Source organism: Silurus meridionalis, chromosome 4 (assembly GCF_014805685.1).
Source record: "Silurus meridionalis isolate SWU-2019-XX chromosome 4, ASM1480568v1, whole genome shotgun sequence".
Taxonomy (NCBI): Eukaryota; Metazoa; Chordata; class Actinopteri; order Siluriformes; family Siluridae; genus Silurus; species Silurus meridionalis.
The window spans coordinates 24573210-24707962 of NC_060887.1; the positions used below are offsets into that span (position 1 = coordinate 24573210).

The 134753-nt window shown below is 37.9% G+C and overlaps 5 protein-coding genes and 1 long non-coding RNA gene across 10 annotated transcripts in view; 4 read left to right on the forward strand and 2 right to left on the reverse strand.

Annotated features, from left to right (window-relative positions):
* The window catches only part of paqr7b (progestin and adipoQ receptor family member VII, b), a 7083-nt gene extending 4635 nt beyond the window's left edge, over nucleotides 1–2448 (reverse strand). Inside the window, exon 1 of the mRNA XM_046848622.1 lies at nucleotides 2259–2448. The gene's annotated coding sequence lies outside the window, so the exon portion shown is untranslated. The remainder of the gene's footprint in view (nucleotides 1–2258) is intronic.
* An 869-nt stretch (nucleotides 2449–3317) lies between these two features.
* stmn1b (stathmin 1b) lies at nucleotides 3318–7997 on the reverse strand. Its single transcript, XM_046848416.1, has 5 exons — nucleotides 7910–7997; nucleotides 5798–5846; nucleotides 5496–5668; nucleotides 5091–5282; nucleotides 3318–4997 (listed from the first exon to the last, which is right to left on the reverse strand). The coding sequence occupies exons 2-5, from the start codon at nucleotides 5811–5813 to the stop codon at nucleotides 4929–4931; spliced, it is 450 nt and encodes a 149-aa protein (XP_046704372.1). The 5' UTR covers nucleotides 5814–5846; nucleotides 7910–7997; the 3' UTR covers nucleotides 3318–4928.
* Nucleotides 7998–21470: 13473 nt separating this feature from the next.
* On the forward strand, nucleotides 21471–33417 carry LOC124383857. Its single transcript, XR_006925288.1, has 3 exons — nucleotides 21471–21705; nucleotides 28714–28770; nucleotides 30316–33417. It is a non-coding gene; the product is annotated as an uncharacterized LOC124383857 (long non-coding RNA).
* Nucleotides 33418–38210: 4793 nt separating this feature from the next.
* On the forward strand, nucleotides 38211–50260 carry serinc2l (serine incorporator 2, like). Its single transcript, XM_046848168.1, has 10 exons — nucleotides 38211–38372; nucleotides 39195–39356; nucleotides 39446–39633; nucleotides 39768–39847; nucleotides 40878–41015; nucleotides 41094–41263; nucleotides 43088–43178; nucleotides 44741–44897; nucleotides 46056–46265; nucleotides 48470–50260. The coding sequence occupies exons 1-10, from the start codon at nucleotides 38334–38336 to the stop codon at nucleotides 48606–48608; spliced, it is 1374 nt and encodes a 457-aa protein (XP_046704124.1). The 5' UTR covers nucleotides 38211–38333; the 3' UTR covers nucleotides 48609–50260.
* Nucleotides 50261–57478: 7218 nt separating this feature from the next.
* On the forward strand, nucleotides 57479–109935 carry LOC124384207 (transcription factor HIVEP3). The gene is made up of 7 exons (XM_046846872.1): nucleotides 57479–57746; nucleotides 100088–104582; nucleotides 104691–104836; nucleotides 106177–106352; nucleotides 106521–106622; nucleotides 107803–108407; nucleotides 108993–109935. Exons 2-7 carry the CDS (start codon nucleotides 100473–100475, stop codon nucleotides 109749–109751), a joined length of 5898 nt encoding a protein of 1965 aa, XP_046702828.1. The 5' UTR covers nucleotides 57479–57746; nucleotides 100088–100472; the 3' UTR covers nucleotides 109752–109935.
* A 208-nt stretch (nucleotides 109936–110143) lies between these two features.
* On the forward strand, nucleotides 110144–119667 carry LOC124384208 (endothelin-2). 5 transcript variants are annotated; one of them, XM_046846873.1, is made up of 6 exons: nucleotides 110144–110643; nucleotides 112625–112698; nucleotides 117433–117574; nucleotides 117911–118024; nucleotides 118450–118611; nucleotides 118710–119667. In XM_046846873.1, exons 1-6 carry the CDS (start codon nucleotides 110612–110614, stop codon nucleotides 118798–118800), a joined length of 615 nt encoding a protein of 204 aa, XP_046702829.1. In that variant the 5' UTR covers nucleotides 110144–110611; the 3' UTR covers nucleotides 118801–119667. The 5 variants fall into 5 exon arrangements, with proteins under 5 accessions (XP_046702829.1, XP_046702830.1, XP_046702834.1 ...); XM_046846878.1 differs by lacking the exons at nucleotides 110144–110643; nucleotides 112625–112698 and adding exons at nucleotides 115081–115196; nucleotides 116231–116751; XM_046846877.1 differs by lacking the exons at nucleotides 110144–110643; nucleotides 112625–112698 and adding exons at nucleotides 115648–116362; nucleotides 116444–116751.
* The last annotated feature ends 15086 nt before the right edge of the window (nucleotides 119668–134753 follow it).

Sequence of the window (134753 nt, forward strand, 5' to 3'; positions counted from 1 at the left end):
GCATATGACAGGGTGCTGAAAGAGGAGTTGTGGTATTGTGTAAGGAATTTAGGTGTGGCAGAGAAGTATGTGAGGGTGGTGTGGGACATGTATGAGGACAGTGTGACAGCAGTGAAGTGTGCAGTAGGAACAACAGACTGGTTCAAGGTGAAGGTTGGATTGCATCAAGAATCAGCTCTGAGCCCTTTCCTGTTTGCAGTGGTGATAGACAGATTGACAGACGAGGTCAGACATGAGTCTTCATGGACTATGATCTTTGCGGATGATATTGTGATTTGTGGTGAGAGTAGGGAGCAGGTTAAGAAGGTGGAATGAAAGTCAGTAGGAGTAAGACAGAGTACATGTGTGTGAATGAGAGGGAGGACAGTGGAGTGGTGCGGTTGCAGAGAGAAGAGGTGGTGAAGATGGATGAATTTAGGTACCTGGGGTCAACAGTGCAAAGTAATGGAGAGTGTGTTAGAGAAGTTTAGAAAAGAGTGCAGGCAGGGTAAAGTGGGTGGAAAAAGTGACAGGAGTGATTTGTGATGGAAGAGTATCTGCAAGAGTGAAAGGGAAAGTTTATATGACTGTGGTGAGACCTGCGATGTTGTATGGTTTAGAGACAGTGGCATTGAGTAAAAGACAGGAGGTGGAGCTGAAGGTAGCAGAGCTGAAGATGTTGAGATTTTCATTGGGAGTGACAGGATGGACAGGATTAGAAATAAGATTATTAGGGGGACAGCGCATGTAGGATGTTATGGAGACAAATTGAGAAAGATGAGATTTAGATGGTTTGGATATGGGCAGAGGAGGGACGTGGGGTATATTGGTAGGAGAATGCTGAGGATGGAGCTGCCAGGAAGGCGGAAAAAAAGAAGGCCAAGGAATAGGTTTATGTTTGTGGTGAAGGAAGACATGCAGGTAGTTGGTTTGAAAGAGGCAGATGTAGAGGACAGGGTATGGAGAGGGATGATCCGCTGTGGCGCCCCTAATGGGAGAAGCCGAAAGAAGAAGATTAATGTTTGTTACATTGTATAAAATAATCCTAACAAAAACCCCAGCTAAATTGTATAACCGACTATGTTCTTCATGTCACATTATGCTCCAGTGGCTATGTTCTGCTCAACTTATCAGTGAACTTGAGATAATGATAGTAGTTCCTGTACACGTACATATTTCTTTCATGTTTGCATTGTCCATTATCAGCAACATGTCCACATGCATCTAATCCACCCCTTTGATTCATGGTTTGCTGGTGAGTGTTGCAACAGCCATCACACCTTCAGATTTTAATCAGAAATTTGTGATCCAGCCAGATCTACAATGTCAGCTTGTGTCTTTGCTTGTTTGTATTAAACACTGACCAATTTCTACTTACAACTAAATATTTTTTTTTATATTGGATGATTTTTTTTTTGTCTTAAACAGCAAAAAATGTCTGAAAAACTTCTAATGTTTAAACAAGATGAATTAACCTGAATCATTTAATACTGATATTTCCATATATATATAACATCTGAATATATAACATCTGAATTGTTTACGGGGTTTTTTTGCAGAACAATTAAATATATACTGTATATGACTTTCATATTTAATATGATACACTGGCACAAGAAGAAAGGAAGACAAACATGTGGATGCACAATATACACTAACAGAAGACATTAAACATATCTTTTTAGTTTTAAAGTGTATTCTAGGTCTGAGTGACTGCTGGAAAATGGGTTTTTGACCATTATTTTTAATAAATGACTCTGAATTATGTAATCTCTCGCCTGTGATACATCCAAGCTGCTACTGAAATGTCTCCATGAGTTGAAATTGGCCTTTTAAAGGGCCAAAAGCAGCCCCTGGGAAATAGCTGTAAGGTTCTAAATCTCCAAACACAATGAGTAAAGCTCTCTGTCTTCATGAATGGCATCTGACAGCAGGCCACTGTTCTCCACATTCTCGAGGAGGAACGCTGGAGCTGAAGGCTGCATTACTGGAGAATGTTCTCGATAATGTACTTTACTGGATAAACAGATGAAGGAGGGGAAATGACAGCCTTTTAGACTGACACTTCCTCTGCTAAACATTCACTTAGTTCTTTGGTTTTTCAGCAGACATTTACTGTCAGTTCTATCAGACTACACGGGGAAACAATCATCATCATCAACATCATCATCATCATAAAAACGCGCTCCGTCTTTAGTATAGAAAATATGAATTATCATTATTGTGTAATTTCCCCTAACCGCCGCCTAAACCCCGCGCCATTATGAGTGACAACTTACCTTTTTCAAGAGCCAATCGGCGAACCCGGATTTATGCACGATCTTTTATATGCTCTTGTGCAGCCCTCAATAGTAAACATGATAAAAGCGAAATATTTGTAAAAAAATTTTCCTACGGGTGAGGCTCCTGTCAGCGCCCTGCACAACCAGACAGCCGAGTCGCACCGAGCAAATGATAGACACGCGGCTCAGCCAATCAGGTCAGCGCGCTGCCACTAACGTTGGGCTCTTCTCTGTGAATCCACCAATAGAAAAGAGGCTTTAAAAGACCGCAGCCCTCCGGCCTTACAATGAAGTGGGTGAAAAAGACCCGCCCACTTCCTAATAACGTCGTCTACCCCAGCAAGCAGATAAGATGAAGATAATAAAATGCGGAAGACGTAAATTTTTTAACCTTTACAAACGTGTCAGCCATAATATATACTTGGTGTTAATTTACTGTACCTTGAATGAGCAACGTGTGGCAATATTATTTGTCAAAGTGTAATACAAGAGCATATTATTGCCGTGTTAGATACAGTATGTGACATGCAGAATGAGCCCTCTAGTTCTCTAAACTTTTTGAAAAATATAATACTAAAGATTTAATAAGCATTTGCTTGATGTGGGCTTAGAATTTGAGCAGGTGTTTCTAATGTGTTTGAGAGCAGTGTGTAAATGTCCTCTCTTTACCCCCACAGAGGCGGTGCTGTTAACAATGTGGCTTTGTAGGCCTCTTCGTGTGAATAGAGCTCCTTCATCATACAGTACTTAAAGCATTTTTCCACTTTCTATCCCACTGTAGCTGTGTTATTCATGATGGGAATGGTATTGCTTATTAAGCAGTATTAACTTTAAGCTTTTGACATACGTGGACAGATTTTGTGGTTATGGTTAAAAGCTCGCTTTATGTGTCTATTCAATTTGAATGACCACAAAAGTCTTGTGCAATTTGCCTCTTTTACTGAGGCCAGAGTAGGCCTTTATCTTACAAGAGGAAATGAGTGAAATCGTTGGAAAGGACGAAACATTGGTTAGGTAACAAGCTTCACCACATAATAATCACTTAGACTTCACCACTTCAAGCACAGACAAAATCATGTTTAATTTTTCATGCTGAAAATGGACAGTGCTAGAAAGGAGTACATTGAATTGCAAAAGGAGTAAGTCTTTTTACGTTACTAAGTTGAAAAAAATGTCCTACTTAGACGAAAAACGCCTAAGTGGTCATCTAAAACCTTATTAAATGCAATATTATATAATAATTTTGTAGTCACAACGTGGGATTCAAGGTGAAGATTATAGTTGTGTTGGAATTTGGATTTTGGAGTAGTTTGTTAAAAAAAAAAACACACAATTGTAAAAAATTCTCATTGCATGGTATTAAAAAAAAAATCAAAGTGCATTTACACTGTGGAAACTTATTTTAATCAAGACAGTCACATGAGCTCAGATTTGCTTGGCATGGGTATAAGTAGATCAAGAATCCTTTTTCAGTTGATTTTTCGGGTGCAGGTCACGTCCTCTCTAGCAACTTCTTAGGAACAAATTTCAAGAATGAAAAAGTGCCTTTAAATTGACCACTAGGTGTCAGCACATACAAAACAGACTAGACCTTACTGCCCGACATTACTGGTTTGTTTAAGTGAATGCTTTTTTTTTCTCTTTCTCTTTAGAGATAAAGTACATCCTGTATAGAAGTGAGTTTGTAAATATCAAATACAGGTCATATCTTGTGACTCGTCTGACAGTGGGCTATAGTTATAGCTATGGGCTGGAGAATGAGTATTTACTAGAGAATGTTCTCGTTATTGTACTTTACCAGAAAAACAGATGAGAAGTATTTGATAAAACTGTAACATGCAAAAAATAAAATAAAATGACAGCCTTTTAGATGTGCAGTTCCTCTGGCGACAGTTCACGTGTTTTCTTACTCTGCCAGCACAACATACAAAACATACTAGATTTCACTGCCTGACATTGCTGAATTGTTTACATGTGGGTTTTTTTTTGTTTACCCTCTTTAGAGATCATGTACATCCAATATATATAAGGTGTGTTTATAAATAACAAATGCAGGTCATATTGTCGATGCGCATATTTTTGTTTGCAGTGCGATGTTAGTATGAATCTGTGTTTCTCTAGCAATATTAAATAGTTTACCGATGCCAAGGTAAATGCAAGAATGTGCTTGTTAACCAGATGGAAAGAGAGATACACAGACAAGCAGACAGCTATTATTTGCTCATAAATGAACATCTACAGAAAAGGCATGTCTAAAACTGTTTTAACTCTAAAACATAACAAGCAAATGTGCAACTTTATTAAGCTCAAAGGACTGCAGTTTCAACATACACAGGTACGGGTCAACTTGCACAATTCAATAAACAAAGCCGGAGACCTATGTGTAACACAGGCATGCTTCCCGATAGGATAAAAGACTGCTTATTTAACAGGCCAAAAGCTGCAAGTAGACATCTCTACAGATGATGGAGATATAAAGTAGGTCTTAGCACGGGAAGATAAAAAGATAATTATGTGCCTGCTTCTCTCCTAACCTTTAGCTAAAAAGTGTAAAAACAAACACATAATACTGGCCATTTAATGGAGCAAAAATAAATCTTTGGATAAGTAAAAAAAAAAAAAAAAATCCCTAAAAACAGGTAGCACAAAAAAAGAACAAGAAAGCCCTCAGTTCTCATCAGCCTCGCCTCCTTCTTTTGTTTCTTTGTTCTTTCGGACTTCTTCAATTTTCTTGTCCTAAAAGAAAAAAGAAAAAAATGTAAGTGATTAATAGGATTAATTCCAAGCTTTGTACGTTATAAATAAGAGATTTCAGCCATGAAGGATTACCTTCTCCTTAAATTTCTCATTCAGTGCTGCCATCTGTTTTGTACGGTTTTCTTTGTTTGCTTCCATTTTCTGGTTGAGTTTCTCCTCTGCCATCTTGCTGAAGTTGTTGTTTTCCTCCATTGCTTTCTGGAGAACCTCCTTTTCATGCTCTCGCTTTTCAGCCAAATGCTTCAGGACCTCTGCCTCATGATTCTGAAGACAATTTTGTTGAAATAATTGGAATCAATAGTGCAAACTAGTTAGTAATTTAAAGATATAAATGGGACACACAGGATAACCCAAAAGCCCTTTAGAGTCATAGAAATTGTACAGTTCAGGAAGATTGAATGAAGAATGAAATCACGTTTTTTCCTGCAATATTATATTTATGCATAAATAATTGTGCATTTACAATCAGGTTATTACTTTACGTCTTTCCTCTGCTGCATCGAGTTTCTTTTGGATCTCATCCAAAGACACCTCCTTCTTTTTTGGGGTGGACAGAGGGAAATCTCCTTTGGCTTCTGGTGCTGAGGGGCTCAGAATAACCTCAAATGCTTGTCCAGAAGCACGCTTGTCCAGCTCCTTAACATGAATATCTGTAAATGATTAAAAAAAAAGGATAATTGTAACTATGCACTGAGGACAATGGAGTCAAATGAACAGTGACTTCATTACGATGAAATGAAATATTGTGTGTAGGAGAGCATGTCTGTACTCCAGATTACCTCCAGAGGCCGCCATTGCTGCACTTTTAGACTTGAGGGTTTCCGATACCTAAAAAATACATGCGAATAAAATATATTATCAGCATCATACTGCTCCTCTTGGATGACAGAAACCCTAATTCTTTCTCTCTGTACGGTATAACCCAAAACCAGCAGGCTTTCCATGACAGATGAACAACATATTCTCTGACAGCCTTGTTCTCCTGTACACAACAGCGATCTGACAGCATCGCCTACCCAAGCAGCATGTTCTCCTCAATACTCTATTATTACAGCAATGCTTCAGATGTTGTCAGGCGGTATTGCAAAAATGCAGAAATAGCGCCTCAGACCTGAACTATATTGTGGTCTTTCTATTGTCTCTCTCTCTCTGTATATCTTTTGCTGTCTTTTGTCTATTTTTCTTCTCCTAATATGCTGGTAATCTATAATAAAGTGTTGACAAAAATCGTGTGTGAGTGTGAGAATGACGTAAAATTGTGTCTTATTGTCCCTTGGCTATAGAGTCACTGGGATTTGGGATTTGGGAGTGGTGTCTGATCAACATCCCTTCCCAGTTTCTAGTTCATACCCCATCTTTTTTTTTTTTTGTTGTTTGCTACATTGTGCACGTGGACACAATGAATTATCATTTGGTATGTTTTGGGCTTGAAAGTGAAACTGTAATGTTGTTCTGGAAGAGATAAATGAGCACTGAAGTACAGCTAGATACCCCTATCACCTGAGGCGCTTAGAAATACAAACAGCACTGAGGGGAGCCATGCAATTTATTCAATATTAGTTTAAAATGAATATATATGATTGAATTCAGTGACATTTCTTTGCAGGTTATAAGGCTTTGAGTGTGTGTAGTGGTGTTAGGTGAACTGGGCGGCAGCTCAAGGACGGAAACAAAGGAGATTTTGTGGTTGTGTCTGGGAACAAAGGCGACGGCGGCGTTTTCCTCCAGTCCATTTCACACACACACACACACACACACACACACACACACACACATTTCCAAATGATACACCATGACCGAGATCACATTGGTCCTTTACACAATCCAAAAAATCCCGAATGAGCACCGCGTGGCACATTATATTCTCAATATATTTTAATTATTTATTTTTCAGCAAATTGATGATACACCCCAATATATTAGTCTGGGTGACCAAGCTGTCTCATTTGTACACTATTTTTACGTCATTTCTACAAATGCAACAACAAATGTTCAACGCATCATATGCACGACGTAATGACTAATGAGCTTCCTAATCAGTAGACGGATAAATAATGTGTCACGTGGTCCAGCCGGAGGTGTCACACCCAATCTCAGTCGGTGGTGTTGCGTACGAAACGAAATGCATTGCAAACTACAAAGTCCATAATAAAAAAAAGATATAGGCAAATATTTGATTTCAAATATTCGATTTTGTAGCGTTTCCTGCTATCAATAGCTCCTTGATGCCGTCTAATTTCACAACAATCAGTATCTTTAGTGAAAGGCTGCAGAGACAAAGACGGCGTTGACTTGCATGGGGTAACCTACTGATGATATATCGGCTGGAGAGATCACAGGAAAAAAGCTCGAAAATGAAAATAATCAAACTATCAAATCAGTGTGCATTATTATTTTGTAATGCATATGTACAATGCATGCATCTTATGTGCCACATTTGTAATCTTTGCCAGAGCAACCCAGCCTTTGTTTAGTTCACTTTAGACTCACTGACCTCACACCAACCACTAATGCAAATCTATTATCATTCATTTATCTCATTTTCACACAAAATAAAATCCTTCCAGAAATCCACTTTTGAACTGACGATTCATACCTGTGGAATAAGCTATATCATCAACCTGTGACATCAAAAAACAATAATTTATTGCTACATACTGAATTCAATATTTAATTCTAATTACTGACTCAGCTCTTATTACTGAACCAATATAAATGATGATGCGTTCATGCCTATTGTCTGTTACTAACGCATATTTCTGATACAGATTCACATTTGTTGCATTTAACACATGCAATGTAATCCAGTCAACAAGGTTCTTTCTTAAATAATAGCAAAACGATATACAAAAAAGCACCACAGCAACACGAGATCTGAATAACACACCCACCTCAGATGCTGTAGGAAAAGCAGTCCCAGACTCGCTCCTCACGCGCTCAAGCTCTGCTCTGCATCAGCACCGCCCGCTCGCGTAAAAAAGGAAGCAAAGCGCGTGACGTCACAAGTGCATCGAAACCGGATTAGTTGAGCTGGAGACTTGAACGTCGCAAATGTGGGAATTGTGGGATATGTAGGCTTGTTTTGTGCATCTCTGTGGCTAGGATTTATAATAAATGTATGGTATGTTGTTTATGAGAAATCTTTATTCCAAAGTGATATGATGGTTGTGGGTAGCTTTACAGAGTACATGCATTCTTATACAAATAAAATGTTTCTCACCCACTAGATTCTCTTTAATGCATGATTACATTAAGGTAATAAGAAATGTAGTCCTCCTGTTAAGCGGCAGCAGCACAATGCATTACATCATGCAGATTCATCTTAAGAGCTACTTAAACACCCAACGTCAGCATGGGGGAAATGTGATCTTAGTGACTTGGCATGGGTGCTGGTGCCAGATTGGCTGGTTTGAGTATTTTAGGAACAGCTGATCTCCTGGGAATTTCACACCCAGCTTTCTGGAGAGTTTACACAGAATGGTGCGGTAAACAAAACCATCGATTGAGAGGCATTTCTGCACCTTAGAGAGGTCAGAGGGGAATGGCCAAAGTGGATTTAAATTAAAGTTAATTAAATAACCTTCTGACCAACTCCATCACTGTATGGTATGGAGGCTCCACTGTATGTAAACGCAAAGCCCAGCAAAGGGTGCTTGCCATTGAGCACAGCAGATGTTGCACATAGCTCACAACATCATCAAGGACTGTTCACATACCAAACAAACTGTTTTACCTGCTTGCATCAAGAAGAAGATACAGGAACATACGCACCAGAACCAGGAGGTTCAGGGCCGGCTTTTTTCCATCCACCATCACACTGCTGAACTGTACACTACACTGTTAGATCACTGTATAAAAACTGTATATAACTTCTGTACAGTTGTACATACAATGTACATATTACATATTGTATCTACACATATTGTGCCTTACATACATATGCACTACTATTTTATTCATGTGTATCTAAATATACCTGCCTAATATTTCACATTCAGCTTTTGCACATTTTTTTTTCAATGCCTTAAAACCTTTTACCTTTACCTTTACAACTGTGTCTGCACATTTTCACTACCATAGACTTTACATTAATTCACTGTACATATATATACATGCTGTACATATTTTTACATATTTATCTGCACTTGTGAAGTTTCACTATCTATCTATCTATCTATCTATCTATCTATCTATCTATCTATCTATCTATCTATCTATCTATCTATCTATCTATCTATCTATCTATCTATCTATCTATCTATCTATCTATCTATCTATCATAGTAAGCAGAAAAGCATCTCATAGCATGTCAAATGTTGTGGTGGCTAGGCTACAAGAATAGAAATCCTCTAAATGTTGAAATAAGTGTTTATACACAGGTTATTATATGTGATCCTTTTTTCAGTTATATGCAATGCAAGAAGTTACATGGGGTTTCTGTTCAAAATGTAGTGATCATAAACCACATTCTTAGATAATTATAGAACATACATTGGTTGACTTAAAACTGCACATTCACAGTGTTATTAAATTTGAGCATGGATTGTTGTACTCATCTTTTAGTGTGTTCAATTCTTTGTTCATGCAACCACTTGTTCCCCACTTTCTTTCCTCCCTATTTTGGTCACCTGCCAATTCACACCTGCTAACCAGCTGTCCCCTATCATACTATCAACCAGAAAGGGTGGGGAATCAGGTTCACTTGGAGACAAGAAAAGCCAGCCAGTGCATCTTAAACTACTGCTAACACACTCATACGTAAATGTTCTTCAGCATACATGAGCTCACAGACACCCATTTTTGACTTGTGTCCCAAGAGAGAGAAAGAGAGAGAGAGAGAGAGAGAGAGAGAGAGAGAGAGAGAGAGAGAGAGAGAGACTTGGCTTCAAGCGACAAATAGCTGTGGCATTGTCTGGCAATAAATTAAATCCTAGAGTTTTTTTTAACACCACTTGAGAGCTACATGCAACAACATTTCATCTTGGGCAAATCAGATCCTTTTAGCAGTCAAAATGTTTGACTTTGACTTTGTTAAACTCTTTAATTTAATTCTGTCTGGATTTTTAAATTGTTGTCTTTATGTTTGCCACAGAAAGCTCACATCTGTTAATATATCTGAATGGTAGCATGCAGTAAATCATATTTTAAAATCTCTACTCTGAAATAATTCACTGGAGATGTTAGGTGTAACCATGTCTAAAATAGGTAGATGACTTTACTGTAACATTTAAGCTATATTGCTGTGTACTAAATGTAATTGGTAATGGTTTTTTTCCTAGATTTTGTAGTAGCAGACAATCCCAGGAGAAGGGAGCAGATGGTACAGGCTGATTCACCCCCCTGGGGTCACTGCTGAATGTTCAGAGACAGAAAAAAAGCATCCCTTGCTGAGTCCTAGTACTCTCTCCAACCGACATAATGTTTCCTGCAGTGCCAGATCATTAAGTCATCCTCTTAAAATAAAGAGCATTCAAACAAAGCTGTGCACTTAGCAATTCATTTGTCAAAGTTCATTATTTGCACATAACGATTCGGATTTGAAGCAGCATTCACCTTCGTATTCATTTGTGTTTATTCTTGTTTAGCATTGGTGTCAACACGTGTTATTCACAGGTGTGAATTCTTGCAGTGCAAATGGATATGTAAAGCTTAAATCATAGCTTGATACCTTGGAAATCAGTGTTTGATGTTTAACATTGGACAGGGTTTTATGTGTAACACCTAGAGTGTGAAGGAACTGAGTGTCTGGCTTTCTATGCTAGTGCACATCTGGTCATGTGAGCTTTAACAATGAGACGTGATGTCACTCTGTCTGCAGTCTGCAGGAGAGTAGACCAATGTATTATTACAATGTAGTGGAAAAAAAAAAAAAAATATATATATATATATATATATATATATATATATATATATATATATATATATATATATATATATATATATATTACATACTGTAGTACTATACATATAGTATAATATAGTTTGCTGACTGCAGATTGAATACAGTAGTAAAAAACGTAAAAAAAAAAATTGGATTAAAAATTGCACAAAAAAGCATTGTGGGTATTGAAAGCACAAATGCCAACATTTGCAAGCTGGATTCTAGATCAAATGCCAATTTGTCCCTAGGCACAAAGTGGGTCATTTGCAAATACCCATGTTACATACACGTGAGCATGAGTATTTGCCAATGACCCACTTGCAGGCAGGAACGCATGATAGAGACCCATTGGAAAGCTCCTGAAATTGTGAATTACAAACACAAATTTCCTAAACACAAAGCAAATTTATCATAGATGTATTAGCAGCATCATTTGCCTTCATGGGTGACATCATATTATGTGACATCACAATGTTATGTAATGCACAGCCTTTCTTCCTCACTTAGAAAAATGTTCTCTTCCCCCACCCTGTCAGGCATGACACTCATTCACATGCTCTGTACATGCTGTGTTATATAAGATACATCATTCCCTCTTGTTACTGCTCTCATTAGGAATCCTATCTCCAAAAAATCTTAAGAAAGGAGTGTCTTAGTTTTGTCACATAAGGAACCATCACGGAAACAGAAATAGCAACAAAGCAAAGAGACCATCACTACGGTGGTATGGTCATGTGACGCTATTAAAAGTTTAGTGTAGTGTAAGCCATTAGTCTACATTTAAAACAATCTACATGACTAATTCATACATTTCTTCCCAACATCCACTAAAATAAATAAACTTTTCAATGATATTGATAATGATAATTGATAATTACGTATATCATTAAATCATTATCATATGATAATGATATTTTTAATGATATGATAATAATTTAATGATATACATGTGCATATCATTAAATCATTATCATATAAAAAATATCATTATCAATATCATTAAAAAGTTTATTTATTTTAGTAAATTAATGCAAAAAGTGGAACTTGTATATTATATAGATTCATCACACACAGACTGATATATTTCAAGTGTTTATTTCTTAAAATGTTACTGATTTTGGCTCACATTTAACAAAACCCCCAATTCACTATTTAAAGAAATTAGAATACTTCATAAGACCAATAATAAAAACATTTTTAGTGAATTGTTGGTCTTCTGGAAAGTATGTTCATTTACAGGATATGTACTCAATTCTCAGTAGGGGCTCCTTTTGCTTACAAAAACTGCCTCAATTCAGCATGGCAAGGAGGTGATCAGTCTGTGGCACTGCTGAGGTGGTATGGAATCCCAGGTTTCTTTGACAGTGGCCTTCAGCTAATTTGCATTTTTTGTCTCTTGTTTCTCATTTTCCTCTTGACAATAACTAATAGATTCTGTATGGGGTTCAAGGTCTGGTGAGTTTGCTGGCCAGTCAAGCGCACCAACACCATGGTCATTTAACCAACTTTTGGTGCTTTTGGCAGTGTGGGCAGGTGTCAAATCCTGCTGGAAAATGAAATCAGCATCTCCATAAAGCTGGTCAGCAGAGGGAAGGATGAAGAGCTCTAAAACTTCCTGGTAGACGGACCAACACCAGCAGATGACAGGACTCCCCAAACCTCCACTGACTGTGAAACTTTACACTGTACCTCAAGCAACTTGGATTCTGGGTCTCTCCTCTTCTTCCTCCAGACTCTGGAGCCTTGATTTTCAAATGAAATGCAAAATGTTCTTTCCTTTCATCTGAAAAGACGACTTTGGCCCACTGAGCAACAGTCCAGTCCTTTTTGTCCTTTGCCCAGGTAAGACCCCTCTGACGTTGTCTCTGGATCAGGAGTGGCGTGACACAAGGATGCATCAGTTGTAGCCCATGAATACATCTGTGAGTGGTGGCTCTTGAATCACTCTCAAGCTGCAGTCCATTTTTTGTGAATCTCCCCAAATTCTTGAATGGGATTCTTTCACCCTTTCTACCACATATTTTCCTTCTATTCAACTTTCCATTAATGTGCTTGGATAAAGCACTCTGTGAACAGCATCTTTTTTAGTGAGGACTTTTGTGTATTAAACTCCATGTGCAAGCTGTCAATGATCGTCTTCTGGACAACTGTCAAGTCAGCAGTCTTCCCCCATGATTGTGAACCAGACTGAGACACCATTTAAAGGCTCAGGAAACCTTTGTAGGTGTTTGGATTTAATTAAATATATATTTATATATATATATATATATATATATATATATATATATATATATATATATATATATATATATACAGTGCCCTCCACAATTATTGGCACCCCTGTTTAAGATGTGGTCGTGGACTTCAAAAAATTCTCCTTTTTTTTAAAACAACATAGAACCCAAATGCAAAAAAAGAGAAAAATCCAACCTTTTATTTAAGTACATTACTTTGGTGGTAAAAATCACACATTTAGAAAAAAAAAAAACTTGAAATCATGTGTGCCACAATTATTGGCACCCTGATGTTAATACTTTGTACAACCTCCTTTTGCCAACAAGACAGCACTTAATCTCCTCCTATAACATTTCACAAGATTGGAGAACACAGAGAGAGGATTTTGACCATTCTTCTTTGCACAATCTTTCTAGATCATCCAGTGTCCTGGGTCCTCTCTTATGCACTCTTCTCTTTAGCTCGCCCCACAGGTTTTCGATTGGGTTGAGGTCTGGGGACTGAGATGGCCATGGGAGGACCTTGAGTTTGTGACTGCTGAACCACTTTTGTGTAGATTTTGCCACATGTTTTGGATCATTATCCTGCTGAAAGACCCAATGACGACCCATCTTCAGCTTTCTGGCAGAGGCCATCAGGTTTTTATTTAAAATATCCTGGTACTTCAAAGCGTTCATAATGCCATGCACCCTAACAAGGTTCCCAGGGCCTTTGGAAGAGAAACAGGCCCACAGCATCACAGATCCTCCACCATACTTCACGGTGGGCATGAGGTGCTTTTCGGCATACTCATCTTTTGTTTTACGCCAGACCCACTTAGAGTGTTTGTTGCCAAAAAGCTCAATCTTAGTCTCATCTGACCAAAGCACACGATCCCAGTTGAAGTCCCAGTACCGCTTAGCAAACTCCAGACGTTTACGTTTGTGAGTGTTAGTGAGAAAAGGCTTTTTCCTTGCATGCCTCCCAAACAGCTTGTTGGCATGTAGAGAGCGTCTGATGGTTGTTTTGGAGACTCTGTGACCCCAAGATGCCACTCTTTGATGCAATTCTGTGACGTGAGCTTGGGAAATTTTTTTACTTCTCTTACCATCCTCCTCACTGTGCGTTGTGGCAAGATAAACTTGGAACCTCTTCCAGCCTTGTTTGTCACTGTTCCAGTTGTTTTAAACTTCTTAATGATTCCTCTGACTGTAGATACCGGCAAGTTAAGGCGAGTGGCTATTTTCTTGTAGCTATTGCCTGATTTATGAAGGTCGACTGGTTGTTCTGTTACAGTACTCAATATCTGATGCTTTGTCAAAAATGTCTCGCAGGTTTCGCAGCGCACACTTCTGGGTCGGCAGCCATTTTGCCCTTTTTCCTGCGCCCCCCGGTATTTAAGGACACCCATAAATTAAGCTCGGGGCCAGATTATCTCACTGGATCCTTACCACCTGAGATTATTCTTGTCACCCTGCCTGCTCTGGATTCTGTTCTTGTTCCTGTTCCTGTTCCTGTTCCTGTTCCTGACCCCTGCTCTGCTCTGCCTCCCTAGTATCCGGGCTTTCGGTTTTGTTGTATTGTTTTTGTTTTTGCTCTGCCTATATTTTGTTTTCCGGCTTTGGATTTTTTTGTATTGTTTTTTGGCTTTGGTTTTGCTTTTCTCCATACCCCCATTTGCTCTGCCTCAGACCTCTGCCGAGGGCGCTGCTCCGCCAAGGGCGCTGCTCATCACATCGGCCAGAAAGTGCTTGGGGCATCCACCTGGAGGCTCGCTCCATGCTTCATCTGACCATTCCTTATCTACAAAGCCTTCTACCCTGTGGCAGTTTGCATCAACTACCGCTGTGTCCACCGCTGGCACCCGACTTTCCTCGTGCCCCAGGATTCTCGTGACTGCAAGTCTTCTCTGCATTGCCCTGTTCGCCTGTGTTTTAGACCCTGGACTGTTTTTGGACTGTATTTTTGCCCTGCCCCATTGCTCAGTGTTTCTCCATACCCCTGTGACCTACTGCATTTGGGTCCTCACTCACCCAGTCTCACCTGCAAGATTCCTGACACTTTCACTGTTTTATGGAATATTGCATGAGCAGGTGAAGTGAACTGAAGTTGATATACAAGTGAACAGGTGAACTATTTTATGGAGCAGGGTAGTATTATGGCATTTTGGGCAAAATATGGCCACAATCTTTATTAGGTTTTTTTTACACAAGATTCCTTAATAGAGCACTTTATTTTCCTTTTTACATCATATGACAAGCATTTGTCAAAGTTAAAAGCTATTTTCATGGAAAAATGTATCGTTTGCTCTGCTGTCTGATGATGTCATTAGCTCTACTTAAGTAGCAGTGGAACAGATGCTAGGCTTGGAAATCTGTCACAAAAGAGACAAGTGAAGTGGTATAAATGATGCACCATCCCAGTGCAATTACACTCAACATCAGCATTGTTGGAATACAATTCGAGCACTTTATGAGGCCATAAAAAAAGATAGACAATAACCTGAATGTAGACAAAACTGTGCGCACTTTACTCTGACCTGGCCTTATATTTGAATGCCAAGAATGACCTAGAATCATGAAACCTTGCTATGGCTTTTACTGCAATTATTATCTGCGTGTATTTTACCCTGTTATTTACCCTATCTAATAATTTACCCAACAATGCTGTACTGGAATGATATACAAAAGAATGTGGTATTATATCCCTTCTGCAGTAGGTATCACTCATATAGGCCATTTCCAGACTGATGCATGACTCCTGTATAGACTTGTCCAGTGTGCAATGTGTGTGTGGATGCTATCTAAGTTTTATTATATTTTGGTGCAAAAATGTTTTTACTGTTATAACAGTTTCCCATTTGCATGTGTGTATAATGATCCCCTTACTAGCCTTTTCTCCTTTTCCCTCTTGCTGCTGCTCCTTATTCGAGTCTCTCCACGGCACTCAAGTGGAAAAATACCATCGTCGCCATGGAGAGATGACTGAAAGAGCAACGGTTGCGCCAGTATAAAGTTGTAATCCTGGCAGCCACCTCGTGCAAACAGTACAATGGAGAGGCAGATATCAGCTGCCCAGGCCTCTCCCAGCCAGAGGAACCCACCAACATCGAAACAAAAGATCTGATTATAACAGGCTGAATCAGTCTGAATAAGCACCCAGTGGCTCACAAGAGTGGGGGGCATTTCAGTTAAATTTGTCCCCTTGCCTTGCTTTTCATCCCAGTGAGTAATGATACCAAATGTTTTCCACACTCTCAAGAAGGGTCACTGGGTTCTATACAACGTTGTCATATTTGTAGTCACATTACTGTATGTTTTACATAGCTTTCACATCTAACTTATGTGGTTACATAATCTGCACATGTACTTTTTAACGAATTATAAATTTATTGTTATGTTTTGCGTTTAGCTTTTCTATTTGCACTTGCACTTTAATTAAAGATTAGTTTATACATGATTAATTTATTTCTAAATGTGATTTATTTACATGTATTTTTTTTATAGTCCCTTTATCTACCAAAACGGTATATTTTACCAATTGATTTTTGATATACAATTTATTTATGTTCACATGTGATCTTTTAAAACTATTCATTTATTTTCACATTGTGGTTTTTTTTTTTTTTTTTACATCTGGCTTAATAACATATTATTCACATGATGCCAGATGCATTGTTAGGATACTGTATATACCTTCATATTTTGTTTAAATTTGTTCAAATATGACTTATTTGAAAATATGTTTTATATTCAGTTTATATTTTTGGGGGGGTGCAGTTTAAAATGATTGAGTGTCTAGTCTCAAATCAATCAAGAACACAATAACTGGAATCTGAGTGTATTGTAATGTTATCATCATCACCTTCAAAATTAGATCATCAATGATACATTATGTCTCATCCCCATTTCCCATCAAACACCCCCATGCAGTTTGGTTCTGGGCTCTGCAAATCTAAATCCTATTGTGATCTTTTTTAGAGACCCAAACATATGCTTTTTGTCTTCAGATATCTAATTGGTAATTAGTTTTAATGCAGCTGCATGAGATGATACACTTGTGGTGCTCATCTCACTAAACCCTAGCATCATACTTCAGTGTTTTTCACTATGAATAAAATATAAGCTTTACATAAGCTATACCATTTTGGATTTATCCTACCTTAGACGGTCCCCTCAGATTTCAGACTTTTTTTGTGTTCTGTCTCTGAGCATTCTCTATGAGCACTATTCTCTGTGTTATTTTTAACTTCTCTCACTTCTCTCACACAGCTCATATTAGAAGAAAACAATATTCAGCTGTTATAGCAGTGCTGGAGTCTGGTGACCCCAGGGGTCTTTGTTTTTTTTTCATTTTGTTACAGAATGGAAATGCAATCTATAATTATTACAGATATTATTAATATATAGCAAATTACTTACTGGACTACACTGGAAAGGAATGAAAAGCTTTTAACTGACAAAATATGTTTGGAGCTATAATAGTAGCCTAATGTTTAATAAAACACAATTAAACACAATTGAAACACAAGTGAGTCTGCGAATTGGTTCTGTGAAATTGTATTTACATTTAAACAGGTCTGCGGCTGGATGCAAAAAGTTTGAAGACCCTTGTGTTTTGGCATCTCTCTCTCACGATCTTAGTGGAAGGCAGGCTGGCAGAGTGGCATGCAAAATGCCGTGTGCAGTGTCTGAGTGTGCACTGCTCACACCCACCCCTCCCTTTCCTGAACACACCAGCACCCTTCTAATTACATTTTATTGACACGGCTCAATGCATATCATTTGCTGCACTATTGTGGGGTAGCTAGCATTTCTGCCCCAGTGGAGCTGAGCTTTCAGGCACATTAAATATAATAGCGGTCTAAAATAATGTTAGACATGCCAACACTCATTGCATTCTGAAGCCCCCATGTGACACCTACCAAAGGTCAACCAGCAAATTTAATTTCCATGTTAGATCTGAGTGAGCTGTAATGCACACTCGCTGCTTCAGATTCTATGATTTGATGAGAGATGCAGATATTGACTGATGAAATGCAGCCAAGTAGTTTCTCTAGTGTGTGACCAGACAGTGACTAGTTTCTTACTGTGAGGATGATGCTTTCATATTTTTAGCTCTGACTGTGGCCTTGCTTCATGCATCACCCACTCTCCTGCGTCTTCTCCCCTACCCTCTCCATACACCCGCTCACATTCTGCAAATATCACTGCTGTGTGGTATTGCTAATCCAACCGCTACATTCCAGAATCCTACCCTTCCTTTATCATTATGCTGTAAAAATCTGTTTACCCCCTACCAGATATTTTTACTAGAGGCATGCGTCTGCATAAAATATTCAAGATTTCATAACGCTGAAAAAAAAAGTATTTTCAGCGTGTTTAATTTTATCGAAAATGGTTTCCTCAGCAACATGTTACTATGGCAATAGCATCAGCTATTCTTCCTTGTGAGGTTGGGGGAGGGCCAAACATTCTACTATGACTTTTGGGTGGATGCATTTGGGCCAACACTGCATTCGGTATCTATGGCAACATGCTGTGCAAACCCAGCATCAGTCAAATGGACTGAAGGGGTAAAAAAGATTTCAAAGAACACTCCTCAGTACTGAAATTTGAGCCAGTGTGAGTCTGAAACAATGAGAATTTGTTTTATTTAGATTGTGTTGAGGCTTGAACCGCAGCTCTATGGTTCAATATGATTTGGTACAATTAGAAAAAGAAATGTAATTTAATTACACAGTTTATAAAAGGTTTCATTATGTTTCACTGTTAATTGTGAAAGCTTTTTGGATTCCGTGTTAGTTTTAGTATGTTATGGAAAATGTTTTAATTGGATTTTAGTCCTTTGATAATGTTTAGCTTTAGAGTAATTTTACCAGAGCAATTGAAGTACGCAAATAATTAATTTTTATTTACTCAGATTTTCCTGTGAAGTTGATTTTACATTTTCCAAAAAAACAAATGCATTCATTTTCTTTGATTTAATTCTCTCTTGGACGGAAAAGCAGATATCACTTTACAAATGCATCTTCTAACCACTGGTTTCCCAAAACCTTTTTCCTTCTCAGATGTCTGCTGCTATTATCCTTAAATCAGATCCCTCACAAGACAGCAAAATAAAAATTAGTGATTTGTTCGGGTCTCATTTGGTACATTGACACTGGCTAGTTGGCATTATTAGCAAAGCAGATATCACACTATATAGAAAGGGGAAAGACATTCAGGATTAGCCTAGTAGTTTAGCTAGCTAGCTAACAAGGCTTTTCTGAATTATTTAATTTACATTTATCATTATGGCTCGCACATATTGGGCACATCCCATGTATTGTTAATGTATTAGTTCAGTGGACAATAGTGTACATTACATCAAGTCAAGTAGTATTTTATTGTCATTTATTGTCATTTCAAGCAGATACAGTACAATACACAGTAAGCGGAAACAACCTTTCCCCCAGACCAAGGGGCTTCATTTAGCAGCATAAATTAACAAGATCAACACAAAACACAGAAGTACACAAAACTAGGACACTTTTAAAGTATGTGACATTTAGTTAAAAACAACATAAAGCAGTCTGTTCATTAACATAGTGTGTGTGTGTGTGTGTGTGTGTGTGTGTGTGTGTGTGTGTGTGTGTGTGTGTGTGTGTGTGTGTTCTGTCCCTTTTGTTTTAAGTAGTCAAATGGCTTGTGGAAAAGAAGTCTGGACATGAGGATCTGAATGCTTCAGTACCTTTTTCTAGGTGGCAGGAGAGTAATGAGTGTGTGTGAGGGCTGTCTATCAGCCACAATGCTGTTGGCCTTGCCGATGCAGCGTGTTGTGTAAATGTCCATGAAGAAGGGAAAAGAGACCTCGATGATTTTCTCAGCTGTCCTCGCTATCCGCTGTAATGTCTTGCGATCCGAAATGATACAATTCCCAAACCAGCTGGTAATGCAGCTGCTCAGGATTCTCTGGTCCTTTTGTAGAATCTTGTGAGGATAGGTAATGGAGGTTGGGCCTTTCTCAGCCTTCTCAAAAAGGGCTGGGCTTTCTTTGTTATGGAGCTGGTGTTGAGGGACCAGGTGATTTTTTCCACCAGGTGAACCCCAAGGAATTTGGTGTTTTTGATGATCTCCACAGACGTTGGTGTTCAGCAGGGATTGATCACTAAATGTCCTTCTGAAGTCAACAACCATCTTTATTTTATCAACATTCAGAGACAGGTTGTTGGCTTGGCACCAGTCTGTTAACGTCTGCACAATATCTCTGTATGCTGATTTCTCATATGTATAGGAAAGGTTAAGTTCAAGTATAGCTGCTTTATTTATCGCAGTGTCCAGATAGCTGATCCATAATTAAGCGTATATCTTCTGAATTATGTATCAAGTTGACTGGTTGTTTAGGAAGTTTAGGCAGTGACTGTTTTATTGAAAAAAAAGTCATGCGTGATGTGTCTGATATGAGGCGCTATGTCAAAAAACAGTCGGGATTGTTTTAAAGTCATTAATGCCTTTCCAAAGCAGTCCAGTAAATCTTTAGACATCTAGTCTAATCAGTGCTTACATAATTAACTGACATAACATAATTAACTAGTTACCAAATCAAGAACAAAGAGGTATCTAAACATTAAAAAAATCTTAAAATATAGTTCTAGGAATTCTTCACATATGAGTACAGTGCAGTTTGGATCTTTGTGCATTGTTTCACTGGAAGCAAGAAATGTGAGTTCCTGAATGACTGCACTCAATCTGGAACAGAAGGTCAAGTTTCATTATGTTGCTGCACAGGCAGGTTGAATGGGCAAGTTGCAGAACTGGGTAAGGCAGGAAGGCAAGGAAAACTTGGACAGGATTTTGCTTGGAATTGAATGCAGATTTTAAATAACAATGAGAAATTGATTACAGGAACTATGTGTTTGACAAGGCCATGATTTATGTCTCTATTTGTGAATAGGCATTGGTGGACCATCAGGGTCAGCAAGGCCTTCTCTGCTGGCCTAAAAACAAAAAAAATCAGAAGCACTGACCTACATTTACAGCCTAAATTGTAATATTTGTTTACAAAGTTTTTTTTTTTTTTTTCCAACGGCTTATTCTCTTTATTTCATAGTGTTACTCTTGGCTGCACTGCTTCCAGTACGTGTATGTGTATCTTCGATTTTTTTGTCAGATTTTAGCCTCTATGTGCTGCCATGTCAATTTAATCTGCCCAGGGCCTTCAGAATCAGTAGTGCTGGCCAATGTAACTTAGACTATATTAGCAATGGGTCTGTTTCTTTAACCAATCAGATTTCAAATTTGCCTCACAGAATAGCATCAGCATTTTTCCATCCTCGGATTGGTCCCTTGGTCAGAGGGAAACCTTTACAGCCAAGTTCGACTAGCAAAACACATCTGTAGTGCTCTGCACACATTAATACATCTGAGTTCAACTTTTTTATGAACACAATGGCTTATGGAGGAAGAGAAATTGATTTGGTCTCGGACATACTTAAAAATACATTTTCAAGAAAAGCTTGACATCCTAAGGAGGTCGGCCAACCCTGAAGCTAGCTAGCTTGTCTCAGCCTGGGAAAGGGTTTGTTTACCACTGGCTTACGGCCTCTAATATGTGAGTATCATTTTGAGTCTGCATCTCTGGTGACTAAGTTGTATTTTATTAGAATTAGAAAATGTTTTTGTCATGTTATTTATTCTGAACTGCTCCAGATGATGTAGGTGGCACAGTTGCAGTTGTAGTGTAGAGGATTGAAGCTTGCTTTAGTAAAATGATATTCACCCCCCAAATGCGCACTGCCTCCCGGTCTGTAATGCCATGTGTTGTTATATTGTGTTTTTGTATAGTATTGATGGTTTCTATAACTGCGACGTGGTAGTGGTGGTATTAAGTGGTGGATTAAGTCGGGTAAATCCCCACTGAAGGCCCAGGTACCAAATGCACAGCCCACCACTGTGACTAGGTGAATGAATATTTTAGAATTGAAACTAGTGTTTGAGGCTTGGCTGAAAAAATGTTAAAGAAGTGATCTTAAAATGTTTAAAGTGCTTCTAATCCTAACATGCCAGTGTGACAGTCAAGTCAAGTTAATTTCTATAGCGCTTCTCACAACAGACATTGTCTGACAGCAGGAGGTGGAATCAAATGCTCTGTAAAAGGTTAATAGAACAAGAACCAAATAAATATAACAAAAAAAGTTAAAGTTAGTCCTGAATGTGAAAAAAAAAAGATCTGAATGAGTATTAAATGCAAAATGTTAAATATGTGTAATTGTCGTTCTGAACTTTAACAGAATCATGAACATACAAGGTCTTCAGATTTATCATCAGTAAAAGAAATAAAGGGAAATGACACTGCTTTTTTAATTACATTACTGTAAACTAGACTAGTAGCACTTGTTATGATCCCTGGTTAAATACATCCTTGTCATTGCATTGCAATAGTATTAATTTTCTATTGGTTGCATTTTCCAGCAATAAAGAATCAAGAATTCTGCAAGTTGGCCATAAGCATAATCAGATTTACTAATATTTATTAATATAATTTTTTATTGAATCTTTTTATTTAAATCACGAGTCTTGCCAGAGAAATGCTGTTTCATCTGATACAATAATAATATATTATTGTACTGAACAATTGATTTAATAGAGACCCGTTTTATTATTGTCTTTTCTTTGTCTTGGGTTGGAACATAAATAGAAAACAGTTATACTGCTGGGACTCTAAGCTCCACCTGGTGGTAAGATTGAGTTGAAACATAAATACTTTAAATGATGTCCTAAGGGAGAGACCTTTTGCGTGACGGATTTGCAGACCCGCTCCAGCAAAGGTCTGTCCCGCAAAGTTCTGTCCCGCCCGCAAAACCCCGCAGGTAAAATGTCCAAGTAGTTTTATTTTCAATGCACTGACTGCTTCTTCTGTACTAGTTTCACTTGCATTCCTTTTAAATATTTTTTAAATGAAAAAGAAAAGGAAAATTATCAAACGTTTCATTTTATTTAAGTTTGACTTTTTGTGTCAATGATGAACATCGACACGAACAAGGAACTTTTCAGAACAAAGAACATCAACTGAAATGATATAAAATAAATACAGGCCAAGGTTTTGTTGTGATGTTTCTTTCTTTAACAATGAAGTATCTGTAGCACTCAGTGATTCTCCTCTGTTTCACGCTTCAGACATTGTGCCTCAACCCAGTCTCACGGCATTTCGTGATATAGTAACGAAATTTAATCTGACCTTGTGCCTGTAAATCGTTGAATTTTATTTTAGCTGCCATTGTTGCTTTTGTGCAGTAGATACCTAACAGTTTATTTGGGTTTTTTTTCTATTTCTGTATTCTTGTTATATATATATATATATATATATATATATATATATATATATATATATATATATATATATATATATATATATACGACCATTTTTGCATAATTTTATTTTCCCACAACCAGCACACACAAGTACATGTGTATTTTACTGCCCGCACCCGCATTCACCCATCAAATCTTGTCTCTATCCTATGCTCAGTGCTTCACCTCCTTATATTTATTAATTATATTTATGTTGGCACATCTGTGATGCGCTGCTTCTAATGCTTTTGGTTGGTGCTGTATTTTTTGTTACTCCATGAGAAATTAGCAGGCACCAGTTGTGCTGACATAAAGATACCCAAGAAAAATGTCTTAGACAAAATAAATAACAATTCAAATTTCCATTTGGGTCTAAACTAGGGCAAGAACCTCTTTAATTATTCAGATTTTACTAGAGAAAGCCAGTGTAGAAATATAAGAGACAGCAAAATACTGGACTCCAAGATACAGAGTGGAATGAAGATCTATGTTGCAGTTACAGCAGAAACTCCACTCAGATACATGGACCTACAAGATGACAAACACAATGGCATTGATGGTGGTATTAGTCAGAATGTTGAATCTTATCTGTTTGAGGCAAATGCACAGATAAGCAGGACAGACAGTAGGACAGCTTAAACAGCTAAAGCACTGCTGCATCAGTCTCTTTACATACAGATGGAGTGAGGACTATATCCTTCTGGCAGCAGCATCACCAGGATGTTAAATTATCTTGCGTTAAATCAGTTAAAAACTGTTAAATAATGTAAACTACTTAAGTCAACTAGAAAAGTAATACAAATTTGGTTACACAATATATAAAAAGTTAATTATAAAGATATTCTAGGGGGAGTTTTACTTTTACTTCCTACTGCCACAAAATTGCACTGTTAGAGTTGTGTTGGGGGTAATGTTTAAGTGATGTTTTTTCCAGCACAATGAATTTGAAAAAAATATATATATATATATATCTAAGTGTCAGATGTGTACAGGCAAAACATTTGAATTAAAAGCAGTTTTACTTCTATATTTATGCTTTAATTTATCAAATCCCATTACAAACCCGAATCCAAAAAAGTTGCAAAACAGAATGCAATGATGTGGAAGTTTCAAATGTCAATATTTTATTCAGAATACAACATAGATGACATATCAAATGTTTAAACTGAGAAAATGTATCATTTTAGGGGAAAAACAAGTTGATTTTTAATTTAATGGCATCAACACTTGAGATGTGTTGATGCCATTAAATTAAAAATCAACTTATTTTTTAAAAGGTGGGACAAGGACATGTTTACCACTGTGTGGCATCCCCTCTTCTTTTTCTAACAGTCTGCAAATGTCTGGGGACTGAGGAGACAAGTTGCTCAAGTTTAGGAATAAGTACGTTGTCACATTCTTGTCTAAAACAGGCTTCTAGTTGTTCAAATGTCTTAGGTCTTCTTTGTCACATCTTCCTCTTTATGATGCGCCAAATGTTTTCTATGGGTGAAAGATCTGGACTGCAGGCTGGCCATTTCAGTACCCGGAACCTTGATGCAGTATGTGGTCTGGCATTGTCATGTTGGAAAATGCAAGGTCTTCTATAAAAGAGACGACGTCTGGAAATCAGTATTAGTTGTTCTAGAACTTGGATATACTTTTCAGCATTGATGGTGCCTTTCCAGATGTGTAAGCTGCCCATGCCACAGGCACTCATGCAACCCCATACCATCAGAGATGCAGGCTTCTGAACTGAGCGCTGATAACAACTTGGGTTGTCCTTATCCTATTTAGTCCGGATGACATGGCGTCACAGTTTTCGAAAAATAACTTTAAATTTTGATTCGTCTGACCACAGAACAGTTTTCCATCTTGCCACAGTCCATTTTAAATAAGCTTTGGCCCAGAGAAAACGCCTGCGCTTCTGGATGTTTAGATATGGCTTATTTTTTGACCTATACAGTTTTAGCCCGTAATGGCGAATGGCATGGTGGATTGTGTTCACTGACAATGTTTTCTGGAAGTATTCCTGAGCCCATTTAGTGATTTCCATTACAGTAGCATTCCAGTATGTGATGCAGTGCCGTCTAAGGGCCCGAAGATCACAGGCATCCAGTATGGTTTTCCGGCCTTGACCTTTACGCACAGAGATTGTTCCAAAATTATTACTGTAGATGATGATAACTCCATTCTCTTTGCAATTTTTCTCAGAGAAACTCTTTTCTGATAATGCTCCACTATTTTTTGTTAACTTCTGAGAGACACTGCCACTCTGATAGGCTCTTTTTATACCCAATGATGTTGCCAATTGACCTAATAAGTTGCAAATTGGTCCTCCAGCTGTTCCTTATATGTACATTTAACTTTTCCGGCCTCTTCTTGCTACCTGTCCCAACTTTTTTGGAATGTGTAGCTCTCATGAAATCCAAAATGAGCCAATATTTGGCATGACATTTCAAAATGTCTCACTTTCAACATTTGATATGTTATCTATATTCTATTGTGAATAAAATATAAGTTTATAAGATTTGTAAATTATTGAATTCCTTTTTTATTTACAATTTGTACAGTGTCCCAACTTTTTTGGAATCGGGTTTCTTACAATTTTGTCACTTGGCAGTTGCCTTTATCCAGAGAGACTTAAGGGTTAAGGGCCTTACACAAGGTCCAAGGATTGGCAACTTGGTCATGCTGGGAGTTAAACTCACGACCTTCCAATCAGTCCAACAACTTAAAACTATGCAGTAGATAAAATATATTCAGTATGTGCATAATACATTTCATTAATAGTAAACACTACACAATGTTGATGTGGACATTGTCATGTTTGACAGATTGGCTTCTCAGCATTACTGAACAGAATCCAGGAGAATCCATGTCCTCTATGGCTTTATTGATGTGCACTTTTACTTTCACACACATTTATATAGTAAAGTGGATTATTGCCATTTAAAAAAATGTGTATTTCAGATTGGCATTGAAATATTTTTTACACATACATTTACCAAATGAATGTATACCATAAGTAAAACAGCACTGCAGAAATCTGATAATATCCATTATATATCATGGGTAACATCAACAGTCTCTATAGTGACATATTTCTTTCCAAAACAGGAATTATAAGCCCCTGCATATTGTTAAAATGGCATACCACGAAAAGGAATATGGCTTTGATAAAGCCAAGGACTGAATTGCTTAAATATTGAAACTTAAATTTGTCAAAAAAAAAAAAAAAAAGATTATTCACAAAATATGAACATAACTCTCAAGCAGTAAAAAAGTATAGAGAAAAAATCTGCTATTAAGTCCCCTCCTAGCAGCTTTTCCCCATGTTCATAGTAAAAATCCTTAAACATTTATTAAACATAAGAAGAATAGGATGGAGAAATGATAATACTATTACCCAGTTTTATTGGCTAGTGTGTTAAGCACCTTTTACTAATTTTCCCTAATCGAAGTCTGGCAGGCAGTTTGAGCCAACAAAATGTTTTACAGTACATTACCTAATCTAATTAGCTCAATGTCTTGACTTTCTGCATAGAAGTTCATATCAGTGGAGTGATGGATTTAGCTTCTCTAGTAACGGACAGATGTTTTGTTTTTTGTTTTTTTCTTTTTTTGTGTGTGTTTTTACATTTCGTGAATATCATGGCTTTAGAATGCTGGATACAGGACAATGCTACATAATGCTGTGATGTGTGTGTTTTATTAACTCTCTGTTTCTCATCGTAAAGCACACACACATACTTGTTCAGCCTCTCTCACCCATAATAAACATTATAACAAAGACATATGAAATCTTTTTTTAAGCTGACGTTTTATATAGGTATATATATCTATGAACACCACTATCACACAATACAAATCCACTCTTCACCACAGTTGGAATATACAAAACTCATAAAAGAACAGCATCAGGTCAAACAACAAGTAAAATTCGTTAAAGCACTCATTAGTGGTATCCTCCCATCATTTGGTTTGTCTATTGGCAAAAATTCAGAGTTGCTCGTCTGAGTTTGCTCCTTTCTTCAAAGTTCAGCTCCTGTCTTTGGAAATATTCATTGCACTGTCCCTTTTAAGACCTATAAGGTTTTCATGTCCGAAGTCCAATCCACTGCTTGCTTTCCGTTCAGTCTGAACAGTCTGAAGACTCTTGAGCCCAGTGGAAGAAATCTGCATTCGTGCAGGAAGGAGAGCAGTGATGCTACAGCTCATTCTCCGAGTTAAATCCTTGACAAACTCTGCTCTCGTCTAGGAGCCTTCCTTCGCCTCTGGACTCTCTGTGGGTGTAGGGGGCTCGTCTGTGCTAGGAGACTGTGCTCCTGCCGGCCCATCTTGGAAAGATAGAAAGGAATAGAATGGGGAGGGGTTATATTTCAAGCATTTTTTAAATAGAAAGAAGAAAAAATGATCTGGTAGCAGAATCATATATAATAGGATATAAATGAGCTTAAATATTCTGCATGGAGGAATGAAAGCTGTATTCTATCTTTATTATTTTACAGAAAATGTCAGTGCTGTTGTTCTCTCCAGGGTAGGCATCATAAAATATTTAAAGGATACAGAGAAATTTCACAACTTTGCACTGCTGTATGAAGAAATCCTCTGTAATTGAAATTGTGTATGTGTATGTTAAAGCTTAAAGCATATTTTTATATACAAATTGTTTGAATGAAGGTGCCAAAAATTCAAATTCAAACTGCTTTAGAAATATTTTCGAAAACAGATATATAAAAAACTTCGACTACACCGCTGATAGTTTTACTCTTTGTTTATCTCTTCTTTCAATTCATAAATATTACCAGTAAGAGATAGTTCAGCCAGTTTAAGTGACAGGTCAGGGGGGACTCCTGCAGGAGAACCCAGGATGTCAGGCAGTGCATTGCGGCGACCAGATCGGCCTGACGAAGCGAAGTCCAGCACTGGCTCCAGCTCTGTCATCTCTGAGAAAGATAAAAGAAACAGGACAAACGTCAATCATTGCAAAACGATTACAAGAACCAAATGCATTGTCAGTAAATGGCACATTTTCCTGTGTGTATCACAACCACGCTAACAAGCACAACTAACCTGTCACCAGAGGGAGACAGAGCATTGAAATGTAACATATCCGGCATCATACCCTCACATTCCTTTTTTTTTATTTTTGCAAGCATAGGATATAACCTACCCATGGGTCATATTATACAATAATGCATAACATAGCTCACTAAACATGGCTTTTATAATATAGTTTAATATAGCTTAATCTACCTAATAACCCTTGGCTTTCTGTCTCTGTCAGCAAGCAGTAACCATGGCAACAGCATGGAATTACCTATCTGCTACTGCATGGCAACAGGTAATCTCTTTTGACAAATTGCTCCCGGGTTGCAGCTCGGTTCCATTTTCTCCTTCGGGTGTGCTTTATTTTCGTCGTTTTTCAGCAGAAATTCTTTCTACCATGGTCTGTTTGTGCCGTTTCAGCTATAGATCATGAAAAGTATCACTGCTTTTCTCAGTGCGATCATCAAACATAAATCCCAGCCACTATGGAATATGTTCATGGTGCTGTTAGTGTACTCTCCTCCTAAGATGCACCCAGGAACTGCAAACACTTAATCTGTACTAAAGCCGAAGAGGGACAGCGGGTAAAGGTGAACATGAATAAAAGGTTGTAAAAATAAATGATTAATCAATTAGCTCAGCTAATCATGTTATTTCAGTGTTTCCTAATACAGGGGTCAGCCAGTCTATATTTGTGCTTCATTTCATTAATAATGCATAGTAGTATGATTGATAGATATGGCCACAAAAGCTGTAACTGTAATTCAGTGTTGCTGGTTGGTGGGTCAGGTAGATGATGCAGCTTAGAGTAAAAAAAAAATTCCAAAACTAAGCTTGGAAACAATAATGACATTATGTATTAAAAGGAATGAATAGTAAGATACTTTTATTTTGCACCTGTGTTATGTAAGAGTAATTTAGGAATGCTAATACAATGTTGAGCTATATAACAAAAGGCTCTATATGAATTAGTATTCATATCCATAATTCCCTAAGTACCAATCTGTATTTATTGTCAAACATTATCTAAACATTTTAATAAGGTGCTGTGCTCTGCCTCCACTGGAAATGTCACACATTTCAAGTGTGCATTTTGGGTGCAGGAATCACAAAAGTGTTAATAAAAAACACTTTGCCAAGTGTCGAAAACATGAAAAAAGAAAGAAGATAGAAAAAGAAATATGCTAAATGGGGTGTGTGTGTGTGTGTGTCTACACATTTCCACAATCTTATCAACAGCTCTCATACCAGCATTCCCTCCCTCTCTGACCTTTTCTGCAGTTTCATCTCTGTATGCTTATAAGAGAACATTAGCTACAGCCTATGATGTTTCATAAGAGTAAAGTATAATATACCGATAAGTAGACAAACTCTATACAGTATCTATTCTATACATATATATATATATATATTCCCTTTTTTGTTAATTTGGTTTTCTATAGCTGGTGGCTAAGCTCTAATATGGCAGTACAGCCACTGTTCAAATTTTCCAGTAGTGCTCCTTCATCTGTTGAATTTCAAGTAAAATTAGTAATTTAAAAGCGCCTAACCTCTTCCAATACAGTTAGCCTTCATATATTTATTACATAAACAATATTAATTTTGATTTCAAAATACCAAAAATGAATGTCTTTATAAAATAATGGCAAATCAGATGTTTTTTAACAGCTCTTCCTGAACTGCCTCTTTTCAGATTAAACCCTGGCTTTGTGCCATTTCCCTAAATATTTAGAAATGCATTCATTTATCAGGTCAATATATCACATGATAAAACATTCCATTACTAGCATAATTAATGTTTGCCTTCCTAACTCATAATCATCATCTCTTCTTGTTTCAGTTTCTCCTCCTAATATCATTCTTCCTCCGGCCTGCCTGCTGTCTTGCTGTGATTCGGGAAGCTTTCTAATCCATTTTGTATGAAGCTGGAGGATTATGGAGCAGACGATGTTACATCCACTGCTCTGCAAAATAGACTGACACATTCCTCTTCATGCTTCCTTCCTTTTCTCTAGTACACCGAAAAAGATATGATTTGCCATTAATCTGTTAAAAGATGCACACCAGGTGTGTCAGTCCTGTGGGAATAGAGAATAAATATCTGTAAACCAGCACTACAACAAGCACTGTTGCTCCCGACTGGAAAAAAAAAGATTACAGTTGGAATAATGAATAGACTTGTAATCATAGTGAGGGAGGATTCTTAGGATCTGAGATAACATTGGTGAATAAACAATACAGCAATAATAATTCATAATTATAATATTAATTGTCATTAGTAATCTGTAAAACACAACCATACATAAAAAACTAAATCGGGAAAAGAATTGTAATAAATGTAATGCTCATACTTGGTTTAACTCTATACTGTGTTAACTAAACTACAATCTGTGAGCTAAGTCTTGAGTTCCACCTCATAACCTATTGTTATTCATTCATTTGCATTCGGGAACATACTACCTGCTGGTTGAAGTGCACTTGATGTTCTAATGGCAGTAATCATTTAAATAAGAAACTATTGCGTTTACACGCTTTATTGTTCCCAATTAGCTAGAAATGAGGTATCACAAAGGCAACACTCTGTACAGATCACCCTGAAACCACAAGAGACTGTGTTAAAAGCATAAGGTGAATATTATCTTATTACCAAGCTATTAAAACACTGTAAACCAAATTACAAATCAGTTTATAATATACATCACAAGTGGGCGATACTAACAGCAAAAAAAAAATTCTATATTTCCCACAACACATGCTAGTCATTTTGGCTACCTCCATAAACAAGACCCAGCTCAAACTGTTATTGAACCAACACTGCGTCATGTGTGTGACTGTACCACTCCATTGAGTTACACAACCGCTAAAAGAATCCGATTCTGAAGAAATTCCTGAAATATTGCTGAACGGAGAGTTTCTCATAAAATCGGAAGAAAAGTAGATGAAGTGTGATATGTATTTATGTATCAGCCACAATGATTAATTAGAATATAGCAGAAGATAAATACTTTGTAAAATGTGTTTATTTTATACAGTTTTCTGTCCTGGTGCAAGATGCAATGCATGCATATTAACACACATTCCCAGGGGCCCAGGGGCAATTTTGTTTAGCCAGTCCACCTCCTGGCATGTTTTTAGGAGGAAATTAGAGACTCCGGAGGAAATCCACATTCTTTTAATTGTTTGAATAAAGCTTTTGGCCAAAGTGACTTACAACTGGAGAGTTAAGAGTCATGCTCAAGGATTCAGCAATGGCAACTTGGTGGTGCTTGAATTTGAACTTTCAAACTTCTGATTAATAGACCAATGTATTAATTACTGAGCCCCCACTTCTCTATTTCCATGAACCGACAGTCATTTCTGTACAGACAGGACTGAACTCAAGGTCCTTGACCAGAAAGGTACCAATATGCTGTACCATTTTGTACTATTGTGCATCCCACAAAATCATAAAAAAAAAACAAGATAGATCACTTCATCATGCATGCACATTTGCTAGCTATTGAATTAAAGCTGCACATCACACAGACAGTACACTAGAGTCTAAGTATTGAGAACCACATGCTGAAGCACCCTTATATTCATCAGATTGTTTAAGAAAGTTGCAAGGTGGGTCCTTCATAGATAGGACTTGTTTGTCCACCACTTCCCACAGATGCTTGATTGTATTAAGATTTGGAGAATTGGTAGGCCAATTCAATACCTTGATTTATGTCTCATGTTCCTCAAGCCATTCCTTAACAATATTGCAGTTTGGCAGAACGCATTATTCTGCTGAAAGATGCCACTGATATTAGGGAGTATCACAGCCTTGAAGGGTGCTGTAATACCTCCCGAAAGAAAGTCAACATAAATTCTGGGAGACGAGCAGAAAACTACACAGAGCATCTTGCTGCCTCCGTGGGCTTTTCTTTTTTTCATAGTGCATCCTGGAGCCATCTTTTCCCCAGGTAAAATAATTTAGTTGTTCTACCTATTATATATCTTGACAACTCTACTTTAAGAACATATACAAACATACTGTGTATTTTCCCAGAAATTCCTGCAAAAGATCATCATGGTGACAAAACACTAAGTCTACAAGTCATCAAAGACAACTAAAACCTTTATAGCGTAATGCGATTGCACACACACAGTGCATGTCATGCTTCAAGCAAGTTGTTGGATAGCTTTTGAAAATGAGTTTCCATCACTACTCAAATACGGATGCCAGGTATAGATTCAATGCATAAGATGCAATGAAAACGTTAAAGAAATACAATCAATTGGATCATATCTGCTCTTCCAGCACACTTAGACAGTTAATGCCTTATTCAGTAGTATCATTTACTACTTAAAAAAAAACAAAAAAAAAGCACTTTTCCAGATGCTCATCTGTGTCGGAGTGTGTCCTAACAGGCTCGGGCAGCGTGTTGCATAAGATTTAAGGGCTGTGACAAACCCTAGATGACATGGTGGAAGTAAACACAAGAGCACCACAGCCTCAGGAGCCAGATCCCTTCACGTGTCCTCATCTGACCATCACAAAGTCATCAGAGTGGCTTTTATTTCAATAGAAATCTTATAAAGGGCAAAACACAATGTTTAGTAATGATGTTTCCTAACTGGTAGCAAATCAGTGGAGTACAGAACTCTACAGGCAAAGCATGTATTCATTTAGTCGAGTGTTACTATTATTAGATACAGTAGTTCAAATATTGAGCTTGCTGAGTCTTGACAAAAATATTAAATGCTGTGCCACGTGTGTGCTCCGTCTTCTACGTGTTTTATACTTAGGGTACCATCTGTACGATCAAGAACTAACTGGGTTTGTGTTGGGTACTCTTGTTTTTTTCCTATTCATGCAACAATGTTACGACGTCTGACTGACAGCTGACAGATATTCCATTAAATACAACCGAGTAGAGAGATTTGCAAGACATTTGTGTGTTTATTTATTTATTTAGTTTTATACATTTAAAAAGAAAAGCATGCCATGCATGAAGGAGAAGATCTCAGCCTTCCTCAATCCACACACAGCCTGGAGCAATTCTCACCTCCATCCTGGTCTGAAACGGGTTATGGCACACACACAGAACGTCATCACGCTTTTTATGACCTCATAAAGGGTGCACGTGAAATTTTTCAAGCTGTGGTTTGGAGAAATCTAGACAAAACTAAAGCTTTTCTGTCTTCTGTTCACACTCATTTATTGTACGATCCCGTTGTGTAGAACACGATGCACAAGACCTTTATAACCTGTTTAAGAGCCACAACCTGTCAGGGCAGCAATAACCAGCAGGATCTTACATAACTACTGTTTTATTTCAGCCTATGTTGTACCAGTTGTGTAATGTGTCGTGTGTGTATATATATATATATATATATATATATATATATATATATATATATATATATATATATATATAAAATGAAACACTTGGCATACAAGGAAATAAAAAAGAAATAGACAGTGGATCAGCTTACCGGTGAGTGAGGAATTCAGGCGCTACGTGTCCAGTACAACATACACACACTGATGATAGACATGGTGCTGAAGGACCACCTGCCTCTGATCTGTGATATGATTTCACCTCTCTCTCTCTCTCTCTCTCTCTCTCTCTCTCTCTCTCTTTCGCTGAACGGGTGGGGGTGTATAGATATAGGCACTGCCAAGCAAACAGGACTGTACCATTCCACACAGGAAACTGGGTGAGAGAAAAGAAAAGAGAAGAAGAAAAGGGAGGGAGAGAGGGAGCGTTCATTTGGATGGCTCAAACAATACAGAAGGCAGGGTTGCCAAGTATGCTTCCAAAATCAGCACAATACAAAGAACACTTAAAACACGAAATGTCCAACAAATACTTAAAATCCACAGAGTATAAAATGTGTATTTTATTCACTCCTGTAGCTGGCCATATTCACTATTGGATTTATTTGCAAACACACTCTTAGCAGTAATGGTTAATGTATCATGTGACAGTGGACTGAAGTTTATTTAGTTTTTTTGTTGTTTGTTTTTTTTATGTTTAAGGTTATTATTTTGCTTTTTATGGGAGTTCATCTCTATAACCTCAATTTCAGAGAAGCCCAAACCCTTTCCAATGAAAAGTCAAACATGATTGAGGGCCATGACCAAATGTTGCATTCTACCTACTATTTATATTAAAACGAAAGATGCCATTTTAATCTAATTTACAATTTTATATTATAAAAATTAGTTTTCATTATTTTCATAAATGGCACGGCCCTAGTTTGCTCTATACCAATGTTATTTAATTTTAAGAGATGTACATTTTTTTGTCCTTAGACAATCCCTTTTCCTATCGCTCTTTTCAGCAGCACCTAAACAGTTACAATGCTCTATAAACAGAAACCCAGCAGTGTTCTGATTAATCTTCAGACTTTTATATTTACTCATTGAAATTTCTGATGAGTCTATTTCTTTTCTACCAGTAAAATGAAATAAAAGTGTGACAGTTATAATGCCACGGATGTAAAATAATCAAAATTGTTATTATTAAGTTTCCCAGAAGTTCTTTTTAAGGCTGTTTCTGCAAATGGTTCATTCCTGATTTTGAGTCACAGAGTTTTTTTATTGCCACTGTGATTTCTGGTTTGCTGATCAGGGATGTAAATATGAAGCTACATCTAGATTTTTGTTGCTGATCATTTCTATAAAATTCTTTTTGAATATAAATTCACTGAAAAGTTAAATAGTTTTTTTATTTTATTAAATTGCAAAAATATTTAAAATCTGTCCACCCCTAAACTGTAACATTGTTTTTTAGTGGTCTATTTACTGTATAAAAATATTACCTTTATAACATCCAAACAAACACAGGAAGGACATATGGAGCTGATGATAAATTTCAGGCCTGAAGCTGTGAAACTGTGAGACACCAACTGTACCTGCTGCACCACCCATCGAAAATATGAAGATTTGAAATTAGCTATTGTGGTTCACAGTTTGACACCCTGTCAACAGACAGTGGTAATCACTATCATTGTCCCTGAAGGACCAGAGGGACAAGTGGTTAGGTAATAATGCTCTCAATGCTGCAGCCAGAACACAAACCACAAGTCCCAAGCCTGAGAAATTGGGGAGGGTTGCTTCAGGGATGGAATCCAGCATAAAATTCTGTGCAAAAAACTAATACAACTTTTTTCTTAATATATTGTAAATTATATTTTTGTATGCTTTGTTTTTAAAAGCTTACCATAGTAAACTAAAAAAACAAAAAGGGAACTGAAAAATTATTACATGATACACTGCAAATGTGTCCATAATTACGGAAAATGAAGCAGTAAATAAATTGTGAATAAAAACTAGTCCCTGTTTTATGTATCATAGGTGTTTGTTCTCCTAATGAATAGTTAAAAATAAGCTAAGGCATTAGTGCACTTTAAAAAAAAACAAAATTGGGTCCAGACAGACAGATAGATGGATAGATACAGTATCGCACAATTCAGCAACCATTTTAGTATATAATTTAGTATATAATTTAGTATATATTCTTAAAGAACAATACTATAGAAATGAGATGAGAAGTAATGACGCACAAATAATTTGTTTCAGTATTTAAAAGTATCAGTATTTTACTTCACTATTTATTTTCAGACAACTTTGTACTTTCACTTATTAAATTTTTTACACAAATATCTGTACTTTCTACTTACATTTTTAAACCAAACTCATTATTTTTGTTTTAATCTATTTGGTGACATGATCAATATATTTTCTTTTCATTGTACACCGTTTTCAGCCCATGAACCTATTTCTTGTCATTTTTCAATCTACTGCTGGTGAATCAATTCCTGGCTCTCACACACCACAGACGTAGACTAGTTTACAAAGATAACAATAAGCAATGCAGAAGGTAACAAAAAGTCTGGGGTTAACGTGGATGAGACAGAGGGAGTCAGTGATGTAAACATGACTGAAAACAGAGACTTACCTGATCATCATCATCTTTTCTTTTCTTTTCTCTGGTGGATGTTCAGACTGGATACATTTATGATGTAACAAAAACTTTTATTATTTTGAATTAATATATCAATATGATGTGAGGTCCAGTTACCAGCGTGACACTAAAACAGATAGTAGTACTGTTTTTTATTTATTTATTTATTTATTTATTTTTACTTTTCGCACTACGACACTTTAATCACTTTAATCTCTGGACTGTCACTTTAACTCTGGACTTGCACAGCACAGTGCACTTTATACCACACCATACTGCACACGGTCACTTTAAGGACAATCACATCAACCACCTTAAATTTTTACTGTTTTACTGTTTACTGTCATAAGCATCCTTGTATATACACTTTTCTCTTATATATATCTTTATATATTTTATATAGTTTATACTCTTTATTTATCTCCTTTTTTTTTCTTGGTGTATTTTTTTCCCCATTCTATTCCCTCATGCCGGACCGTCGACCCACAGTTTCAGGATTTCTTGATATAAACTATGTTTTGAATCACAGTGACTGAAAATGCACAAACATCTAAATTCATTTATTTGATTGCATATTTGATTTATATTGATTGTAAGAGACCGGACAAGATTCACATTAAAAGTGTTATAAATTCTGTGTTTTGTATACACTCTTTTTTTATACACTGTATTTTCTCTGTCTGTATACACTCTCCAACAGAAGGCTCAAAAGATTCACCTTTGACCTGTTGGTTAATGTTGATCTGATGCCGTCTACTCGCCTTCTTAGTAAAATTCAAGAGTCATCAGCACAATTAATCAATTCAAGTTTAATAGAAATTTAAGGTTGACAGATTCTGACAACTGGTTTAACCATTTAACCAAGACTGTAGAAAGAACATTTACAGTACTTATAATCTTACACTCCAGTGCTCATGTTAGTTCTCACTCTCCAGTGTTCTGTATTGTTGAAAGATTTATGATCAAACTCTTGATATCACCCAAATGAAGATGGTTCCCCTTTTGAGTCTGGTTCCTCTCAGGGTTTCTTCCTCATAACATCTAAGGGAGTTTTTCCTTGCCACAGTCACCATGGCTGCTCATCAGAGATAAATACACACCATTCACCTTAACTGTTGATTTCTGTAAAGCTGCTTTGAGACAATGTCTGTTGTGAAAAGCACTATAGAAATAAACTTGACTTGACTTGACCATATTGCATTCAATGACTTATGCAATGAACTGATGCAGATATGTCCAGTCAAGAAGTCAAGAAGCTTTTATTGTCATTTCAACCATATATATAGCTGATGCAGTACACAGTGAAATGAAACAATGTTCCTCCAGAACCCTGATGCTACATAAAACAACATAAAACAATAATCACAGTAACAGAAAACACAGGGCCAATGACTAGTAAGAAAAATCCTTGCCACAGAAAGTGCATGTGTGCAACCTGGTGCAAACAAACAAATAGCTCCGCCATTAAAAATGAAGAAATGCAAACAGAATATTGTGCAAATGAGCAAATAGCAGCAATCAAGATAAAGTGAACGAAAAATGTTTTGAGGGGTTAAGAATATTTAGCTGAAAATAGTACTAATATATTTTAATCAACATGAACATTAACATCTGATAATGTAGTCACAAATGACTAAATGGGATGGAGGTTGAACAAGCAGTTTTGAGAATTTTCATTTCTGATCTGAGAAACTCTCCAAAGCACTTGAGATAAATTGTAATAATAAAAAAGAACACTGGTACTATAGTAGAAGGTAGCAGGGAGCGACTTTTATTTTCTGGGTTTGTTTGTGTGCTTCATTTCTAGCAGCCTCCCCGTTCAGTGTGGAAGCGAGTCTGTAGTGAGTCTGAGGTTAGCATTGAGGTTTGAACATTTCACTGATCAAATCCCGGTTCCTGACTGAGGTCCTGCTCAATAATGGGGGCTTGTATGGCGTTATGTTCACTTGCAAGCTGCGTAAGTGGTTTATTTTTTTATTCTTCCTTTCGTTTGTTTTGTTGACTCAGGCGGAACTTGGCAGACTAGCATGTCTAACAGCTAGCTTTGTTTATTCAGTAGGCTAGCATTGAGTCTAATACTGTATACACTCAGCTAATACTGTTCATGGAACTTCTGCTCCAGCTCTGCCTGGAGACATCAGCGTTATCTTCTGCTCTCCTAACATTCCTCATTACTGCTACTGTGTGGTTATAGTGAGGCTACATATTTTTCTATTGCTTATAATGTTTATGGGTTATGTTATGGTTTCGTATTTCCTTTAGAAAGCCTGTATTTCAGGTTGTACCTAATGTACTGTAAAGGGATTCAAATAAAAGCGTTTAGAAGACAGGCTTCCTCTTGTTTATTTCGGCGATCTGGTTTTATAATTCGACGTTTTATTTTTAATCCACACCTTAACACATTGAATATAGATATTTAACAGAGCCCTACATTATTTTTTCCCCAAATGTTTGACTGAAACTGGAAGACATGATGGGCGGGGTTTTGATGACGTCATACAAAATGAAAGACTGCTTTTATACATATAACTACCACAAAAAAAAAAAAAATGTATACATTAAACAACCAAGTGAAACCATTTGAATTGATAATAAAGCCTAAATCTTTGTAACAGCAAAGTATTGGCACTCTGAATACATTACATTGCACCTTGGTCCACTGCTCCTCCTCTGCCTGAGTGAAGAAGTGATTCATTGTAGACTTTTCATTGTTGTTCATAAGAGAAAACGGATGTTTGTTTTATTTTATTTTAATATTTACTTCTCTTTAATTCTCTAGGCATCATGTTTGTGTGGCTCTGCCCCATGTATTTTTTGTGGATGCTGTCCATCATCCAACAACTCAACAGTCACACGACTGGTCTTCTCCTTCCTCCTGTTGTTAGGCACGCTCGTGTCTATAATTATGATCCTACCTGGCATGGAGACTCAGCTTCGTAAGGTGAGAACGGCGTTCGTCATCCCATCCGTGCTTTTTGATGTTGTGATGCAACTATAACGTTATACCTTTTTTCTGTGATATTTATTCAGATTCCTGGGTTCTGCCAAGGTGGGAGCACTATACCTGGGCTCGAGAACCAGTTTAACTGTGACGTGATTGTGGGCTATAAATCCGTGTACCGCATGTGCTTTGCCATGGCCTGTTTCTTCTTTTTCTTCGCTGCCATCATGATTCGTGTCCGGAGCAGCAAAGATCCTCGGGCTGCCATTCAGAATGGGTGAGTTGTAGAATTACTGCACTTGTAGTACGCTGTCTGAGGTTATGATTGCACTGTGAAATAGTATATATTTTTTTCCATTATTGTGTAGAACTGGATTCGAAATTGTCTTGTTTTTTTTTTTTTATTTACAGATTCTGGTTCTTCAAGTTTCTAATCTTGGTGGGGATCACTGTTGGGGCCTTCTTCATACCTGATGGAACATTTCATGATGGTATATCTATACTGGTGCTAATACTTTTTTACACTATCAATAGACCAGGCACCAATCAACAAAACAGTTTCAGACGTTAAGTGAAATAAAACCAGAAACTTCATTTTGACAATCTGTACATAACTACATTTATATTTATGGCATATGGCACTGATCAGTATTTGGCAGATGCTTTTATCCAGTGTAAATTATGATCATCTCATTAATACAGCTGAGCGGTTGAGGGTTGAATGTCTTCTCAAGAGCCCAGCAGTGGCAGATGATGGTTATTTGTCAGCATACCCTATCTATTAGGTGTCCATTCATGGCACGTCTTTCCCAATAAAATCCTGTAAAACTGTAACACAAATATGAAAGTATTAGGAGGTGGGTTTGGTCTCAATTCGTAGTCCATGTACTGGTCATATATGATGCTGCTATTGTGTGATATTGTATTTAAAAGTATATCCCCAGATTCTGTGCACAATTACAAAACAGGAAATAGCAGCATTATTTCCACAGGCAGTAATCACAGAATAGACTAAAATTAATATTTATGGAATTCTGGTCCGTCATGGGGAAGTGGTATTGAGTTTTGAGCGATTGGAAATTGGTTTCAGTGCGATAGGAGGTAATTATTTTTAATGAGGTTTTTGAGATATGTGGATTGTGCTACTGGAAATGGGACAAGATGTTACTGTGTATCTCATTGTATTAGTAGTTGCTATTTCATGCGCAAATGACTCCTGAGGGAAATTAAAGAAACTCAGGAGCAATATCGAGAAGTGAGAGCTGGCCTTTAGTACTTGCTTGCTCCTTTTCAAATCGAAACTGCTCTGTAGTCACAACTTTTTAGTGCTTTATTTGGTAAGTTCTTGTGCATGTGGTCAGCAAATCATTTTTTGGAAACACACCGTTGAACAAGGCACAAGTGTGTAAGCATGTGTTCCCAGATCCACCAATCAGCAGTAGTTAATCATTGTTTCTAACTAATGATCCTTAGTTCTATAATATATCGTGAACTTTGTTCTTCCCATGTGTGTGAATACAGTGTGGTTCTACTTTGGCATTGTGGGTTCCTTTATGTTCATCCTGATCCAATTAATCCTGCTGATCGACTTCGCCCATTCATGGAATGAGGTGTGGGTTAGGAATGCCGAGGAGGGCAACAGCAAAGGCTGGTATTTTGGTAAGGCTGTCAATCTATTTCCTTATGATTTTTTAAGGTACACCCGTAATCTGAGAATGCGGATTTCTTTGCTTACAGGTCTCCTTTTCTTTACCATCCTTCACTACGCTCTGGCTTTTGCCGCTGTGGTGCTTTTCTATCTGTACTACACTAAACCTGACGACTGCACCGAGCACAAGGTCTTCATCAGCCTGAACCTCATCTTCTGTGTCATCGTCTCTGTGGTCTCCATTCTGCCCAAAGTGCAGGTATGATCATTGGACATTACACTTGCTTGTTAATATCTTGCTATATTGTACTCGATAAGAAAGACTTTGATGCAGTAAGGAAAGCAGCTTTTATGTTTCTCACTGTTCAGAAAATGACTTAATACAGTGGTCCCACACAAATTTTGGACGCACCCCCGCAGCCCCTATGGTACCTTAGTGAATTTATCTAGACCAGGGGTCAACAACCTTTTTGACACCGAGAGCTACTTCTTGGGTACCGACTAATGTGAAGGGCTACCAGTTTGATACACAATTCTGAAATAACAAATTTGCTCAATTTCCCTTTAATTATATGTTATTATTAATAATTAATGATATTCATCTATATCAGGGGTGTCAAACTCAATTGCACAGTGGGGCCAAACAGGATAAACATTTATTGAACACACTAAAACAATGTTTTTTTTTTAACATAAATATGAATAAAAACACTGGAATATTATTCCAGAATAAATAAACTTAAACTTTAAATAAATAGCTCTCCATAAAAATATCTCCTGTCAAAATTATACAAGTTAGAAATATTAACATGCTGAACAAATCAATAAAAACAAAAAAAAAGTTAATGTTAAAATAACAACAAATCAAAACAATCAGATTTGTTTGCTCTTATGCCATTTTATAAAAATAATCTTAAACTTTAAATAACTTAAAATATTTTGCTCTCCATAAAAATATCTCCAGTCAAACACAAGACTTCTCACAGCTTTATCATGCAGCTCTTCAGAAACTCTCCCTCAGTAAATAACCGGCTGATGTGCCTCTGATTTCTCCTCTGTTTTTACACCAGCTTCACTTTGTGATTTTGCTCTGGTGAAAAACATCTGCTGAAATGTCAGATTCTTCTTTAACTCTTCTACTTTCTGTATCTTCTGCTCTGCATTCAGGTTTTTCAGATTATCCTGATGTTTTGTCTTGTAGTTCCTTCTTAGATTCAATTCCTTAATTACAGCCACATTAACTCCACTAATAAGACACACGTGTTTACCGGCAGTGTCAGTAAACATCTACTCAGAATCCCATTGTGCTATTGTGAGGGGCTTCACAATAACTGTTCAATAGGGTTAAATACATCAACAGAAGCTCGACTTGATTGACGCTGGAATGTTCCCAGGTAGTCTAGCGTTCGCTTAGGCAGCTGAATCGCTGCATTATGGGATCTGTAGTTTGTGTTATCCGCGCTTCATATCGCTGCGACATTAATAACAATAATTATAGATCTGTATAAAATCAGCTCGCGGGCCGGATATAATTGTACGTCGGGCCGGATTTGACACTGAGTTTGACCACCCAGATCTATGTGAAGACACTGATCATGTTAATGATTTCTCACAACAATTATCAACAATGATTTAACAAGGTAGGAAACAGCTATATTTAGAAACGGCCCACGGGCGACTCATTGGTGAACTTTGATCTAGACATTGTCACTTTAATACAATAAGGGCTTTAAAAATTTTGTATGAAATTTTGTTAGTGAAAACAGTTTAAAATTTTATTCGTAACGTTCCTGAAAGTTCAAACCTGCGAGTTCCGAAACGTGAATTATCGGGGGTTGACTTAGTGCTTGAATTAATGTGTGTAGATGATGACCATGCAGTGGTCTTTAATGAAGATGCTTTGCCTTTGCTAATTGCAAGTTATTACTGATGTTTCAGGAAAATGTGTTAATAAGGTTTGATGAGCCCCTTTGCTGTCAGTCTCTGCTATATAGAGCCTCAGGGTTCCCTGGGTCCTATTTTGTGAATCACTGATTCAGAAAATCAGATATTTCAAATTGTTTTGCTTCATTTTGTCCCACAGGATGCTTCTCCACAATCAGGTCTGCTCCAGTCATCCCTCATCAGTTTGTACACCATGTACGTGACCTGGTCTGCCATGACCAACAACCCTAGTAAGTCCTTCACAAGACCACAATAGTTTTATTTATTTATTTATTTTATTGGCCTATTTAGTCACGTTTTATATATAATATAAATATTGTAATCTTTAACTTCCTCAGGTTAAAGAGATGTGAGTATCATGCTGTCGAATAGGCTTGTGTTCCCAATGTATGTATGGCTTTGAGAAAAGGGCTTTAGTTTTATCTAGTTATCCCCGGTAAACATGTATATACAATTAAGTATAGATTTCCTACATGATTTATATACAATACTGTGCAAAAGCTTCATACACCTTAATTTTTTATACATAGAAGTTTTTTCTGCATTGTTATGAATTCTGCATTATTGTGACCGTTCAATTTCTGAAGATTTCTTGTCAGTAAAGAAAGCAATTCACTACATTTTTCAAAGAAAAACATAATGAAGGCTATCAGGGTTAAAAAAATATATAAAAAAAAACACAGCAAGTGCCACAGTCTTCAGAATAAACGTTGGCACGGTTTTCATTTAGAAAAACTAACCAGTCAATATTTTCATCAAAATACACAAAGTGTACTTGGGAATTCGGATTAATTTTTAAAGGTAAAGGGTTGATACACCAAGTATTGACTTTGCTTGATGTCTGCAGCATTTCTACTCTTTGTACTCTATTAGTTTTATGTCAAAACATTTAATTTCCTCATTTGTAAATGCATTACAGCATTTCTTTACATGTCTCCTTTTCGCACAGTACTGTACACACAAAGTACATGGGAGATACAGTGGGGCAAAAAAGTATTTAGTCAGCCACCAATTGTGCAAGTTCTCCGCTTAAAAAGATGAGAGAGGCCTGTAATTTTCATCATAGGTACACTTCAACAAAAAAAATCCTGAAAATCACATTGTCTGATTTTTAAAGAATTTGTTTGCAAATTATGGTGGAAAATAAGTATTTGGTCAAAAACAAAAGTTCATCTCAATACTTTATTATATACCCTTTGTTGGCAATGACAGAGATCAAACATTTTCTGTAAGTTTCCACAAGGTTTTTACACACTGTTGCTGGTAGTTTGGCCCATTCCTCCATGCAGATCTCAGTGATGGGGGGGGGGGGGCCTGGGCTGCAGTCAGTGTTCCAATTCATTGAACATATTTGTTCACTAAGGTAGAGCACAGAGTGCTAACAGGCCACTCAAAATCTCATAGATCATATGCAATTGTGTGCCTTCAACTAGCAGTTTGACGTCAGGTGTCCCAATTCTTTTGTCCATATAGTGGATTTCATGAACGTCTATGTAGCCTTATTGCAGCAATGCACTGTTTTTGTCAGGACAACCCACCTGTAGGAACTCTCTTATAGTTCTTCCCAGTATTTTCTACTCTGAAACTGTTTATGTATATGCTTTTTAATGTCTTATACTTTGTGTTTAGTCATTTTGTGAGCGCATATGAATTTAAAGCTATTTCTGTATACGATGTGTTTAAGTGGTTTCAAGTGCAAATTTTCACACTGTTTATATGTAAGTAAAGTAAATATAAAAACTCATACAGTGTTTGTTGTCTCTAAACATTTGTTTGTGTGAATTTCTCTTAGATCGGTATTGTAATCCTAGCCTGCTGAGCCTGGTGTCCAATGTAAACGTCAGCACTACACAGCCTACACCAACCAGTGCCCCTGGTATCGTGCAGTGGTGGGACGCCCAGGGCATAGTGGGGCTTGTAATTTTCCTCTTTTGCACTTTTTATGCCAGGTACAGCATGAAAAAATACTAATGATAAATGAATGTCATGTTTCCACTTCAGTCTGTATATTATGAGTAGCTCTTACTCAGATAATATGGCTCTTTAAACTGGCTCCCGATGTTTATGTTGACTATAAAATTGTATCAGCTGACCAGTAGTTCGGACACAATGAAAGACAGTGTCTGTTACACGGCTTGTATCTAAACAGTAGCCTACCAAGAAAGTCATTGTTCACTGTCTTCCTCCTTCCTTTCACAACAATTTCTCTCGAGAGTTTTTCTTTTGGCATCGTTGTGCGTTTAAAAATCACCATCAGTGAAGCTTTTCTCCCGATGCCGTGCAGCTCAGAACACAGGTGAAGTGCGTTTTTTAATGCCCGGTTGTTTTCAGCGTGACGAATGATTCGCATTTCCTGTTGACAGTCCGAGTGAGCGGCAGGTCAAACGTCAGAGGAACCTTATCCATATTTATGATGTGGTGCGGCCCGATTCAGTGGGAGCGCACCTGATTTAATATAAAGAGTTACATTGGTTCACCTGAACCTGTTTGGCAATTTCATTGGTCTAATGTTATGGGGTTCAGTTTTTTGGCTTGAAGTTTGTGAAACCAGGAAAAACCCAGGAAAATCCATAAATTATCCGCACCATTGTTTAAGCTGCAGGGTTTAAAACGTGGGGAAAAAGTAGCGGCTTATAGTCCGGAAAATACGGTATGTGAGCAGGTTTCAATTAACAGCTATAACCAAATTATAGAACCGCTGATAACCGCCTAAAAGTCGCAATATGTTTTTCAGCATTTATGTATCTCAAAGACTAACTAACATTCTAAGTGTGGTGGAGAAAATGATATAAATAAATCCCTATGCATATGTCTCCACTACAAAGTTATCCTATTCCATTAATGTGAATGGGCAGGACTCCTAGCAAAGTTTTACACAGTGTACAAGTGACTGTTGAATCGACTTTATCTGTGTTCTTTGCTGGCTGTCTACATTACCATTTTTTTCTACTTCTGTGACTAGTGGACAGCTCCCCAAGTCTCCAAGAAAATGCGTTAGTCAGCAGATCAGCTAGTCTATTCAACCCCTAATTCGGTGTAAAATAAGAGATGCTCGAGTGCTGTTGTCAACAATTTCCTGACCAAGCACTGTTCCTGTCTGTTCATAGCATCCGCTCGTCCAGCAACGCTCAGGTGAACAAGCTGATGCAAACGGAGGAGGGTCACGACTCGGCTGTGGAGGGAACGGTGGGAGACGACGGCCTGCGGCGTGTGGTGGATAACGAGGAGGACGGAGTCACCTATAGTTACTCGTTCTTTCACTTTCACCTCTTCCTGGCCTCACTGTACATCATGATGACTCTCACCAACTGGTATAAGTAAGTGGGTTTATTGTATATATTATATTGGGGCAGGGATGGGCATGTATTTTAATATAAAATAGGACTTTGTCATTTGTATTTAATTGGGTTGATGAAAATGGCTTCATATTTTGTATCAAAATATTTTAGTGTTTTGTAGTTTTAAAATAGCATCGTTTTTATGACATAAAAATGCAGCCTCTGATGGGTGGCTACTCAGTACTTTGCACAGACTTGTTGAGATCAGAACAGAAAATGGATCCATATGGAAGAAGGTGGTGAAGGTAATAAACATGCAGCCTGTCAGCTTTTTATATAGGTGTCTAGTGAGTGATAAATAAATATTTGATTGCTGAATATTGTACCCTCATTGAAGTAGCTGTTTAGAAGGATCACGATTTTGCATGCCATTGCCTGAATGACTGCCTGACATAATATATTATATTTGACTAACAATCAAATGATTAATTAGTTAGAACTGGGTGCTTTGAATACCGGTGCCATCAGTTGTCTTCTTATGAATGACTTGTATGTCATTGAGTCCGTGTTGCTGATGCAAAGTAGCCCTTCGTCACCAAACACCAAGAAACTGAATTGGGATGCAATTATTCACAAACTGTTAAACATTAAACTGTTGGTTACTTTAAAACTAAACCTTATCTATGAGATCATGGGGATATTGTATGTGAATATTTGATCTGGTTGCATATGTCAGATTTATTTCATGACTCGGCCTGAGAAAAGCTGTTGCTATCAAACATTGTTTACTTAATCAACTGAGTCGGTGTAATGGTGAAGGGACACAGTAGATCAAAAAGGCCAATTGATAGAAGGTTTGTGAAGAAATTTCATGCTCCTTTGTAAAAGTATTTTTTTTAGTATGTTTAATATACAGTAATACACCAGTTTATTTTGATACATGGTGTATCTGCTGTATTTTGTAGTTTATTTTGGTACATGTAAAGTTAAGGTATTTGGTATTTTCTTTTTAAAGACATGTTGATGTTTATTTGTTCAAACATGTATTGGGGTAGGACTCAGGGTGATCCTTCTTCTGTAATGTCTAGTTGGATGAAGTGAAGGTGTTTAGGAACAACTTGAATTATTGGGAAATTCCCTGGTGTTTGATGTTTGTGCAGCTGGGTGTGCTGTAAATGAAATGATGTCATGATACTTAGTCACGTGATTAGTTAGTCATCTTTCCACTGAAGAAAAAAATTTCCATGAATGGAACCCTTGGAAATCTGGTTTGGAAATGAAACAATAAGGCTACAGTTCCTGTCGGGTGTGTCTTGATTGACTCCTTGACCAAATACTTAAACCTGTTACCATGAAAATGTTGTTTATACCTAGATTTCAGATAAAAGTCCGAAAGTAGGGATTTTTGCTCTGGCTCTCATTACTCAGTGAATCTCTAAAGGCAAAGAACAGCTTTATATGCTGCCCTTAAGAAGTGCTTTTATAAACATTGCCACCTGCTGATTCTCGTCTAATTGCTTGGTTTGGCTGTATATCTGGCAAACTTGATCTAAAATTAGTGTTTGGACTGGTATTATGAGCAGGGTAAAATGTATCATTACAGCATTAGGTATAGTAAACAAGCTATTGACTTTGGGGCAGGAGTTGATCTCAAACAAGCTAGTTGTAAACCGTTCATTGAAAAAAGAGAATACTGAGACATTGGGATAGAGAACAGACGATGCTCTTTGTTTACTATGTTGGAGTAATGAGTGTTAGTGTACAATGTTTTCTTTGATGTGTGGCTTGAGCCCACACAATTCTAAATAAAGTTTCCTGTGTACATTTTCAAATTTTCATGTACATGTTAAAACACTTAAATATATACTTTTGAATACATGTTCAATGTTCCTATGTATGAAAAAAAATACAAGTGTTATCTTTTCGAGATGCAGATGGGTTTCGCTTTTGACAAGTGTTAAAGTTCTGACGTGTGAATTGGAGCGAAACAGTTGTTGAATCAAGATAAAATGATTTCTTTTGCTGGAAATGAGTAATCATGATGGCACTAAGGTGCCAATAACATTCACTAATATCTGAAAGGTATTTATTTATTTTCTCCTCGAGGTAACTGGACGGCATTAAAGCTGCCCCATGTTTAGGAGCTAAATGTTTTCCTGATTTAGGAGCAAAGTACAAATAACGTACGGCTTCTATTCATTAAGTGTGTTATCATTCATGCTGGGTTTTTTTTTTTCTCGCAGACCTGACACTACCACCCAGGCCATGCAGAGCAGCATACCGGCAGTGTGGGTGAAAATCTGCTCCAGTTGGTTGGGACTGGTTCTCTACCTTTGGACGCTTTTGGCCCCAGTCGTCCTCCCCAACCGAGATTTTAGCTGAGCCATCTTTCTTCCTTAAATGGGCATATGTGAGGATGTATAGGAGTGTCGAGTGTGCTACTTCTCTTCTTAATGTTGTGGAGTTGTATACACAAAAATGTATATGTATTAATCTTCTCTAACTCGTTCATTTCAAATTCTTGGTGCATTTTCTGAAGTGTTTTTTCTCCTTGTATCTTTAAATACTTGCTACTTGTATTTTTAAAGGGACAACAGTTTAAACACCCTCCTAAAGCAGAAGGTGACGGTGCGGTACTATTCAACAGTCCGTTTATTTTAGCGATCCAGCCACAAATCTGAGTCTGCGTGATATTGCTGCTACAAATCTTCTCTACCTAAAGTCCACTGAATCTGGAGGCTCATTTCAATGTCAGGGTTGAATATTTCCGATTATTCAGGCACTTTGTCCTCAAGCAATTTCAGCATGGATGGGAGCATGTGATACCGGACTTGCTGATGGCTCATGGGGCTGTCAGAAGGGGTTGTTTATTTCCGGCCCTTACTGGAGCCTCATGGAGTCAGTGTGTGGGAGAGATAAGCACACCCTTCACTATTGCGACACATGCTGCATCACACTTGCTCCGAGCTGCAATATTAAACACTGATCTCTATTGCAAACATGGTGATGGTGCTTTTTTACCTCGTTTTGCTTTACTGCTGCAGCATAAACTGTGCCGTGTATCGTGTCAGGCAATAACTCGAAACGTCATTTCAGTGCTGGTTAGGGCTTCTCTCTAGTGGACTTAGTGGTACAGTCATTAACACTTCTAAAGGAAAAACTATATAAACCTATGCATGCACTAAAATATCACTTCTAAATCCAAGGTTTTATTGATTGCAACTGAACATGATATTCTGATATTTCAATCACAGAAGCTTGGTACAATACTGGATCGATTTGCTGAGCATTTTTTTTTTGATGTTGTGAAGTGGGCATGTGATCTTTTTGTTATTGAAACATTTCCTGTTCAATTTGTACCTTTTTTTTTTTTATCATTACTGATTGAAAATCCTTATTTTAATATATTTTGCACTGTATGTATGCTGTGTGTGTGTGTGTGTGTGTGTGTGTGTGTGTGTGTCCCAAGTACATATTGATGGTTGAAAGTGATTTCATTTTTTATTTTCAATACGTTGTTCAGTAATATATGGGGGTTTTGTGATTATTCAGTGGAGTATTCCGTCAACTCGGTTAAACTTTGGAGTGTTCTGGGTGTATTTCTATACATGAATATTGTAAACATTGAGATGTTTTACTTGCATTTAGAACTGTCCTTGAGGTCACATTGGACCAATTTGAAATGGTTAAATATATATAGTGTATATATATGTATGCAAAAACATCTGATATATTTTGCCCAGAAAAAAAACAATTAACCCAAGCATATTGTTGCACGTATGGTATTGATTTAAAAACAGCCTGAAAGGTTTTTTGTGGCGTCGAAACACTAAAAGTGCCTTAATTGATAACCTGGCTTATCAACAACGTCCAGGCCTGGATACAGACCTGAAGACACAAGTGCCTTTCTTGATTTATAGCATCCAAAAGGAGCTGTTTTGGCATTGCACAATGTTCAAGCATAGTGATTTATTGTAGTTTGATCTGCATGTGGTAATTCTAAACACTTCAATAAAAATCAACTCTACACATAATAGATGCGTTTTTCATCGTTCTTTATATGCCATATATGTAGAAGTTATCTTACATAACATCTATTGGGAGAGATGAAGGTTATTGTGTCCACTAGGTGGAACTGAGGTATTGCTTATACCTGTTAAGATGATGTCATTTCACAAAATATTCAGCATTTAGAGAAGCCAATTTAGAGGATTTAGTGTTAAAATGCTTAGTTTGCTAAGCATCATTCATCTTTATAATCAAACAATTAACTTTAAATAGTCATTTATTTTTCTTTTTTTAATGCTACATACAAAAATATCTCCATGTGCAAGCATTTCTTTCTCAAAATCTTCCCTTTTCACTCTTTTTAAATGGGTTTGTGTGTTGAAGCAGTTAGTCTTTAGTCTCAGGACCTCACTTTGGCCCCACTGAGCATTAAACCGTTTTTCATTTACAAGCAATTACCGCTCTCGCGCTTCTGAGGCGTTTGGCGCAAGACACAGCTAAAATGAGCGGTCTATGACTAAGAAAAACACTGGCGTATAAATTTTAAGAATGGTTCCGTTTCAAAGCAACGAGACAAAATATAATTATGTTTGGTAAATTCCACAGGCCTGAAACCGGACCTGTTTTAGGGGGCGAGAACACAGAGAGGATATAAAACACATTCACTATGCTTTTTAAAAGTGTGCATTTAAAACTTAATTGAACAAACTGGTGTTGCTTATTTTATTCTACAAAAATGGAGTATGCAAGACCTTTTCTTGAAAACACTATTGTACAGTCCTTCCCTCTGGTTTTGGGAACACAGTAGTGTGTAATGTGATGAGCGCTTGTTCTACCATATTGTTCTTGTCGAATGAGTGTGTGAGCAGTGAGCCTACTGTTATCGCAATCCATCGAAGTAACATCACTGTGCACTTTTATGTATTTTTCCTGCTCCAAATTGAACCAGCAATAATTAACCAGCTAATTAGGTTAGACTGGCTGTGTTAAAGGATGGAAAACACAGGGATGTGCACACTCCAGACCCAGGAGTGTTAAACACTACAGTTGGTCATATAGAAAATCAACTGAAACTTATCAGATAGTCTGTCACAGACAAAAGCTTTTTTATTATTATCATTTTTTTTTTTTCCATTTTTTAAAACTTGCTATGTGAACATTTTACTGTCAAAATATTAAAAGTGTGATTTATTCTTTTCAGCCTGTTTAGCAAGTGTAATATAAGTCAAGTTTTTTGTGAAAGTGAGGAAAGTCAGAGACAGTGTGAAAAGTAAAAGTCACACTTGCTCATTATCTACAAAAAAAGAAAAAAAAAATACAAACAGGTTCCTAAAATTAGCAAAGAATTTAAGGATCTTTAAGCCAATATGAGTGATAGTCTAACACCGAGTAGGAAAATTCAACATTGAGGAGTCAGCTGGTCATCGCTGCCAAGTCAGGCTCGGAAGAATGGGGGGAAAAAAAGCCCACGCTCTGCCCCAAACTCTCAGGTGAAGAATAAAGTTATCCTGGCATATTTATTATATTTGGCCTTCATCCTCGTTTTCTTGTACTCACGAGTTTATACTTCCTGGAAGCTCAGATCTATGCAGGGCTGTGTCCCAATAAACCAAAACTCAGACAACACAGCAAAACCATAGTTTTTTGGCCCGGACTACAAAAAAGATCAGATGAGGTCAAAGACTATTGCAGCTGTTGAACATGTATTAATGTTGCCAAAATCAACACCACACTGTCGACATGCTTGATCACTCGAACACATTATTAATCATTAAACATCCTTTTCTCATGTGCAGTATTTTAGTGATGAAGCTGGTCAATTTGTTTTTTTAGCTGCTACATTTATTTCGCTCAGTCTCACTTTGTCCATGTCAAGTCATTTAAAACGAACAGTGACAAATTGTTATTTGAGAAACAGGGTTATGCAGGGATTCTCTCTCCCCTTCTCTAATGTCGAATATAAATTTTCATTTCGCATTTAGAGATATCAGAGAAGTCATCATCTCTACTTTCAACAATTCAGCATGTACCCTTTGATTATGCAGGTTCTACATCATTTTTTTTTATTACCTGATGCTAAATTTAAGAGACTCGTTCCTGAAAATGTTCTTACAAAGCTTATACACTGACTTGCTGGTGGGTGGACCGGAAATATATCATGTTTGTGGAAATTGCACATGGTAACCATTAACCATAAGCATTCAGATCCACTGAAGTCACGTCATTAATATCAACCTGGAACAATTCCGGAGCTTTTTTTCTTTGATCGTGGGGCGGAAATAATAATGGAGCTGGGGCAGAACAAATGATGAATGTTCTTTGCACAGACCTTCGTTTGCACCCTGTAATTCTTTTTGTTCCTAATCCAAAACTTGACAAACCAGCTCATTTATCCTACCACGGTAGATTTTTGTGGAAAAAAATAAATATATTAATTTGGAGAAGGGCTGCACAAACCATGCCCTAATTGTGAAATGACTGAACGTGCCTGTCAGAGGTGTAATTGCATTCTAAGTGTAAGGCTCAGGCACATTGGATTACAGTGCTGTATGGAGCACAGCTAATTGAGTTTTGGCACTGCTGGCACATGTGCACACTGAACATCTACCCTGACATTACCACACTATTTGTTTCTTCGTGTCATAGATCCTGCATGCCAGTGTGGCTTTGTAGGTTTGGAAAGGGTCTGATTATCCTGAGCTTGGAGGGATTCAAATGTTCAGTAAGAGAAATGTCCTGAAAGTACTGTACATATGTGCACACTGTAGCTATGTAGTCTTTTAATGCGGGTAGGAGCATTCATAGCCTATTAAAATGAAATAGTGTTGCAGATATTGTAGATGAGGCACTGCATTGGCAGTATTCAGAATCAGAAATACCTTTATTACCAATTATGTTTACACACACAGGGAATTTGACTTGGTACAGACATAGTGACGTAATTAGGGATTACACAGAAGAGATGGAATATATCGAAATATAATATAACAGACAATTAAATAATGCACTATATACAAAAGTGGAAATATTGTTTAAATGAATGTACAGATATGTTATTCGTAGAATGTAAACTATATAATATAAAGAGTACTAGAGCTGAAATCCGCATTGTTGATTTGCTTTTATACTAAGATAGGGGCATAATCAGTAATATGAGCAGAAACGAGCGAGAGAGAGGGAGAGAGAAACTGATTCGACATCATTTTGAGGACATCATTATCCGCCTTATTGTTCCGTCTACCTCTGCAGCACTGTTGAATATGTTAGTGTCACAGCAGCCTGCAGTACAGTCTTTCTGTTTCTCTCTCACTATCCCTTTAGTGTGCACTGCGCAAGTGCAGCAGGCCTCTGAGGGGAGACTAATGTAGTTATATAATACTCTCTGTGCTGCTTGAAGAGATGCATGCAGGTAACGGGATTACATAAGCCTGCAAGGATCCTATTGTCAATGTGTGGCGCTCTCACGCTGTAGTGTTTTTTGTTGTTGTTGTTGTTTTGTTTTGTTTTGTTTTTTTGCTGCTGCTGCTCTGTCCATTATTCTCTTTCTGTCTCTTCCTCTCTCACCCCCTCAAGGTACGAAGCTTAACATGATGGAAATGAAAATAAAATAAAGAGAATGTAACCACATGTAGAGTACAAAGAGTTTCTGTGGTGCGCATACAGACACACACACATACACACATTTGAGTGCAGATGAAAATGAAACTAACAGAACAGCTATTTTAGACAGCATCCCTGTCTCCCCCCCTACACACGTTACCCTCCATGCAGCAACGTGTGTGAGTCAGCCTCGCGCCGTGGCTGCCATGACGATAGACATGCCGCCCCCTCATTCTCTGCAGGGAGTCTGAGCAGTGCTGGCATCCGATGACAAGGCCAGAGCCCGGAGAGCTTTGACTCATCACCTGAGTGCCAGGTGAACTTTACTGTGCGCTGCAGGAGCTCCAGAAGCCTGTCACCTCTTTTTCAACTCAGAGTGCCAGATGATGCACAACCACAGACTTTCTTATTGACCGCTTTACTACACTTTTTTTTCAACAATAAAGTCTGCACATTTGCATATATTTCCCGGTAATGAATATGCAATGCTTTTTCCGCTCTGTGAGCAATGAGGAACCATTTATGTGCAAGTTTGCCCTCTAGCCAAATTATCTCGGCGGCATAAGAAAATAAATTGATGCTGCTTACAGTGATAATGTCTGCATATTCAACTGAATTGGCTGAACTCGACCGGTAACTCTTATTTCTAACAGTTACACTATTCGACTGTGACACATGCCATAAATATTGCATGACATCACTGGCAAAATAACAAACAGAACCCCAGAACTTGCTTATAAACACTGCATAGTATGTGCTGTGCTTTAGTTATGTATTTAACAATAAAACAGACCAATGTTTTACAGTAGGTTATATGTGGAGAGGAAAGGGGGGTCTCTGGAGAGTTTTAAGAGGCAGAGTGAGTAACTCCATGCAGAACAGTGGGAGAGTGGGCGTGAGTAATTCTATCTCAAACAGACCATAGGAGAGCAAGAGAGAAAGAGGAAACAGTTGTGTCTGTACAATGCTGCCAAAGTAAACTGACAGTCTCCATCCGTGCTGAATAATTCGACAGCAGAAGAGACAAATCTGACCTTGTGAAATGACAAGACATCCAACCAGTTTGCCCAGTAAAACTGGATTGGTTTTAAGTTTTGGATGACAGGTAATTAAATCCCTCTTCAACCTTCTCTTGGTGTTGCTCACTGCATGTCTTCCAAACTTAAAAATAATACCTTTCATGAAGAACTTTCATGTTTTTAAATCTATTTTTACAGCTCTGCAAAGTGGGATTTAAGATCATTCATCATAATCATCATCATCTTTATCATTATCATCATCATCATCACTATCCTTTGGTAGATCCAAAAAATGTTGCTACCATTGAATAATGTCATTAGCAACAGAATATCATACAAGACAATCAATTCTTTAGACTATAGTTCTTTAAGGGATATTGTATTTACAATAACTTTCAGATTAATTGGAAGAAAAAACAACCACCTTAAACTAACCCCATCTAAATCAACCACTTATTAACGATTAATATACAGGGTTAACTGAGAACAGGCATGCCTTTTAAACAGTCCCATGTGGGCTATTTATGACTTAGGGTTGCATTAAATAGCCTTATCTCAAACTGAGGAAGCTAAGCAGTGTCGGGGAGTACGAGTGCACAAGGGAATAAAAGAAAAAATGTGCCGACTTAAGCAACCTCTTCCCTGACACATGATATGCTCAATGGAAAATCAGGTCTTGCCATTTCTTACACAAAAATATCCAATAGTTTTGATGTTGAGGGATTGGTGTACGAATAATTCCCACTAAAGTGTTTTTTTCTTACCAGTGGAAGTGTGTCGGTAGCATGGAAAAGCTCTTGCCACCCCAACTGCCACCCGGGAATGGACCTCAAATCACATTTCTGACACTTTTATTCCTATTCTCACTACATATTTTGTCCCTCTACATCAAATGCCCAAATTAGGGCCTGCAAGCCAAAGTTGGCCCATGGTGAGTTTTGATTTGGTCTGTCATGCCATATATGAGACCATGGAAAAAGGGGAAAACATGGAAAAGGACCAGCTTCATGTCTCTCATTGGAGGTCACTAAATAGCTGTATTTGGCAGTTATTGGATTGTTTTATGTTGTAATGATAAGTTTCACTGAACTAGAATTTAAAAATAAAACTGCATTAGTTAAGCAGATTACAGAGTCATGTTTTTTTTACTCATTTATTTCTAATTGAATATTATGAAATCATAAATGAAAAATAATCAATGCATTATTATGATATTAAAATGATAATGCAACATTTATTTTTGGCTCAGGCACTCAATCAAGTGAAAAAGGTTTGGGCACCTCTGTTCTACATGAACATTGTTTAAATATGTATAATAATATATAATCCTATATTTCAGAGCTTTGGAGCATTCGGTTTACTAAACTTTCCACAGACTGAACTTATTCGGTCCAAGTCAACCTTTATAGGCTTAAACGTTTTTAGTTTGAGGTTTTTAATTAAACCTCATAGTTTAAGGGACTTGTGTAGCCCCTAATACCTCAAATAAATCAATTTTAAATATAATTCATTCATTCACCTTCAGTAATCACTTCATCCTAATCAGGGTTTCAGTGGATCCTGAGCTTATTCCAGGGATTGGCCACAATTCACACAGGACAGAACATCAGTCCATGGCAGGGCACCATACACACATGTTCACACACTCATTCACACCTATGGGCAATTTTGGCATATATTCATTAAATCGTTTTTGGCCAGTAAGTGCATATCAGAGAACCTGGAGCAAACCCACATGAAATAAAGGAGAAATTCACACAGACAGTAACCAGAGTTCCGAACCGGAGACCCTAGAGCTGTGAGGTAATAATAAATATAATAATTTTTAGAAAGGTTGGGGTGTGATTTCCACCGCTGTAATTAAATTAACAATCATGGATCCCCAGGGTTTGCTTTGTAGACACCACTTTGATTAGGGCTGCTGTAGAACACAAATGGCCATGACATTATATAACTATTTATTTTGCACCAGGAACAAATCAGATTTTGTGCAAATGGAAGCTTGTCCTGTTTGCCATTAAATAATTCAACTTCTTTTAGAAACCTGGACACACCACTGACAGTGCGAGTAGAGCAGCAGTCTAGAAGAGAATTCATCAAAGTAGGGTTTATGTGAGTGTAAGAATAACTCACTTCCCTTTTAATATGGGAAAAGTATGTATGTATATGGGCCCCTGAGCAAGGCCCCTAACCCTGCTATCTATAAATCTGCTCCTGGGTTACAGCACCTTGACTGACCCCAGCCTTCTGTCAAGCTGGTATGATATGCAAAAAATTTGCAATGTCCCTTTGGGATTAACAAAATAAATATCCTGTATACTGCAATGTTTTTTTTTTCGAGATCGTCCATTGAAGAATGCTGCAATTTGGAATTTTTGGAATGTTCCATGACGTCATCTGACAGCCGCCTCAAGCGAGGGGTGGGTGAAGGAGGGGAGAGAGAGAGGACCGGGGGGTCTTTGGGCCAATGAGCGCCAGGTATCGACGGCGCCTTATGATTATTAATGAGCAAGAAACCTTTTAAGAGAGTCCAGTGGCGGGAGGAGGGAGGGGGCGTGGCCCTCGGGGCTGCTCGTGCGGGGAGGTGCGGCGCCGAGCGGCGCGAACTTGGTGGGTTTTTTCTTTTTTGCGTGGCGCGAGAGGCTGAGCGATCGAGTGCGCGAGAGAAGTGCGCGAGCGTTGTTGTGCTCGCGCGGCTGAATGTCGGGATTGCGCTTCCCGTTTGACAAGAAGGAGGGGAAAGAAAAGGAAGAGAGAGAGAGAGAGAGAGAGAGAGAGAGAGAGAAGCAGAAGCAGAAGTACTCGCTCTCGCACGTCGCATGACAGGGATGCAGACCTCTGGACTCGGCTTGTCGACGGAATAAATGAGCGCGGCGGTGGACAGCAGTGACAGGTAAGCCAGGACATGTCTATGTTCTTCACTTTGTCGTTTGGAAGCGGTGTTAAAGAAAACGAAAACAAAGCAAAACGCTTTGCGGACAGTAAGGGGACAGTTTTTAGGACATTTCCTAGAGTCTTGCTGAATGTGCTTGGTGTACGGACATAGCGTTTATACCGTACACAGAAAACAGCTCTAAAACATGGAATGTACCATTAGTTTGTGTAAAGGGTTGAACACGGTGAACATGGACTTCCTGTACAGCCAGCTGACTCTTTTGCAACGGCAACGAATGACTCGTGTGTCTGCAATCTCCAAATCAGACGGGCGAAATGTAGGAGTGAAAGAGAAAATACCCCTATTCTAGATTTACTGAGTCTCTGACTGTAGCAGGGAGAAAGAAGAATCATCTCTCATTCTTTCTGAGAGTGAGGAAGACACAAGAGAAGAAATGAGAAGACAAGAGATGACAAAAGTAGAGAAGAGAAGAGGTGAGGAAAAGTGAAGAGAAGAGACAAGACAAGAAGAGCAGGCAGCACTGCATGTTCTGTGTATCCTGGATAAACACTTGATATTCTTGGAATTTCGACTGTACTTTGGAAGTGAGGATGTCTATACCATTAGCACTGCCTTAACACACACACACACACACACACACACACACACACACACACACACACACACACACTGCCATTCCCCATCCATGTCCTCCAGCTGACAGCTTAATTGTCCACTTCTGTCTACAAATATTTCATGCAGTTTATACATTGTTCATTCAGTCAAATCGCAGCTCCTCATGTGGCAAACTGACCTCCCAGAGCAGAGCACCATGTTGTTATCTTTTGTATTTATTTATTTATTTGACATTCGATTTTAATCAACACAAACACCCCACACACACACACACACACATACACACACACACACACACCCCACCCATCCTGCTGCTGATGCTAAGCAGGCTGATTTCTAATTCAGGTTACATCTATTATTTGTGATGCTTAAATGTACATTAACATAACACAGGTGCAAACCCATCATACACAAGTGCAGATCACTTTCATCCCTCGCCCTGTGCTGTAGTCAAACTCAGCCGTCTGTCTGTCTGTCTGTCTGTCTGTCTGTCTGTCTGTCTGTCTGTCTGTCTATCTATCTATCTATCTATCTATCTATCTATCTATCTATCTATCTATCTATCTATCTATCTATAAATAATAAGGAAGGAAGGAAAGCTTAAAGAGCATCTATTGTTCAGGTTAGGGTTTCTTGACCTTGGTGCTGTTCACTGTTAATGTCTCCTGTTGTGCTTTGTGTCTTTTTTACCATCCAAGGCAAATATAGTGAGCAACGAAACAGACTTCCTTCAGTGCGGTTCATTTTTGTTTCTAGACTGATTGAAGATTAATTTAGACCTACGAAAAATTCATATCCATCTATCTATCTATCTATCTATCTATCTATCTATCTATCTATCTATCATCTATCTATCTATCTATATAGCTGTGTATATATGAATGTATACATATATATATACACACACACACACACACACACACACACACACACACACACACACATATATATATATATATATATATATATATATATATATATATATATATATATATATATAAAATATATTTATTTATTTTGTGTGTGTGTGTGTGTCTGTATACATTCATAGATAGATAGATAGATAGATAGATAGATAGATAGATAGATAGATAGATAGATGGAAAGGAACAGAGTATAGAAACAGAACGGGCTGCTTTTTTCCCCTCCCATTGGAATAATATTGTATAGCCTACTCGTCTCCGCGTCAGGCATTTTCATGGAAATTTGATCACGTGAATCTGAGTTTTATCCTTGTCTTTTTTGCAATTTGATCTGGTTTCTGATTTACAGTTCTCACCTCAAGGGTTTATTAATGATCAGTAATGATCAGTCCATTTCTTGGAGATGGACAAAAGTGTTTTTTTATTTTATTTATTTATTTTTTTCAAAGAGCTGCAATGTTGCTGGTTGACAGACAAGTTACAATAAATTATAATTAATAATTTTTAGTACAATTAGTTTTAAATGTCTGTCATGGTCTGAGGAATTCTGCTGGCTGCTGCTTTTGCTTTATTGAATTAGTTTTTATTCATTCAATAATTGATTTATTTAATAATCACTCATTACTTGGGTTTTCAAGACAGAACACTGTACTCATTTGCTGAATCGACTACATTAAGAACGCTAATATGAGATTATGCAACAGGGTGCATTTTGAAAGAAAATTTTACTTAGTTTCATTTACTTTTTTCACTGACAATGCAGTGCAAAAATCAAAAATTGATGCTCATATAAATAAGCTGTTTTTGACAGTTACATTTATTTCATTTATTAAACCTGTCATTAAACACGCATACCAAGATTGCAAACCTTTCCCAAAGTTGGTGTATAAGGATTTTTATATTTTGTTTCCACACTTTTAACAGAAAGGTCTGGTGACTTGGTCGGTCATTCTGTTACACACAGTTCTGAAATCAAAACATGACTGGCAGTGTATATCTATGTAAGTGTGTTCACTATTGCTGAGGTAGTTCTGTTTTGTTGAAGATGAATGACCCTTGTTGCTTGTGATGGTGAGTGTGACTTGTAAGACAGTCCATCTGAATGCTGTGGGAGTAATATTTTTCCACTAGCAATTATTTAAACTCTGGTGTGTAGCTGTGGTTTTCTCTGTTTGCCCCTGTAATGAACTCACATTTGTTTCTGGTCATTTGGAGGAAAATTGCAGTACTTTTTTCTGACTGCTTGAACAGATCCTCTGTTTAAATTGGCCTCATTTTTATGCCACTTTGGATAAATGTGTTCTGAAATCAGTAGATGGAAACGGTAAATGTAATTCTTACTGACATTGCATTTAATTGAGCAAACTGTATACAAATAGATTTACACAAATTTTCTTTTTTACTTTTGAAATTAAATTCTGTATAATGCTCATATCCCACTGGTGTAAATGTACGGTTATATAACGAATACTTGGCGAATAAGGTCCACTGTCTTTGTACGATATTAGAAAATCTGACTGGTGTTATGGATTTTGTGAAATGCAGTGTTTCTTTCATATGGTTGTGGCCAATCACATGCGCATGCATGTAAAATATTTGGCTGAAAGCAACTCTTCGAGATATAGAAGCATATTCCCAGATTTGTTTTTATTTGCTGTGATCGAGAGGATGTGATGGACAAATCGGTGTTTATTCTCTGTGTTCAGTTTAAAGCAGATGTGTCTCATCTGTTTAGAGTTCATGGAGCCAGTCATTACTGGTAAACTGAAATGGCGGAGGTATAATACAAAGCATTGTTTGCGGAGTTTTTTTATTGATTTTAATACACCAAGTCTTAAATCACGTTATATCCTGCATAATATCTGTAATACCTTTCATCATTTTGAACCATTTTCTCTTTGAGCCCTTTATTCAGTCAGTTCCCTGTAGACGACAGCACATTTCACAGCACTTAGCACACCCCAAACAAGTCTAAGGAATGAAATACAGCTCATAAAAACACAATGTATCTCTACCCAAACTGCTATTTTGGGCAGGTAATCGTTTGAAGGTCAGCATAGTACACTTCTCATTTCACTTATTAATCTCTTGTTTATAGCCGTGGAATATATTAGCAGGACGAGTATGGCACGAGCTGTTAAGATGAAGAGGATTCATGAGGAAGGCAAGGACGAGCGTCTGAAATATAAGGCCATGCCGAAACGAGGCTGACCATCCATCAGTTAACAGTACAGCCATGTGTTCTGGTCTCAACCTACCATGCATGAAGATGTTACATGGTTTCTAACTCCTGCTTTGGTTTATTGGTGCCTGTGATGTGAAAGAATGTGCCGTCACTTGCATTAAACCCATTCACTGGCCACTGACCCTCTGCCAGAGCTCTGTTTTCAATTGAACATTGGCTAGTTTATGTCCATTTTCATTCCAGCATCATGTAGATGTTTGTTTTCTATTTAAAAGTTCTTTATTTATTTTCGTAACTTTTTTGGAGGCAAATGTTAATGTTTGTCTCACGTTGCTAAAAATATGAAGAAATCACTCTAAAAGCTACTGCTGAAATACAATTTTGCCTGCTAAAATCCTGGTGCTATGTTTCTATTTTATCACTAGTCTCTCACCTTCCTCAGGTTGGCATCCTGATTGAGAACACATTCTCTCCTGTTACAGAAGAAGTGTGCTCATAACACGTTTTCTGTGAATAATAGCATGAATCATTCTCCTCGCTGATTTTTTTTTTTATTTTTGTTTGTTTGCCTTAGATTTAAAAATTCAGCTCTACATCAGACACTTTTACCTCGAAATTTTCACACAACTGCTACACATCTGACAGTCTGCTATGTGTCTGTGATTGCAGCGATCAGTTAATCATTAGCTCTAGCTTCGCACCTCGGAATGTCAACATCAGTGCTGTCACTATCACACCTCAACCACATGTCCTTCATTGCAGGCTTTTTTCATATCAGCGTTGCGTGTTGGTTAGACATTGTGTAAATCTAGCTTCAGTTTGGTTACTGTAAGACTGATATTATCATGCTAATACCAGGAAAAGCCTGTTCAGGTCAGACATGAGGAAAAGGGACGGGTGGATTTAACTTTTGATGTTTTGCCAATTTGAAGACACTGGAGACGGAAGAAACCTGTAAGGTTACGAAGAAAACTTATAAAACTCTGAGAAGAGCCAGATTTCATGCAGGTACGTGACCAAAAGTGTGTGGACACCTGAAACTTATATCCATTTATGGTTGTTGGTACATTACCCCTTTGCTGCTGTTTTAGCCTTCTAGATTTTGGAACATGATCTTTTCCAATTAATCTACAAGAGTGTCCAGCTAGTGATAGTGGGCGAGAAGGCTAGGTGCCCGCTTAGTATTTTATTGCAATCTTAAGCGGGGTTGATTTCAGGTCTCTGTGCTGGTCACTCAAGTTTTTCCACTCCAGCCTTGGCAAAACATGTTTTCACGTTGTGTACAGGATCATTGTCATGCTGAAACAGGTTTGGGCCTCTTGGTTCCAGTGAAGAGAAATCTTAATGCTACGGCACACAACAACATGCTAGACATTTGTGTGCTTCCGACTTGTGGCAGCAGTTTGGCCAATAACCTCATATGAGTTTGATGGTCAGGTGTCCACTTCGGCTGCACAGTGTATGTAAATTAACAATACCAAGTTGAAAAATGACTGCACCATTTGCATTGCTTGTATACGAGTACTTGGGTTGTCCGGAGGGGTTAAAAGATCTGGAGGTTATTTTGTCACTGTTAAAAAAGCGTTAAATAAGATTTAATTTCAATAAGAAAACATTTCCTGCAGGAAACCGAAAATTATTAGTATGGGAAGAAGGACTGCTCTGGATGAACAAGGGACTCATGATCAACTATCATAAAACTTTAAAGAGTCATTAATCATCTCGCACGCTGTATTAAGAATCAAGTACGCTTTATTTGTGCAGATTCAGTTATTATTATGTCTTGTGGAGTATTTATAAATCAGACAAAAATGCAATTATTATGATCCCCCATATTATATTTTTATAATGATGAACATTTTGTAGATTCTGCATCTACAATGTATTACCTCAGCTGTAAAAAATAAAAATAAAAAGATTAATTAAAAAATAATGAACCAAAAAAAAAAAAAAAAAAAAACTGATCGATGGATTGGAGTTGCTGCAAATCTACTTCCAGCAATGATAAGGATTTAGGAAACTAACTAAGAGTACTTTAGCGCACATCAAAATGTTGCCGGTAGCTGTTCCTATTCGGGCCTCATACAACAGAGACATGCTCACGCACTCCCACTTGGAACATCCCTCGGCCATTGTTTGTAGCGTGACTGTGTACACAAGGGCTACAGAATCCCCAGGACTGAAGGAAGCACAGGCTGACACAATCTTTTCATGTCATTAGTTACTTCTCATGTTCTTTAAAACACTGGGGAAATAATTGAGCACCTGCACCCAGGAGGAAAAGCATTCAAAGACCTATAAATATAATCCCCACAACCGCCCACACACACACACACACACACACACACACACACACACACACACACACACACACACACACACACTACGTCCTCACTTACTCATAGTCTCTTTAAACTTGAGAATATTCCATTGTTGGCATAACAAGAAATATGATAGGTCTATGAAACATGACCTTGATGTTAAGATTAGTGCATAGCATGGGGTTCAGGATCTATGCGTATGCTTGTACAATCACTGTGTTTCTATAATATTTTCATAACATGCCACTGTACATGTGGGTGAAAGCAAGTTGTTTCTAATCTAAGCTCCACGTCACGGTTGTGCACTTTTAACATTATTGTTCAGAGCAGTAACGTTCACGCTACTGAGCCAAGTGCTGTCATTTTGTCATTTCTTTTCGAAGCAAAGTATCTTAGCAATTTTTGTCCAGCGCTTTTTTTTTATTTTATTTTATTTGTGACTTTTTTTAATTGCAGTATATATCATTTCGTTACCTGAGCGTCGTACATTAGCAGTCGTTTGCAGGTTTGTCCTGGAGCGCCGTGCTGCTGACTGTGTGTAATTTAGGTCAGGAGTCTAGGCGATTGCTGTGCGGTCTTGTTAAACATTATTTGGCCCGGACCCAGGGGAGTGTTGGCTACCTCTGCAGATGAAGATAGCATTTCCTTGTCCCTAGAAGCAAACTCATCTGATCAGCCCGTGACCGCGGTTCTACTTTAAATAACCCGGAGTCTCGCTGACGCGGTGAACGATAAACATCTGCATGAAATTTCAGCAACGCAGACTTGTTAGTGTTTTTGCCGATTTGCAACAGTCCAAAACATTAGTGGTTTTGCCACAGGACAAGAAAGTGATGTCGAAGAGCTGTGTTTAGTGTGCGTTCTGCTCGCTTTCGCAAGCACGGCGGCGCATCACCATTACGTACGCCACAAGTATGCTTCTAGGACCTCATTGCACTGCCCTCAGTGACCAGTCTGAGCACAAAAATGCATTTATAGCAAGACTTGTTTTTGAGGTTTTCGTGGTTGGATGTAGACTTATGTTTAAGATCAGCACGTATATTTTTGCACACGAGGAACAACTCGCATCTCGGTCGATCTCGTTTTCAGTCATCCCAACTACCGTACTCTATATTCTTTATATCACTATGTACAGAAATACTGTATGTGGATAGAAATGTCTTACCTGTTTCATTTTTTTGTTTAATTATAGAGGATTTTTTTTATCCAGAACAACTTATAGAGGTGCTTTGTAGCCTCCATCCAAAAATATATCCTATTGCTGTTATAATCAGGTCAAAATGTGCTATTTAGAGGTTTCCGAAAAGCAAACAAAAACAGCACATGTTGTGTTTTTCTTATGATTAGTGCTTATTTATGTGCATAGTGAAGAAGTAGTTCTTAGTTCTTTGTGACTCAGTGTTCGGACGGCCAGAGACAGACACTCTGTCTGCTTTAGCGCTTCCCTTCTCTCACTGACACACACACACACACACACACACACACACACACACACACACTCCTCTATTCTGTGGTGTCTGCCTCCGATCTTCTTTTACTTGCAACCTTAACATCATTGTACATGTCTGTTTTCACATCTATGCTCTTTTTTGTTCCAATTTTGAGCTCCCAGTTGTCTCAGTGGTACTCTGAGGGAGTTGGTAGATATCCTGGAGCCTGCACATTTAGCTGTAGAGATATGTGCTCAGGGGGAGGACGAGGTTTTGGTTGGAAATTCCTCAGGCTGTGAGGAGATTTAGCGGCAGCAGGCAGCCCTCGTGAACAGAATCCCTTGCCTCTGTGGCATTAGATGTTTGGGTAAGACGCAAGGCATCCTTTAGGTCTGTTATGTTATTCAGTTTCTGTGCTGTGAAATGAGCAGGATTGTGAGTGTTAGTCGGTGGAGGGGTGCGCGTGCGTGTGTGTGTGTGTGTGTGTGTGTGTGTGTGTGTGTGTGTGTGTGTGTGTGTGTGTGTGTGTTTTGTGTAATGGCTGGGTTTTGCAGTCAGTTTTTGTTTCAGTATGAACATTATGGCACACTATGTGGGCAGAAGGCCGGTTGCATACGTGTACGTACGTGTATGCCGTAGCGTTCCTGTTCCCCGAAACTAGAACTAAGGGGCTCGAACCTGTTCCAGCATGACCATGTTGCTGTGCTTCATAAGGTTTTATATCAAAGTTGGAATGAAATCCGGAGTGACCTGCATAGAACCTTGACCTTAACCCCACTGAACACCTTTGGGACAAATTGTCCCGCACCCCAGACATCCTCCCTCAACATCATTGCCTGACCTCACTAATGCTCCTGTAGCTAAATGATCCTTACAGATACACTCAATGGTAGTGGAAAGCCTTCCCAAAAGAGTGGATTTTAAAAAATTGTATTAAAGTAGGACTAAACTCCAGAACGGGATGTTTAAATGCACACGAGTGTCAGAGTACAGAAGAAGGTCACATACACTTTATGAAGCTACTTAACATGACACAAAAAAAAAATCTATATCCAGTAGCTGAAAGAGCTTTTAGATTAAAATCTGAGTGGTTAATCCTGTATGTTTTATGCGTATATATCTTAACAGAGCAGCAGTTGAATGCAAGTGTTTGCGCATAAGCTTATCAGTCTGCTCCGGAAACCCCAGGTCTCGTCCTGTAAGCAGAGTGACTGGATCAGAGCTGCTGTCAGTGCTTACATAACCGTGCGTTCTTCGAGTCCCTGCTCTCTGCAGCTGTCTGCCTTGCTGCCAGCAGCAAGAGTGCTGCCAAACCCGGAGAGAGATCACACACACCCATTCTGTCCAACATATCACACACCGACACTGTCCAGCAGGAGCCGACTGTCACTGCACAGCTCTCAGTACCAGCATCAGACCTGCTGCCTGTCTTCTACCTAGCACGGGGGGCTGTTTGATAGAACTCCCTGCCCAGTTGGTTCTGGGCCAGAAAAACAAACATTCTGGACCGAATTTGTCTTGAAGTTCCCATACAAGACATTTTTTTCTTTTGTTCCTGTCATACTATAAATTTTATTCACTCTGCTGAAGTTTACTTTACATGAATGTCTTTGCGTTGCTTAAATATGTAATATGGTTTTGTAGTAAATTGTGTAGCTTTTTTTAATCCAACCACTCTAAGGTCACGTGCTTACAGTGTAACACATTTAAGATGAATCACAGTAAATAAGATTATTAATACTTGAAAGTTTCTTTTGAAAGAACTCTATTGCCTATGAGTATGTTTTGGTTTCTTGTGGTATAAATGTGGTGTAGCTAAATGCCTTCTCATCCACAAATAAAGCAGTTGAAAATGTGGCAACAATCTCACACCATTAGCACACACTTTCCACACAGCATCAGAGATGGCAAAAGTATACACACCATTCACTTAAGTAGAAGTACAGATACTGATGTTTTAAACGACTCTGGTAAAAGCTGTACTGACTACACTTGTTCACTCAAGCTAAAGTAAAGAAGTTTGCACTCTGACATGTATGTAAGTAAAAAGTAGTCATTACTACTATCTGTTTTAGTGTCACGCTGGTAACTGGACCTCACATCATATTAATATATTAATACAAAATAATCATATTTTGTTACCCAATGAATGTATCCAGTCTAAACATCCACCAGAGAAAAGTCTCTGTTCTCAGTCATGTTTACATCGCTGACTCCCTCTGTCTCATCCACGTTAACCCCAGACTTTTTGTAGCCTTCTGCGTTGCTTATTGTTATCTTTGTAAACTAGTCTTCGTCTGTGGTGTGTGAGAGCCAGGAATTGATTCACCAGCAGTAGATTGAAAAAGCCACGCAATGACAAGAAATAGGTTGATGGGCTGAAAACCTCTGCACAGTGTAAATGATGGTGAAGTGAAACAAAAGGAGCCCAGATTCATATGTTAATCATAACTTTTATATTATTCTGAAAAGAAGCTTCCTGACAGAATTTGACAACATGTAGCCTCTGAACATCACCAAGTGTCATCAGAATTCACAGTTGGCAGTGTGTGTTGTGGTCAGGGTAGACCACAGTCGAACTTTTAGGTCATCCACGCTGTCAACATGTTGGTGACAAAATGGGAACACATTCAAAGAAATATCAGGGTGGATCCTTGATGATTTGAGACTGTTGGGACTGCCTGGTTTCCTTGATGCCTCGCCAGGAGTTTCAGACACAGCCACAGTTTTAAGCATAGTGATGAGTCAGTCGTCCTTCCAAAATCAATACTGAAATGGTTTAAGAAACACAAAACCGACGTGTTGCAATAACCACCACAGGCTCCGGAATCGAACTTTCCTGTAAATCTTTGGTCATGAAGATGGAAGTGCATGTGCTCGAACCTAAGAACCAATGAAGGAGCATAAACGGTTTTGCATGGAATAATAGACCCTTTTATAAGATTCTCAGAACTTGTTACGTTACTGTGGTTTTACAGTGTTATTCTCCAGGGCAGACATCATAAAAAAAAAACAAGTGCTGAAAATAAAAAAAATTATAATTTGCCAAAACACTTGGAATAGCAGGCATAAAAAAAAAAAACTCAAATGATCCCATATCCACGTTTGCATGCATTCTTTGCCTACACTAATTTTGATATTAATTGCTGATTTTCAGGACCGGTGCCAGTAATCCTATACACATTATGAGTCTGTGATTCCAGAGAAACGTGCACTGATGCAAAAGTGCATCAGTAGGACGTGTTTAGTGTTACAGGCCACCCGTTCTGTCTGAGGCTTTTGTTCCACACAGTCTCTCTGTCAATACGCTGAACCTAGAACAATGTAGAGTTGCAGCTTCACGTATCCTATTATCTCGTCACTGTCTTGTCTAGGTTTCACAATGCCTATAGCTGTGTTTGTGCCTGCTGCTGCCAGCTAAGGTCATCTAAAGAGCAGATAATTTTAGAAGTGTTTAATTATGCATTAAGGAGTTGTTCTAGAGCAGAGTAGGGGAGTTGTCATCATGTGAACAAAGTTCAGTATTTTTATGGAGGTATACAGTATACTGGTTTGCTGGAGTGTAAAAAGATTTGATATCGCCTCTCCTGGGGATTTTTGTGTTCATATTGGGTTGCATAAGAGTGCCAGTATTAAAAAGGTATCGAGGTGTAAAATTACCGACAACACGACACCACTACAATTTTACACTACTGGCATGAATTATTGCGCTGTTGATGTGAGTGTACTGATCCTTCTGTACAGGGAACGTAGCCAGTGATTGAAAACTGAAACTATAACAGAAAGAACTTTTCAGATTTTTGGCAAGAACAGCCCTCGCACAAGCATTTCGCTGTTTTGTGCCTTAGGTTTCCGAGACCACCTTAGACAGTGCGCGCACACACACACACACACACACACACACACACACACACACACAGATTCCCTTTTACCACAACCTTCAGACTCTACACACACAGTGGACAAAACAACAAATACAATAGCAAAAATGAAACCATATTTGCAAAATGACGGAGTGAATGTAACGCAACAAAAGGAATTTGTCAGGAAAACATGTGCTCTGGTTTGTACCTCCAATGTTTTTGCCTACTCGATTGAGTTATGCTGCGTTCGCACGCAGCGATTTTGTTGTTGCGCGTCATTTTTATTGGGTGATGGACTAGAATTTGACAAATCAGTAGACGGATCGTGTACGCTCTACTGTCTTCACGCTCCTTACCAAGTCACTCTATGTTAGCTGAAAGTTCTACTTTTCTTCTAGTTTTTCACACTGCTGGACACGTCGCATGTAGTTGCGAATGTTCGCTCACGTTGCTGGAACTTGTCAGGTCTCTGGTCACTCGTGTCACTAAAAGTCGTTGTATGTGTGAATGTAACTTTAGAACTGCTGGCCTTTTAAAAAAAAAAAAAAAAAAAAAAAAAAAAAATTTAAGTACAAAAAAAAAAGAGTTGACTGGGTTTTACACACTGTGAAAGGTGTGTGTGTGTGTGTGTGTGTGTGTGAGAGAGAGAGAGAGAGAGAGAGAGAGAGAGAGAGAGAGAGAGTCTGCCTGCCTGTGTGGGAGATGCAGTTGTGTATCCTCTTCAGACATACACACAGAGGTAGACTCAGCAAACAGCCTGGCCCTTGTTCAGAGTGTATGGTCCTTCCAAATAAGGTTGGGCGAGTGGCCAGGTATGCAGTATTTCCTAACCAAGCAATCCACGGTTTTCTCAATATTTACACAAAAATGGTCTACTCTTTAGCATTGAGGCATGAGGAGTATCATGATCTACATGTCTGAGTATGATAGTAATGCTTCGAGTTTGTCTTTGGGTTTTCCATTACTAATAGACTTTTTTTTAAAAGCAGTGGAACATTGTTAAAAAAATGCTTGCAGTTTTACAAAAAAAATAAAAAGTCTGTGGCAGAAATCATAAACATAGCTTCTTTGGTTCACTTCAGGGTTGTAAGATGTTAGGATCAGCTGTGTAAGACTTTGCAGCATGCAAAATATGTATTACAGGAAGTGTGGCTACTTTCCTCTTACCTCTTGTTTGAGCATAAATAAAACACCATGTAATTATACTGTTAGAATGTGATAATCAGTCGCTGTAAAGGACTGCTGCTTACAACGATTTTGATAATCAAATCTCTGTTTTGAGTTTTATTCCAATGAATTGAAATGTACTGAATCATAAGTAAATGTATAGGTGTGTGTATATCCTTGTAATGCACGTGTAAGTGCGTATGCATGTGGGGGGAAAAAAAAGAATTGTAGAGTTTCAGTGAATTGAACTGAGCTGAGTTCAGTCGATTCAAAAAGCTTCATTGCTTTTAGTGCAGCGTGAAGTAGCATAGTGCTTTGCATAATGTGTTCCAATAAAGTGATCAATTATTGTGAAAAATAGTGAAATTAGTTGCTAATAATGTCAACTACTGAACCAGTCGATGAGTCGTTGCAGAATTAGAAGTACGTTGGCTAATAATGCAGATTTAGAAGAAGTAGATAAAGTAGGGGTCTTATTGTGCTTGTTGTCTAACATTAGCCAGTTTGAACGAATTCAAGCTGAATTATAAGCAGCTATTCCTTAACTTACTTAAAATTCCTTTCCTTTACTTATTATTTATTTGGTATTTTTTATTGTTATCCCAGTGCTTTATGGGAATTATAGGAATCTTAAAAATGCTTTTTATTTACTAAGGTCTTTTCAGTCCAAAGTTTTGCCACTGATTTCCTGGTTTCCAGGAAAGGTTGATTGTTTTGTAAAGTTCAGAAAGGGCTTAGAGCGAGCACTCGATCATGATGGGTTTCAGCTTGACATCAGATGAAAACTAGAGGAGTTTCCACTAATACTACATCCTTGTCAGTGAGCTCATTTTACAAATGCCCGTTTTAAACACGAGATTTATTTGAATTAAGATCAGGATCCAATAGCGGTACATTACACCATGCCCCAGTGTAAGATTTTTGTGCAGGGAAACAATCCGACAAACAAACACCCACTCACACCACTGCTCTGCTTCTGTCAGACATCATCTCAGTGCACCCGTAGCTATAGTTAGTTCTGCATTGTTAACACTTCACACAAGCTCGTCTTGTGGAAGTGCAGTTAACCACATAGAACACTGTGAACCAGCATGCTGCTGGTGTTTTGTTTTTGTTGTGTTTTATTTCATTTTATTTATTTATTGTTTATTTAGTCAGTTATTTACTTAATTGATTTAGGTATTTCATAGTGGCAGTTAATTGCTCAGGCATCCTAGCTGTTTAGATACTAGATGAGGATTTCAAATTTGCCATGTTTTGCTTCACACACAAAGAGTGGACAGAGATAAATGCTGTACATATGTGTGCTGATCTGAGAACAGTTTCTTCTGATCTGATTATTATCTTTGAGAATAAACTGAAAGCCCTGATTGACCATACACAGGTTAGTATACAGCAATGTCTCATCCAAACCTGTTTCAGTGAAGGGTTTAGTGTAAATCATATTGCAGCGTGCATGGGTTTGTTCTCCTTCAGTGATACATTTGTAAAAGGAGATGCAAAGTATACTGGTGGTCCACTAAATCTGAAAAAGGTCCTCAAACAGTGTAAAAAGGTCTGCTACTGCACGCATGGTAACGTGTGCGAGTTAATACGTTAATGAAGTCTCAGTGAAGGAAATGTCACAGCAGTCTCTCTATCTTTATCTCTTTGCAAAAAGATTAAAAGTAAGCATTCAAAAAAGAGAAGAAAAAAAGCATACTGATAGAAATACAGCCTGACAGACTATCCAGTAACCATGGAAACACACTAAATGTCTGCAGTGGCTCATAATAAAAGAGTAGATGTGCAAGACCCAACTTTTCCCTTCTCATTAAAATGAACTGAAACGGACTCTGAACAGCAGCTCCGTAGTGAGATTCTTGCTTCTTTGACAAGTGGCCACACTAAGCTAATTCATGCCTGCTAAAAATAGCACCGATACCGTGCACCAATTTCTGCTGAAACTTTTACAGTCACAGACACATTTTTTTATTTTCTCCAAATTCTTTCAAGTCCCTTTTCGCGTATAATGCTCACTCTGCGTTCGGACCGGCAGCCGATTTCTGGTGACAGCAGGGAAAGCGGTTGTTTCCTGAGGGAAGTTAAACTTGACTGTTAACTGTTCTGTAGATTAATTCAATAGATTTTTATTTGTAAAGCGCTTTTATCGTCTTAAAGCAGCTTTATAAAGATTTGTGGTAATAAAAAATTTATATGTTCTTTATAAGTGTAAGTTTGTCCCTGATGAACGAGCGACTGTGGCAAAGGAAAAACTCCCGAGATAGCATGAGGAAGAAACCTTGATCAAGACTCAAGAGGGAACCCATCCTCATCTGGGTGGCACCCAATGTCTGTTTCCAATCCAATATAGTCAGGATATTGTTCACTTGAAGTGAGTTTGTTAGAACCAAGTGGACCATACACATGGTCAGTCAATGGTAAAGACCCTGGCTCAGTACACACTTGGACACTGATGAGAAAATTAGTTAGGAAGTTTTTTTTTTTTTGAGCTGGTGGGCTTTAGAGAATCCATCATTACCAGTAAGGAAACATAGTGAGCTTCACAGTTTTTGTGATGCATTGTGGGATCTTTTTAGGGAGCAAACATTCCAGTGTGCAATGAGAAGATTTTGTGTGTGTGTGTGTGTGTGTGTGTGTGTGTGTGTGTGTGTGTGTGTGTGTGTGTGTGTGAACATGTTGCCTTGTGATAGACTGCCATACTTAATAAGAAATATTCCTGTCATGGGAATGGGTGTTCCTGGATTCCCCCCTGACCCTGATTTAGGATGAAGTGGTTGCTCATGACTTGATGAATGAAAGTTGAAAGGTCATATCTGCCGACAGCTTAGTGTAGTTTTAGCAAATGAACACAAAGTAATGCTCCGTGTGTGTCTGCTCTTTCTATTCTCTAACCGACCCCGCAGTGGATAAAGATAATAAAGAAAAAAAAAAAGGTAAATTAGGGATAAAAATCCTCAAGTTCCATTCAGACACACAAAAACCCTATTTGTGCAGCCACCTTCAATTTATGTCCGTGAAAAAAAATCCCTGATGCTGGTGAGGGTATGGTCACAAGAGCATCTGGGCTTTGGCATCAGCTACTGCTGTGAAAATTGCATTCATGCACTCATGGTTTTTGGTCGTCAGCTTGGTGTTTGGCAAACTTTCTGAGGACCGTTGCTCTTATTTAGTTTCTCCCGCATGAGTTCCAGAATGCAGAACTGCAGTTTACATTCTGTCCTGTTTTGCAAACAGGCAGAAGCTCATTGGTTTCACTTTAGCCTCATGTTTTAGGTGATTATTTCTGAATTTGGGTGCTGTATTCAGCAAAACAAGCATGAAATTCACCGTGGTGATCTAACAAAATCAGTGGTGTAATCTTGTCTGCGCAGAAATGATACTTTGCCTAATGATGGCTTTTTTTGTGCACTTGCTGTTGGATGTGGCGATGTAGCTGAACAAACACTGCTGAACAAACTGAACAAACAACTTCAAAAATACAATAACAATACTCTAGAAAGAGCCATGTAGAAGATAGTGAGGTGCTGTGAAAGTTACTGTATATGGAGTATATATTATAACTGCATTATAACAGTCATTCAAAGGTGGGGCATTTTCAGTGTCTGCCCTCCACAGTGTAGTATTGAAGAATTCTAACCTCGACAAGTCTTATGACTGATAAGTGTGAGAGAAAAATGGTAGACACATTTGTATGAAATGGTCTGACTGTCTTTTTCCTCTGACTGTCTATTTGCCTCTGTCCCCATTTCACATTTTCGATATCAACTGTTCAGCTCTTTACCTGTCTGTCTGTGCCGGGGTTTTTTTTTTTTACGCTTGTTGAAGTTGCATTTACATGTATTGCAAAATCAATTGAATTTGCATTTTACACAATCTACAGCAATTACTAGTAATCAATATGTTGATTTCATTGTGTCTTGTTTATTTTATTGTGTAATTGTATTGAATGTATCTTTTTTCTTTTTCATGTTTAATAGAAACAGACAGGAAATATGCGAAGATCCAGAGGGCCTCACACTTTAGGGAGTTTCTAGTGCTTGAATAAACTCTAGAATATGTGCATGAGTGGTCAACCACAGACTAGAAGTGAATTCAGTAACACTGAGGGGAGCAGAGAGGCTGAAAGAGAAAGAGAGACAGATGATTTAGTGGAAGACTCGCTGTTTCAGCATGTAGTTCTGTAGTAGGACAACCATAGGGAGGTTTACGGTGCACTGAATCGGGCAAAAGTGCTCTATGTAATCATTCATCATATTTTACTGAATGACTTTAAGATACACACACACACACACACACACACACACACACACACACACACACACACACACACACACACACACACACTGATCAGGCATAACGTTATGATATTATAACATTATGACTGGTGAGTGAATACCACTGATTATCTCTTCATCATGGCACCTGTTAGTATGTGGGATATTTCAGGCAGCAAGTGAACATTTTGTCCTCAAAGTTGACGTGTTGGCAGCAGGAAAAATGGGCAAGTGTAAGGATGTGAGTGAGTTTAACAAGAGCCAAATTGTGACGTCTAGACGACTGGGTCAGAGCATCTCCAAAACTGCAGCTCTTGTGGAATGTTTGCTGTCTGCAGTGGTCAGTGTCTATCAAAAGTGGTCCAAGGAAGGAACAGTGGTGAACCGGTGACAGGGTCAATGGGCGGCCGAGGCTCATTGATGCACGTGTGGAGCGAAGGCTGGTACCTGTAGATCCGATACAACAGGCGAGCTTCTGGAGCTCAAATTGTTGAAGAAGTATATGTTCATGTTTGACAATTCTACTTATCATTTAGTTGCTTGGATGAAATTATGGCTCTGTGTCTCACAAGGAGGTTACAGTGTGAACGCTTCTTTTGCCACTTGCTAGTGTGAACGTAGGGTGCTGCAATAGTTAGTGTAAACAAGCCAGTCTGTAATTCCTCCTTCTCTCAGTCTGTAAGTTATGACACAACTTTACTGTCAGGCTCTTAAACCCTCCTACGACACACATTCGGTCACTACAGTTCTCATCAAGCTTCTCTGGGTTTCTCGCCATCATCGTAAGCTTAAAGGAAAAAACGTTGAGTGTGTTATTGTGTGTGTTTTGGTCACAAGATTCTTTCAACTGTGTTATATTAAGAAGATTAATTGCACTGTTGTAATCTTCATTGCATTCCATGCTGTTGGTTCTTTTGGCTTTACAGAGTACATGTGAAAAGAAGCAGATGCATTTTATCAATTGCTGACTCACGCATTTTTTCCCATTGGCTCTTACAATGTACACAAGCCTGGAGTGATTTTTATTTATTTATTTTTTTAACCTGATGCCCCGATGAAGTGACTTCAGCCCTAAAAGTAATCAGGCAACACAACACATTTCTGATGACTGAGCAGATTTCTTTCTCTGCACAATTGTTCTACATATACTTGCAGGAATCAGATTGCCAATTTCTGTGTTGAAAGAAGGAGAAAAGGAGGAGGTAAAGATTGGAAGTGAGGGAGAAGAGAAAGGTGCTGGCCCTCAACCAATATTTCAGCCCCATACTAAAGGAACAGTTTATGAAACTATAGCAGAGAGAAATAAAGCCAATAGCTTCTCTTTTAGATTTACTGCTCTGAGCCTCAGAGATTACTAAATATGAGTCAGAGCTGGAGGCCCTTGGATATCAAATCTTGTGGAATGGGAGAACCTAAACGCTCAATCTCATCCTCATGCTCATTTGCTCTTTATAGGCTTTTTGGATTTTCAGATTTTTTTTTTTTATCCTTTATGTCATTGAATTCTTTTAAATATTTAAGCATTTAAAAATATATATTTTTAAATGCATTTGCAGCGACTGAAAATACAGTATTTGTATACGTTTTAATGCATATTGCTGCCATCACTTCAAAGCGAAATATTTTACATAAAATTCAAATCGTGAGCTTGTAAATGTTATCAAAATACTGATGCCTACAATTTCTCAAAATAATAAAATCATGATACTCTACATTATGTTTTCATATTGCCCAGTGCTCGAAGCAAACATCCTAACAGTTTCTAATGAAGCACATTTTTTTTTTTTCACCCTCAACAAAAGGTCAGCAAGTTATTGGCCAGCTTTTGGGGCTATGGGATGTGGTTTTCTATTCTCTCATTACAAGTATAAGGAAGCATTTCGGTCTGGCGCTTATGTACATTTTCCCTTCATAAGCTTAAAAAAAAATACATACCATTTTGGATTGAATAAATCTTTGCTCCAATGCATTAGACTGTCCAATTACCTGCGTTTTCCTGATTCCGAAAAAGATTGTTATCTCTATACAGAAATGAATTCACATTTAGGAAATTCATCCCGTCAACCACGCCTATACCATCAGCTTATGTGTGCAGTTTAGTCGGCTCAGAGCTCATTGGATTTCCAGCATTATGGTGCTTCACATTTTTTTTCACATTATATATATATAATATACCATAATTTCCGGACTATAAAGCGCACCCATATATGAGCCACACCCACTGAATTTGACAGATTTTTATTTTAAACATAAATAAGCCGCAGGTGTCTACACTGAAACTAATGAACTTTACACAGGCTTTAACGAAAGACAGTGTCTGTTACACGGTGTAACGGGTGAAATATGTTGCTTTAGGAGCATATTTTACGCATTTTTCCGCTATTACTGCATGTGTGCAAGACGAGGAATATGTCCTTATTATTTTCTGATGCTCATTTCTAAGTTTCTTTGACTAACCCGTAATGCTGTTGCCAAGAAAAATAAAAAAGCACGAGTTTTGGAAAGCTGTCTGTGCTTATATGATTTCTGTTGCAACTGGAGTTAGCGAGCTCTCTCTTCACCCAGACTCAACGCGCTACAACGGCTTGTATCTAAACAGTAGCCTAATAAAGTCATTGTTTACTGTCCTCCTCCTTCCTTTCACAACTATTTCTCTCCGGAGTTTATCTTTTGGCATCGTCGTGCGTTTTTTAAAATATCCATCTGTGGAAGTTTTTTCTCCCGAAGCCGTGCGGCTCAGAACACAGGTGAGGTGCGTTTTTTTTAGTTTCCGTTCGGAAATTTCATTGGTCTAATGTTATGGGGTTCAGTTTTTTGGCTTGAAGTTTGTGAAACCGGGAAAAACCCAGAAAATTAATAAATAAGCCGCTTCGTTGTTTAAGCTGCGGGGTTCAAAATGTGGGATAAAATTAGCGGCTTATAGTCCGAAAAATACGGTAAACAAAAACCCTAAATGAAAAATCTGTTTAGCAAGATTCATTAAAGATTAGTGGATTTGTCTATTAAAAAAAAAAAAGAGTTTGGTGTCCATGCCACATTTTTTAAAGTGTCGAATGTTATTTGAAGATGTGTGTAAATATCCAGTGTATTAATTCCTTGTCTTTTTCAAAGACTAACTAAGAGGCACAGTAGTTAAATCAGTAGTTAAATAATTATCGGTAACCTTAAAATAAAGTGCTGAGAGTCGCAGGCGTGTGACTGTAACAGTGTGACTGTGTGGTGTGTATAATCGAGAAAGGCAGCATGCTCAGTGGCTATTCACTGTGTGTTATCGGAACTTCCTCTAAAAAAAGACTGATCTGATGCAGCCTTTGACTCGATGCCCAACAGTGAATGGCACAGCTGTGTTACTATGAGCTCTACAATCCTTTTATATGATGCTACACACACACACACACACACACACATGCACATTATGTCACAGTCAGCTTCATAGCTTTATTACAGTTTGCAAAAAAAAAAAAGGGTGTGATATGTAAAGTAAGAAAGTGTTGCTCTTGCAAACACCTGCTAAATCACACAGCAGCATGGTGAACTAGGGGTTGTAGACACACAGGTGGGTGTATTTCTCTCGTGTAGAGTTTGTGTCAAGTTTTATTAACTTATTATTAAAAATGGTCTGTTTGTCCCAGAAAAAGTTGGATTGAATTGCGCGATCGTTACCGTCACACTCATGGCAAACCTTTTATTTAGTTTCTGCATCATAGTTTAGGTCTATTTGTGATTTTTTTTTTTTGTCAATACATTATATGGACAAAAGTATTGGGACACCTGACTTTTACCAGTTATGTGTGCTTCTGTTACCACAAAGTTAGAGGCAAACAGTTGTCTAGCGTGTGTTTGGATGTGGTAGCATTCAACTTTCACTTCATCCAGGAGGCGCAAACCTGTTTCAGCAAATCAATTCCTCTGTATACGTGGAGTATCATGAGGACGTGGTTCAGGCCTACGCACCCTACATCCGAACCTGACTTTACTAACGGCTTTGTGGTTAAATGAGAACAAATCTCCACACTCCAAAATCTAGTGGAATGTCTTCCCAGAAGAGTGGAGGTTATGACAACAGCAAAAGAGGGCAAAATGTTAAATTGTACCAGTCTTCTGGTTAGGTGTGCAGAAACATTTGTGTATCTGAACTTGTTGCCACTATTGAGATCAATTAGCCCACACACAAACCTTATTTATGTATCGTTCAATCTCTTCGCTGTTCATTCAGTAGTTCTTACTGCACACACAAGTGATTTGATTGCTCATTTTACTTCGCTCACTTCTCCCTCACTTTCAGTAAACACTGATTAGGGATGCATTGAAGAATCATGGGAACACGGAGCATGAGGCAGGAATACACCATGATTTCAATACCAGTGCATCTACATCTACATACTCCTTTATTTATTCATTTTTATTCAATAACCTTGTGTTTTGGATTGGTTAGAGGAAACCCACACAAACTTGGGGAGACTAAGGGAATTTCCACACAGACAGCAAGCCAAGCTCAGGATTTAACCCACGATACATAAGCTTTTATGATGTTAGAAAATCAAAGACAAAGGCAAAGCAACAAAAATTACAAATAGATGTTTCAGAATAACAATATAAAAAAAGATAAGTGCAAATATATAGGCATCTGAAGGGTAAATCGGTAAATATATAAGTAAAACTGAGTAATTAATAAAGGAAGTATTTTGTGCAAAGGAGCAATGCAAATTTAAACGCTTGTGTTTTAATGTTTAACAGTCCGGGTGTTATGCTCTGTAACGATGATCGTCCTTTTTTTTTTCCTGTTGTCACTGTGACTGGTTTACTCAACCCTGAGAAAATAAAAGTTTCACCAGTTCCTGTTTGGGTTAGTTCTTGCTTCTGAATATTCAGTAGAATAAAATAACAATCATATTTTCACAGGGTTTTTTTTTTTCAGCCTCGCAATGAAATAATTTCAATTCTTTATACTCATTACTCAGTTATTGAGTAATTCCAATTATTAATAGATTTCAATTTAAACAACTTGTCATTTACTTAATGAGTCCTAGATCACATTCTGCTTGTTCTACATGTAACTACTGTGTTTAAAAACTGGGACTTTCTCCACTGCAGTCTGACTTCTATGGGATGGAAATAGTAAGTGCTGAAAAAACATGGGTCTTTTTATTTTTTGGAAACAATACCTTTTGAGAAAATGTCAATTTCTTAATGAACATAATCCTACAATTCAAATATCAAGCTACTTTGTAGTAGAGTTTTCATTCCCGATGTTTCTGGTGACATAAAACCTTAGCTTTAAATTAACATTGTTCACTGATTTTTCAAGGGTTGTATTATATTAATTAACTTCAAATGACCAACTGAACACACTCATGACTATGAGAACGGTATAATAACTCCTGGATCTGGCCTTCACTAATTGTAGGTTGTGAATCCACCACTCTCACAAATAACTTAATCACTGGTCCCTGACTCTCTTTCATGACCCAGATTTATTCATTTCATGCCTCTAATGTCACTTCCATGGCTGCTATTGATATTGATCTGTTTATTGATTCCTAATTTATTTATGTTTTATTTATTTACTCATTTATTTATTTAAATGGGATAAAACAATTTTGGCCTGCTGTCAGTTTAATTACACAGGGTGACCGATCATCTTGGTCAGCACTGCATTACATTCGAATTTTTATACATTTTCCTGCTCATGATCATGCGAGATGTTTCATGTTTGAAAGCCCATGTTTCCTAATTAAAGAGTCTCCTGTTCTATTCGTATAGGTTGTGAGTGCTCAGTTAGAGATTCCCGACTGGGGGAAAAAATGTGTTCTCCAGCACTTTCATTAGATATGTCCTTGAGGGACTTCTTCAGCGAGGAAAGACTTGGACTCGGACAGAAAGACTAGAAGGGAAAAGGTTTGTAAGAGAACTACAGGGAGGGGGCATGGATGCTCTGTGCAGGTTCAAATTACCCTTCCACAGATTTTATGAGCTGATGACAGCTGCCAGAGCAGGGTACCAATCCCCCTGACAAGGGTCATGTGACCTCAGATTCACTTATTTCCACAGTTTCAGTGTTTTCCCTGTCAGCGTGCATAAAACGAGCACGTAAATTCAAATGTTCAGTTGCATGACCATCTTCGTCTTGGCCTCAAGCCTTCATTGAAATGTCCAGTTTATGTTATGTAAGATGCATTATAGAGCAGAACTAGTGTTAAGTGCTTGTGTAGTTTTCCTGTTTGCACATCCCCCTGCTATGTGTGTGTGTGTTTGTGTGTGTGCACGACTGGCATCCCTAGTGTCCATTCTGACCTGATTTCAAATCAGTGGCGAGTTAGCGCCTGCTCCTCTGACACACTTCTTTCCATGTGATGGAAGAAAGTGGGCCAGTTGCATTTGTAACCGAGAGCCCTCACAGTCCCATAGCACATCCTCAGTACATTATCACTGACATATTAAGTGTCACAGCAAGCTGGATATCTCCTGAATATGGCCGAAGCCTCCTCTAGTCTCTGAGAGCGTATGTTACTATTTTTCTTTCTGCTTTCTTGAAGGATATGAAGCATAGAAGTGACGTGTTTGAACTTTGTTTGCTGGACTTAGTACTTTGTTGCCGAGCAGTATATAGGTGTTGACACTGGCTAGATCCCCAGTTAAGTCCTGTTTATTCCAGCATTGCTGTGTATTCCCTGTAGCTGACCTCATGTGACTTGCTGCGAAATTGGTGAAGAAGCCAAACAAAGCCAAAACAAACTCTTAGCACAGCTAGAACTGCATAAAGTGGAGCGAATGTTGTGTATTCACAGGAAAGAATATTGACCAAATGCATCCCTATTATACAAAAGACACTAGTCACTTTTATAGGCTTTATACATTTATACAAATCCAGCTAACATATGTAATGTATTAACAGTGTGTTTGGCACAATGTTTCTTTCAAAGACTACTGTAATAGTGTCGTTTTGATGCTGACATCTAATAAAGTGGTGCCCCCTAAGATCTTGCAGTAGTGCAATGATAAAAATGCATTTATTTTGTTTTACTTTGTTATTTTGTGTGTGCATGGTGCTCCCCACAGGGTGCCATAGCAGAGCACAGGAATAGTGCAGTCCCTGCGCTTTGCCGTCTCCCTTTACCAGCATGCTGTAATAGCGAGCCAGGAGACCTGCAGGAGAACAGAAATAACCTCTTCTATCAGAGAAGCCCTTGCAGCGAAAATGTTTGACTTGCCAGCACGAGTATAAAGCTGAGCCACTCGTTTGTCTTAATGTCGAATTTACTGGTCTAAAATGTAAACTCTATAAAAAAAAAGTCTAAAATTTAAAAATCTAAATTTTAGGCCTTAAAAAGTCTTAAAGTTGCTGTTTTAGGACTTTTAGGATTTTTAACAGGTCTTAATTTTCTGATGTCCATAAAACGCTACCTCTAAATGCTTTTAATGCTTCCGCAGCACTTAAAAATTTTTTTTGTTGTTCTTTCTTTTGCTGATCCAAATCTTATTGGCGCAAATCTCTCTTGATTTATACTACCGACGTAAAAACGATTTTATTTTTCAGCTATGGGAAAGTGCAAGTTTAGCGATACTAAAAATTAACTTGGGACTTGTTTAATGCACAGTTGCTGACAACACATTTGTTTGTGTATGTTCTCGATGTCATGATTTAGGTATTAAAGTTCTCTGGCTTTTTTCTGATGTTTATCTAAAGACACCTATGTGAATAAAAGATTTATGATTAAGGCAAATTGCTGTTTTTTTAATACCCTTACCTATAGGGGAGTGGTAGCTCAGTGATTAAGGTGCTGGGTTACTGATCGGAAGGTCGTGGGTTCAACTGCTGATTTCCTGAAAATATCAAACACAATACTGGCTTTTACAGAGAATTGTGCGAGAAACAAAACTGATTGAGTAAGTGATGGATCTGTAGCAGGAAACGTCTCGTTCATAAAAGCGGTCAGAGAGAAAATGCCGGATTAGTTCGAGCTCTTGCAACTCCTCACTTTTACAATGGTGGTGAGCAGAAAAGCACCTCAACATGCAAAAAAGTGTCCAAGTCCACCAGAGTGGCACCTGATGTGATATGTGTTTAGATCAATTATTTATTTTTTACAGCTCTGGTTGTAAAGAGTTCTTATTAGACTTACTATAGACATCTAGTTTAGTCATTCTCCTCTAAACAACTGTGTCACGATTAAAGATCACACTTTTTCATACATGCCACTGATTATATAATTGCATGAATGTGTTGTATGCACAGTTGTACAGTGTTCCTGATCAAGTAAATGGTGAATGTATATTCCTCTGGCATTTAATCTTCATGAGGGTATAATGGGCAGCATTGCTGTCTCACTGCTCCAGGGTCCCTGATTCAAACTTGAGCTCGGGTTTCTTCATGTCAGGAGTTTAGCATGTTCTCCCTGTGCATGCTGAGGCTTTCCTTACCACTCCCAGGGTGTGTGAGTGTGTGTGTGTGTGTGTGTGTGTGTGTGTGTGTGTGTGTGTGTGTGTGTGTGCACGCTTTTACCAAGCGTTCCTGGGATTCACATTGACCCTGAATGGGATAAAACAGTGGCTGCTGCTGCTGAATAAATGAATATTCCTCTTTGTAAGTCATCACCCATCTGACTTTGTGAATGAATTGCTCCATTCAGGTGATCTCGATCACCATCATTAAAATAAATAAAAACAGTCCCATTCAATAACCATCACAAGCTTTTACAGTGCAAAGACATTATACACGTATACAATTCGAACAAACAAGGTCACTGTTAGGAAACAGATGGACCCTATGTATGTGATGCCACGTGTACCTACTCGATGCAAATCACGAACCGTGGCAGGTTACATATAGACCAACATTTGAGCTACTCGTAGACACACATGAACACTACTCAAAGCTCGCTTCAGCACTACATGCTAGCCACTGCTGCAGAATGTCACTCAGGAACCGAAGTGCAAGCTCTCTGGCACGTGTATGAATGGAGGTGCTTGTCAGCTTGGCATAGGTGACCAAGTGGATAAATTGACTTTGGTGTGAGTATGCTTCCCACTTAGCAGGGCCTCAGACTGCCCAGCAGGGTGGAGTGTTTGCGGTTGGAAACTGGCTCACATCCTGCAGCCTGTTCTTGTTTTTTTGTATACGGTTGAGCAGTGCTGCATGTTCACCCTCTGCTACCCCTTGTGTTTTGTAAAGAACGAACTGTGGGTCGAGGCTGTGGGTCGAGGTCTGTTTATGGAACAGATTGAATTAACACTTTCATTAGAAAAAGTCACAGTGTCTCGTGGCCTCCACTTCACCTGCCTCTTGGCACTAAAGCTTTAGTTCTCCAGCTTGGGGAGACAACTTCATGTATAGTCTTTCCAATCAGTCTTGATTTGTGAAATATTGAATAACGATTAATACAGTATCTGGATTAATTAGTATGTGTATTATTGTTTAAATAATAAACGGGCATTGGTATTAAAATACAGGATCCACTCGAATTGGAGCTTCTCTCCAGCCCATTTTGATATTCAGCTGCAGCCCAGCATGTGAATTAATCCAGGCTTACAATAGCAGTGTCAGAGTCGCTATATATAATAAATATTTGTTAATTTTTTTATCTAAATGAATACTAAATGTATCAGTATCCATGCTATATTTTGCAGGGACTCATTCAAACTGTGTAAGATGCTCTGGCATCATTTCACATTCAAACCTTTTGGTTTTTCTGGATTCTACAAACTTTGTGTTCATATACTAATAATATACTACACTACACTACACAACCAGGGCATGTTTATCATATTTACATATACTTGAATGTTATATTTACTAAGCCGGGGCAAAAAAAGCTCAGAAGAGTGCGCTTCACGCCTCAACATGCCTGGGCCAAGTTGCTTTTGGTGTAAAATGATGGTAATATGTGAAATCCAGTATGTTTCCCCGAATTAACCGCAATAATGCAACTGTGCAGACACTTACATGCATCACATCAACGTAGCAGTGTAGGTATGACGTAAGAGACGAGATCCTTGTGATTTTTCCCTCTTTGATATATAATCTTTAAACAGTGTGTGTTTATATCGTTTTTTTGCAGAGATCCATAATTGTGTTTATTTTTATCTTCAAATAAAATCACACACATTATTCTATGTATTTGGTGATTATACACAATAATGCACAGTTGTAGATTTTGGGGCTTTTTTTTTTTTAGTGGAAGTGATAGTAAGAATGTGGGGCCTTTTAAAACAGGGTCACTGGCCCAAGAAGATTGAGAAGCTCAGCCCTAGAGTTACCATAACTATTACCATTACCATGCCACTACTATGGCATCATGGAAATAAAGCCTGCTGTTCTGCTCCAGTTCTTCCAGTTCTGGCCAACTATTCATTGTCAAAACTTCATATGTCCTTTTAGAGTGTAGCTTTGAAAAGATCTTTAGATCGTCTCAGTAAGGTTTTTTAGAGCAAGCAAGAATTCCTTTAAACATTCAACCCACACTATTTGAAAGCAGACTCGCTGCCACGCCCCCTCACTTCATGCACTTTCTTGTATCATGTCGAGTACCTGCCTCTGTGACCACTTCCTAGACATGTAGGTCACATCTTTGTTTGAAAGAATGTTGTAGCGTTGCTGCTTTGTGGTTTCCTTTGAGTTTCATCTGCCACACAGTGACGGGTAAATATAGGCGTAAAGAGATCCGTGGGTGGTTTCTAAATTTGGAACTTCCTTTTTCTATTAATATCTTTCTCTAGAGTATGACACATCACACTTTTTTTTCTAACCTTCTCACTTTCGCCACATATACACGGAGTCTTATGATGACCGTCATGACGGTTGTTAGTTTCTGTTTGACTTTCATACCAAACATGGTTTCTTTTTTTCCCCCTCATCTCTTTCAAGCTCTTTCTACTCTCTATGCTCTCATATGATTTCTCCATCTGGCTCTTCAGCTTAGCCTCATTATTTTCCCAGTCAGAGCTTTTCTTGGCCTTTACAATCAATAGGTCATCAGAGGAGAGACATTTTTCTTTCTTTCCCCAGAATAAAAATTTCAACTAAATATGAACTCTTACTGGCTTGTGCTTGAGTTGTGGCTGCACAGATGATTTATTGTGATACTACTCTATTCCACTAATGTTCAGAAATCAAATTCATTCTTACTGTACTATACTCAGTGGTTCTCCAGAGGTGTAAGTAGTCAAATGAATGACAATGACAGTCTCAACCTGCCTGGAGTCCAAACTCTGCATGAACCATACTATTGTCAAACACAACTGTACATTTTGTATATATATATATATATATATATATATATATATATATATATATATATATATATATATATATATATATATATATATATATATTGTGTATACAATTGCCCTGCCCTACCCTGGAGAGTCTAAGAGAATAAGACTGGGATTTAATGCATTGCAGGGAGTTCACAGAAGGGAGGTCTGCCAGAGGTTTATGGGATCAGATGTCTGGTCCAAAGAAGAAATGTATTGATCTTCTATAAAAGAAAACAAAGAACTCACATCGAGAAGTCCATTAGAAGGCGGCTCAGTGAAGCTTACTGTATGAGCAGGGGTGTATCTGTGCATGGCAATTCACTCGCCATATTTTAAATGTTCTTTCTGGACTTTTTTGCTGTGCCGAATGGAAAATTTCAAGTTTCAGAATTGGAGTAAGTCAGCAGGATGATCCTTTGTCCTGATGTCAGTCACCTGATGAACAATGTGATCTGAATGCAGAATTGAGCTGAGGAAGAGTGATTACTTCTGTTACTCCTCTAGACCATATCACTCTCCTCTTCTGTGTTTACACACATGAAATCCCAATGCAAATGTTTTTCTAAGAAAGCTCCATTTTTACCTTTAACACTTTTTACAGACCTCTGGGTTTTCTGGAAAACCAGCATAAAAATATATTCCATCTGTGTGCCTGTCTGCAGAGTCCAAGACCAATAATTTAGTCTAAATTACAGTTCAGCATCCTGCCAAAACAACATAAACGTCCCTCATAAAATTTGATATGAACATTTGGCAAGCCAACCCCCTCCCCGCCACCCCACCCTTTTAGAGAATGCATAACCACGTTAGCAGCCCAACAATGGTATCAGAACATTTAATAACTAGTTACAGATCATTCTGTTGCCACACAATGAGAAGTGATTACTGAGAAGTGTCCCGTTGTTGTGAAGAAAAGAGGTCATAAGTGAACTTGTTGTTGGCTTAAATGCTGGAGATGGAGTGTAGTGGGTCAGTTTCGATTCTCTTGCCCACAATGAAAGAGAGTGTGAATAGGTTATGCAGCTTGCTACCTCTTCAGGTGTTGATATTTATTCAGTCAGGATGGTCTATTTTTGCTTTCCGCACCGCCACCTCAGACCACGCACTCAGAGTGAGACTGTGTGGCGACGTGAGAGGAGACAAAGGACTCCTGTATCTTGTGGGCTCTGAAAACAAGCCCCCAACACACCCTCTGTCAGGGAACACAAGCAGTACAGAGACTAGGCTATTGTATAAAGGATGGGAGAATGTGCAACCCTGCTTGCCTCTGTAGTTAACACAACTATTAAACACCTCAACCCGCACACCTCCATTGCTTTGAGGATTAACCATTTGAAAAACAATTTTTGCAATGTAGCTCATCATCTTGACAGGGTAGTGACTTTCTGACACTCCTGAGAGATTCGGTGCATTATGCATTAGCTCTTATGCAAGTGTTTCCTAATATATCCCAAACCAATTGACTGCGTTCAGCTCCATGGGCTCCTGTGTACGATTAGTAATGATTACAGTTACAACCTCAACGCAGGATAAAAACGTTATTTTTTCAGGCCTGCTTGATAATGATACGCTCTCTCAATGCTCTCAATGATTAGCCTATTACCAATTTTCTATTCAGTTTGATTATCAAATATGAATTTATGTTAGCGCCTATACGTTTTTTTTTCCCCCTAATGTGCAAGTAGCAACGTGGCAAGGAAAACCTCGCCGAAGAAGATAGGAGGAAAAAACCTGGAGAGGAAACCAGACTCCAAAGGGAACCCATCTTCATCTGGGTGGCACTGAATGTCCATCCATTATACACCGATCAGGCATAACATTATAACCACCTGCATAATATTGTGTTGGTCTTCCTTTTGATGCCCACAAAATTGTCGCCGGTTCACCACTGTTCCTTCCTTGAAACACTTTTGATAGACACTGACCATTGCAGACAGCAAACATCCCACAAGAGCTGCTTGAAGATGCTCTGACCCAGTCATCTGGACATCACAATTTGGCTCTTGTTAAACTCGCTCACATCCTTACACCTGCCCATTTTTCCTGCTGCCAACACGTCAACTTTGAGGACAAAATGTTCACTTGCTGCCTGAAATATCCCACATACTAACAGGTGCCATGATGAAGAGATAATCAGTGGTATTCACTCACCAGTCATATTGTCATAATGTTATGAATGTTTGGTGTAGTTTTATCATCGTTGAGGTGCGCTGTTCAGTAATGGATTCGTAATGCAGAACTGTTCATTTGTAGCCTGTTGTAGTAGACTCTTTGTATTAATTACAAATCCAAATCCATCCAAAATGTTCAGTAACCTAATTGATCTTTAAATCACGTCAACCACAGTAGTTAGTAGTAGTAGTAGTAGCAGTAGTAAGATCAAGTAAGGAGAGCGGGTTTTATTAGACTTCTCTTTAGGGCTGTAAAGATTCCTCGAATAACTCGAATAGTAATTCGATTACAAAAATTAATCGAGGCAAATAAATGCCTTGATTCTTTGTTTATTCCATTACTGACGCACCGCCGCCTAAATTCTGGAGTGATGTGGACAGGTAACACAGAAGACACTGCAGAATGAAAAATGGAGGAACGGGGAGAAAACGGCGAGGGCGAGGCGAAGGTTCAGGCCAAAGAAAACGGCGGAAAGTTTGGGACCATTTCAAACTAAAACATAAAGAAAACACTGTACAGTGCGGTTACCGTTTTTAAAGTCATTTGAAATACATTTTTATATTTTTATTTATGTACAGCGCCTTGTCTCGTCACAGTGGGCGTGTAGAGCAGGTAGTGGAGCACATTTTGGAAGCTGGCGATTAAGTCGGTGGAAAATTTCAAGCAGCTTTCTGGAGACAAGAATACTACATCACGATACTGTGCGAGATTAAATAACTAAACACATACAACCAAACAAATAGTTTTGTATCACTACAATAACAATAAAGTCTCTAAGTCTAATGACTGAGAATAATTGAGCGGATTAAACAAATTATTTGCCATAACTTTTTCTACTTGGCCACTGCGGAGGGACATATTGAAGGTAACTGTATTTGTATTTTGATATAATATGGCAGTTAAATGCACTAAATAGGTCTTCAATAAAAATGTGAATTTTTCGAAAAAGGAAAAACAAATGTGTTATTCTCTCTCTCTCATTTAGTATTGCTCTTTAACAAAAAAAAGTACTTTTTATCTAATTACTTAATGAAATATTAGTTAGAATATTCGATTACTAAAATAATTGATAGCAGCAGCTCTACTTCTCTACAGCTGTGACTAATTTCACTCACGTGTGTGAACCTGTCGACATTTTCTCTCACTTTTGCTAGTGTCTGCTACTGTTTGCTACGAGCAATAAAAACATGCAGTGTTTCAGTCTTTGAGATATTTTATAGGGTAACTTATAAATTAAAGGCTACTTTTATAAGGTACTGTAGGAAGATGCTGTAGATGCACTGTGTTTTGCTTTGATTACGGCCGTAAATCGTGTACGTCCAGATGTAATTTCATGTGTTTATTAGTGCAGCAATGTAAACTAGATTTCTGTTACATGGCCAAAAAATTGAATGTTGTTTAATGCACACGAGTAAAGGATTGTGAAAGAACGTCAGATCATCGGTTCTGTGAATAAAGTCTTCAGGAGGTGCGACAGACTTTTAGAATATCACTGTTTTCTTAGGGAGGGAGCACTCCACAGCTGCATCATCTTGGGGACCATCTCAGACTGATGCCCTAACATCTGGCTTTTCCAGTAGTCATTTAAACTGTTTTTTTTTCTGTAAAGAAGCCATTAGGTTTTTGTTTTTGTTTTGTTTTTATTTTCCGTTTTGTTAGAAAATCTGTTTCAATGCTATTTCCTGCACTAATTTTGTTATCTAACTAATAAATATGTCTTGCACAATTTCACTGGAATTATCCCTCTTATTTTGGCCAACAATAAAAGCCGGTCGTATCTTTTACGCCGTTCATTGCATTAACCATCTGTCACAAGATTCACGTGATGCATTTCCACAGTACATTTCTTGTAAGACAGCTGGAGTCAAAAGACATCAGCGCGGATGCAGAAAGCATTTATTGTTTGCTTCGTTACTGATGTCGCTTTTCTGAGATCTATTCAAGAGATTATCATATTGTGGGACAGTAAGACACCGTAGGCAACAGGTAGCCTACAGCGCTTCTTACGATCTTTAATAGGCCGGGTGCTGAGGAATGGTCCAGCTAACATCTGTGTGCAAGCAGCTTCATACTGTCGCTCATGCCAACACAGCCTCTGTTGTCTTTCAGCAACCCCATCTCTTGTTGGAAAAACAGAAAACAAAGGTGACGGAAGTGCGAATTCCCCTGGCAGAAGAGTACAGTATGGCCGATGTGTGGTGTGTGCGGTCCCGGCAGGGTGATGCCGATGACCACAGAGATCGCATTCAGCCGCACACAATACGGTCACTGCTGCTAGGCGTGCACAATGGGGTGCACAATGTCCTGCACACAGCTGACTGTTATCACCAACAACACACTCTTTGAGCAGGATTGATAGAGATGGAGAAGTTGAGGGAGAGGAGAGAACCAGCGCGCACACAGAGAACAAAGCTCCTGAATATAAACATTTTGTGATGCTGAGGGCCAAGTGTTTCATCTGAGAACACACAGCCTGTGATTTTCCACCAAAACTCGTTGTAGGGTCAACCAGTGGTCCAGCCGTGAACTCGAGCTACTCGGATAACATGACTCGACTCCACTTAGTCACAAATGTGTCCAACACCACGCCAGCAACACACCAACACCAAAATCGTATTTATATTAACGTGTCATTAAGCTTGGGATGGAATGTAAGAGGCTTCAGATGAACTACGAATTTAGTCTGAGTAATAATTTGAGTTGGGATTATTTTTATAAATGTTGACAGATCTAAGATATGAATTAACTTCAAATAAATGTCTTACATAGTGGTGCAGCCGATCGCATTGCTGCCTCGCAGCTCCAGAGGCCATGGTTTAATCCTGAGCTCAGGTTACAGAGTTTCACATCCCTGTGTCTCCATGGGTTTTATTCAACTTCTCTAGTTTCCTCCCACCTCCCAGTATATCTGCAGATAGATTCTCTAAGCTAAATTAGCTTCTAGGTGTGAACGAGTGTGCAAATGCGGTGGATTGGTGTCCGCTTCGTGGGTGTGTTCCCACCTCTTTCCCTGTTTTGCATTCTGTGCATCTTTGAAGATAAATGTAAAAAGTATGTGCGTTTTATTTTTCTATCCATCTCTACGCACGGCCTAATCATTCGCTTGATCCAAGCTTTATCTAACAGTGTCAGCGATATGTTCATTCCTTCTCATTTTAGAACTTGTGAAAAATGTTTGGATATGTTTCCACTCCTCTTTTTATTTTTTTGTGAGTAAGCAGTTTGGAAATGTCTTTTGCTCTTTTCAGTTCAGTGGGAAATCCCCATCTGATTATGAATCCCCATCTGATGCATATTTTTAGAGTCTGGACAGTTTTCCAAAGAATGGAATTTCCTACATCAATCTATTCTATTTTAGTGCAGTTATTTCAGTCACCCATGTTAATGTGCAGTAGCATAAAGGGGCTTCCAGTGCGTTAAACACTGAATGAACTTCCTGTCTGTTGAGAAATCTTGCTGACGATGAGCACCTTTAACTGTTGATAAATATCTATTTGATCATGCTTTACTGCCACACCTCCCTGCCATATCGCCTGCTTCACTCAGTATTAACATGCCATCTTGCTTATAGAGTAAAAGCAGTCATTTATGCACTTATTGGATCTTTAATGTAGTAATTATTGGAATGGCGTATACCATTTATAACCGTCAGCATTACAGGTATATGAGTGAAAGCACATTATTCATCATTTTATGTAACGTCAAATTGCGGTAAAATAAGTGATTCCATGGTATGTAATGCTGGAGATCTCAAGAACTGTTTGCTTATTATTATTATTATTAGTAGTAGTAGTAGTAGTAGTAGTAATTGTAATGATCTTTTGTTTTAAATTTAAATTACATAGTGTGTGTGTGTGTGTGTGTGTGTGTGTGTGTGTGTGTGTGTGTGTGGCGTAGATGCATATGATATTACTGAAGGCATTCATTCAATAAAGACAATCTTATATGTTATAAGTATTTAATAAATATGCAAAGCTGAATTAGAAATAAGTTTATTGGAGGGACAGCGCATGTAGGACATTTTGGAGACAAGGTGAGGAAGGCGAGATTGAGATGGTTTGGACATGTTCAGAGGAGGGACATGGGGTATATCGGTAGGAGAATACTGAGGATGGAGGAGAAGAGGAAGGCCAAGGAGGAGGTTTATGGATGTGGTGAGGGAAGACATGCAGGTAGTTGGTGTGAAAGAGGCAGATGTAGGGGTATGGAGACGGATGATCCGCTGTGGTGACCCCTAACGGGAGAAGCCGAAAGAAGAAGAGGAAGAAGAAGTATGACTCTTAGTTTGCAATGCACAATAAGGTGAAAGAATTTGCTTTGATTTGTTTTACATAGCACTTTTATTAATAGACCATATCACAAAGCAGCTTTCACAAAACTCCTGATGTAGATTTATATTTAGGTCCTTAATGAGCAAGCTGGAGACACTATTGGCAAGAAAACCTCCCGCAGATGACATGAGGAAGAAACCTTAAGAGGAACCAGAGTCAAAAGGGAATCCTTATTGATTTGTAATGATTACAGAGAGTAAAGGCAAGTGTTACTAAGCGTGTTGTTCAGTATGAGTGTTTCGCTGGAGTGCCGGATTGAGCGCAAGACATGGTTTATTATTACAACAGCAGTTATTACGCACAAATCTATTGTATTCACATGAACTTATACCCTGTGAAGCATAAACTGTTTTTGGAAAGTGCAAATCTTGTCATGTGGAACCGTCCATAGCCCCCAAAACAGTTTACTTTAATGTGATTGCTTCCGTTGTATTACCGAGTTGCTGTTGTGCTGCTAACAGCTTCGCCGTTTGAGCAAGGATCAGGCTTCAGTGAACTAACGCAGATCAACACAAGACAAAAACACACCGCAATGCTGTGTAAGAGCATTGCTTTCTTTTGGTGTGTGTGTGTGTGTGTGTGTGTGTGTCCTTGTTTTACACCTTATTTTCCTCACTCACTCGCTCTCTTACTCTTTCTCTCGCTCCCCCCTCCTTTCCTCCTCACTTATTTCACAGAAATACACCCACTCAAATGCAAACATTCATATCCGCTGTATCACTTGGTGGCTCTCATTCATGCTGTAGCTGTGAAGAGCAGGAGGACTCAGGTGGAGGATTGCACTGCCTTCTGTCTCTCCTCTTGTGCACACTGTTGTGTTGAACAGCTGACACAAAGCGGAATTACAAGACTGTGAGTACCGTAATGTATTTGAAATAAGTGAAACCGAGATGGTTTCTACACAGGGCAATCACGTGCACGTGGAATTACATTTAAATGGGTTAATAAGATTGTAGTCCATGACACAGCATTGCTTGGCTGAACCCTCAGTGCATGACTGCTTGACGTGAAATCGCTGTGCCGGGTTCTATTAGATGACCGATCATTATTGGTTGTGACATATTTTTACGTTGCATCTTCAGCACACTTTTGGAAATGTATCTAGTACAACCAGGTGGAATGTTCTTACATTCTTCACGTTTCGAAACTGCAGGTATAATAACAGGAAACCTGTTGACAGAGTGATCCATCATCTGTTGACTATGTATGATTCGCCCAGTGCTTCTCGGCGTTTTGTGCGCGAATCTTCGCTTCTCTCTCAATATTTCTCATGCGCTCTCCATCAGGGAAAAGACAGTTGAAGTGTGGTTAAAGGGCTCTTCTGTAAAGCAGAGAAAGACTTACTCATTAACACTGATTTGTTTCTAGAAGGTTAAGCGTGGAAAAGTGTAGAGAGGTGACCGTAAGGAGAAACTAAAGAGGCTTTGAAGCGCTGCTGGAGGATGACTAACCTTATCAAAGCGCTGTGCGGCGGCTGAGGAGGCGGCAATGCGAGTTCGTTAGGGTGCAGCGGGGTGTCTGATTCATACACGTTCTCACTGGCAGCGGCTACATTTCATTCACTTCCTGATGTGGGTAGATTCTTTCTCTCAGCGTCACACTTGAAAAAGGCAGGGAGCAGGCGATTGATGGGACCGCGAAGAAAGTTGCTGTGGGCGGATTGGCAGTGAAAGCAGCTTTAACAGTTCCAGAGAAAAAATGAATGAAACTGATAACGCTAGTAAATTAGAAGAATCCTTTTCCTCCTTGAGTGTGTGTGTTCATGTGATCGTGTAAATTTACAGCTTGGCCAACATTAGAATGTGTTCCATTGTGGGTCTTTTTATTATATACCTGTGCGTGTGTGTGCGTGTGTGTGCGTGTGTGTGTGTGTGTGTGTGTGTGTATATATATATATATATATACACACGCACAAAATGCAGTAACTTCTTAGACAATGTGCTCAATATTAAAAATATCTGTTCTTTGCCTTAATGCACAGCTTGTTCTCAGAGAGCGAAAGCAGGCCTTTTTTCTTTCTTTGCATCTTATCTCTCAGGTTCATAGCATTGCAGGACTGAAGAAATTAGTTCAGCAGCTTTTCTTTTTCTTGCTTATGTTAATTTGTCTGTCTGACCAATGATTTTCATTTGTGAAATATATTTTTGTCTGTATTTTAATTGGAGCTTGCTATCAGATTTATCATGCCTGGAACAAGTTAGCACAATGCAGGATGGAGCAGGGTGTGTTCAGTGACTATCCGTCTGAAGTCCTCGTTTTAGGAGATCAGTCATAAGGGGCAAGTCTGTATTTTTGTTTCTCATTGTGTAATATTGGTTACAGTATGTGATAATGAGACCTTTTAGCTCAATGTAAATGAGTGTGTATGACCAGGTTTCAGTCTGTGTGTGCTTTTAGTATGAATATTTTTACATTTGTGTTGGAACCTGGAAGTCTGGTCTGCATTGTGGTTACTTACCATTTTCAGTAAGGTCCTTCAGGGTGGTGATGTTTTTTTGCCCCAGGATGGCATTGATGTCCCTGCCAGTATGGGCAGGTGGTGAGCTGTGCCTTTGACTCCCGTAGTGTGGCATTTAAAAGGGTCGGCCAGTGCTGCCGGTTTATTTTGAATGAACATGTTGCACACTCTGCAAGGGGCAGGTGGGGTCATGAGACTGTGCCATTCACGTGCCGAGGCCAGTCTGATTGCCCACTTCCTGCTGCCAGCATGTTGCTGTATTCAGAGAGGATGCTGGGAGACAAATTTAGAGCTCCAACTCCCTCCATCTGCCAGGGCTAGCTGTAAGCCTGTCTCTATGGGAACCGCCGCCAGGCTGCCAGGAGTGATAATAGGAAGAGAGACCGTACGGTTTATATATACACCAATCAGCCATTAAAACATCCTGCCTAATATTGCATAGATCTCCCTTGTGCCACTAAAGGAGCCCTGGTCCATTGAAGCATGGACTCCACAGATCATTTTATATGAATCGGACTTGTTAGTTCAACACATGGACACAGATTGGATTGAGATAAGGGGGATTTAATGTTCCTCAAACCATTTCTGAACAGTTTTTGGAGTGTGCCTCAGGGCGCATTATTATAATTCTTGTTGTCGTGTTGGTCAGCAACAATTTTTAGGTATATGTCATCCACATGAATGTCAGAAACTAAACAAAAGATTGCAAAGAGCATCACTCTCACCTCACAAGATCTCTACAGTTTAGGAGGGGCTCTAACCCAGCTGTATAGCCATCACAATTTGGTCTTTATCAACGTCATTCGGGGTCCTACAGTTGCCCATTTTTCCTGATTTTAACTTTGAGAACTGTTCACAGTCTGCCTTAACCATGCCACAGTTTGACAGGTGCCATTGTAATGTGATAATGTTGTTCACTTCAGTTGTCAGTGGATTTATGGCTGTTTGGTAAATTCTTCTTAATTCATTAAGAGTTTGGCTTCCAAGTAAAAATGAAAACGAGGACGGTGACGTATTACCGTTTCCATATAATCATATTCTAATTCATATAATAAACTGAGTAACAGAATCCAAATCTATTTGCATAGGCAAGATGGTAATATCTAACTCGAAGCTACACTAGAGCTACAATATGCAGAATAAATTTCTATTCTCTGCTCTATTCTCCTTTACTGAATTGACAGCAAAAAACAAAGGAATATTTAGAGAACACATTTTATATAATCTTACAAAAAAAGGAAGCTTTGGCATATGAAAACTTTTTTTTTTTTTTAATAACAACAAAATTTGAATGCTTCCAATTGGGTTCCTTTCTTAAACTTTCCTTGGCTGTCTGCCTGCAAAGTTCATGGTGGGTTTAAAAGCAGCCTAAATAAAACCTAAATATACAGTACATCATGTTCAAAAAAGTCAAGCATGTGGCAGCATAGGTCAAGTATATACAGGTCAAATGCTGTCAGTGTTCATATCAGAATGAGAGAACTGATTTTCTTTGTGTGTGAGATGTTTTTTTTTTTTTTTTAAGCAACTGCTGATCTCCTGGGTTTTTCATGCCCAACAGCCTCTAGAGCTTCCACAGATATGTGTGAAAAACACCCAGTAAGCAGCAGTTCTCTGGGTAGTTCCCTCGGTATGCCTTGTTAATGAGAGAGCTCTAAAGAGAATGATCATACTGGTTCGAGTTGACAGGAAGGCTACAGTACCTTAGATGTAAAATTGTGGCGGGCAGAAAAGAGTCACAGAATGCACATAGTGAGCTGTATTAAGGATGGGCTATAGTATCAGGCTTCTGGAACTGGTTAATACAAAAAAATAGGACATACTCATTAAGTCCATTGTTTTGACTGTAATGATCAGTTTCTTATACCCCAGAATCAGTGGTGGACGAAGTACACAAAGCATGTAGTTGAGTTATTACTCCAGTAAAAGAAAAAGTGCTCCCTTCAAACATTCACTTGTGTGAAAGTACAAAAGGATTTGCCTTCAAATGTACATAATTATCCAAAGTACTATGATTTATTCTGTCTATAATGAAATACAGTAATCCCCCGCTTTACTGCTGTTCGACTCTCGCGCCCCGGTTTATCGTGGAATTGTATTCGCCACATAACTCATTTGTTTGGCTGATTTTCCAGGTCGCTCGCGGATAGCAACATAGACCAAAAAACTTATAGGGAATTGTTTTTATGGAGTTTTAGGTTGAAATAATGACATCTATGAAAAAATAAATAATTATTAATAATAAAACGAAGTCAAATGTACATAAAGTAAAGAATGTGGTGAAGTGTATCTTTAACTCTGACTCTTTTTACGTCATAGGACACTGTACAGTGCAGTTGTGCTCACTATAAATGTGATAGTGTTCTGTATTTCTATGAATTTATACACAATTCATCTCGCTATATTGCATATCTTTTCTGTGTGTGTTTAAAGTGTGTGGGAGGACGATTTTCAGTTTAAACAAAACAAAACAAAAAGCATTATTGGGGTGGGGTCCGTTTATCGCAGTGTTTTTGTTTATTGCGCCGGTTTTGGAACGTAACCACCGCGATAAACAGAGAATTACGGTATTGTCATTTTTGTCACAAGATTTTTGCTTAATCAGCTCAGTTTATGTTAAAAGACTTTGTTACTCTTAGCACACCAATCTATTAATAAAATGATATTAATGAGTCAAACTGATTGATATTCATTAAAATGACCATGAGCCCAAAAGCTTTTTTTTAACTACTTCAAAAAAAATCTTGCAAATAATGTTTTTGCAAGTTCAAGTCAGGAGTTTCTTCCACCATTTATTTCTTTTCAAAATGTTCCTTCTGTTACTTTAAAATAAATAGAAACTATGATAACATTAAGTAGTACTGACAGTTTTGGATGTGCGTTGTTTTAAAGTTTTACCTTTTGTATTTTAAAATTGCGCATTTCTATGCGCCAGTTTCACTAAATTTGGAATTGAAAACAGGGTGTGTTATCAGTATAGGTGTTCATCAGTGTACGTGGATACAGTGCCAAAGTAGTAAATAAAACTGTCTTTCGGCTTCTCCCATTAGTTTGATTTGACTCGCATGTTTGATTTGGCACATGTTTTACGCTGGATGCCCTTCCTAACGCAACCCTCCCCATTTATCTGGGCTTGGGACCGGCACTGAGAGTGGCTGGGGTTGGTTCCCTGACCAGGGATCGAACGCGGGCCGCAGCAGTGAGAGCAGTAAATAGTTGTTGGAAAAATGTTTTTCTATTACATCATATAGATTTTGAGGTAATTAAAAAAAAAAAAAAAAAAAAAGTCCATGTTCTCATTAGCCTACACTTTTTTGCATATAGTTATAGATAAACATATGTGCACAGTTATATAGTACACCAATCAGGCATAACATTATGACCACCTGCCTAATATTGTTTGTTTGATCCACACGGACGAGCCTTCGCTCCACACGTGCATCGATGAGCCTCGGCCGCCCATTGACCCTGTCACCGGTTCACCACTGTTCCTTCCTTGGACCACTTTTGATAGACACTAACCACTGCAGACAGCAAACATCCCACAAAAACCTCCAGTTTTGGAGATGCTCTGACCCAGTCGTCTGGACGTCATTATTTGGCTCTTGTTAAACTCACTCACATCCTTACACTTGCCCATTTTTCCTGCTGCCAACACGTCAACTTTGAGGACAAAATGTTCACTTTCTGCCTGAAATATCCCACATACTAACAGGTGCCATGATGATGAGATAATCAGTGTTTTTCACTCACCAGTCATAATGTTATAATATCAATGTTTGCTTATTCTGAGTATATATTCATATGAGCCCACTCCCTCCTCATCTAACAATCTACATGCATTCCTGGTTTTGTGTGTGTGTATATATCAATGTGGGGAAGGGAATCTTCTCACTAGGAGCACACACAACATTATTTGGTTGCTGTCTACACACACCTTTCCTTTGCTTGTGTTCTCTGTGTATTTTATTTTCTGTATGTTCTCCAACTTGTTGTCACAAACGAATAGCAGCTCAGGATTGTTAGGATATAGACGATATCATTGCCATCTAATCGCATAATCTACATTATTTTGGGACTAATGGGAGTTTTTCTGTTTCGCAGAATATTTGGAAGCCGTTTTGTGCATGGCTTGGTTGGCTTGATTATTTCCACAGGTCGTGCTGTACCTTAATAAATAATGAAACAGAAATAAGAACATTTGTGTATACAATAAAAATTATCTGGTTTATAAAGCCATTCATGATACAGTTTTCGTATAGCAGATAGGGTTAAGCACCTTTCTCATGCGCCCAGCAGTGGTAGCTTTACTACGTGAAATGCTTTTTTGTTCAGTTCTGTCCTAAAGAACTGCCAATCACTAGATGTGAAGCTATTGCTTCTAGGTAATAGAGGATTAACTAATTATTTACTTGTGAAATAAAATGCCAATGTTCATTTATGACTTAATGGCTTAGTGTCACACCTCAGGGCTTTTAAACGATCCATAATCCTCATTGGCTTGAGTCCACAGCACCATCTAATGGGCAACACTCAATAGGTCTGTTTCCTCTGGAGTTGTTTTAAGAGTTTATGTGGCTTTAATGGGTCTAATGTAATTTGCTACTGAGAAAGTTTACATTTGAACCGTTGTGCAAGAATGTTTTGCTATTCGCTGTAGAACAAGTATTAGTGCTCAACATCAGGCACATAAGGTCAAACAGCCAATGTGCATGAGTGGTATGTTCCGTAATTATAGCGAAACACAGCTGTAAGGCATGTTTTATTGTGTAAACTGTTGCGTAAAAGTGTTGTGAGCCAGATTCAGCAACTTTATATCAACATCAAAATGTATCACCAAACACCAAAAGTAATTTATGTAATTTATTCAATACTAATAGTAATTTTAATGAAGTAATTAAATAGTAATATATAGTAAATTAATTAATGGTAAATTTATTAAATAGTCATTATTAGTAATTTATTAAATACATAAATGTATTTAATAAGTATGCAATTTAGACTTTTATTCAATTAAAATCTTATTGCTATGTAAAGAACATTCAGCAGAATAGAAAACTAGTTTCTGGCTTTACATTTTATTAGGTTTTTGGCTATTTGGCTTTTATATTTAAATATATTATTTATTTATATATATATATATATATATATATATATATATATATATATATATATATATATATATATATATATATATATATATATATATATATATATATATATATATATATATATATATATATATATATATATATTGATATTGATATTGATATTGGTGGTGGCCAAGTATGTAAAAAAATATTCTTACATATTTTTTTGTTCGTTTCTGTTTTTCTGTAGGGCCTCTGCGGTGTGGGCATGTGACAACCAGGGAGAATAAAGGGCTTGAACACCTGCTAACATATCAGTGGCGAAAGTAACTCCAAAACAGTCTTTACATTCATCTCTCTCTTCAAGCGCCAAACTAATGATACAATGATTAATTTGGATTGGGAGATGAGCGTTTCGGCATAGAAAAAGACATCTGCTTTTCTTTGGCCCAGTCTGATTACTTCAGCTGATGAATGAATTTTTGACATAAACCAGAAAATACTTGTAGATATTTCATAAGCCATGTGCTACTTCTTTCGAGATGTTTCTGTGGCATGGCAAATAATGCTAAGGGGTCAGGTGGTCGCAAAGGCATTATTCCCAGTGTGTCCATAAGGCTTCCTCCCAACATTCTATGGAGGCAGAGCATAGCCAGCCGTCTGATGGGGAACGATCTGGTGGACGACAGCAATCTCTGTCTGAATCTTCACACAGGGGTACATTTGCTCAGACACAGGAACAGGCTACCTCTGTACCAATCCATGGATCACATGGCCGGCATCACAGAAGGCAGCCAAAACGGCGTGATTTGCTCCAGAGGCAGCAGCAACAGCAGTCTCAGATGGGGGAAGCTTGGCATTTACAAGATGTTCCAGGCCCCTCTGGCGGCAGCTACACTTCTTCATCTCTTGAATCCTCTACCCAAGTCCCTCACCTTCAGGGTGTTCCATCTTGCCCCAGTCAGGAATTCCAAGAAGGCACCACATCTAGAAGGGAGCGAAAGCCCCAAAAGCCAGGGAAGTATGTGTGCTCATACTGTGGAAGGCCATGTGCAAAACCCAGTGTCCTCCAAAAACATATCCGTTCCCACACAGGAGAAAGACCCTATCCTTGTGTCCCTTGTAGTTTTTCATTTAAGACTAAAAGTAACCTGTACAAACATCGTAAATCCCACGCCCATCGAATAAAAGCCAGCTTGGCATCTAGATGTGAAGAATCCAGTTGCAGTGGAATTGAAATTGGTGCAGTAGGAGATGAACAGGAAGAAGCAACAGAAGCAGATAGCACAGAGAGTGAAGATGAAACTGGTCAGCATCAGCCATCCACTTCTCAAGAAAGGCCAGCTCTAAGAAAAAGCTCCAAGGTCGAAATTTCCTTTTCAGAAGAAGGGCCAAGAACAGAGGACTCCCAGGCAATCAAGCAGAGGTTGGCTATGCGACTCAGTGAAAGGAAAAGAGCTCCCATTGAATCACCAGATGAGAGCCCATCATCTTCATTGGGTCCGGGTAGTAAGGGCAGTACCGAATCGGGTTACTTCTCTAGCTACGGCAGTGCTGAATTATCTCAAGTAAGCCCCCCAAACGCCAATGTTAAATCCTATGCTGAAATTATATTAGGAAAGTATGGACGATTAGGCCAGCAACAAAGACTTCCACACCAACATTTTCAGACATCATCACCGTCATCATCTTTGGGACATGAGGAAAAATCCATCCACTTCAGCGTGCCTAAGACACAACTCATTGAACATATTACGAAATTAATAACTATAAATGAAGCTGTAGTTGACACGAGTGAAATTGACAGTGTCAAACCTAGACGTTCTTCCCTTTCTAGGAGAAGCAGTGTTGAATCTGCTAAATTTTCTTCACCAAAAGATCCAAAGGAAGATTTCCCTGGCACTAGTGGCACTACCGGGCAAATTCTTGACATACAGCATTCTCGGTTATGTGAAGGCACACTTTCTACCTATTGTCCCAGTGGTGTTCTATTAAGAAGCCAGTCAGTTCCATCCACTAGTGGCAAAGATGATTCACCGAGCTCATCTTCGCACAGCTTTCGTCTCAGCCAGTCTTTTGATGAGCAGCAGGCTGCATCAGCGGAGCTGAGGGTTGGCCACCATCATCGAATGTTAAAACGCCAGCCTGCCATTGAAATGCCAGTTGGAGCTGACCTTGGAGCAGAAGCTGGCTCCTCAGTTTCCACAGAATCAGGATGGAAGCAACAAAAGGGAGTTTATGAGTGTGAGGTATGCGGAACTCAATTGAGAAAACAGGACAATTATGAAGCACACAGAGTTTCTTGTATGAATAAAGCTTCACAGGAACACCAGAGTGAGAAGAAGGTGCCTGCTGAACAAGAAGATCATCGACAAATAATGCACTATAAGTTTAAAGCAATGGCTATGGCTATACGAAAGAGGAGGAAAGAAGAAAGTCTAGAGGAAGACCCCCCTAGCCCAGGTCCAGCAGCTATATCCTTTAGCAGCCATCTTGCCACATCAGCAATAGGGAGTAAAGATGATTTTCAGGGTTTGCCAGGCACTGTACCACAAACTGAACCAGAAAAAATCGGCCCTTACAAAGAAATATCAGTAATCCAACACACTAGTTCCTTCGAAAAGCAAGAAAGCATGTCTATAGAAATCCCAGAGCCTGAGCTTGAACATAAAGAATCACAGGAGCCCAAGCAGCCCTCCACATCCAGGTTAGTTCGGCAGCCCAAGATTCAAGTGCCAGAGATCTTTGTGACAAAAGAACCAGATACTGAGATGCTTTCACCACCAGCAAGTTCCTATATCCCGAAAGAATTAGAGAAGGAGGAGTTCCAGTGGCCTCAGCGAAGTCAAAGTCTGGCTCAGCTCCCTGCAGAAAAGCTGCCACCGAAAAAGAAACGTCTCCGTTTGGCAGAGGCACCACAGTCATCAGGAGAATCTAGCTTTGAATCACTATCCCTACCACGCAGTCCAAGCCAAGAGAGCAATGTTTCTCACACCTCTAGTCGATCTACATCTTTTGATGAAACAGGAAAGGTTGAACCTGAAACGCAGGCTGGTCAATGGAGCTCCCAAGGGTCCCACATGCTCACCGTACCAGGTGCATACCAACATCATCACAGGGAAATGCATCGCTCTGCCTCTGAGCAGGCTCCTGCAAGTCCACCACACCCCGCCCAGATAGTAGAGACAAGGAGCAAGTCATTTGACTGTGGGTCCTTGTCTCTAAGACCAGCTTCTTCTTCTTGGAAAGAGAGGCGAAAATGTCTCTTAGTGAAACATGCAACTCTTGAGAAACAGGATCAGGAAGAATCATCATCTACCATCCATCATTCCTTTCCTGGCCATTCTGCCCTTACAGTTGGTGAGCTCAGAGCAAGCAGTACTTCTAGACTTAGCCCAGAATCTTTGGGCAAAACTCTGCAGCTCTTTCAAACTCCTCTTCCGACTACAGTTTACCCTTACACTAGTCCAGAAACCTTCTCCTCACAACAGATAACTGGACTTCAACCCGTCAGAACTATATCGGAGGTCCTATCTAGTCATATGCTTCAGCAGGCTCTCATACAATCAGTGCCATCTTCATTTTATCCAAGACAGCTTAATTTAGCTGAGCACCTTGGCCTTCCTGTTCAGCCTTTTCCTAATTTGCTTTCACTACAGTACCCAACAAGTAGTCTAATAATTCAGGATCCCATGGCTTCACCTATTGGCAGATCTAGTTCTCCTCCTTCCTCTACCCATAAAAGAGGCTCACCATTTCAGCATCTTGTCGCTCGGCATCAGCCTCGTCCCATCATTGCTACTTGCCTTGAGCAGCTTACACCAGTGGTGTCACTGGTGGTGCCTGTGCGCCTACAGACTCACATTCCTACTTACGCTAGTGCCATGTACACAACCATTTCCCAAATTTTAGCCACAACACGGTCTCAGCAACCAATTTGCTGTACAGCCATGGTCATCATGGAGAAGCTTGAGTGCACTAAGCTTCAGAGATCTTTCCTTGGGCTTCCTAGTCCTACTCTGAAGACCTGCATTCCTTTATCCCTTCCTTTAGAATTTCAAACAGAAGCTGCATCTGGTGATGGTTGTTGGCCACTTTGTGCTGGCGGAAGTAAGCGTATGCTTTCCCCTGCAGGTAGTTTAGAACTCAGCTTAGAGGCACAACGGCAACAGAAACGAATCAAGGAGGAAGAGGAAGTAGAAGAAAGTGGAGAAGAATGTAAAACTCGTGGGAAATTTCCAGAGGACCACCAAGGAACAAACAAGAAGGGGCAAAGGGACAGAAAAGGAGTAGAGGTAGCTGTAGAAATAGAGCAAGAGCAGGAAGAAAAGAAAACCGACTTTGACGGGAATAAGCCAGAGATTTCCCAGGTGGAAACTGGACTTAAAAAAGAGGAAATGCAGGAGGAGGGCCACCGATGTGTATCAGTGGTTGAGATTCCAGAGAGATCTACAGGTTATACTGACCCCTTATACCCCAGTCTCCACACTAGTACATCAGTGAGCTGGTGCTACCTGAATTATACTAAGCCTAACCCATCTCCCCACACAAATCCACAGACGTCTGTGTATTCCTCTTGGAGTGTTAGCATGTACAACCCCAATCTTCCTGGTCTGTCCACAAAAATAGTATTGTCACTGTTGTGTTCTAAGCAAATGTACAGTTCTGGGGTATACACTATCGCTTCAACAACATCTCCGACAACTGACAAGCTGGTTGACAAAAAAACACCCAGGGTATCAGAGGTAAATGTTATTGGATTTGACTTTAAATGCATAGATTGTGCTGGTGTGCTGCCAGTGTGAAGTATTATTGGGTACTGATATGTCATGTGATGTTGGTCTGGGGTATAGGTACATGCCAAATCATTGAGCACTCCTGCCAAAGAGAAAGACGAGCCTCTAAATAAGAGGGTGGAACAAGACGTGAGAAGTAAAGAGGGAACCGCTTCCACCTCGAAGCACAGTGAGCCACTACGTGTTTGCATCTTTGAGGGAGGGTGAGTGATTATTTTGTCTTCAGGATATAATTGATCTATGATCATGTCACTTTTTATATAGAGTACCTGTCTTGTTTAAATGTTGTTAGTATATTTTATAGAAGCCCCCGAAGTGTGTAGAGAAAGGAAGCTTGTTTTTCAACAGTTCATCAGTTTGGCTCTTTGGCTATACTGGTTGTGTTTTGAGTGACAAAGGCGAGGTATACTGGGCTATTTTTTAGTGCTGCCTCTCTTTTTTGGGATTTACAATTCCAAAATAGAGACACCTATATAGGTGAACCCTTATTCTGAGAGATTTATGACTAAACGCTGCTAAGTATTGAAATTGCATCAGATCTAAAAATGAGTGTTTAATGATTGATGACTGATTTTTAAGTTTATTGGTTTCTCTGGAATAATGCCCATGGTGCGGCTGCACACGAATCCACAGGGAGATTGGGTCATTCGTGTTATAATTAGTTCTGAAAGCTGCTCGTTACAGCGAGAAGAAAAACATAATGGTTTCGAGTATGAAAACCATTATGACAATATTATTACTTCACTGAGGGTTAGGACACAATATTAGGTATTAAAAAAATACTAATAAAAACAAATGACCTTGAAGAACATTGGATTCAGTATTTAGCCTTTATTACTTACTTAATAACATTCATTACTTCTCACTTAGGCTAATGGCTTTACTTGCAGTTTTGCCACTGATATTAAAATGAGACACCGCACCACTCTGCTTTACTTTGTATCTCATGCAGTATCTCTTTCGCTTACATAATTCTTCGATCACACACCCACATACTGCCTATTCACATCTGTCTCTCTTTGTGCCCTTTCTCTTATACTGTTTCCTTCTCACTGTTTCACGTTAGTACCCATGTATCTCAACATCTCTACTGTCTGCTTACCTCACTTCTTCTATGCAAGATACGATTACACATTGAGAAAATGTGGCAATCTTTCTTATTCTGTGCTCAAGTATCAATGAAGTAGTAAGAATGATAAGGCAGTCGGTTCTGTGTTATAAAATACAGTGTGTTTTGAAGTCGTATAATCGAGGTTCAGGAATGATTGACAAGTGGGTTAATATTAGACACATTAACATAACATTGTGTAAGTCTAACAGTCAAAGATGTTTAAATGAATGTATTACTTCAGGCTTTAAAAGTCTAGGTTTTGAAAATGTGCTCTTGTAAACCAAGGACAAAGATAGATGTTTCATTTGCTGGCTATTTAAAAATGATTGGGAATGAATGTGTACTCTGCATTTCAGTAAATATTTAGCTCCTCATTTACTAAAATCCCTTAAAAATGAGTAAACACATTTTTAATTGTCTCTGCCTTTTTAGGTATAAGTCTAATGAAGAGTATGTATATGTAAGAGGAAGAGGGAGAGGGAAGTATGTATGTGGTGAGTGTGGGATTCGCTGTAAAAAGCCCAGCATGCTGAAGAAACACATCCGCACTCACACAGATATTCGTCCCTACGTCTGTAAGCACTGCAACTTTGCCTTCAAAACTAAAGGTGAGAGAGTTTTAATGATATACTACTCTACTCCTCAGCAGTTCTTAACCACAAGCCTCATTTTTGTGAACCTATAAAACAAATCCGTAACGCATTATCCCTCTTTGTTAGTGATCCTTTCATATAATCTTTCATACTTCATTTAAATGTTGAATTGTTTCTGGACAGGGAACCTCACGAAACACATGAAATCGAAGGCACATGGTAAGAAATGCCTGGAGAAGGGTGTGTCCGAATCATCTGTAGATGAGCTGGAGACTGAAGAACCAGGTATAATTATAATTAATTAATCACTATTTAATGAACCATGGAGTAATGTAAATTTAGTATGGACTGTTTTGTATGATTATGTATCTGTGATGACAAACAATATCTCAAATTAACTATTTATTAATTGAAATAAAAAGTAAAAGCTTATATTGTAGGCATATATCTTGTGTGGAAGAATGTATCCATATTAATACCAAGATATAGGTGAAGTACTTCACAGTAGCTTAAATTTAGATGACCTCCGCATCAGTACTGTAATCTGTAGCACATCTTGGTATTTTATATAAAAAGTATCCAGGAAGCATTTTTTTGTTGCTAAAATAGCTTTAAATAAGACACCTCAGATAGTCAAGTGGAAGAAACCACAGGCGTAATGTTTTCTTTCGCACATTTACTGTGTATACTGTATAATTAGATCTATGTGGGTGAACGGTCACTATGCATGGTGCAAATCATGCACTTTTTATAGCTTGTCTATTAGTTTGTTTGCAGATTTACGATTCTTATCAAAATTGCATCAGTATTTTTGTTTTAAAAATATATGTTCAGTAATATACAATTAACTAACTATACCCATTTTATTGTTATTGTAATAATAATAATTATAATTATACATGAGCAGTTTTCGCATCATTATGTGAAGTTTTCACCATTCTTAGGAACTGGAGCTGAATTTTTTTATTCGGTTTCTTGCTGTGCAAACCTTGAAAATCATAAATGCACCATTTAATATAATGATAAATGTTGTCGTGCTTTGTTGGGCACTCAAGCACAGTTCGCTCAGTTTGTGAAGGCCATCTGAAATTGACTGGTCTGCCATTAAGCGAAGCTTTCTAATCTGGCCTCCAATTTCAGTTGGTATGCTGTATATAGAACTGAAAATGAAAGCCACCCATCTTTTTGTCCCTATCAGACTGAGGAGTGCCAAGGACACTTTATTCAAGCATACGCTATTCAGCAGGCTTAAATATAGCCATGAATGAAGGAGGTGCAACACAATTATATGAACATGTTTACTTGAGTAATTAATGAACATGTATTGTCTGACTGTATGATTCTTTTTTTAATGGTCTTTCTAATTGTATTTGTCTGTGGGACAGGCGGCTGTGTTGAAATCCTAGTGTGAAAATGTTGCATGTAATCCTCTGTTTTAAACTAAAACCCTTTGTGTATGTTTCAGGGACCAGTGAGGGGCAAGTCTATGAGTCAGAGGATCAGGAAGAGCACCAGTTCTCGGACATTGAAGACTCGGAAGATGAGGATGATGAAGAAAACGAGGAGGAAGAGGATGAGTCCTCCCATGAAGACGCTCCTTCATCCTGCTCTACAGATACCCACCAGTCAGACAGTGGTCCAGGCTCACTGACAGGTCCCACAAGCCTTTCTGTTTCAGAGAGAGAAGAAAGAGAAAAGCAGCTCTCTCCTGTCCAACCATGGACAGGAGAAAGCAAACGAGCACTGTTCTCCTCTAAAGCCTGGGAGCATTCTCCTCTAGCCTTCTCTTCCGCTAGTGAAGGATCTCCTCTCCGCAGTGTCTCCCCCAGACTGGAACTGTCGTCTCCCTGTCGACATCTGTCCCCATCCCCTGAAAGAGGCCCGTCTCCTCTCACAGCGTCCCCACTCAGGTCGTTCTCTCCACTGCGGCCTCTTTCTCCTGCTCGCTACAGGAGCTCCAGAGCCCAAATCTCTCCAACACCATTCAGAACTCAACATAGAGCCCACAGTTCTCCTGGGCACTTCCACTGGGAACCAAGCAACAAGCCCAGAGAGAGCCAGCAGCAGCAGGTGAGTCTCATGATTAGGAATGCATATGACTTTTTAAATAATCGCACATACTATATGACTACATAGTGTAATAAGCATAATACCATTGTTCAGTGTAACCCCAAAAAAGTAGGGTTTCTGCTTCCATTCCAATCAAGATGTATTGTTCATAATGTCACTGCCACCTCTGGCTTTCTCATTAGAGATCTGGATCTGGAGTTCTATAAAGCTGCTTTGTGACCAAGTCCTTGAAATCTATACAAATACAAATAATTCAATTAATAAAAGTATTGGCAGTCAGTGATAGATGGTTATACTGATGAAAATGATTATTGTTTGCCCTAATGGTTGACTATAAACCATCTCTTGGTTAAATGCAGCATTTGAAATCCAATCTTTGGTTGAAATTAATTAATAAGTACCCTTTTTTTCACATTTAATAAAATAACCTTGAAAACATTACCATCTCTAAATGATCATCAGTTGTATAATTTGTAACTAAGCTGAGAGTAAGTGATGGTAGAAATGTGTTTCATAACTGTTGAGAAAAAAAAAGCCGTATGTTGGAAGTGTGATTGTACAGTATTCACATGTCTCCCTCTACAGGAGAGGCCTAGTACACCTAGTAATGCGCAGGCGTCACAGAGGTTGAGCTCTCCACATACCAGCCTGGTGCCCTCTGCCCTACAATTCACTCAAACTGAGCCTCCTACCCACGTACCAATCCCCTCAAGAACTATTGACCGCATGTTCAGCCACCTCCCCTTACACTCACAGCAACAGGCCCGCATGCCTTACCATATGATCCCAATTGGAGGAATCCAGATGGTGCAGCTTAGGCCCAGATCCTGCCCCAAACTGGAGCGCGCTTCCTCTTCTACCCAATCCCCCAGCTCTCCCAAAGAGGAGTTTACGTTCTCCCAAAGCAAGAGCTCATGGAGCACGTTATGGAACTTGCAATCTGAAACAAGTCAGAGTGTTAGCGGGACACAGATCCTGGAGCGGGAAACCAGGCAATTAGGGTTACACTGTCCTGTGATGAGCTTTACGACAGCCAAATCCTCTCCAACATATGACTCTGGCAAGGATAACACGAAAGACCGCAAACAATATGGCAGCTCATGGCCCTCTAAGACTCGTACCTCTGTTCCCAAGACATCTCAAGAAGGGGGCCAAGATACCATTGAAGGGGACAAGAGGAGCTCTGATGTCTCTGAGAAGGAATCCATGGCCTCCTTACACAGAAAAGGTGAACAATCAGAGCCAGAGGTGCCTAAAGACGGCCAGTCATTAAATGACCCAACTACAGAAGAGAAATCTGTCTACTCTGTACAGAGCCAGAATAGCACCCCAGACAGCACTTAATAGCCTTTGGGCTTAATCTCAAAATCAACTGATTTATTATTATTCTTTTTGTTTTGTAATGCTACATTTTTTATACAACTTTTCAATACTGTTGGTATCTTGGTAAATGTTTGTTTTTGCAATATTCAAGATGAAATACGATGCACTTTTTCTGTTGGACAAAAAAATGTTTCTGTAAAATCGATCACTTCTGTCCCTGAGTATTTACTGACATTACATTAAATCCTAATGTATCTATTTAAATATGTTTATGTAAAATACTTCTCAATATTAACTATGAATATAAACATTTATAAATGACCAAGTTGAATACTTAAATCAAAAGTAATTCCAATATCTTGTCCCTTGTTTCAGTATTACTCAAAATATAGTTACGTGTGCCTTTCCTGTCAGGAATTCTTGCTTGAATTGTAAACAAAGATAAAAGGTTGTGAATTCTTTCTTTCTTTTTTTATTTTCTTTCTTTTTATTTTTTTTTTATAAATATATGATTTGTGTCTCAGTGGGTATTTGTACAATAGAGTTTTTTTCTTTTCTAAATGCAAGTCAGGGTCAAAGAGAGCAGTTTGTACTGAAGCCTGAGATGGAGTGCAAAGGATTTGCAAACAAATTGCACTGAAGTCATATTTTTTATATAGATAAGATATGCTATGATATTGTGTATAGTTGAGAGGTCTATGATCCATATTTATTGCCATTTCAAAATATGGAAAACATTTTGTTTAGTTTTGGAAAAAACAATTTATGAAATTTTTATTCTTTACAAATTTTGTTTAGTATATTTCTGTTACGTTCTGAAGACTTGAATTAAAGAAACTGGACAGGGTGATGGTGAAGTTGGTCAACAACTTTGGGATTGGATGCATCAAGAGCCTTCCAAAATTTGTCACAGGTATGTATTATCTTTGAACCAATAAAGGTGCACCAGGAATTACCAAGTATATGTTTTTGTCAGATTTTTAGCCTTGAAAGGCCTCAGTGCTGCAGAGTTTAATCTTCTTTTAACCCACATGTTCATCCAGTGTACGATTTGCTGATTAGCTATTCAGTTGATGTGTGGTGGCCTTAAATCTGACAACCGTTGTTCTTATTAACACTCCATTTTAATGCATACGTTTATTTCTTTTGATTAATTTCACCGTTAGACTACATTACTGATCTAGTTTTGAGTACGAGTTCTATAATAAATTAAACTCAATACCACAAATTTCACAACCTACTTCTTCTTTTTCTTTTGGCTGCTCCCATTAGGGGGCGCCACAGCGGATCATCCGTCTCCATACCCCCTGTCCTCTACATCTGCCTCTTTCAAACCAACTACCTGCATGTCTTCCCTCACCATATCCATAAACCTCCTCTTTGGCCTTCCTCTTTTCCTCCTTCCTGGTGGCTCCATCCTCAGAATTCTCCTACCGATATATACCCCATGTCCCTCCTCTCACATGTCCAAACCATCTCAATCTCACCTCCCTCACCTTGTCACCAAAATGTCCTACATAAACTCATTTCTAATCCTGTCCATCCTCATCACTCCCAACGAAAACCTCAACATCTTCAGCTCTGCTACCTCCAGCTCCACCTCCTCTCTTTTACTCAATGCCACTGTCTCTAAACCATACAACATCGCAGGTCTCACCACAGTCCTATAAACCTATAAAATTCCCTTTCACTCTTGCAGATCCCTTTCTATCACAAATCACTCCTGCCACTCTTCTCCACCCACTCCACCCTGCCTGCACTCTTTTCTTCACTTCTCTAACACACTCTCCATTACTTTGCACTGTTGACCCCAGATACCTGAACTCCTCCATCTTCTCCACCTCTTCTCCCTGCAACCGCATCACTCCATTGCCCTCCCTCTCAATTTCACAACCTACCAGTTTGCAAAAAAAAAATATATTCCTAATTATATATAATATGTGCGATACATTACAGTTGATTTACAGTTTGGATTTCAGGATTTATCCATATAGCCTAAAAGCAGTAAAAAAAGAAAAAACATTGAGCACAAATCCCAAAAAGCTTACTGCTGCTACAGCTGAAGAAGTTAATAAATAGAAGTAAATCACCACACAGAGCTGATGTCTGAAAGAAAGAAGTGTTACACTTCAGGGTCAGCCCAGGGTTTGTAACAAACTTTCTAACAAAATTCCTGAATGGCTAAAATTGAAACACTCAGCCTGGGGTCCCTTTTGATACTTTTAAGAAGGAAAGTTTTTGCCCTAATTTTATGACCTTCCAAAGACAATATCTTATAAATATTGCCTCTGGAACTTGGGCTTGAATGATTTGCCTGAATTTGCTGGGAGAGTGAACATATTGATTGACTTCACATGAAAGACTTCACATTGTAATTGTTGCCGAAGTTTGCACCTAATAAAAATATGACCAAAAAAAATATTCACTAATAGGTTCTGGATCATTTTACAAGTGACTCTAACAACATCTACCTCCTGTGTACACAACTCGCAACACACATTCAGACTGAGCTTGTTTCACCTTAGTATGAAAATAAGATACTAAACAGTTTCATCATCATGAAATTCACTTATTCACATCAGGAATACAACTGAGAGTAAATAATAATACAAAGAAGTATAACTTTTATCTTTAGATGTACTGCAGCTAATATATAGAAGGGGAGTCTAAAAGTGTTTAAATAAGAAGCGATAAACACCATTAGATATTTTCCATTACTGGTTTCCAAAGTGCTATCTAACATATCTGTGTGAAATCTTCTAGAGGTGTTGGGCTTCGTTTAGATCTGGTAAAGAACATGCGTATGATTTTATATGATTTACATTGTTTGAAGAATCATTAAACGGACTCACTGAGCCTCTTGTGCTTTGTGTTCCATTTTCCATTACATTAAGGAAACTTATATTTCTGGACCCACTTCCACTCTCGCTCACTGTCTTGGGCGGAAAAAGAAAAACTTCCCTCAACAGTAAGACTATGCTTACATTTTTTAATTTCCAGATGATGCATACAGAGAAAGTTATGTTCCTGAGTTGTTTTTATTTGTATTACTTTTATAGTTGTTTTATATCTGTATTTGCGGCTCATGAAATTTCATGTCATGGGACACAGCAAATTTTGGAAGCAGAGCTGGATTTACAGTATTAAAATGTTTCTTTTTACATCATTAATTAACATAATCGTTCTTATATATATATATATATATATATATATATATATATATATATATATATATATATATATATATATAGTAAATATTTGGTGCACATATATATATATATATATATATATATATATATATATATATATAAGATATATAAATTTTATTTTTTATTTTCCCCTTCATGTAAATACAATGGATTTGATTATACCATAGATCTCCACTGCAGTACTTTCTGTGGAAATTAAAATGAGATTTTTGCCAGAATCCTGACGTTGTCATTTCACCTCTAAATGTCTCCCAAACCAGTTATGTAACAGTCCTGCATTCTCAGTGTTCAGCTGTGTGTGCTGGAAATATCTTTTTCTTATTTTTAAAAAGAAACAAAAAAAATGTAAATGTGAACAAAAGGCCACACGAATAGGAACAAAAAAGTAAAGGGAGAAAGCTATTGTCATATTGCATCACATCAACAGTAGTCAGACTATTTTTGAAAAGCTCTGCTCTGGAACAGTGAGGAGGAGGAAGGGATAGTGATTAGGCTATTAGCTGGCATCGGGGAGTCTCAGGGAGGTTACAATTAAAGATAAATAAAGCTACTAGGAAACAAGAGTAATGGGATCCACTTTAATAACGAAAGCCGTATTATGAATTTAGCTTTATTTAAGTGTGACATCACTGACACAACTGCGCTTGTGTGTTGCTTGCTTAATATCATAGCACTTATAATTCAATTTGTCCAACATTACGAGGTAAAAACACATTTGCATAGCTGGTTCTCAATCAACGCTGATTGATCTTTACTGATTTATCAACTGCAGTGTAGAACTTAATTACATGCTTGTAGCTTAAGTGTAAGAAATGAAATAGAAGTTATTCACGACAGAATGAGGTCATTAAAAACAGCTTTTGCTTGTCATTGATATTTAATCTGGTAATTGCATGATTAGTTTCTCAAAAGGATTTTTTTTTTTACAGTTCATAACCTCTTATGCAACGTGTGCCCTGAGCCTAGATGATTCCCAAGGAATAATCACTGACATTTTGTGTCATAAGTAATAATAAAGCAGCTCACAGCTCGTGTGAAAGACCAGATTTGAGGTCACTGTAAGATTTTTCCGGCTCAGTCTCTTCATCACTTTATCAATTTGACATATTAAGCAGCCGAAATTGCAAAGATATCAGAAATGCATTCAAAAGTGATCTCTTTCACATTAACGAATGCTTTGATGCATTAAAATAGAACCCAAATCTTATACTCTTAATAATATTTCTGAAAAAAAATCAAAATGAATAAATACATGTAATACAATACATACAAGTTTTTCCCCAATTAAATGGTCAGATCTTCCTTCTCCTGACCTGCCCTGTATCTGACACAACCCCCCCCCCCCTTATTCTCACTCTCAGCAATCTACACAACACACACACCCAACATAACAGTGCTTCTACAGCATATCATATTTTTGTACGTTACCTCACAATAATAACGCAACAACGTAAGAGTTCACATAAAGTGGCAATGACTCATTAAATAGGGGTCCAAAATCCACATTGTCCTGCTCTGATTGTAGATTATACGAGAACTACACGTCTTAATTTGTTAAAATGTTTTTTTTTTCTCCGTCCCAACAAGATTTCTGTAGGAGGGTTAGGATTCAAGAGTTAAACCGTTATCTGAAGTCTTACATCCCTTTTAAATGATTGTACTGATGTTTGGTGCTCACGTGGTCACAGGCAGCAGACTTTAATACTAAACAAAGATTCATGCATCATGCAGCTGTTTAAAGAGTAAATCTCGTGCTTCAGATGAAAACGAGGTTTGACTTCTGCTTAGTTGAAATGAAACCCAAACCTTTATAGCTTTAGATGAGCTGTGGAACTTTTAAAGAGATTCTTCAGAGGCTGTTTTTTCTGTTCCATCCGTGAACTTTTGACTTGTAAAATATCACACTTAAAGATCACACGTTAATGATTTGAATCTGTACTTTCAGTGAAGAGCTAGCTTTATTTCCCTGTCAGGGTGGTTTTCCATTCTGTCATCGACTATGAGTAACATGCCTCAATCTCTCATTCCTCTTTACAGTACGAGTGATAAAATCATGCTAATCTCAGCTCTCTCACTGTATTTGCATCGAAGTGCTAGCTTCTGACTCCCACATGGACTGCAGCGAAGATATTGTGTGTGTCTGCTGGAAAAGTGCAGTCAATGGGTACTGTGTCCTCATCCCACGCTAGATGGCTATATTTGCAAACGCTCCCTGGCTGACATCCGGCTGACACAGCATGTGTGTTTTATCAGCAAGGTGGGGTATCGGTATAGTCAGCCATCACAGTCCAGTCTCACAGCATTTTGGGATTATAGTCATAATCTATTGATTTGTTTTTATTCAATTTTTCTCTTTTTTTCGTGTCGCTGAGGACGACTTTCTATGTAATGTATTTTAATAGGAAGTCTTTTTGGTGCCTTTGCCGAAGTTTTCTTTCTGCCACTGGAGACCACAGACACTGTATAGTTTTTTTCATGTTTGTTATAGATTTTTTTAAATCTTTAAGCACATTTACATTTAAGCAGGAGATTTTATCCTTTTTTCCTAATTGCTTTATATTCGGTAAGCTACTCGCTATTATAAACCATCGTCAGTGTTTCCTCCCAGTCAACATACCGTAAATATCCTTTCCTGGTTAATTAAGGAGACTGCGATAATTAGAGACACACACACACACATTTTACATTTATGTCAGCATTACCCATAATCCTCTGCCTTTTATATATTTGTGTCCATGAACACAAATCAACAGATTGAAATTCGTGACTATATCACGAAATGCCGTAAAACTTTGTTGGCCATTCTGAAAGTCCATAATTAAGGGTTTGATTTGTGCATGATGGCACCCAGATCATTTGAAGATCAGACCTTTCATTTCTAGAGCAATAAACATGGGGTTGTGGCTCTTGGTCAAATAAAACAAATGTGCTTTATGTATTATACTGATACTGCAAATGTTTTAAAATATTGCTGCATGGTCAGTTTTATTTTCGTTGCCAACAGTTGCATTATTCTGCGTCTATATAATGTCGTGCACAAATATGTCAGTGACTAATAAAATAGAAACCTCCACAGGGTTAATAGTTTATGCAGAGATTCTGAAAGGCAAACCACAGTAACCACATCCATTTTGTAACATCCGAGGCTCAACTTTTATCTCCTCTAATATGTCTTGGCTGGAGGGCACTGGAAGCTAATGTGAACGCTTTGCACTCCTTCCACCTACACTAAAATCTTTAAAATGCTTCTTTGGCTATCAAGATTTCCACAGGGTGTGTTTGTCCTAACAGGGCTTATGCAAATTCAGCAAATCTGGAGCTATCCTTCCGTTTTTCCTGTTGGCTTGTTGCAATCATTAGTTCTCCACCTACACCGATTTGGACGATCCGTAGCCGTTAGCACCTGGTCTGCAGAATTTTACTGTAAGTCTTCAGCAGGAAATACATGCTTGTCTCAAACACCATCCCTTTGTGATGATGTCCCTGTTTTCCTCCTTGCCTAAGGGCTAGTGACCTCCACATGCAGGGGGTAGCCAAGATTCCTGGAATGTTAATGGCTATCTGGATTGGACCTGGAGTTGTGTAATAGTGAGAACTAAAAAGGGGAGGGGACGGATCTGACATACCATGAGAAGCAGTGATTATAAGTGCGCAGAACTACACAACCACCTGCAGTTGAATGTGGATTGATCGTGCTGCTCCAGTTAACTTGCTTCAGCTCCTTTTAGACAAAATTTGATTGGAATCCAAATCAATGGCACTCTACGCCCTCCTCATCTTCTCTATTAGCTCGTCTGCTGTGCTGCATGAAGGTAAACTTTACTTTAACACTTTTTAAAAGTGTAAATTATTCAGAGATTTAGGAATGAAGTTTAGAAGTTTGTTTAAAAAGTAGGAGAAAACTCTCTGAATGGAGGTTTGTCTTTTGAAACCCTGCATGAACCTTATTTAAATCTTGATTTTTTTTTTTGCTTTTTTTAAATACTTTTTTTATTCAAATATTTTAATAGTAGGTTAACTTGGGCAAGTAAGATAAGGGTTGTCTTAAAACATTTTAATGGCTTTGTTTGCAGTTAAAACATTACAGTTCTCAATAAGGTGACAGTTAAATCTGAGATTTATTGCATGATTCAGCATAACTGCAAGTTTTTGTCAGACACAGCAAAAGAATAAGCAAAGTCTTTTTACATCAACTATGAAAACAAGCTTAATTTTTGTATCCTTTTTTTTTTTTTTTTTTTTTTTACTTTTAAGCACTCAAATACCAGCAATAATAAAGTCGATCATGGGCGATTTCCTAAACACCAAATATCTTGTCACAGTGATCATTCTATTATTATTTATTGCAACATACATTAAACAGCCAGATCTCACCCTGTATATAATGTAATACATTAAACCTAAGATATGGTTTTGACCCTGCTGGGCATTGAATGAGTTTGGTGTGTAGAGGTGACTTTGGCTGAGCATTGCTTCCCAATGAATTTTTCTAGGGCTTGGTTTGCCGGTGATAAATCATTCTAGTGGAAATGCCCCTCACAGACAGCGCACCAAACGATGCTCTTGTATTAATCAGCTGGATTCAGAATGTCACTACTTCTGCCATCTGGACATCATCTGGGTGAACACACCAGGGTGAGCATGAATACACACAAGTGCATACTCGAATCAGTTTACTTTCATGACTCTGGAGTGTAAATCTGTGCATATATATATATATATATATATATATATATATATATATGTGTATTCATATATGTGTGTATTCATATATATATAATGGAGAGTGCATGCATAACATTTGGTTTAAAAATCATGTGCTTTACTGCTTATCAATTTCTGCTGTAATTTTGCCAGGTCGACAAATCACTTCCATTCATTTAGACATAAAACCATTTGACTCGGGTCATGAACAGAACTATATTAGAAAAAAATTAATAATGGGTGTATGGTTGCTTTCACTCTCTGTAGTAAGATTACTGTATATGGTCTGGGGAGTCCATTGGCCCGACGCCGCAGATCTACAGACCGCTGCTTCTGTGCCAATCCTGCTGATCAAACCTGTAACACCTTCTGCATTCACAGGTGAAACAAATACACACACAAACACATTTCAAGGTGGCATTAGAAATCTTACATACAAAGTAAATAAATAAGCACACAGAGTAAACATATTTAATATTAATCTGTATGACATTCTTGTGAGGATGAAAACAATGTTGTTTCCTGTATCTATGTTTAAATTAGCATTAGCATGCAGGTTATGAGGATGGTTTTACCACAGGTTATTAAAAAGTAATAATATAAATGGGAATAATGAAAATACTACATAGTACAGAAAATATGATGGACAGAAACAAAAGTACTATCATTATGAGATCATTGACTGTAAAGAGACATCAGGGTGAAAGCCTGTTGTGGTGAACCTTATCTAAATCAAATACTTCTACAGGACAATTTATTCTTTCTTTAGTTTTCTTTTTTCTAATCATGATTGCCAATCCCTTTAGCTCAAAGAGCAATGCTGTCCTGCCGAGGAGCTTCTCTGACCCACTGCAGGAAAATTCAGACGCCCTGGTTGCCTTGGAAAACCTAAAAAATGCTGATTCAGGAATAGAGGTCACAGAGGGTTCTATAAATGAAGCTCCTGTTGAATTGCTGACATTCCTCCGGTGAGTCTACAGTCAAAATCATCAGTGTCTGTGCATGTAAAGTTGACTCTGCATCACGGTATTCTGGTGTACATTATATATTTTTTCTCTACTCACAGGAATTTGTTGAGAGCTAAATCCAGGGCTATGAAGATGGTTGCTACTGCCAGGCAAAAAAGCTTTAGGGCCCATAAACCAGGCCTGAGGTAAAGCTTTCTTGTAAACAGTAGAGAGAAACTCGAGCACCCGAACAAAACACAACCTCGTGGACTGTGGGGTACATGGATGAAGATGTCAGATGCAGAAGGCAATGCCTGGGAGAACAAACAGGCTGAAAATAGCAAAACAGTGGAAGAGACTACAGGGGTGAAATCTTTAAGTCATGTAGAAAGGTCTGGATACAGGAGTAGACAGGCAAGTGATGAAAAAAAGGTCAGTGTGACTTAAAAGTCTAAAGAAGGTGAATGTTGAGGTTCTTCCCTCACAGCAGGGATGTAGGATTATTAGCTACAGTCATGAAAAGCAAAAATGAATCTTTGACCACTGAATAAGATGCTGACACAAATGATTTTGGGTGAGAAGAGAAAACAAAGAAACGATGTTAATTGTCACATTCTTCTAAAAAGGCATTGCAAACAAGTAATAGTGATGAGATAAGAAAAGCTAAATGTCTTAAACAGACGGCATTTGCATAAAACATATCAGTCAAAACACTGAATATGGCCTGACGATGTTGTATAATGATTTTTTTTTTTTTTTGGCCAACTTGTTGAAAGTAGTTTTCTTTATTCATCTTAATAAGTACCCATGTGATATTTTTCATGGTAACAGCTGTCAATAGATTTGTGTTTGCCGAAGAAGCGCATATCAAATAAAGGATGTTGATATAGTTTAGTTAGTTTAGTTATAGTTTGGAGTTAGCAAGAAAACATCAGCTGGAACTGAGCTGAAAATCTAGAGCAGACAACATCAGGATAGCGGGAAATATCATGAAAGAGCTTTTTAATGTGAGTTTAATGAGTGGCATACAGTACAGACCATATTTCCTTTGCTTTCTTAGCTGGTATTAGGCAAGCATGTTCTCTTTACATGTGCTTTGATATATATTTTTCTTTAATTTGTGTATATATATATATATATATATATATATATATATATATATATATATATATATATATATATATATTCCATACTTATATTAATATCAGTAGATGTATTTCATTGAAATATATTAAATATGTATTAGTTTGTGTCAATAAAGACTTTCAAGACTTTACATTTCAAAAGTCATGCTAATTGATATGTCAGACAAAATTAATACTTTTCCAATTGTGCCAGTTTTCTTTGGGGTGAAAATGTCCATTGTGAAAAAATACTGGACAATGGCTAAGAAAAGAATAACAAGATACCTAATGCTTTCTGCTATACTCCTATTACACCTTCACAGCTTGTGGGCCAAGTATAATTTAAGAGTGATTTGACTTGACATATTATCAACCCAAGTTTTAGATCCAGATATCTACCTTTTACATTCTGTTTGTCTGAGACTTATACACTATATGGACAAAATTATTTTTGACACCTGACTTTTTTAGCCAAATGTGGTTCTATCCCAAACTGTTACCACAAAGTTGAAGGACATAATCATACAGGATTTCATTATAAGACACAAACATTTACATTGGTTAGAGAGGAAGATCTTGAGTGGCCTGCTTTTAGATGTGTGACCGCAATCCTTTATTACACCTTAGAAATAAATTGGAATGCTTTCACTTTAGGCTTCCTCAGCTCACATCAGTACCTGACTTTACTAAAGCTCTTGTGGCTGAAATCTCCCCAAACACACTCCATAATCCAGTGGAACATCTTTCCAGAAGAGTAGAGATTATAATAACTGCAAATGGGGACTAAATGTGGAATTAAATGTTTAAAAAGCACATACGAATCTTATGGTCAGGTTTCCATAAACGTTTGTCTATATAATAATATATTAGTTTTAGAAACTCATAATAATAAAATAATATATTGCAAAAAATGACATCTGAGCAAATGAAAATATCTTTTAATAAAGTCAGTTATCTAGTATTTCTTATTATAAGATTGAACTGAAGCAAAACTTAAGAAATTATAAACTATAATGTTTTATACTCTGTGCTAGATTTCAAAATTGCATGCATAAAGTCTGGAAAAATGTTCCCTTCATTTTTATTGTTCATTTTTTATTCTTAATTATTAGAAGGTTTGATGGTAATGATGATAATACTACTGTATACAGATACATTTAGGTTGCTTACAATAGTCAGTATATAGCACTGTCTTTCAGGGTTTGAAAATCAGTTTGAAATATTGTGCTAAGTGCTTGTAACTGTGTCAAGCTAGTAATAAATCTGTGAAATATTTTGCTGTGATAGCATGATTTGAGCCAGAAATTTGGAATATATTGTATTTATTAGCCTTTTTAGTCATGTGAAAAGACAGCAATGTTTAAAGCATATTTGACAGCTGCTCACTTCACTTCCACTGGTGAGTCTTATAATCTGTAGATTTTCTACAAAATAAAATCAACACTCTTTCTTAATATACACCACTCAGACAGTTTTGAACAGCCTCTGAGAACTCTTTTCTCCAGAACACATCACAGCCTATATATATGGCCAGTGGGGACTACATTTCCCAACGATACACTCTGTCACTGTCACAATCTCCATATTAGTAATCATGCACCTTAATAATCACAAATACCTGAGAGCAATCAATTGTGAAACAATGCTGAGTTCTCTCACCTGATTTATCACGCCTTTCATTGTTGTCTGCTGGTTTCTTATTCTCTGGTTTTCCCTTATTAAGTGGTTTGTACCTTGTATGAACTTTGCCTCCCCCAGTATTATGACCTTGCTTCCTGTTTTAAAATTGCTTGTTTTATACTCTGTAAAACTTCTCCCAGCGTCTTCACTCATCTGTTCTGATAACACCATAGCTCCTTGTCATCTCACAGCTCACCTATTTGACTATCTGCATTATTAAAAAGCAGGTGTAGCCGATGTAACTTCACTCATCAGTCTGAAAGTATGATCTGAAACTGAATATCTCATCATGTGCCATCATGTGATACGAAATCTGAAATCCTAACTCTTTTGAGATTTACTGAACAATGAGACACAGCTCTCTTTCCCTGACTGTCAGTATATCCAGACAGTTGTGTTTTTATTATTTATACTTTTTTCTATTAATTTCAAGTGTAATCCAGAGAACTTCACAGTTAATTATAATATATTTACTATGTTAGCATGTTTATATACATGGTAGCATTTTATGCATCTATAACACTACTACACTGTACGGCTTGTGATAAGATTGTAGAGGATTCCTTTGTAGCATTAATCTTTCTCTTCATGTGCTTCATGAAGATATAGTCTGCCAAGGTTGGTGTAAAATCATTTTTTAAACCTCAGTTCCACTGAACACCTTTGGGATTTTCTGGAATGCCGACCGGGGTGTGGAAAACACTTTGGGATGTGCTGTCATAAAGAAATAATTGCAATAGTGGTGTTATGTGACACATAGCAGAGCTACATGATTCACCTGGTCATGTTACCAAGAAACTTGAGAGTTATCTGTCCTGAAGATCTTCCTGTGGGTGAAAAGCTATAAAGTGCTGACTCTGGAGTTTCCTTTCATAAATGGTAGATCAAATACATAAATTATAATCCTATGATTTGCCTTCCAGCTGACATTACAATCAAAAATGCTGTTATAAACAAGTAATCAAAAGCTTCCCACTGCCACAGAATGCATTTCTTGTTGTACATACTGTACCATATTTCTATCTGACCAGCAACAATCCATTCTCATCATGAGCCTTTGGTTCTGGACTTTCATTACTTTACAGCACATATATATGATGGTGATGGTGGTCACATGGACAATAAGCTCTACAGGGAATCCATTCATAACAGTCAGTGTTTTCTATTTGATTCCTCCCACACACTGAAGCACAAAATGAGAGGATTAACCCTGTTTAGAACCAGTACAAAGAACAAAAAACATTTCTGTGAAGTTTGAAAGCTTTGGGATACCCAGATGGAGCCTTTTGTAAAGAATAAAGCAAAATAAAAATAAACAGATAAATTGATTAATTAAAAGACAGGAGAAACAAAGCAAGAATAACCACGTCATCAATCACAAGATATTGATTGCCATTTCTTCAGATGAACAAACCCCTCAAACACAAATGTGAATACTTCAATGGCAAGACAGAAAAATAGCAACGCAACATTATGAACACATTTCAGAAGCAAATATATCACTGTGACTTTCAGTCCATGGCATTTCACAATGTAATGAAGAGGGTTGTACCTGAATTCACAGGGATCTCTCCAGGATACACCTGTGCTTGTGATGAAATTTCATCAGATTTCATTGATATGTTTAAAGTTACATGGAAAGAAGCTGCTGCTGCTGCTGCCTCTTACCCTCCTGCTTATTCCTACCTCAGCCTTAATCATGTAACGTTTTTCTGTGTTTCTGCCATTATGGAATAATCAACCACACATAATTTCATATGCAGTTATACAAATAATACATAGTGTCTTGTGTGTGAAGTTGTAGTTCATCACATTGGCTGTAACAATGCGTAAAAAAAATCACTTTTGAAAATAACTCCGACGTAAACTGAAATGTGTCTATCTGTACATTATCAGAATAAGTTTTTATTTTGGAAAACGTTTTACTCTACTTTTCAGAGCAATGATGAATTAATCATTGAAGTAAATAGAACAAACAACAGAGAAAAGAAGTGTGCCTGTAAATAAAGAAAACGTTTGTCATAAACACTAAATTGCTTCATTTATTTAAATATAGGTCTTGTAGATTTTTGATGCTTAAGTACATTCAAAAACAAAAACTTTTCTTTTTTCTCAACTAGATATTTAAAAGGAATATTACATTTTACTAGAAATAGTTAAACAACTAATTGTTTGTTTAATTTTTACTCAGGCACAAGAATTTTGTAGGAAATTTCCATCCCAAAAAAGCAAAACATGCATGTACTTTGAAGTTCCTATAACTTTTTTCAAAGAGCCGGAGAAAATCTCTACAATTTGCTCTCATGTTGTACATCAGTAGAAAAATACTCTTTGCCCCTGTATTCTATCCATTTAGGAATCCTTTTATCATTAACATCTATTAGGAAATACACCCTACTTAAGTGTAGTCATTCTCTGTAGAAGATGTTTTTGGCCTTTAAATGATACCACAAATGTGCAGGAGAGGGAATTGGAACCTCTTCTGTACATTCATCCAAAACAGCAGCTATTCCCACAAGCACGTTTAATGAAAATTCAGTTGAGGCCCAGGCTAAAGACTTTCAATCTCCATTTTACACAACTCCACATATTTCTTATTACCGTGAATTTCCTGTGCCAGGTCAATCAGTGTAGGTGCATTGTTTCCGTATGAGGTCATTTCAAAATAAGTATAAAAACAGGATTTTTCAGCCTTTGTTTACAAGCACTGTGTTAAAGTTAGTTTTATATTTGATAGCACTACAGTTTAATTGCATAACTGAAATCAAAAGTTCAGGGTGGACTTTCGCAAGCTTTTTGCGAAACACTGCCAGAATCTTTTTCTATTCATCCTGAGAAACTCTTGAAGTTTGAAAGCAAAGTCTTAAAGTCTTTTACTTTGGAGGTATGGTTAGGGTCAATTTCCTGCTGGAAGACCAAGTAAAGGTTTTTGACTTTCTGGCTTGAGGTTTTGCTTCAATATTTGTTGACAATCCTTCTTTTTCATGATGCCCTCTATTTTCTATAGTGCTCCAGCAAAACACTCCAACATCATGATGCTGCCACCCTCATGCTTTACTGGCCAAACAGTTACATTCTTGTCAAAAAAGGCCAGGTCTTTGTGATTACCAGCAAACTTCTGTGTACCTAGTATTGGCTGAGTTGCTTATATTTTCCCATAGTAGGGCAAAAATGCACTGCCTCTAACGGTAGTCAATTTAACAGCCATAGTTGTACTCCCTGTACAAAAGGCCTGGATTGTTGTGAATGTCCCAGATAATCCCAACCAATCGGAGTGCAAAATGTTGCCTTAGCGTTCTGTGCTAATGCACGAGTTGAGCTGAAAGAGGAGAGCAACGGCATCGCACAGGCGCGAGAAAGTCCACCAAAATTGGTCTACCATATACTTCCTTGCTGGGTTGCTCTCAGGTTTTAGTTTATGTTAAGTTATTGTGTACATGCATGTTACGAAAAACCACAAATTGTATTCTCTACGTTCTTCAGTAAACTAGAAAAGACTCTAGACCTTGTCTTATGTGTCTTCAAATACGAAACATCTCATTCAGTTCTAACTGACTGCCTGCTGCGTTTCCAAATAGAGCAACCACCGAACCACCCCTCCTGTATACTCCTAATAAATCCCAATCATACAGTATGCCAATCAGAAGCTTCTGTCTGTCATTACATCAATTTCTGGAGACATTTAACATGATCAATGTAAACTTTGAAGACACTAAATTTCTATTAAAATGAAGTTAAGTTAAAAAATATAAACTGTCCATACACAGTTTACATTCATCATGTTAAATGTCTCCAGAAAATGATGTAAAATGTTCTAAAAAAAAGATTGGAGATCCTTAAACGCAGTAGCTTAAGTGTATGTGAACTTAGGCCTTAAATGTGTTTTTTTCATGGTGATGGAAACTTTATTCTATATAAAATGTACATATTTACATAATCAGAGATGACTGATGACTGATCATTCTTATCTAATTTGCTAAGAATTAGCTTGAGTTTTGTGAAAGTCATGGTGTATGTATAATACAATAAAACTAATTTAGTAGTTCAAGAACAAAACAAAAAAGCATTATGAATAAAATACAAAAGTGATGTACTTGTAATTGATGTGTGTCCTTACTTTATAAACACATTACAATTACTTTAAATTTACATATGCAGTTTTAGGTGTGTTGAGGTTTTGTTTATAGTATTATATTTCACAAATCATATGAATTTTCCATATTTTTTTTCATATCTAAAAATCATGTGTTTATACGGTATATGTCTTTCACACACAGTCAAAAAAATACTCACATAATCATAATTATTTTTTGGCTGTTTTACATTTTTTCCAGTTCTGTCAGTTTGATATTCTCTGCTGAGATTATCATACATAAGATCTACAAACATATTTCATGCTTTTATTTATCTCAGGATGCTGTTAAGTGCGAGATTAAGACTCCAGGATCTTCTTTTTGGCATACAGTGTAAATTGGATCAGCTGGATGGTGAAGAGAGAAGCTGTCTCATTCCTGATGGTTAAGGAGTCTGTAACACTATTCACACTGCTGTCATAACGCCTTTATGTTAGCAGGATTCACACCAGTTCACGCCTCTTGATGCCAAAAATGGCCAAGTGACATTAACAAGTTCCACGTTATTAAAAGTGTTAATCAAACACAGATAGAAAATACTAAAGACTTAGTTCACAGGCTTAAGGAATGATTATATGCACTCATTAACATACATTATGTATGAATTTAAGTACAGTATGTTTGGATAGATAGATAGATAGATAGATAGATAGATAGATAGATAGATAGATAGATAGATAGATAGATAGATAGATAGATAGATAGATAGATAGATAGATAATTAATATGCAAATATTGTGTAATTAACATTATCTTGATTTACATGAAATAGATAATATATTTCTATATATTAGCTAGATATAGCTAGTTCCTTCATGTAGTTCCTACCTACTGCTAGAACTACCCTAGCAACCCTAAGTGGAATGAACAAAACAAAAAGCATTATGAATAAAATACAAAAGTGATGTACTTGTAATTGATGTGTGTCCTTACTTTATAAACACATTACAATTACTTTAAATTTACATATGCAGTTTTAGGTGTGTTGAGGTTTTGTTTATAGTATTATATTTCACAAATCATATGAATTTTCCATATTTTTTCATATCTAAAAATCATGTGTTTATACGGTATATGTCTTTCACACACAGTCAAAAAAATACTCACATAATCATAATTATTTTTTGGCTGTTTTACATTTTTTCCAGTTCTGTCAGTTTGATATTCTCTGCTGAGATTATCATACATAAGATCTACAAACATATTTCATGCTTTTATTTATCTCAGGATGCTGTTAAGTGCGAGATTAAGACTCCAGGATCTTCTTTTTGGCATACAGTGTAAATTGGATCAGCTGGATGGTGAAGAGAGAAGCTGTCTCATTCCTGATGGTTAAGGAGTCTGTAACACTATTCACACTGCTGTCATAACGCCTTTATGTTAGCAGGATTCACACCAGTTCACGCCTCTTGATGCCAAAAATGGCCAAGTGACATTAACAAGTTCCACGTTATTAAAAGTGTTAATCAAACACAGATAGAAAATACTAAAGACTTAGTTCACAGGCTTAAGGAATGATTATATGCACTCATTAACATACATTATGTATGAATTTAAGTACAGTATGTTTGGATAGATAGATAGATAGATAGATAGATAGATAGATAGATAGATAGATAGATAGATAGATAGATAGATAGATAGATAGATAGATAGATAGATAGATAATTAATATGCAAATATTGTGTAATTAACATTATCTTGATTTACATGAAATAGATAATATATTTCTATATATTAGCTAGATATAGCTAGTTCCTTCATGTAGTTCCTACCTACTGCTAGAACTACCCTAGCAACCCTAAGTGGAATGAGCATAACATAAGCATTACATACATATTTCTTGAGATATAACTCATTCATTTATTCTAGCTTGACTATGGTGATAACATTTTAAGAAATAATTTCTTTAATTAATTTAAAAGTAGTGTCATGCAGCGCTCTCTAAAGTTTCAAGTGTGATACTGTTTTTTTGCACATCATTATATTTTTCCTGGTACTCCCTGCATGACAAAACACACAGGATTTCATTAACACTCACTTCTTTTTAAAACCCACAGTGTTCAGTGGATCCAGCAGGACATAAATGAATGGTTTAAGGTTTAATTCCATGCAGGAGATTTTGTGACTGTGTAAAGAAGGCTGCAGTCAGCACTGTTTGTTATTCATTGACAGAGCCTTATTACAGAACCTGCTGATTTGTTTTGCACTATTTATTTATTTTTCTTAAAATAAAAATTGACAGTATGTACCATTACCCACATGAGAGCTTTATATATACACACAATACAATAACACAACAACACACAATAACAATTACACAAGCGTTTATGCTTTGGATAATGATGCAGTGATTATGTTCAGTCTGTGTACTTTTGGTGTTAAACTTTATTTCGGCTTCTTGTATTAGGGGTCGCCACAGCGGACCGTACGCATGTTTGATTTGGCACGTTTTTACGCTGGATGCCCTTCCTAACGCAACCCTCCCCATTTATCCGGGCTTGGGACCGGCACTAAGGCTTGTGCAACCCTAATGGCTGGGGTTGGTTCCCTGACCGGGGACCAAGTCTATGTACTTTTGGTGTTAAAAAAAAAAAGAAGAATGACACCGATGCACGTTTTTCTATTGCTGAAAAGAAACGAAAGGCTTGAGCATTTAATGTCCATACCATCAACAGATAGAGTAGAATGCATTGAAAGACTTATAGCAGGTGGAGGGGCTGCAACATCTGGCCCTGATTCGAGTTACTTTGCATAGTTGTTCACTGCCTGCCCACTCAATAAAAGAGTAATTTTGTGTCATTAAAATGAGTAAATATCACAACAAACCCAGTTAAGTTAGTCTAATTGTTGTGCCTGGATAAATAACAGTATTACTGACAAAATAAAGCATGTCTATCAACAGGATATTTCACAAGCTGACTCGGTTAATGTGTATATACTTGTAAATGTTTATATGGGTATTTGGGTGTATATGTGTGCATGTCTTTCATTATTTTTTGACTAGAAACAAAAAGTAGGAAAGAAAAGAAAAATTTGCCCACATAAGCCTCAGATTGTACTTGGACCGCAGGAATGGAACCCAGTTTGGCTTCTGTTGTTGTAGCCTCTCCACCTCAAGGATTTGATAATTTTCTGCTCATCACCGTTGTAAAAAGTGGTTATTTGACATAGGCTTCTGGTCATCTTGAATCAGTCTGGTTATTCTCCTGGATTATTTTTTGCCCACAGAACTGCTGCTCGCTGAATTGCAGCAATTTGTGTAAAATCCTAAAATTTCTGTGTTTTTTGCCATAACCTGTTTTTATACCAATTTCCCACTGCCCAGAAAATGTAAAGAAATTTTTAAATATAAAGAGCATTCAGTAACTCATAAACAACTAATTACTGTATTTTAATAAAAAAATTACCTTACTCTAAAAGTATATACATTTCTTAATACAGTTTAAAAGAAAGCAGACATAACATTTGAGTGATTTTTGGTGAAGCAGATGCTGTGTAATGGCACTCAGCTATTTAAGCAGCTGTCCACTAAACACTGGCATTCCTGCACATTCTGTCTGCTGCACACTCCCTCACTGCCTATTACTGAGCTATTATTAGAGCGCTGCTGTAGGGGAGGCTGCACAGTAAGTATCACTTGCAGGGCACTTTAGACATTTGAACATCTTATACAAAAAAAAAAACAAAAACAAATGGAACTACAAATAGAAAAAAATTTATTCAGGACTATCAGTCTGCATAGCTGCAATGTTTAGACCCTGATGGAGAATTTCATGAGAAATATACACTATATGCACAAATGTTTGTGGACACCTGACAATAGGATTTGTAAATTGTTTTGCACATCACATTCCACATTAAGTCCTCATTTGCTATAATGTTATAATAACACCCACTCTTCTGGGAAGATGCTCCACTAGATGTTGGAGTGTGCTTGTGGAGATTTGTGCTCAGGGTGTTAGTAAAGTCAGATACTGATGTAGGATGAGGAGGCCTGAGGTGCTGTCAGCATTCTGATTCATTCCAGAAGTGTTCAATGGGGTTGAGATCTTCCACTCCATCCCATGTAAATCATATCTTCATGGGGCATGCTTTGTACACGGGGCATTGTCATGTTGAAATAGGTGTGTGTCTCTTAAGTTCAAGTGAAAATCGAATGCTACTGCATCATAGGCCTACGATTCTGTGCCTCCAACCTTGTGCTATAAGTTTGTGGAAGAAGCATACATGGCTGGAAAAGTCAGGTGTCCCAATACTTTTGGCTATATAATTTATGTTCCATAATTCTCTTCAAACTTCCATACAGAGGATGAACCACGGGACATTTCCTCATTATGTTTTATACACAACCACAAGCTGCTCACCACATGTGCCCTGGATACTACAGACTCTCTAAGCATATTAAACCAAGAAAAAATGGCACATCATTTATAGAAAATTGTCCACAAGGCAGGTCCTTTCTATGTCAGTGCAACCTAAATGACATGACAAAGCCTACATCGGAAGTAATTATTGTTTACAAGCAGGATGTCAAACTTTATTTTTTACAAGTGTGGGGTTCAATAAAAACAAAATTACAATTACGCCAATCAGGGTTTAAGAGCAGCTATGTTTTCTATTAAAAAGTGGTATGCTTTTTTTTGGTCAATATTCATTATTAGATATGCTTCCAGAAGTGAAAACTTCTGCATGTAATTCCTACATATAAACCTCATGAATGCTTGTCCAAAATTGCAGCTTACAATTACAAATAAAACCACCATGCATTCTTAAATTCATAGACATTCATATCGCTTTCACAAACTTTAAAATAACTCGATTTAGTGGACTATAAAGTGGAAGTAGTGGTTCAATGATGAAAGCCTTGGGGTATTGATTGGTTGACGCTTCATGGCCCAGTAACACCAAACTGCCGCTGTTGTAGAAGATAAATTGTAAATTCATTAAATAGTCTCTATTAATTTATCCCTAATGAGCAAGCCAGTGATGATGGTGGTTAGAAAAAAAACTGAGGAATGAGGAAGAAAACTTGAGAGGAACCAAATTCATAAAGAGAACCCCTCCTCATTTGGGTGACACCGATTGTCTATTCATTATAATTCCATCATTGCTGAGTTTAATATTTATTCAGTGATTGGCTTTTGAGTGTAAAGTTGTTCATTGCAAATCCTAAGCAACTACAGCAAAGTTAATTACAGTCCAGATCCATCTTCATCGTCAAGTCAAGTTTTTTTGTATAGCGCTTTTCACAACACACACTGTCTCAAAGCAGCTTTACAGAAATCAACAGTTAAGGTGAACGATGTGTATTTATCTCTGATGAGCAGCCATGCCGACTGTGGCAAGGAAAAACTCTCTTAGATGTTATGAGGAAGAAACCTTGAGAGGAACCAGACTCAAAGGGGAACCCATCCTCATCTGGGTGACATCAAGAGTTCGATCATAAATCTTTCAACAATACAGAACACTGGAGAGTGAGAACTAACATGAGCACTGGAGTGTAAGATTATAAGTAATGTTCTTTTTACAGTCTTATACAGTCATTATGGTTATAAAACTAGGAGCTACTGAGCAACTCATAAAATAGCTCAACATTTGTGATCATCACAGATCCAGCATCAGCTTCTTCATGCCAGAGCCTTTAAACACTCGAGGAGGTCCAATGTCAAAACTCCACACATGAAGTGGGATCCAATTGGCACTGGTACGTCCCTAGATGGTTCGGGATGTTTGCGAGTTCGTCCTTGAGTTTAACCTTCCACAGGAGCCTTATGGATCTTTAGGATGTTCATGTGGAGCCATCCTCTCCAGTGAGTGATTTGCTAATTAAAAGAGAAAGACGGGGATTATCAGGAATTCTTATTGTAATAGATAAGAACACAGTATGGTTCAAATGTACATTAGAAATCAGGTATCAGTTTATTCATCAGTCAATGAAATAATCGTGTGAAAATGTGAATGTACTGGTTTACTGGTCTTGGAAAAGCATGTTGTTTTTTTTATAGTTATTTTTAAAACTGTACCAAAATTGGGTCTGGGTTTCAGTTCAAAGGTTTCATTTGATACACAGATGTTGTATGGGTAAAACTACATTTTTATATTTTGTCTCCTGGTGATAACTAGAATGAGCGATTTAATGAGAGCTCCACACTTTAAAACATTGCTTTAAAGTCCCATTTGTGTTTGTTCTTTTCCTGGTTTCTCTGCTACACACTGACTTTAAATAAGAACAAACAGCAGCACCATGCTTTTAGACACTTCCTGTTTAAGTGGATAATTTTCTTCCCATTTCACACATGGTTTAAAGCACAGTTGAATTTGCAATGTCAGGTGCTTTTTTTTTTTGTTTTGCTTAAGTTCCCCATTGACAGAAATGTACTCTTCATTGTTTAGCGTTTACTGTAATTAAATATAAATGTCTGATTCAAAGATTGACATTAGGTATAATTGCTCCTTGATTGCAATGGGGACTAAAATATCTCAACATCCAGGTCAATTGTTTTGAGAGAACTATCTGCATTTCATGTTAAATTAAAAATAATAACACTACATAAGCATTCTGATGATACTAATACTTCAGCTCAATAGCATAAATATACATAATATACAATATAATAAATTACAATGAAATAACCACAATGTCAGTCACAATACACTGCATTAATTCTTCTTCTTCTTCTTCTTCTTCTTCTTCTTTTTTTCTTCTTCTTCATCTTCTTCTTTCGGCTGCTCCCTTAAGGGGGCGCCACAGTGGATCATCCATCTCCATACCCTCCTGTCCTCTGCATCTGCCTCTTTCAAATCAACTACCTGCATGTCTTCCCTCACCACATCCATAAACCTCCTCTTTGGCCTTCCTCTTTTCCTCCTTCCTGGTGGCTCCATCCTCAGCATTCTTCTACCGATATACCCCATGTCCCTCCTCTGAACATGTCCAAACCATTTGAATCTCGCCTCTCTCACTTTGTCCCCAAAATGTCCTACATGAGCTGTCCCCCTAATCAACTCATTTCTAATCCTGTCCATCCTCATCACTCCCAATGAAAACTCTTATAAACTTTCCCTTTCACTCTTGCAGATACCCTACTATCACAAATCACTCCTGCCACTCTTCTCCACCCACTCCACCCTGCCTGCACTCTTTTCTTCACTTCTCTAACACACTCTCCATTACTTTGCACTGTTGACTGTAATTGTTCAAACTGTAATTGTTTTTTTATCTGCAATTGTTTTTTTTGTCATCATTGTAACTTTAATTAGGTTACTTTTTATTGCACCACAAATATATATGTGTGTCCAAACGTTTTGTGTAGCCAGAGTCTTGTTAGATATTTGACTGAGATCTCTCGTAAATCTCAGAACAGGAAAAAAAAACTGTTTCCTTTGTGTCCATTGGATGGCAGTGTTGTGTTAAATTACAATGATCTACCTTTTGTCTAATAGTGTCACAGCATCTATATCTTCTCTTTTCAACTGCTACAAGAACACGTCTAAATATTTCAGCTGCCCATCAGACTCAGTTTCAGTCTCAGTAGCCTGTCAATAATCCTATTCTACTATGAAGTAAATCATTAGTTCATACATAATACTGATTCCATATATATATATATATATATATATATATATATATATATATATATATATATATATATATATATATATATATAAAATATATAAAAATATATATATATATAAAATATATAAAATATATAAAATATATATATATAAAATATATATATATATATATATATATATATATATATATATATATATATATATATATTTTTTTTTTTTTTAAGTAACCCATGTGTTACATATATATATATATATATATATATATATATATATATATATATATATATATGGCAAACACATGGGTTACTTAAAAACACATGGGTTTGTTTGTTTTTTCCGACTTATCCAATAGATCTCAAATTATTATTAACAGTTCTTTATTAGAAAGCTGTACTGTTTGTTTTGTTTATTGAACATTTGAAACCTAGAATGGGAACTGGAGCTCTATATGAGGTTTACAAAAATATGATACTACTACTACTACTACTACTATTATTATTATTATTATTATTATTATTATTATTATTATTAATATACTAATATACTATTATTATTGTTATATAAAGGAAATTAACAAAAAAAATTTTAGTAGCAGTAATAGTAGGAGTAGAACTAGTAATTGTTGAATAATAATAATAATAATAATAATAATAATAATAATAATAATAATAATAATCAAGTCAAGTCAAGTCAAGTCAAGTTTATTTGTATAGCGCTTTTCACAACAGACATTGTCTCAAAGCAGCTTTACACAAATCAACAGTGATGGTGAATGGTGTGCATTTGTCCCTGATGAGCAAGCCGTGGCGACTGTGGCAAGGAAAAACTCCCTTAGATGTTATGAGGAAGAAACCTTGAGAGGAACCAGACTCAAAAGGGGAACCCATCCTCATCTGGGTGACATCAAGAGTTTGATCATAAATCTTTCAACAATACAGAACACTGGAGAGTGGGAACTAACATGATTACTGGAGTATAAGATTATAAGTAATGTTCTTTCTGCAGTCTTAAACAGTCTATATGGTTAGTAGCTCCGAGTTTTATAAGCTCAGCATTTGTGATCACCACAGATCCAGCATCAGCTTCTCCATGCCAGAGCCTTTAAACACTCCAGGAGGTCCAATGTCAAAACTCCACACATGTAGCGGGATCCAAATGGCACTGGTACGTCTCTAGATGGTTCAGGATGTTTGCGAGATCGGCATCTACTTCTTTAAAGGTCCGTAATCATCACGAGGTGGGAGGTGACTGGAGCTGGAGCAACCTCAGGATGCCTCGGGATGGGGAGAGAAAGAGAAGCAGTGGAGAGGAATTAGCGTAGCTGCTGTTCATGATATTAACAGCACAAGTTGATAATGTGCATGTGATCAGATGTTCTGGAGCACAAGGTTATGATGTGATGTGTGTTATGTGTAGGCTTTGCTAAAAAGATACGTTTTTAATCTACACTTAAATTGGGTGAGTGTGTCTGAGCCCCGAACACTGTCAGGAAGACTATTCCAGAGTTTAGGAGCTAAATGTGAAAATGCTCTACCACCTTTAGTGGACTTTGCTATTCTAGGAACTACTAGAAGCCCAGAGTTTTGAGATCTCAGGGAGCGTGGCGGATTGTAGCGTGTTAAAAGACTGGATAGATACACGGGAGCCA

Excerpts from the sequence above, each read along its gene's own strand:
- stmn1b (XM_046848416.1), bottom strand. Across the intron at positions 5,283-5,495 it reads CAGCAGAGGAAAGACGTAAA|AATCATGAGGCAGAGGTCCT; the intron begins GTAATAACCTGA and ends AATTGTCTTCAG. Across the intron at positions 4,998-5,090 it reads ATGAGAAATTTAAGGAGAAG|GACAAGAAAATTGAAGAAGT; the intron begins GTAATCCTTCAT and ends TTTTTCTTTTAG.
- serinc2l (XM_046848168.1), top strand. The coding sequence starts at position 38,334 with ATGGGGGCTTGTATGGCGTTATGTTCACTTGCAAGCTGC. Across the intron at positions 39,357-39,445 it reads TGGAGACTCAGCTTCGTAAG|ATTCCTGGGTTCTGCCAAGG; the intron begins GTGAGAACGGCG and ends ATATTTATTCAG. Across the intron at positions 39,848-40,877 it reads TGATGGAACATTTCATGATG|TGTGGTTCTACTTTGGCATT; the intron begins GTATATCTATAC and ends GTGTGAATACAG.
- LOC124384207 (XM_046846872.1), top strand. The coding sequence starts at position 100,473 with ATGGAGGCAGAGCATAGCCAGCCGTCTGATGGGGAACGATCTGGTGGA. Across the intron at positions 104,583-104,690 it reads AAACACCCAGGGTATCAGAG|GTACATGCCAAATCATTGAG; the intron begins GTAAATGTTATT and ends TCTGGGGTATAG. Across the intron at positions 106,353-106,520 it reads CTTTGCCTTCAAAACTAAAG|GGAACCTCACGAAACACATG; the intron begins GTGAGAGAGTTT and ends GTTTCTGGACAG.
- LOC124384208 (XM_046846873.1), top strand. The coding sequence starts at position 110,612 with ATGCATCAAGAGCCTTCCAAAATTTGTCACAG. Across the intron at positions 110,644-112,624 it reads CCTTCCAAAATTTGTCACAG|GAAACTTATATTTCTGGACC; the intron begins GTATGTATTATC and ends CATTACATTAAG. Across the intron at positions 118,612-118,709 it reads GAATTGCTGACATTCCTCCG|GAATTTGTTGAGAGCTAAAT; the intron begins GTGAGTCTACAG and ends CTCTACTCACAG.